Raw genomic sequence first — 105892 nt, forward strand, 5'->3', positions numbered from 1 at the left:
GTATTGTTGTTATTCAGATTGTATATATAAAGTTTCTATGATGATTATTTATGCAGTTTTGAATTTCTCTTACTCAAAAAAGGAACAGACATACTAAAATATCACATGATTTAAAACATACGTAAGAAAAAATATTGAAGTCTTGTCTAATGAGTCAACTTATGATGAAAATGTAAGTTCTTTCAATGCTTATTGCTAATAAAATCTCATGGTAACTGTTTGAGTTTGAATTAAAATAATTCCCTTGTGGTTTAAAAATGAAATAGCAAATAGTCCTTTCCTCCAAATAGCACGCATGTAGGTAAAACGTTAACACAATTATCTATAATGATAAACTTTATTTATTTTACAACAATTGCGAAACAAGTTTTTCCAGCTTATACTACTCACTGTTATTGGCCTGGATGGAAGCACGGAAGGGGTCTAATTGTGGGAGGAAACCAGAGTACAGGGGAAAATTTAATGGTCGGGCAGGTGACCCCATACCTATTCATTATCTGAAACATTGGTAAGACTCTGTGAACTTTGTATTGAAAAACCGTTACCATTTCTGTATCAAGAGAGTAAAAATAACATTAACATATATGATGAATTCAATTTCTATGAAAAGAAAATTAATGTTACATAAAGACTTGATAAATTAGATTCCCAGTAAGAAAACTGTAAAAATCTTGTTGATCTCACTATACAACAATGTTTATTTGTTGGTGATATGAAAATCATTTTTTATAATTTTTTTTTTCTTTGTTTATCCAAAAGAAACATCGCTGACATGTATTATACATCAATTCAAATATGTGATAAAGGTTTCTGTGATATTTACATTAATAATTATTACCAACGTTTTGTTTTTCTTAACATAATTGAAATATTTTCTCCACAAGTATTCAATTGTATTTTTCATCGTGTCATTTATATGAAGTGTTGTGTCCATTGTGAAATGAAGAATCATGTAAAAATTTATTAACGTTTCTGCCACACATTTGAATTTCTGGAGATTATTGGGAAATTACATAGGATGTTTACATCTAGGTTCTAGTTCATATGTTGTTGTCTAACGATTCAAAAAGTTACAAGTAAATCTGAAGTTCTTGATGTATCTTTTCTTTATTGATTTAAATCAATGAATTCAAAACTGAAACAAATTGTGATTAATAACTTATTTATGTATTATATAGTACATTTGTTATATATGTTTATAGTGAAATTATATCAAATTTTATATATCATTCCATTTAAATATCCTGCTTTGAGAGATAATGTTATTTTTTTTCCAATATTGCAATTAAGTATTTAAATAAATTTGAACAAAATATATCGGACTTTCAGCATCCATAGAAAATACTTGTCCGTCCATTTGTCTTTACTGACAAAAACTAACTGATATGAAATTTAAGATTGGTGTTTGTATATATGTTTCATTATAATAATTAAAGATACCCTACCTGCCATTAATAATCATCTTCCTTATTAAAATAAACTTTAAAGAAACACATTTCGGTTTTAAATGTCACCTTAAATGAATTCCATATGTCTACTTTTTTAATCATGTTCGAATTTTTCATAACAATTTTTACTTGTTAAATTTACAGTTTAATTTGTTGTCAAATTATTAATAAAACTTATTTTCATCGACGAGTTTGAATTTTGTTTTCTGTTGATAAATGTACTGTTTTAACAGCGCTCTCTTCAAACACCACGATTAAACGGAGACAAAAGATAGAAAATTAAATGAAAGATTTACACCGATACACACGAAGAAGTGCGGGTTCACAGGCGTCACTCGCCATGAAAATCTAAGTTAATCCAAGTATTATAAATGGCACGTTTTTGAAACGTGAAACAAATTAAAACAACGAAATCAAAGGCATTCTAGTAATAATTGAACTTACTCATCGTAACCAGAAATATTTTTGTCCAACGAGATCATGTTGACATGATATTTGGAATAAGTCTTTAAATAACGAACTCACTACGTCCATCGTATATATCCACCAGAACTGGAAATCAAAGACACGACAGACTCCTCTACATATGCTTCTTATCTCAATCTTTCCTTACAATTTCTTACAACGAAGCCGACATTGACAGCTTTCCATCAAAATGTATGATAAACGTGATGATTTCTCTATTGTGAATTTTTCATTTCTGCATTTCCAACCTATGGTATTTACATGCCACACTTGATTCGGTATTCAAGGGCCTATTCCAATTATCACGATTTTCGTGCAAGAAGTAGTCAACTGACTGACAAATTTGTAACACAAGGGTTAAAAAGACGCAGGTTGATGAAAATTATGGGGAGTTTTGTGGTCGCCATAGTGATCTCGTTGAGAAATAATTTATATCCTTGTGTGACATGAAACTGGACGTATTTGATGCTCGTTAGTTTGCCTGTTGGTTTGGTTGTTGGATTGACCATGGCGGGTGTCGTCGATGAGGCAGAAGACGCTTACTCTTCCGGAACACATGGTCTTTTTCTCATTGTACTTTTTCATTAGTCTCCGTGTAAATCTGTCTTTTGCTCATAGTTTTCCTTAGTGTTATGGAATTTGAGTTTGCATTATGCTTCTGATGCCATGTTGGTATTTTCTTGATGTTTTTCTTAGAATAGAATCACAACACAAGGAAACGATTGGCCATTCTGCAACCAACTTGATAAAAAGTTTTTTATTTCTAGTTAAGAGTTACACGCGTACTTACACTGTATTTGTTATTTACTTTAACTGGTTTGACTGTCAATTTAAAACCATTACCAATAAATATACAGATTGTTGCATAATGGAACATAATGGAGAGTTATCTTATCAATAACTATCCGAGAAAATAGGGTACTCCTGATTCTGATTTTCAATATTTAATTTGAACAAGCAGAGCAAAAGTGAAAATATTTCAATTTTCAATTGTGATGTAGATGGAGTAATTGATATGCATTCATTAGAAAATAAGCATTAGAGCTATTCCAAATGGGTTTGTGTTGGCAATATATTTGAATGAATTTCAGTTTCATTTTTTTCTTATAAAAAACATGGAGTACTTGTTCAAAAAAAGGTGCACATCTTATTCTTGTATTAGCGATATGTTTTAATCAATTATAATTTCAGCTTTTTTTTCTAAGAAACATGGCGAATATCTTGTTAAAATCTAATGGATGCTGCTTCTGGATATCCTGGTTCGTATCATAATATGTTTGAATTGACATATCGTTGCGAGGACTGATCGAAAACCTTCAGAACACTGAAGTCTGGTAAAATAGTAAATTTGTTAGAGGCGATTTCTAATAAGTTTATAATAAATTATGAATTATCTCCTTGTGTATATTAACTGTTTACAGTAGGAGCTAGTTATAGTTGGGTGTTTTATGGCTGTATTTGAAATTCAGGAAATGGCTAATGGAAAATACACACAAAAAGTTCCTGGTGGATACAGTATTTTTCCCACAGATAATGATGCATAAATTTCCATATATATCTACAATTTCTATATAGCATGGCAGGTTTGATTGCGAGGGCGACATATGAAAAAAATATCCTGTCATAATCTTCACTTCCTTCTCATATCTATTTATCGTTTGTGTATTTGTTTATATTTGTTGGTTTAGGAGGTTCCTACATGTATATAGGTGGAAGGTGTTCCTGCATGTATATAGGTGGAAGTTGTTCCTACATGTATATAGGTGGAAGGTGTTCCTACATGTATATAGGTGGAAGGTGTTCCTACATGTATATAGGTGGAAGGTGTTCCTGCATGTATATAGGTGGAAGGTGTTCCTACATGTATATAGGTGGAAGGTGTTCCTACATGTATATAGGTGGAAGGTGTTCCTACATGTATATAGGTGGAAGGTGTTCCTACATGTATATAGGTGGAAGGTGTTCCTGCATGTATATAGGTGGAAGGTGTTCCTGCATGTATATAGGTGGAAGGTGTTCCTACATGTATATAGGTGGAAGGTGTTCCTACATGTATATAGGTGGAAGGTGTTCCTGCATGTATATAGGTGGAAGGTGTTCCTGCATGTATATAGGTGGAAGGTGTTCCTGCATGTATATAGGTGGAAGGTGTTCCTGCATGTATATAGGTGGAAGGTGTTCCTGCATGTATATAGGTGGAAGGTGTTCCTGCATGTATATAGGTGGAAGGTGTTCCTACATGTATATAGGTGGAAGTTGTTCCTACATGTATATAGGTGGAAGGTGTTCCTACATGTATATAGGTGGAAGGTGTTCCTGCATGTATATAGGTGGAAGGTGTTCCTACATGTATATAGGTGGAAGGTGTTCCTACATGTATATAGGTGGAAGGTGTTCCTACATGTATATAGGTGGAAGGTGTTCCTACATGTATATAGGTGGAAGGTGTTCCTGCATGTATATAGGTGGAAGGTGTTCTTAACAATAAAATCTACGATTGAATTAAATAAAAGAGGGGTAATTAATTATAGTTCTCATAAACGAAAACTATTATAATTGAGAAAAAAATTCCGGAAGAAAATGCATGTTACATACATACATTTAAAATGTCTCACCAAGTTAAGTGGTTTATACTTGTCTGTACGCCTAAATCCTTCAAAAACAAATTGGGATTGCCAGATAATATTTTTCTCGGAAAAAAATTGTAAACGTACTTCATAAAATGAAGACTACTCCCATTTCATTTATAAGCATGCATCTTTGTGGTACAATACAACTTTGGATACAACACAGTAGAGCCAAACAATGAACTATACTGCATCATACAGCTGTATCGTCCTTCTAGGACTTGTCAGTGATGCTACATCATACAGCTGTTTCGTCCTTCTAGGACTCGTCAGTGATGCTAAGAGTTAAACCTAGGAGGCGAAAATAGATAATGGTTTCGGAAAGATAAAATAAATGGACGATACAAACATCCATAAATGAGGAATCTCTATTTACTAACCATGAAAGAGTGTTATAATGTCATAAGTCAGTATTGCTTTAGCTATTCAAATCGTGTCATGGTTTAAAGCCATATTAATGGGCACAGATGTTTTCACACAGATTGGTTTATACATTGTAACAGTTAAAAGTCCCCAAAAATTCACTCTGATGAGCTCGAAGCAGGGTAAAAAGATAAAGTAAGCAAACTTTGATATCGAAATGATGTGATAACTATAAAAAAAATCGGTCAATGTACAAATAAACATTACCAAATAGTCAAAATTCAACAGCAACCATCAGAAGTGTCCAATATAGAAAAAAACTATTGAAGTTAATCATTAATTAATCAACCTCATTTTCAATAATAACTTGGTTTATAATACATTGGAATATGGTATGTGTGTATAAGTTTCTTAAATGAGAGATTTTCTCTTCACACGTGAGAATTTAGGAATATTCACAGTAGACCTGCGAGGCTGAATTGAACGACATATCAGGTTATGCATACAAAACATTAATAACACCATAAACAATGATGAAAAAAAATAATTTAATTATTCTCTATGCAATTTTTAAATAGCTAAAATGCTATCATGGTAATACTGATGAAGGTTGAGGAAGACCTGACTTCTTGCAAATTTAACTGAACCGTTTCTACACGGTTATTTTCTTATTGATGATGTCGCCGGTTATTTTCTTATTGATGATGTCGACAGGAAAGTACTTCCATATTGTGGTCCTCATTATCAAGAGGAATTCGGGTTTTAAAACTAATTGAAATTATATCATACATTTTAACAATTCCAACCTTTTGTTCACATGAATAGTGAAGGATGGGGGATTTGTGAGTTTCAGTGAAATAATTTGTTGCATGAACGTTAGATTTAAAAGTTAAGATCGGTTTTATGATTGCGTTTGTGCTAAAGTCGTCTGGTAGTCGGACAGACCCAGTTAAGAAAAAAAACTGTTCCATTTTATATTACGAGACAAAATTGTATAGAAGTGTGTTTTCACTATCATACATACAAGTAAGCACGTCTTATTTCCAAAACATGCTGCACATGCACACACACACACACACACACACACACACACACACACACACACACACACACACACACACACACACACACACACACATATATATATATATATATATATAATGCTTGTAAGAATTTGCTTGTCATTTCAGAAATACGTATAGTTTTGAAAAAGTACATAAAATAAGCACTTGACCATATGTGATAGCCAATATATATGTTTCTTTGCCATTAACGTCACTTTCAAGGAGGTGAAAAGCTTTTTTGATAGTTCAATATTTTTCAGTGCAATATCTCTGGTGGAATATTTTGGCAATGTTTTACTGCATTTGAGTTGGTCTTGCTATACAATTCATATATATTGTGTTGCATAACTGTTCGTTCCTGGGAGCTATTCCATGTTATACACTGTATTACTGATGACTCCAATCAAAATAGATAAATACATTTTGTTGCAATCTGGTCGAGGTTATGGTTATTTTTAGTAGATTATTACGTGAATAACTACTCAACATATCACGTCATCATATCACACAAAATTTTTATAATTTTCATCAACCTGCAGTTTTGAACTCCTGTGTTACGATTTTGTCCGACAGTTGACGACTTTTTCCACGAAAATCGTGATAATGGGAACAGGTCATTGGATAACGAATAAATAATTTCTTGATATCAAACGCCAAGACGTCATTAATATATCTGAAAGCGAAATTAAATAATTTTGTAAGGTTTCTGTTACCTGTTTTGATAAGCTCTTCAATTAATTCAGCAACGTATGAATAAAACAAATCAGCCAACAAGAATCTTTCTTTTTTGTTTATGTTTTTATTATTTGTGATTATGATTGTATCTTTATATTATCGTTATATATAATCTTTTGTTCATATTTCTAGTTTCATTTTTGATTGTGCTTTTGTTGACTTGTCGGTATATACGGCCTCTCAACATTCAATGTGTACATGTGTTTTTCATAGTCAAAGGAGCTAACATGTTTTCAATGTTAAATGTAAACCAACCACGACGTTAACTGCAATATGCCCTCGTTTTTTATTTTTTGTCTTTTTACACATTTCTCAATTCAGGATTTCCAGACACCATGTGGCAAAACATGTATTTGACAGTGAACAAATCTTAGTTTATTAATTCTCAAGAATTAACATCATTATTTCCTGCGATATATTCATATCATCGGTTTATGCCAAGGTTACGTTTGTGTTATAACCGTAAAAATACTCAAGATTATCTTCAAACAATTGACTTAACATATGCATAGACATTGACACCTGACGTTGAAACGAAATTCTGACCATCTAATAAAAATGATCTGCATCTTTTTTAATATCTTCTAACTTGAATGCAGCGTTTTAAAGTAACTTATGTAAAAGAACAGCAGCGGCCACACAAGAAGTGAAAAAATTATTGATGCACCGTGTGGTAGGAAATTGGATGATCTCCGTGGCCAGGTTAAACGAAGTTAACGCATAAAAAAACTACTAACACAAGCATATAAGAAAATGATTCAAAGATTCAGCAAATGTTAGCGGGCAATTGGATCATTAACTTACAATTGAATATAATGTATCATAATTATTTTCAAACGCGGAAACATCTTTTTAAGAGAGATCTTTTTTTGTTATAATATATTGCATGTTATCATTGTGTGGTCTTCAAAGGTCTTTAAATTGTCAAACTTAATTTTAAGTGTCAGCAACTTTGACAAGTGTTTTAGATGACCAATAATCGAAAGCTTTATGATTTCAAAGGTCTCCCTGGCATGTTATCAAAAGACAGAACTTTAAAGGTGTAAAGACGAACTTTTGGTACATATTATTATATTTGTTTAAGAAAATTTCAAATTTCGAAGTGCGCCAGTGCAATAACATTTTAATAATATCTGATACATTAGTCGTTGTGATCTCCTAGTGGCACACACATATAAACAAGACGTTATGCTATTTCTTTTGATGCAGACTTAAGAGAAGTGTAAATTGAAAATTAATAGTTTTATTGCAAAATACTTAATGGCGTGATAACCCCTCTTTAATAAAGAATATACATACTTGCTTTCAAAATACACATTTCCAGATTTTAAATGATTTATTTCAACTGTATTGGAACTACTTTTGACGAATGGATTAATTTGACGATAAATCATACCTGCTTTTACGGTCACCTGTATGACACAAATGCCTGTCTATGTCATTCATTTATGTCAGGTCAGAAAATGCCACTCACGATACTTTAACTCTAGATAAAATACATACGTTTAGAATTCGCTTTTAAGTGTTCATTTGAATGGCTTTTACTATAGGTTTGTCTGTATGTCTGTTTATGAAATGTGAAACAAACATATCATATAAATGCTACTATTAGTTATTTTGAGTATGCTATGTGTAATATCAATGATACATTATGATAACAAATATATTGTAAATATTATACGGTTCTTTGTATTATCCGTTAAAAGCTCATATGCAATAAATACGTAAAACGACAAAAATAACAAACGTCAACATAGTTATAATTCAAACTAATAAAACTGTAGCAAAATACGAACAAAAGAAAGATATACACGGAGACTCCTGAAAAAAGTACAGGAATAAATAGACCAGGTGTTCAGGAAAATTAACCGTCTTCTTCATCGGTGACACCCGCCATGTAAGTAAGAAGTGAATACATTGAAGTGTCAAAATGAAGATAAATCAGTGGAAGAATCAATTATTTGATATCCATATGTATTCATGATTTATTCGTGTAAAATAAGACCATAGTAACACAAAAAGCAGAAAAGGAATGGACCTTTATCGTTTTCTGAACCGTTTTGGTTATTTCTTAGTTCTCTATTTCAGGAATACTAGAAGACTGTGTCAAGAGTTACAGGACATCGCTACAGTTGGGAAGTAATTATCAGTAGCATTTCAAGATAATAATCAAAGGAAATAATTAAAATTCAAGCGCTATGATGATATTATCCCATATTATCGCAGGATCTCCTCGCATAGTGATATGGCTTGTTCCCTGAAGGAAATGGTAGGAATAAACCAAAGAATAATACCGAAATGATTTGACATATTAGCCAAAAAATACAATAGCAGTTGATAATGAATAATTCTATTACTGTGAAGTGTGTACACTGGCGAGATAACGTATACATAGATGCTCAGCTAACATATTTAATGAAGCACACATGCATGTTACTGATTAAATATGTATCTTGTTACGAATCGTGTGGGTGTAGGTAGTGGTGTGTGCGCGCGCGCGCGTGTGTGTGTGTGTGTGTGAGGTAGTTAATGTTTTGATAAACATCAACTTATTTTACTTTATATTTCATGCAAATAAAGAACAACTTCAACTTCTTTTATTATTTTGGCAAGCAAGACTAGAAACCATGGAAATAACAATAAATATAGAAAAATAGAGAGTTCATTTGAAAATTAGTTCTAAAATCATGTATATAACTTTTTGACATAATTATCATAGTGTAATTGACACTGTAGCTCTGAATCTATATGTATTCCGGGCAATTAAAGTTATTCAACCTGTCCCTCATTATTTTCACACGAAACAATGAGACAAAGTTGAACTATAACAAGCAATGTACTTCTGCATTGTTTCATCTTTGTATTGATTAAGATCATCTTAAAAGGACTGATGTCAAATATATGTGAAAAAGTTCAATGGCCTCTGTCAGACACAATCACCCATGCGGAACATTATATCCCACGTGATAGTGTTCTTCACCGGAAGTTTAATTCTGCAAACGGATGCTTCTGCAATGAAATACCGTCATAGGTCAGTTTGAAACGTCACCTTTGATATTCGGCCTTTCACTCTTTGTAAGTGACAATCTTGGTGTTGGTCTCGTACTAGATACGAAGCACTTATCACAAGATGAATGACTTGTGCTTTACACTGACTACAGGAAACACACTTTATGACAGTCTAAGTGTTATTTGTGATTCATCTACATTTTATGAATGAATGACCGCCATCACATCAAATGACCATGACCTACAAAATATAATTTTGCTTATGTAGACATACGTCAATATGTCGCTATTGTCTCTGTTTTTCTTTTCAAACGGGTTGATGAATAAAGCATTTTCAGGAAAATCAAACAAAGTAATGTCAAATGTTATAAGGAATATTTACCGATTAATGCAAATCTCAAGTTATGAATAATGAGTCAAGAAATTTTCCTATATATGTGAAATTTCTCAGTAAGCGCGTAGTTTTAAGAAAAGATGACTAAGCCGGTAGAGACCTACATTAAGATCAACAAAAAGTTTGAAAAAAGCAAAACTAAAGAGAAAGAACAGCTGGAATGTTAAAAAATACGTTCCGTATTGCATGAGTATGTTCTGATCGAAATAATATTCCTGAAAGAAAGTACAAAATCATCAGTGAATAATACCTTTCAATGGATTTTGTTTTTATCCTGTACAGCATAGAATAAAAGAAACACCACCAAACAGTTGTTTTGTCTTTTCAGTACTCATTAGTGATGCTAAGGGCCTAGGTGTTACTGTAAAGAAGACAAACAAGTTGATATCAACTTTAAAATTTGTATTAGATACAGTAGAGCTAACAAAAAATTTAAATGCATCATACAGTCAGGTCAGCGATGCCAAGATTCTAAATTCTATACCTAGGAGGAAAGTCCAAAATGATCGAAAGAAATGTCAAAATTCAGATGGGTGTGCACTAACCCCGTACTTCAGTAAAGAAAAGAAAAATCATATATATATATATATATATATATTTTTTGAAGAACGCCATGTATATATTTGAACCGTGCTATCATTCGTATGAATGAAAATGTGGCACTCAGGTCAAGCTAACCCCAGGGACTAATAGTCCACAAGCAGTGTCTGCCACCTGTAATCTTGAAGACCGTACATCAGACTTACAAGTGAACAGGAGAATAAAGCAGATACTCAATCAGTTCAAAGTCCCAATCCTTGATGGCAGCCATAGCAATGACAGACTTGTGGGCAGGGCATTATTCTGGTAGCACAACACACTTGAGTGCTTGAGTTTTATATTTTCTCTAAACTGCTTAAGAAATGGTGAATAATATGTGCCACTGATTGTTTGTCCCTTTTGCAGATAATCTACCATCTGTATACCATCAGCATCCCAGAAAACCGTGTCCATAACCATTCCAGCTGATGGAACAGTCATTGCCTTCTTTGGTGGGAGTGAACCAGGGTGCGTCCATTGTTTAGACTGTTGCTTTGCCTCTGTGGTGAAACGAAGTACCCATGTTTCATCCATAGTCACAAACCTCTACAGACAGTAAGCAGGATCTGCCAATAAAAAGGTATTAGCACGAGACAAAGTCCGTTTGATGTGCTTCTGATCAGCTGTCAGAAGTCTTGGTACCCAACGGGCTGAAAGCTTTCTCATTGCAAGATCTTCGGTGAGAATAGAACGTAGTTTTTCTTGCGAATTCCCAACTGTACTGACTATATATATATATATATATATATATATATATATATATATATATATATATATATCTGTAACTCGCTTTTCAGCCAGAACAATATCATGGACTTAAATAACCATTTCTTGGTTGCAACAGCAACAGGCGTCATCCCCAAGGCCCTGCCTGCCACGCCTACATTCCGCCACCAATCTTTTCACTGTTGCATATAAAGGGACATCATTCCCTAGTGTTGTTATATCATCCACTTGCCTTGTTTACATCATAGTTCCACCTCTTCGACATAAACAGATCAGATCACATCAGTCTTTAAATAGCCAGGGAATATTAGAGCTGAAAAAGGATATCCCTGTTTAACTTCTTCTATACAAGGCTCACAACTTCTCAATTAGCCCTCCTTTTGTAGTCATTAAAGCTATATATGTGTATGATTACTTAAGGTTTTGTCGTTTTAAAATGTTCTGACAGTCGAGAAAGTAAAAATCACAGTGAATATAAAGCAATGTTTAAATTGAGAACACCTTTTTGCGAGAGCGCTGTTTAATTACCATTGTTGTTAAGATATATACACGAAAGTAAACTAATTGCGGTGAAAAACAGAAAAACAACGTGTGAAAAAAACATAATGAACATTCTGTGAACAAACACAAACTTTCCACCTAAACTGGTGGAAAAAGAACGTGGAGGAAAAGACGGTATGATCCGGAGGAAGTGCATGTAACGCAATATCAAATTTCTTTTTTTTCCTTCTTCACTATGACTAGAATTTTGTGACACATCACGTGATTAAATGATCAACTTACTTAATTTGCTACTTTTACACTGTTGAAATGATGGAGATCTGAAATGGCATTTGTTAATATATACGTTCATGCTGACTATACACTTACCCGATTTCAGTGTATACTTCGGTCGATGACTAACGTTGGGTTGCTGATGTTGACTCTTTAGTGTCGCTGTGATGACGAACAACGACCTTTCCTACCTTCTGAAGTAGTACTTACTTCATTTTCTTCTCTCATCTTCACGAAATGTGTGGGAAAAGTAAAATCTAGTTTAGTTTTGATTCGTCAGAGTCGTATGAAAAGGGATAAAATATATCTAAATTTCTGTCAACATTTTGTTGATGATTTTAGTCCCCCAGGTTTGCCATAACCTGCATCCCACATTTCAATTCATTGAAATAGTGGCACGGTTCAGAATATACACGTGACGTTGTCCTAAAATTATGTGACATATGAATAAATCGAAATTTGATTATGGATCTGCTGCATCTCCCCGTATGGATTTTGAATGGTCTTTCGATCACTTTGGATTTTCTCAATTGCCTCCCACGCTTCAACATTTAGGCCATTGGCCTTACTGACGAGTCCTAGAAGGACGAAACAACTGTTTGATGTAGCATTACTGACGAGTTCTAGAAGGACGAAACAACTGTATGATGTAGCATCACTGACGTGTCCTAGAAGGACGAAACAACTGTATGATGTAGCATTACTGACGAGTTCTAGAAGGACGAAACAACTGTATGATGTAGCATCACTGACGAGTTCTAGAAGGACGAAACAACTGTATGATGTAGCATCACTGACGAGTTCTAGAAGGGCGAAACAACTGTATGATGTAGCATCACTGACGAGTTCTAGAAGGGCGAAACAACTGTATGATGTAGCATCACTGACGAGTTCTAAAAGGACGAAACAACTGTATGATGTAGCATCACTGACGAGTTCTAGAAGGACGAAACAACTGTATGATGTAGCATCACTGACGAGTCCTAGAAGGACGAAACAACTGTATGATGTAGCATCACTGAGGAGTCCTAGTAGGACGAAACTACTGTATGATGTAGCATCACTGACGAGTTATAGAAGGACGAAACAACTGTGTGATGCAGTTTTATTCATTGTTTGGCTCAGCTGTATCTAACTCTAATTTTGAAATAAAAGATGTTATTTACTTCTGTGTATTTTATACAACCTTTGTTATTTATCAAACACAAATTAAATTAGCTTGCTATCTCCAGCATTTCAAAGGTTACGTGTACATGGCATGAACCAAGATATACATCTTCAATTATATTGCCCATCGACTTATAGACATATCCTAAGAAATGGACAAGCCGACCTCAAAAATAAGCTAGTCCTGAAATAAGCTTGTAGTTCCTTACACAAACATATGTTATTATGTATTTGCTTACTATTAAAGAAAAATAGGCGCGTTGTATGGGTCAGTTTTCAGGGCATAATACAAATCACCACGACGGTTCCATATAATGACTTAGATGTTTGCTAAAAATAACCTTGCAATGTTCTTATTTTTGTCTTTCTAATAAGATGATTACAATCTTTGCCTGCAAATAAATGTACTCGTCAATATTGTAGTTTATAAATGTATTACTTCGATTCATTACCTCACGTGATTGGACAAAACACTGACTATAATTAAATTACAGTTGACACGTGTTTCAACAAACAGAGTTGAAGTCACCCAATCAAACCACGTTTGAAAGAAATCACTTAAATTAATGTTTGCATCAAATTGTAAGATTTGTTCTCAGTTTTCTGCAAAACACTTAAATTTCACTAGGGATTTAATTTCGCTTTAATATTCGTGGAGAGTCCAAATCCGAAAATTACGATGGCCGAAAACGGACTGATAAAACACTCAAAATATGTACGTACATATTTTGAGTCAAAAATCTGCTACTAACTACACGTTTCTGACACGAAATGTGTACGCATTTTGTGTACAAATATATTCATTACTATAGTAGATATTTTTGACACAGTAAAATGGGCAAGCATGAAATTTTGTTAAGATAAGATCTCTTTGCAGCAGCTGTTGGTTACTATACCTCGCTAAACAACATACGGGAGTTCCGTCGTGTAGTAATCGAAACGCGCATCTCGGATTATCATCTGGGGTTGTATAGTCCGTAGCTCGATCGACTAGACTACCGCAGCCCCAGTAACAAGATCTGGTTAAACAAGTGAAATAAAACACAAAGTCATATACACGTACAGACCATGTCATCACTGAGATTTACAATCTGAATATAATAAACAAAACCAACTTCATTTTGTACATCTATTGTATCCAGCTTTTGTGTAATTATAACAAATGTTGTAATTTACGATCGGTTGTTACGATCGTTTCTTTAAAATTATCCAATTTATCAAATTTTCTAGTTCAACTATTTTAATTGCGGAATGCCACACTTTAAACTATTAGCATCATTGACAAACCTTAAAGTCTACATGCACTGTAGCTTTATGGTGACGTTTTGTTCATTTAACGGCATGTTGAACTGTGGTTCGTGTTGAGAAACGTTATCTATTCGTGTTAGTTTTGTAGGATTAGTTATCACACGTTGAGGTTTCCCAATCAATGTTGCTAGATATCAAAGATTGTACAAAAAACATACAAGTACATGGAATTCTATACAATTTTAGAAATAGATATAGTGGAGCCAAAACATGAAGTAAACATAATTACACTGCTGTTTCGTCCATCTAGGATTCGTCATTCATGTTAAGCGCATTAATTTTGAAATACATGAGGCGATTGAGCAAAGTCAAAATTAATAATTTATAAATCTGGATAATGTGGTTCACAAGCCCCTTAGTTCAATAAATTTAGTATTTATCATCTATATGAATATTTCAAAAATACATATGTACAATTTAACACGTGTCACTATTCAAATGAACTAAAACGTGATCAGCACATCCTAAGTATGACGAAGTCTTCCCTAAAAGTTTGAAATGAAACTGCTTATTTTAGACAGGGAAACTGATCAGGTGGTTTTATTACGGAATGAAGGGCGTTACGATATCAATGTTCGGAATGGTACAACAGAGCCGTGTCTCCATAGCAACAATACATTCTCCGAATTCCTTTCCATTTGATCGCTCATGGCATTTTCGTGTTTTTATTTGTTTTTATCAAGTAAATATCCAAAGATGTATGTGATAAATCAGGAGCAAAACAAATAAAATAAATAAATTGAAATACTCACAAGTTATAAACAAAACAAACAAAAAAATAGGAAAACAACAATGAAAATTAAAGATAAAACGAAATAATTTCTAATGCTACTCCATGTCAACCATGGACTTTCACAGATAATTTCGCATGTTTTTGTGCAAATAATTACAGAACACATATATAAGACACGAATGTCCCACGCATATAAGTATCACTGTTTAATGAATTTCCATAAATTGTCAAATGTGATCTTTGACCCATCAAACTTGCACACTGGTCATATCAACTTGATAAGGTGTCGACATTAATGTTATGGCATATTTTAGGGTTAATATGAATGAAATCTGTTTAGAGGTTTTGCCAAATATGTTTTTGTTTCAAAACGGGACGAGACGTGAAAAACGGACATCGTCAACGCTGTATATCACTAGCGGGGCCATAAACCATTCAATGATAATTTATCCATGAAACTACACAACCCACCACAAATATATGTTGAAAGCATGAGCTTCCCAAAATATGCGAAACCAGGTGTTCCTTAAAATATGTGAAACCTGGAGTTCATCAAAATACGTGATAACAGGGAATCTACAAAATATGTGAAACTATATATGTTCCTCAAAATATGCTAAAGCAAGAGTTCAGAAAAATATATGAAATCGGGAGTTCCGAAAAAATATGTGAAACCAGGAGTTTCAAAAATATGTTTAATGTGAATCCTTATGATTGAAAAGCATGTCATAATAACCTCCATATCATCCTTAACTGTAGAATTGTCTATAATTTACACGTCATCGATATAATTTACTACCCTATTGTTTGACTTATGTATAGAAAACTATCTACTGAGTTAGCCAGAACATTTTAAATTGTCATCGTAACATGTTTCATCTTTTAGAAATACCGTTGTAGACAGAGTTGAAATTAAATAGTTTCTTTGAATCTGGAATCTATCTGGAATCTGTTTTAATTAACCTTTATCCAAACTAACAAGAAATAAACGGTTTTGAATTCCAGATTTATGGATACTTTTCATTATCGATTACAGAAATTCCCGTCATTCATTCTACTAAGGTTTGTATCTGTGAAAGAACAGTTTGCTACTCATGCGTCTTATACAGCAGTTAAAGGGCCCACCACATAAGTAAGTACCAAGTATGAGAGAGTATGTAAGATTATCACAATATTAGACTACAACCTACTTCACAAAGCAATTTTCTTGTTGTAGTAGTAAGTAGATTTAATCCTAGCGCAAGTTAAACATGATGTTGCGCGGCCGTCACTGCAGAATCAAGATAATAACACACCACACTTGTTACGATTAAAAGTGTCATGTGTATGTATTTGGTGTAATGATGAGACAAATATACTTTTTAACCAAAGGAGATTACATTTCTTGTTTTAACAATTATTGTTTTGACCTCGATTGGACAGTCCTGATAAGACAGAATACACCGACTAGGGAAGTGTGTTAGCCTTCATAAAGCTATAATTAAGAGGGGGGAATGCTTAAACTAAAATCTCTTTGTGAAAGCATTCAGATTATTTATCACAGTACATCCTTATCAGCCACTAACAGGCACAGCCTTTTAATGATTTATTTACAACCCCATAAACAGCTTTAGGTGTAAAAGTGTATATATATAATGCTCAGTGGTAACGCTAAATAAAATGAGGTACATACTTTAACAATCATAAGTAAACGCTGTTTCTGTTTTACTAGAAGCCACATCTGCTGATAAAAGTGTGACAGTTGAATTCTTCCATTCAAAACAAAGTTAATTTCTTATTGCACACGATGAACATTTTTGTTAATTTGTTACATTTACCTGTATTAAATACATACAAATTATAAAAAAAAAAGTAAAAATATGTGAGATTTTCTTTGCGCTTTTTTCTTACCTGTCAAATTGTGTATCTAAAATAATAGCGGTTTAAAGAAATAGTGGCACATCGTTAGAGGAATATATCTTTTTCACTGTTTCGAACTAATATTTTTACATCTTGATAAACATTTCTTTAAGTGAAATTACACAAATGTCCTCAATTGTATTAGACACTCGTTTAATAAAACGAAGTTGAACTATTCGTTATTTTTAATATGACGTAACATCTCCAGGGGGCTACTGACTTTAAATGGATTGTGACGTCATAAAAAAGAACCCTTCGTGTGAAGTTGAAGCAATTTCGTATTTACGAAAATTAAGTTTAAATCATTTGGTATGACTGAACCATTAAAATGAAAAAAACTTTACCTTATCAGTTTAATATGCTTAAATCCATCAGACAAGAGTATCATATTGAATTCCGAATGTGAGAAATTTTTCTCTCGACTTTCGAAAATTGTTTTTTATGTTTATGAACAAGGATTATGTACAACATAATATCTAGGAACAAATTGCAGATAGAAACAATGGAGAGAGCACAGTAATGTCTTTTTCCGAAAAGAAAACAACAAAACATAATAATAAAAAACAACATATATCTATTATTAAAGTTACTGCTATGATAACGAAGCAAGGTTTTCTCTCTGGTGTAGCTTGATGATGTTCTAAATCTTCAATTAAATGTTGATACTTTATCAAGGATAGCTCAGTCGGATAAAGCAATGTAATTTCATGTCGAGATCCGAGATACGAGGTCCGACGCTCCTTACCACTGGCGTTTTGCGTTTCACGGGAAGCTGAGAAATGGATCGGTCTGTACTCACATGGTTTTGTTTGAAGCAAGACGCATTACACTAATAACCCAAGATTGCAAGTATGTTATTAAATGAGACCCCGCCTCTAAATGACCCTGTCTGTTCATGAGCCGATAAATGTAACAAACGAACAAATGATTATCATAAACATGCGAAAGTGCCCTGGTTAGGAAAAAATCTCAAATTTATCTGGTTCCACCCGGAAATAACGATACAACGCAGGAAAAATTCGCGTTTATATTGTATCTATGGCTTATAAACAGAGCCCTGATTTCGAGAACTTTTGTTAAAATTCCAGGTCAGATTCTGTGAGAATCGTCACTTATGTTCACGTTCTATTTCCAACGTAGAAACTAGCCACTTACAAGAGTACCATTGGGCCCCGCTTTAAATGATATATAGTCCCCCCATTGGGATGCTATAAACAACACTGTAAACCTTGGCTGAAGTGAAAGTGTGTCAAGAAATTCTCTTCCGTAATTTAAAATAAATTTATATGGGGGTTACCGTCTCCATGTAGCCTTGTGTACACATGCTCGATTCATGCGAAGATCCTGTTCAAAGTGTCAGCTCTATCAAAATACATTAAGGTTGTCATGTTCGCTGGCTAACTAAATGACAACGGTAGCACAAGTACGTATGACTTCAACCCAGGAGGTGAAATTTCTGACATCGTTATAAGTTGTGCCGTAAGTGTTGCAGCGATAGTGGTTTGGGTATTTTATCAGTCTTCGCTATGTTACTGTAAAGGACACTATTTCTGAAGGAAAATAACTTCCGTTAATTTTGAGGTTTGACTGAAATCCAGGAAAAATCTACACATAAATTAATCGAAAACGAAAACCATTTTCCGATTCATGATTTTCGTGAAAAGTACATCCTTTTTGTTACAAACGTTTGGTAAAACCGCGAAAATTTTAACCGAATAAAATAAAACATAAATAAATGATTAAACCTTTTAAGTATTTGTTTGCTGTATTTTTCATTTGTACTTTTTATCATAACAGTCGTTTTGAATGACATAAAAATTCATATTAATAAACATCCATTTAACATAATACAACTGTATCATTACGAATGTGACAATTGTAGCATTCGTTGACATGGATCGTTATACCAATATAGAAGGTGTTATTCTCAAGTGTCTCTATTGTCAAGTAAGATGGGTTTACTTGAACTGTTTTCCGCAGAGGTACAGTTGTGGTTCCACATAACGCACTAAAAACTTCGTGCTCACATCGTGCATACATCGTGTGCACATCGAGCGCATACACGCACTGTGCAATACCATGTGCACAACTGTGCAGCTGTGCGCTTTGTTAAAAATAGTTGGGTAAAATTATTACGGATTGAAAATTAAACGGAAAAATAAATGGCGATCACAGGACTATTACAACTAATCGGTGATTATAAACGTCATTTTCAATTTAACAATTTTCCGAAATAACACTAGACCTTGCATTTATAATTCTTAACGTATGATTTCAAAACCTCAGCGAGTGGCGATCGATGTACCTCGGACAACAAAAATTACCTGTAAACGAGGTATATACAAGACGGGTTCGTTCCAGCTCGAACGTGTAATACATGACTGTGCAGCTGTGCGGTTTGTTAAAAATAGTTGGGTAAAATTATTACGCTCGTGTAATACATGACGGGTCCGTTCCAGCTTGCACGTGTAATACATGACGGGTCCGTACCAGCTAGGTCGCTGTGTAATGCATGACGGGTCCGTACCAGCTAGGTCGCTCGTGTAATGCATGACGACGGGTCCGTACCAGCTAGGTCGCTCCTGTAATACATGACGGGTCCGTACCAGTTTGGTCGCTCGTGTAATACATGACGGGTCCGTACCAGCTAGGTCGCTCGTGTAATACTTGACGGGTCCGTACCAGCTAGGTCGCTCGTGTAATGCATGACGGGTCCGTACCAGCTAGGTCGCTCGTGTAATGCATGACGGGTTCGTACCCGCTAGGTCGCTCCTGTAATACATGACGGGTCCGTACCAGTTTGGTCGCTCGTGTAATACATGACGGGTCCGTACCAGTTTGGTCGCTCGTGTAGTACATGACGGGTCCGTACCAGTTTGGTCGCTCGTGCAATGCATGACGGGTCCGTACCAGCTAGGTCGCTCGTGTAATACATGACGGGTCCGTACCAGTTAGGTCGCTCCTGTAATACATGACGGGTCCGTACCAGCTAGGTCGCTGTGTAATACATGACGGGTCTGTACCAGTTAGGTCGCTCCTGTAATACATGACGGGTCCGTACCCGCTAGGTCGCTGCTGTAATACATGACGGGTCCGTACCAGCTAGGTTGCTCGTGTAATACATGACGGGTCCGTACCAGTTTGGTCGCTCCTGTAATACATGACGGGTTCGTACCCGCTAGGTCTCTCCTGTAATACATGACGGGTCCGTACCAGTTTGGTCGCTCGTGTAATACATGACGGGTCCGTACCAGCTAAGTCGCTCGTGTAATACATGACGGGTCCGTTCCAGCTCGCACGTGTAATGCATGACGGTTACGTACTAGATAGATCGCTCGTGTAATACTTGACGGGTCCGTACCAGCTAGGTCGCTGTGTAATGCATGACGGGTCCGTACCAGCTAGGTCGCACGTGTAATGCATGACGGTTACGTACTAGATAGATCGCTCGTGTAATACTTGACGGGTCCGTACCAGCTAGGTCGCTGTGTAATGCATGACGGGTCCGTACCAGCTAGGTCGCTCGTATAATGCATGACGGGTCCGTACCCGCTAGGTCGCTCCTGTAATACATGACGGGTCCGTACCAATTTGGTCGCTCGTGTAATGCATGACGGGTCCATACCAGTTTGTTCGCTCGTGTAATACATGACGGTTACGTACTAGATAGATCGCTCGTGTAATATATGACGGGTCCGTTTCAGCTCGCACGTGTAATGCATGACGGTTACGTACTAGATAGATCGCTCGTGTAATACTTGACGGGTCCGTACCCGCTAGGTCGCTGTGTAATGCATGACGGGTCCGTACCAGCTAGGTCGCTCGTGTAATGCATGACGGGTCCGTACCAGCTCGCTCGTGTAATACATGACGGGTCCGTACCAGCTAGGTCGCTCGTGTAATACATGACGGGTCTGTACCAGCTAGGTCACTCGTGTAATACATGACGGGTCTGTACCAGCTAGGTCACTCGTGTAATACATGACGGGTACCGTACCAGCTAGGTCGCTTGCGTAATGCATGATGGATCTGTACCAGCTAGGTCGCTTGCGTAATGCATGATGGATCTGTACCAGCTAGGTCGCTAGTGTAATACATGACGGGTCTGTACCAGCTAGGTCGCTCGTGTAATGCATGACGGGTCTGTACCAGCTAGGTCGCTCGTGTAGTACATGACGGGTACGTACCAGCTAGATCGCTCGTGTAATACATGGCGGGTCCGTACAAGCTCGCTCGTGTAATAAATATACTTTAGAATAACCCGAGTATCTATCTTTTGTTTACAAAATTATAGAAAATGAAGTAATGACGATAAAAATTTCCTTTCTGACGGTATGAGATTTTTGAAGGTTCATTGCCCCAATAAAAAGAGACGTCCATTTTAAATTTTCATATACAACGCATATGTGATGAAAGTTCGTACACTTTGACTGGTCACGTGTAGCACTTTGTAAACAAAACACTTGAAACAACAAGTATATATAACTTTCCAGTATAATCTGATAGATCTACGCGTCCAACCTAGATATTTGTGTCTCAATTAGAAAATATACTTAGTACTCTTATATATTTAGAAAATAGATAAATCCTTTCCCACACTTATCTATAAGTCACTTCTAAATTTTCACCAACCATGACAGAATGACACATTTGTGATATAGAAGCCCACACGATAGTTTATTTTGTCCAGTTTTCCTATCGTGCGTATATCGTGCAGACATCGTGTGCCGAAAACTGTAAATATACAACGTAAATAATTCCACAAAGATAATGACATTTTACCAATTTGAAAAAAAGGAGTTTTTTTAAGTTTTAAATAAGATTTAAGGAAAAACGACACCTTCAATCTGTTTGCATTTCACTATAACCACTCTGTATTTGCCATTTTAATCGCCGTCTCAGTTATCCCGCCCCTTGTCAAGAATAATGTTTTAAGTGTTACCGAACCAACGCCTTGAATTGAAGGAATAGATTGAGGACATTGAAATACTAATATTAAAAAAGTAGACAAGTTTCAGCGACTTGATTGCAAAATCTACAACATTCATCAAAGTAATTGGAATATTGACACCTAGATAAACGGAACAAGTGTCTCATATATGCTAAAGTGTGCGTAAATTACTGCTAAACAAACATTCCAGACAAACAGTTACATTAAAGTTACAAGTAGGTGCTAAGGTTTACTGTCTAAGATTAATCTTTCAGATTTTTTTCTCAAACAATCTTAGGAAATCATCACAGACTAGGACTTTAGTCTACAATCTTAAGAAATCATCACAGACTAGGACTATAGTCTATAATCTTAGAAAAATCATCACAGTCTAGGACTATAGTCCACAATCTTAGGAAATCATCAGACCGGGACTATAGTCTACAATTTTAGAAAACCTTCACAGGCCAGGACTATAGTCTACAATCTTAGGAAATCTTCACAGACCAGGACTATAGTCTACAATCTTAGGAAATCATCACAGACCAGGACTATAGTCTACAATCTTAGGAAATCATCACAGTCTAGGACTATAGTCCACAATCTTAGGAAATCATCAGACCGGGACTATAGTCTACAATATTAGGAAATCATCAGACTAGGTCTATAGTCTACAATCTTAGGAAATCATCAGACCGGGACTATAGTCCACAATCTTAGGAAACCATCAGACCAGGACTATAGTCTACAATCTTAGGAAATCATCACAGTCTAGGACTATAGTCTACAATCTTAGGAAATCATCACAGACCAGGACTACAGTCTTCAATTTTAGAAAACCTTCACAGACAAGGACTATAGTCTACAATCTTAGGAAATCTTCACAGACCGGGACTATGGTCTACAATCTTAGGAAATCGTCACAGACTAGGACTATAGTCTACAATTTTAGAAAACCTTCACAGACCAGGAATATAGTCTACAATCTTAGGAAATCATCACAGACCGGGACTATAGTCTACAGTCTTAGGAAATCTTCACAGACAAGGACTATAGTCTACAGTCTTAGGAAATCATCAGACCGGGACTATAGTCCACAATCTTAGGAAATCATCATAGACCGGGACTATAGTCTACAATCTTAGGAAATCTTCACAGACCAGGACTATATTCTACAATCTCAGGAAATCATCAGACTAGGTCTATAGTCCACAATCTTAGGAAATCATCACAGACCGGGACTATGGTCTACAATTTTAGAAAACCTTCACAGACCAGGACTATAGTCTACAATCTTAGGAAATCATCACAGACCGGGACTATAGTCTACAATATTAGAAAAATCATCACAGACTATGTCTTTAGTCTACAATCTCAGAAAATCTTCACAGACCAGGACTATGGTCTACAATTTTAGAAAACCTTCACAGACAAGGACTATAGTCTACAATCTTAGGAAATCTTCACAGACCGGGTCTATAGTCTACAATCTTAGAAAAATCATCACAGACTATGTCTTTAGTCTACAATCTTAGGAAATCTTCACAGACAGGGACTATATTCTACAATCTTAGGAAATCTTCACAGACCGGGACTATAGTCTACAATCTTAGGAAATCATCAGACTAGGTCTATAGTCCACAATCTTAGGAAATCATCACAGACCAGGACTACAGTCTACAATCTTAGGAAATCATCACAGACTAGGACTATAGTCTACAATTTTAGAAAACCTTCACAGACCAGGACTATGGTCTACAATTTTAGGAAACCATCACAGACCGGAACTATAGTCTACAATCTTAGGAAATCTTCACAGACCAGGACTATTGTCTACAATCTTAGGAAATCATCACAGACCGAGACTATAGTCTACAATCTTAGGAAATCGTCGCAGACTAGGACTATAGTCTACAATCTTAGGAAATCATCAGACTAGGACTATAGTCTACAATTTTAGAAAAATCATCACAGACTATGTCTTTAGTCTACAATCTTAGGAAATCATCACAGACCGAGACTATAGTCTACAATCTTAGGAAATCGTCACAGACTAGAACTATTGTCTACAATCTTACTAATCATCACACACAAGGACTATAGTCTACAATCTTAGGAAATCATCACAGACCAGAACTATAGTCTACAATCTTAGGAAATCTTCACAGACCGGGACTATAGTCTACAATCTTAGGAAATCATCACAGACTAGGACTATAGTCTACAATCTTAGGAAATCATCACAGTCTAGGACTATACTCCACAATCTTAGGAAATCATTAGACCGGGACTATATTCTACGATATTAGGAAATCATCAGACTAGGTCTATAGTCTACAATCTTAGAAAACCTTCACAGACCAGGACTATGGTCTACAATCTTTGGAAATCATCACAGACTAGGACTATAGTCTACAATATTAGGAAATCATCAGACTAGGTCTATAGTCTACAATCTTAGGAAATCATCAGACTAGGACTATAGTCTACAATCTTAGGAAATCATTACAGACCGGGACTTTAGTCTACAATCATGGGAAATCTTCCCAGACTAAGACCATAGTTTTAGAACGAATGAAATATTGGTAATGGTCTTTGTCCGTACGATCCGTATACTGAAAATATGATTATTTCCAAAGGGTAAGATTTGTCGCTATATTTTGGGAACGAATAAAAATACCTATCCAATAGTCCCATCCCCCACCCAACCCCCTCTCTACCCTACTCTAGGCTAATGTTTACGACATTCAATTGCTTCGTTGTGGGTGACAGTGAATGGAATAAACCATAAATATGAAGCATAGATACTTAAGTGCCAGGTAACCATGCTTCAGATATATGCAGGTAGTTTTATACCAAGTTGTTATAAGATGGATCACAAACGGCAAAGAAAATAAACGAAACGAAAAAGAAACGGACCGCAATCAAATGCAAACGCTGGGTAGTGGGTCTATTGATGTTCAATAATTGTGCTATGGATATTAATTTCTTCTTATCCACATTTTGCATATACGTTTAATACGCACATTGTCTGATGGAAGAAAATGCACACCAGGTTATTGCAATAAAGACAGCGATTATAATAATCGCGACGTTGGAAAGTTAACAAATATTTTGGAAAAGTCACATAGAATATCGGATAGACATTTAATTTTACGGTATTTCTGAAACAAAATCGCTGAGTATAAATTTCACGTAAGTACATAAATTAAGTAACTAATAAAAAAAGAGAAAAATTGATATGCTCACCTTGTCTGAGGAAACTCTCCATAGGAATCGGACAGATACAACATTTCTATGGTGTAGATTCCAAGTGCTTTCTAAATAAAATAAATATAAAGCGTCAATATCATGCCTTATTTGTATTCCAGCTTGTATAAAATGAGGAACTAAACGAGAATTCTGACAGAAGAAGTGGTAAATTGGATACAAATCGTTTTGAAGTCATTAAGTTTTAAATGAAATGCTTAACAACCAGTTAGAAACTTGTTACTAAGGTGAACTCAACTGCCACATTTATATCATCAGTAATATCACTGTTAAACTAAGCGTACCTGAAATCATTCGATATTACATATATTAGCAATTTAACATTTATTACAAATAAGGAAATCTGTGTTAGTGAGACTAGGAGGTGAGTTCAGGATTGTGTCAACTCGCACTTACACCAGAGTTTCGAGACTCCTACAGTTAAAAAGTACACTAAAGTGGTACTATTGCTGAAGCAGCATAGAGGTTTCTACACCCCCGCTGTTACTAAAATTAGCCTAAGTCTTACTAAAATTAGCCTAAGTCTTACTTAAATTATCCGATGCTTACATCATTCCCTCAGTCTGCGTAGAAAACACGAGAGTGATGCATGGACCTGCTTTTTGGACACCTTCATTTGGTTTTCAACACCTTGCCCCTCCTTCAGCGTTTGTGTTCGTTCAAGATAGAATTTAATATTCTGTTTACATTATATTTGTACTTTGTAAACTTTTATTTTGTGCATCTGCTTACCTTCTGGCTATATACAAAATATGTCAGATGTTTTTTAAGCAATTCTGAGCAAATTTCGTCAGAAAATAAAATGACATTAATGGGATAAATCTGCATTGAGGTGTAATAACCACAACAGAGCCGACAACTTGGCAGAGGAAATGTCTGTTTATTACTAGTGGTAATATATGCAGACTTCATTTATGTGTTTCATTGTGTTATACTGATCACAAAAATATGTATGTACTACTTTAAGTATTAATAAAAGCACGCGCACGCTTACATCATTTATCTGGGTAGTTTTTTTTATTGTTTTATTGTCATATGGCACTATTTTTAACTCGGTCCATTAAAAATCATCAGATAAACACTAACTGATAAAATCATATTTCATTTTATAGATATTATTTCTAAAGCAAGTCTTGTTCTATTTTGCCTTGAAAATTCATAAAATAACCTTTGTGTTTAGAATTGGTGTATTCTGACAGATAAGATGTATGTTTTTCGTGTTTAATATATCTTCTGGTATATTGTGTTTAAAACTATGGAACTAGAACCTGACATTGTACACTATACAATCTGATTGTCACACGATGGTCAAGCGGAAGGAAAACTGACTAGTTCTCGGTCCTTTCCTTTGTCTTCTCTTCTATCTATTCACTTGGACATCTAGGATGTGTGTACTTTGATGTATAGCCACAGGGCTACCATGCAAACCACATTATCTACCGAAAGAGGAAGAATCTCAAGTACCCGGATGTTGTATCTACGTCATAGAAAGTTGACCTATGACGTTTCAGGTTAATTATATTGTGAAAACAATGTATTCAGGGGCATCTAATTAGGCCATCGTCAAGGTCATTTATCAATATTAATCGGCCATGTGTGTTTAGTTGGTTTATGGAAGAAGATATATAGTACGTTAAAATCGCAAAACAATTTATTTTTATTTTTCATAGTTTCTTTGTTTAACGGCTTTAAAACAGCTTCGCGGATGGTTTTTTATCGGTAAGAATGTTGGAAAGAAATGTAAGACCAAGGACCCAGTTTAAGGAATAATATATCAATTTTAAATCTCCGCGTATCATTGCTTGTTCTCACACCATACGTCTAGATTGACAACTATCTATTATAAAAGGGTTCCTTGTTGGCCATCTTTACTCTGACGAAAAAATGTACCATAGCATCAACTATCAATATTAAGATAAAAATTGAAACATTCATAGAGAAGACAAAGAAAGCGAAAAGGAACGAAAAGGATTATAAAAACGCAAAAAAACAGAAATGTGGCTTAGTATAAAAACATCTTTAAATCATGATATTATTCAATTAGGCCAAGTTTCTTTTTGCGAATGACAAGACGACGTTTTAATTTCTGAAACACCTGGGTAGTTTTATTACTTTTGTACTTTGTCATAGTCGATTGATCTGTCGTTTGTTTAGCGTTTCTATTTATGTTTAATTGATTTTCATATACAGAATTTCCGTAAGCTATTTATGTAAATGACTTGTTTGTTCCTAGATAAACTATATTTAGAATTAAAAAACGAAATCACCAATTTATTTTTGGATTCAAATGACAACATACCTTAATAAAGTTTGGGTGGCAGTCATGTTTATAGTGATAAGATAATTGCATCGACCCCATCAGAGAGATAAAAAGAGATTAAGCTGTAGGTGAACATCAACGTGTTAGGTGCGTGATAATTAAAGATAACGTTTGTATATACAGGGACATAAGTGCACCCCAAGTGCTGTCACCACTTCTTTATTATCAGTATATGATAAAAATAAAATTTTAAATACCTCTATAAGCATAATGACTATATTCATATTCTATCAACAAACATATTAATCAATAGTTTTTCATGATATAAACTATGAATAATTTGTTATATATTTATACTTTGCGATTGAGTAAACTTATGTGACTATATCAACTAGTATGCTATTATTCTGATAAGATTCAATCTCATTTCCTGCTTTGAGAACATGTCATTGTTTATAACTGACGCAGATCTACTTCGTATTCTATCACATTGGGAACTTCATTTTTTAATTGGTATTCTCTATTTTAGTACATTTGTATTCATTTCAATCTAAATGTGTACTTTAAAGCAATATTCCACCATATGGTAAATCAAGTGTAAAGACAATTTTCAGATGTCCTATCTTTCCACTACACGTGACAAAAATCCGCTGATATATTTAAACAATACATCAGTATTTTATTTCAAGATGAACGAACTCAAGATCTACATGACGCTAGAAGAGAAGACGCTTACTTTTCCGGAACGTCTGGTTTTATTTTCCTTGTCCTGTTTCATGCGTGTCCCTGTAAATCTTTCTTTCGTTCATATTTTGTTCCAGTTCTATTTTATTTGAGTTTGGATTATCCTTATATGGACATATTGGTATTTTCCTGCTATTTATCCATTTTTTCTGTTTTTTTTTTTTTTTTTTTCATCACTTTTGGGGAATGCAAGAACAAGGCTCGGGAATTTTAAGAACTTCATCAAAAATTGTAATTCTACCTCAATCATTCAACAATTCTTATTTCAATGTCGATAACTCGTGAGCTCTGTATCCCAAAGGATTGTGCGGAAATCTGATTAGTAACCAGTTTTCTCCTGTTTTAAGTATATTTCAGTTTCATTTAGAAACTACGGTATAGGAAACATGCTTTCGACACCTGTCAATGTATGTGTACAAAAATGGTGCCGAGGTTTGTCCCACTGACTTCTGGTAACATTATGACTGCCATACATATCACCGGAACTTATGAACTTTATTCTCGCCTGCCATTTGACTCTGTCAACAATTTTAGATGAAACAGGTGTACATATATTTACGATTGCAAGTGTTTATAATATCACTAACTTCGGTGAATGTTTGTATGTATAATTGTGTTCATGTGTGTTTTTGTGTACAAGTAAGTCTGTGTGTAGCTTATGTTTGTGTGTACACGTGCATTTGTGCTTTTACCTCTGGGGTAATATATAACCCTAACAGTGAAAGATATCATCTCTTTGTATGCACATTTTGATCGGGAAATGCCGAGTTGCGCCGAGCATTGCTACATAAATGATGACCTACTTGATTTACAACACAATCTCTGCACGATCGCCGGATATTAATCATAAATTGTCAAACCATATCATGCACCGATTACTTTCTAAACAGGTGGTTGGACTAGTGAGTCTAAAGTGATCAGAATAAAGCATTGATATAAATGATGTACACATTTATTTCAACGTGTGTCCGCGTCTTCTTGTTGCTTGCTATTTTGATGACAATGTTGCCGTTGCTTGGATGCTATTGTTGTAAATGTTTTCTTTTTATATTGTTTACTTTGTTTAAAGGCTGTTGGATCCGTTGTTTTCTTGGTGTTGTTTATTATTATTGTTATCATCTATTTTGGTCGTTGCTTTCTATAATCTCTATACAATCGTTTTAATTAATCTTTATCTGAATTAATCTAAGGATCAGGACAGATTTAAGATTACCACTTACTCCCAGTCATCCGATAAGACATGATTGTACATACACTACATAAATAGATGTGATAATATTTAAGTTGTGTATGGATTGTTTAAAAAATCTATCCCCTTAAAAATCCAAAAAAAATTGCACTAAAAAATGATGGCAAGAGAAACGTTTATGCTTTCATTAACATTTCTGTAGTCAAGCAAAACTGTTTATAAGAGCAGTCTTAGATCATAGCTAAATTATTTTTAACATTGTTCTAAACATGCTCATCTCACTGAGAAACACTCTGTTTCTTTGTGATTCCGTAGTAATTTACCCTGTTCTCATTTTGTAACTTACTTTGACTGACCAAGGTTTACATGGCGATTATCGTCGATGATGCAGAAGATTCCTCCTCTTCCTGAACGCCTGGTCGTTTTGTATTTTTTTGTGAAGTCCGGTGTAAATCATTCATTTGTTTACATCTAGCTCTAGTTTTATTGAAATGAGTATGGATAATCATTATGTTCACATGTTGGTAATTTCTGGTCATTTTTTTAATACTTGTACAGAAAGAAGATACAGAGTCAGGTGATGGATTATCTCGTATTAAGTTTTTATTATGAGTTGAAAAGATAAGAATTGCTTGACGTTAATAAATCAAATATAAGATTAAGATACCACGGAAGCGAAATAGCTATAATAGTTCACACTTCATGTTAAAGACAATGACGGAAAGATATTCGGTCATTAAATTCAATCGATACATACGATATCCAATGCAAATTCGAGAATGTCTAAACCACTATAGAATGTTTAGAGTTCTCGAACGAGCGAATGAACTTCTTAAAAATTTACATAACACTTATCGTGTTTCTATTGCCTACTATAGTTGTATTGGAACTGTTACTATGAATAATATAGAATATACAGAAGTTCTAGAGGCGGTTCCTGGTATAAACCCCGTTTATCAAGAACATCCGGATGCAAAATTATATCTTAAATAAGCGGAAACCATAATATTTCTAAGGGTCGATTCACTGTAAGGAGAGGAAGTTGTTTCTTGAATATCCACTATCACTAACTGAAAGTTTTCCTGTCCTGTTGTCCCATTGCGAAAACTACATTGGTCTTATAAGAGGGGTCCATGTAAGATGAACAAGATAAAACCGTGATGGTTTCCGATAATTTCTTCTGAATAGATTATGTCTGGTTATAAAACTTGTGTAAGTTAGACTAGCGAGAACAATTAAGGTTTCTGTAACATATGTTAATTCTATATCACTATATTATATAGCATACACGTATTGATGTGTATAATGGCAACACTGTCGGTAAGGATTTTAATGATTTTGTCGCGTAAAGTAATTTCGTCATCAAGTTTATTTTGTCATTTGCACATTTCAACAAAAACAAAAGAAATTACGATATGTCAATAGAAGCATTACAATTATTATGCATTACGCAGTACTCATACCATCGTCATACCTTATATGGACAATGTTGAGACAGTGTGATGTAAAGGAATTGTATTTGATATGCATTGTCGGCTTCTAATGATATGGAAAAGTCAAACAATGTTTTCACGTGCTTTTAATAGTGACGTCATGATATTGTGATGAAATATAATGTTGGCGTCAACACTTTAAGTCAGTTAAAGCGCTCGATAAAATCTGTTATCTGTAGCTGAGCGAGATCGGGTTATCTCAGTCGAGGGCTAAGATCCTATGACATAATCCCAACCGAGTCGTTAGGATGTTACAGGATCTTAGCCCTTACAAAAAATACAACATATTTTACAGTGAAAAATTTCTGTTTTATTTTAGATATGATTAATTAAATAGAACATAGCAGAAATTTTTACAACGACATAACCTACGTTTTTATTGAAATGCACGGGTGTAGGTGCCACATACGCCTACAAACGGATTAATACACCGATGGGTAAAAAAAAATCCGCGAAAATGCGCGTTAGTGTACTAGACAGATCGGGCAACACAGAAAATTCTCGCACCTCAGACAGGGATACCCCATCCTAGATTTTTCTATCTCGCCCGATCTGTCTAGTACCCTTACGCGCATTTTCGCGGATTTTTTTCACGCATCGGTGTATTCATCCGCGTGTAGGAATTTATATATGTAGAAATCGGTTCAAAATTTACTATCTGCTTTATATTATCTGTCTTGTGTATTTTTTTATGTTGTTAAGATTCCTGATGTTGTAGATAAAATAAGATCTTCACTGTAAAATGTGTTGTATTTTTTGTAAGTGCGGTCTACATTGTTTACGCGACACTATCCAATTTTTCTATTTAAAAGTGGAGAGGCTGTAAGGGTAATTTGAGGCTCCGACGGGATACGCCAAACTCTGATAAAACATTGAATCATTTTCAGCGTAGTAGATGAGAGAAAAAAAGAATTACTTGTAAATGAGCGAAATCGGGGTATCTCAGTCGAGGGCTAATATCTTGTAACACAATCCCAACTAAGGCGTTAGCCCAGGTTAGGATGTTACAGTCCTTGATTATCTCGCTCATTTACAGGTAAAAGATTTTATCAATTTAGGATGGGGTATTACGTGGGATATCCCTGTCTGAGGTGCTAAAAAAGTTATCCTACAACGATGTTCCGTAAAGGACACATAATTCGGAAAATGCAGAAGAGTGTGAAGTTACATAAATTATGCCAATCGTAAAGTGAGATACACAATTTATTTTTGAATGCCTTCACGACGTCAAATTGTACAAGCAGCTTTTTAAATATTGCATTCCTTGTTATGGTAAAGTGCATGTATCACGCTATGTCCGTTCCAATGCTAGATATCACCACTTTGATTAATGAATTCCTGTCCTATATATCGACTCACAATATGATATCTCCGTTTGGTCGGAACATTTAAGATATACATTTGTTTAATGTTTCATAGGTTGTTACATGTTAGATGTTTATACCTTAGCATCACTGACCAATCCTATATGGGCCGACGAAACAGCTGCATGATGCAGGCTAATTAATTTTTTATGCTGTATCGCATTTTTGAAAAATATTATTTGCTTTTTCTGTAAGATATATATATATATATATATATACACACGTGATAAATTTTAAACAAATCACTTTAGCCATTCGGCAACCATTTAGTGATAAGCCTATTTTTTGCTGTTAGATACGCATTGTGTGCTATTCGAGAAATCTTGTGTGGGTTAAAAGAAGAAGGAGGGAGAGGGAAGGGATGCAAATCAAAATCTTAACAAATAAATGTTTAGATTACAATTGTAAGTTTCTTTATTTTCTGTTCATAACTGCCAGACCTGAAAAATGAAAAAAAAAGTCTTTGAACCAACATAATAACCGACACAAGGAAAACATAATTGAAACTTAATAATTTACTGGCACCAAAGTTTCCTGGAGGTGCCATATCACGGCACCAAAGTCTGAGTCACGTAGAGCGTTTTAGATTTTATTTATTTTTTTCTCCTACGAAACAATTTATATGATTTTTATCAAATATGAAAGAAATGAATATATGAAATGATTTCAAGTTCGATCTTATTAACAATTAATGCATATTCATAATATTTGTACATAATCCAAAATAGAAATAGCGCTATATCGAATATCACAAAACCGGAACAATATCGAAAAGCTCACCTTCATGTATTTTTCATAACAAATTAATTTTACGACTAATTCTCTTTTATCTCTGATCTGTGTATACATAACGTCTTTGTATATCGGTGATATGTGTATATCCCTAGAGTTAAAATCATCACGTGCACATAACGTGATCGTTTCGCTGAAATATGATATTTGCTTGAAGCATGCTACCGGATATATCGCCAGCGAGGAACTCTACCGTCTGATATCCGTTTTAGTGAATTTCATCGTTTCCTTGTTTTGCTTTATTCATATTAGATACTTAATACTGCCTGTGAAAAATCCCGCCAAATCTTGTTTCTGTGTTGGTGATTGTCAGGTTGTATCTGTTTGTACGTCAGGCGAGCTAATAATTTGAGAAATAAAATTTCGAACTTCCAACTTACTAATCATAAACAAGAATGGTACCAAAAGTTTCAAAATGCAGTTTCGTCGAGTTAGGTGAACTAATATTATAGCGTCTGCTCATACAATAAAGTCCTCTGAAAAAATATTACTTTTATTATTACGAAAGTTATTGAATTATGGGGCTAGTGCACCTCCCCAAATAAATTTTTACTTTCTTTCGATTACTTTGAATTCCCCTCAGTCGCCTCTTCAAATTCTAAGTCCTTAGTATCACTGACGAGTCCTAGAAGGAAGAAACAGTCGTAGGAAGCAGTTTTCTTCATTGTTTGTCCTTACTGTATCTAACTCTGGACGTGTTTAATGCTCGTTTGTTTTCCTGTTGGTTCCAGTGTGTACAAACTTGGTCTGATTTGAGAATGTGACATTACTAACTTGGATTAACACAGGTTTATACGACAGGTGTCGTCGATGAAGCAGAAGACGTTTACTATTCCGGAACACCTTGTCTGATTCTATTTGTACTTTTACAGGAGTCTCCGTGTAATGTTTTCTTTTGTTCATACTTTGCCCGAGTATTATTTAATTTGAGTTTGGATAATGATTATGTTGACATGTGAGTATGTTCATGTTGTTTGTTGTATTAAAAGGCGCTATTCAATTTTGCGTCTTTTGTACAATCCTTCAGACGATAGAATACAGAAATATCATCTGTTATAATCAATGAAATGGAATCAAAGAATTATTTCAAATGAAATTTATTTTAGTTTGTTTCCCGTCGTTCACAGTAACAAGGCAAATATACACTTAGTGATGATACAAAAATAGATTGTATTTTTTCTTCTGAAATAGCTTATATTCACATTAGAAAACAGTAAGACAACGAACAATTTACATAATTCTTCATTCAAGACAAATTTGGAAAAATGGATAAGATATCAGATCTCTGGTTGATCGCCATTAAAACAACTGCACTGAAATGAAGAAATCTTCATATTCCTGCAACTTTTCAATATTCTTTCCTTTTCCACTTCTGTCAAGTAAATTTCATTGCTATCAACTTTCACATCCAATCCTAAATTATTACATTTGCTTTCAATTGTTAGAGATACATTAAAGAAAAAATGAAGCGTTTTCCTGAATAAAACAATACAATGTAATCACATTTTATTGTAAACATATTAAGAAATGTGTTGAAAATTGATCAACCGATGAAAATTTAATGTAAAAAATTGCAACACATCTATACATAAAGTGGAAAATTCACGAAGTGAAGTGGAGAATGTAGGCAGCACAACAACGTGCTATTTATGTGAAATATATATATATATTTGATAATATCATTCAGTAAACAAAATAATAATAAAAAATGGAATGACCAGCATTGCTTGGATACAATCATAGTGTAATATTATATTTATCACATATGCAAACGTCTTTAAAGAGTAAGGATATTGTCATTGCAATGTTACAGATCCGTTAAAATGATACGACTGGTTTAGAAAACGACCCAATGTCACATCTTGATAATATCTACACTATGAAAACGTGTTTCTCATAATTATACATTGACTTAAAAAGTCAAGATATTCTAAAGTCAATACATATCAAGACTAAGCTGAGACTATAACTAGTTGACATGGATATTAAGGAGGTCAATAGTTAATACTTTTCCTGCTTTGTTACCGACAAACAGTATTTCATTTCACTTTTCTTCTTACTTTTCGTTATTTTTGAAGATGTTCCCTAATAAATGTAGTCCGAATGTTTGGAAAATTTCGGCCAAAAATAACTATAGCTCATATATGAAAACAAAAATGATTTGTAGTTTGCCAGATAGATTTTGGAATTCATTTCTAGATAAGTGAAACGAACACGATTTCAAATTAAATATAATCAACACTCTTTTTACAGTTATACACTTTCAAAGACATAAATCTTAAAGAGAAGACTGAACATTGAACAAGGTGATAATAATTGAGAATGGTAATGGAGAGCAATTCAGGAAAATATGTCATGGGTATTGTACATTTGGCATAATAATACTGTAAACACCTCATTTTCAGAGTTTAAAAAATAAAAAAGCATGTTAAAGACAATATTTACAGTTAAACTTATTGAGGCTGATTTTGGTCATTTCTTCAGATAATGGAAGGCAAGGATTGTATGGAAGCTGCCAATTTTATTTCTGTCGTAACCCTTTTTAAGTGCTTGCAAACAATTTCACTGAATGTTCTGGACATTTCTTTAGCACAAATGTCTTGAATGTCACAGCACTTATAACACTAAAATCGGTTGGTAAATGTTTGTTTGCAGTATTTTTGATAACAAAACACAATGTCTACCGAATAATCATGAAAACTAGGCGTTGTCCATTTCTGATTCACTGGAATCACGCTCCAGTTTTACTTGAACTGCCAAAGCATTTGTAGTTTGGATATCTTCACTCTCATCCGAGGTTGAGTCTAATGGTGATTTGTTATCACCTCTGTCTTGAGCTGAGCTCGAGTTTCCGATCAGATATTGATCAAACTCCTGAGGATCAACATTGGCTAAGGATTCATCCTCAGGCAAAATCAGTTGTTGATCATTGTTCAAATAAGGAGACAAATAATTCCCTTCCTGGAATGAAGATAGAATTTGAGCACCATTATTTGGGTAAGATGGTATCATTTGAGCATTGTTTGGCAAGTAGTGATACCAAGAACTCGCAGAGATATTAGAGTTATTATGTACCAACTGTCTGTGTTGAACATGATTGTCGTCATAGCAAGAATCATTTGTCGGTGAATCATACATCCTACGTGCTTCAGGATATTTATTTTTACTTAAATTGCGCAAAAACTCGGAGTAAAACTGTTGTTCTGTGTTTGAACGAAATTGAGCAGATGTATCTTCCGAAGAAAATGAAAATTTCGTATCTTTCACCTCGCTTGGAGATGGTTCAGGGGTCAATGCCGGATAAGGAAGTTGCCCATATGTTTGCGAAAGAATGTCATGGCTATATTTGTTTGGAAAACCCACCGATTGTGGTGGAGATGAAGATGCAGAAGACTCTGGCGTATTTGGACTTTGTAGAATACAGTGCATGTTCTCAGAGTCTTTACACTCAGTAAGGTACCCTCCATACATATCCGCTGCCGCTGAATGGCGGATGCTGCCAAATGTAGCCTCATTATAGAGGTTATTTTTTTGTTCGGCTATGCTGTCTCCTTGCGGGTTTTTGTCCAAAGCTTTACGAAGAGCTTTTTTCGGGTGTTTCCTTCGTCTTGGTTTGTACTTGTAATCAGGGTGTTCCTGCATGTGCCTAACTCGTAAACGTTCAGCTTCGTCAATAAAAGTCTTCTTTTCATCTGCCGACAAGTTTTTCCACTTTTTCCCTGTAAAAAAATCATATTTATGAAATCAAAGCAGATATTACTTGAACGTTCAGTAATATAACAGCAAAAATGTTCAGGACTATTTTGCATTTATCAAAATATGCAAATGGTTTGTTTTTGTGAATCTTGATTTTCGATATTGAAAGGATGATATGTTGAAGATAATAACCCAAAATACAGGTATAATGCATAATCGTCGCGCAAAGAAGTCAGTTCGAGCATTGGTGTCTTCGGGCCTTACCACAAAAATGAGAATGAACGATCTACAGTTTATGTCTTCAGTAAATGATGGTAGCTAAATAAATAAAATGAACAGAAATTGTTGCATTTTGTCACATTGTACACTTTTCTATTTGTTAACTGTATAGAACAATGTTTAATATAATCGTTTGATCATCTTAAATGTCCACCACATGGTTCGTGAATATCTAGAAGACTAAACCAAAGCTCTTGTTTGTTAATCAGGTTGGACTTTCCAGAAAGTGCATACACAGAAATTGAGATAGATGATATTTCATGTGAAGCAAAACATTTCCTGTTTGAAAATAACAAGAGGACAAACGGAAATAGTGAAGCAAACTACATGCAAAATTCAGTATATATACAACTATTGTGGTTTAACGAATGTCGGTTTACCGTTAGTTTCCAGTAGAGTGTATAATTTGAAATGTAGATAGGTCGATGTATATGTCTATTCGTCAAAGTACATTTTACGATGTTCGTTGCACAAAACCTAGTTATTTTTCACTGATTAGAATAAAATTTATCACATATAATTGTAATTATATACAAAAGTCATTTTAAAAGCTACTGAAAACCTTATATTATTCTACATTTGAGTGTGCTATTTTATTTGATTATCAGGAATTAGCCTTATGGGGTTTAGTTATGGATTATATTTATGTCTTTTTGCCCCTAGCGTTACAGAAGAATCCATGAATGATTAAACAGCTGTATAATGCAAATAATTTCTTTTCCTTGAAAGATATTTAAGTCATTTATTGGACTATTCTAGTGATGGTTAGATTTGCTGTTCAATTGCTTCGTTTATTTATCTATTCTTATGGTAAACATGTATTAATTGCGCTGATAGTGGTTTGCTGATTCGATTTAAGCCAATTGATCAAATGATGCCGACAGAGTTCCCTCACAGGTTCATTACGTATCAGTATTTGTTTGTTGTGTTTTGTTTTTGTTTTTTCATTTGCGATATGGGTTCTACGTTTCAGCTTTCATTAACTTATCAGATTTAGCAATGATTTATATATGTTTGTGATCTAACCTAGTTAATTATGCTAGATAATCTTCGTTTCTCTTAAGTTTGTTCCAATAAAGAGTGAAATGTGTATGTGTATGTCGTTATTTAACTACACCTCTTTACAAATAACCTGTGAGACATGGTGCTGGAGGCGTTTGATGCTCGATAGTTGGTTCCGTTATTGTATATCTTGTACTCATTTGAGAGCTTCATATTACATACTTGAATTGATTTACAGGACATGTGGATGATGAAGCAGAGAATGCTTGCACCTCCAGAACACCTGCATGGTCTTATTCTTTCTGTGGAGTATCCGTTTAAATCTGACTTTTGTTCACATTTTGCCCTAGTTATAATTAATTTGAGTATGGAGTAGAATTATGTTGACATGTTGGTATTTTCTTGTTTGTTGTGTTACTGTAACAGTAAGCGGCAACCCTTTTTTATAACATTGCTAGCATTTAGAGCCCCGAGTTATTGCTTCAATACGATCAGTTATTCTGTTTCAATGATATCTACACTGCATGTACCCATTTATTAATGCATTAATATATCACAACTTAACAAATAAACGAGGTGATTTGTTTAAATGTGAAATATGAACTACTAAATCATTTATTAAATAGAACAAACAATAAGTCATATGTTTGGTACGTTATTTTGTACTGAAAAACAACGCAGTGTTGTTTAATGTTGTTCGCTGTGGTGTTTTTGTGGGGTTCCATTTTTTTTGCCTTTTACAGGATGAAATAACATATTGAGCTACAGATATCTTACAAATAAAACATATACAGAAAATCACGGGTTTGTAGGTCTTCCCCAACTCATGACAATCGAAAGAAACCTATACAGTATTACGTACTTTGACCTCGGGATGTTCTCAAATTATCATTATCCACCTAGTTGGGACCTGACTGGAAGGAGCTTCAAGCTTTAGTTACAGTTACTGTGGTTAGTGAAAATTGTTCTAATTTATTCATATATTTTCAATTTTCCAATATTTCCAGTTATAAAAATTGGGAAGCTTTCATCGTCCAATGACTAACACCAACCAACGGTTGAACAACTGGGGCCAGGTGCCTACAACACTGCTTTAGTATTGAAATGTTGTCTTCAGAACATAACTTGTCAACGTTGTTTATTTTTTTGTCATTTATATATGGCATATTGGTGTGTCAGACATATGTATAGATATATGTGTAAATAAACGTATCACTGTCTATTTCAAGATATCGACTGTGTTAGCTCATCCACTTATCACACCGGAATGTATCACTCTCGTGTTCCCCAGTTTATCTAATCGCCTTCATTTTATCCTGTATCTGATATACAGACTATGTTTCAGAGTTATATTTAACGTGGAAATACATTACTTATTTTAACCGAATACATACATTCAATACATAATCATAATTATCTCCGAACTTTCAATAAGATTCAGTGGTTTCACAATGATGAAAAAAAATAATGTCCTCAAAAATGGGATAAAATGTATCTGAAAATATGTTGTTTAAGTATGAAGCTAAGATAAGGCAAACGGATTGTGTTAATTTTTGTTTTGATCGAAATCAATATGATGTTTAAAAACATGGTTCTTGAAAGCATAGTAATCGATTGGATGTATTATCACATCTAACAGCAAGCAATAGCGAAAATTCAACTTCATTATCTTCACAATTCCAGCAAAATTTCCCCTCCTCAACATATAAAAATTTGGTCTGCAATATTATCATAACCAAAGGTCAAAATATAGCATGCTGTTTCTTCATAATAATAACATTGGTAATAGAAATATAAACAGCATGTGTTTTTAGCTTTTGTTTTTGTAGTCTCGTGGAATATAACCTTGAACTTCCATCATGTCACTGTCAACGAACAGATGCACTTCAGTATTGCACCCATATTTTAATGTATTATACCCGTTAAACAACGACCCTCTTGCTGTATTTGAAGACGCGTTTATGATTTAATAGTTGCAAAACAGCTATAAACACAGAATCCTAATTCATAAAAGAAAAACAAACAAACAATAAACAAACAAAAAATACGTTGTGCAAAATCGACTCCTAAAAGTAATCATATATATGTAGATAATATCGAGATATTTTCAAACTTTGTAGAGATGTGAATTTTAATTCAAATTAAAATTCGATGAAACTAGCAAAATATAAAAAAAGAAGATTGACTTGGAGAGTCCTGATAAAGTACAGGGAGAAAAAGACCTTGTGATCCTGACGAGTAAGCGCCTTCTGCTTATTTGACGATACCGTCCGTGTAAATCTTGGTCAATTCAAGTAAATAATGTCAAAGCTCAAATTCAAAACTAGACGAAAAAAGACTCTTTTCAAACATTTGTTTATTTTTTGGGGCGACGCTCATTACTACTGCCACGCGACAGCATTCCTGGTTGTTTATGACTGAGGTACCTTCAAGCTTCAATATAACCATGTCTGTTCACAGGGTAATAAATGCAGCAAACAACCAAAATGAATATTTGTTTCCCTATCTGTCCAAGTTGCTATAAAACAACGTGTTTATCGTCTAGTTTAGTAGGAAGAGACAACGCGTGTCATAGCAACCACTCTAGTAAAAATCTGCATTGCTGACAATGTTATTTTATAGATAGCATCAGATCTTAAGAGACCATACAAGTTTTACCGGAAATCTACAGATTTCCTTAATAACATCTCTTCATTTGTACTGGAGTGAAATGGAGTGTATATGTGTGAGGGAGGGAAAGTGAAGGTGTGTATCTGCTACAATGTAATACGTGTAAGGGAACTACCTAGACATATAAAAAGGCAGTTTTACGCTGTCTGTAATTTCATTGAAAACATCTGTGATTTTTATTATATTTATTCTATTACCTAACAAAACATATATATTGATGTTAAGGCACCACACAAAAGCCACTGCAGTATAAGCATGGTAAAAGACGTAATCAATGAAAAATCTGAAGGTTAAACTCAAATTTTGAAAAAAAAAGAATTTGATACTTGAGTGTTTATCGTCCGTCAACGACAATATCATTTATTTGACCTCCATATATAATTCAACCATTATTCATTAAGATTACACAATTCATTTATTTACCTGTGTATAACCTAACAAATGATAAGCACTTGCCTAGCTATGCTCAAATTATTATCAACGAGGCACTCATTGTAATTTTCAAAATATTGTTTACATGAAAAATATCGTTTACATGAAAAATATCTGAAACTTTTCTGTTAATTTTTGATTTTTAATCTATCACCATCATCTTCCTATCCATCCATCCTCCTCGGGGTTTTTTCTTTTTTATATAGCTTATTAGTTTTACCTAAAAGGATATGGTATACTGAAAGAAGCTTTCAGAACTTTGACCTAATTTCACGTATTAATATATCTTTCAATATACTGAAGTTGTTGTGTACTTTTATCAATGTTTTAAGGTGTGACAGTGCTTAAGAATTTTAATACTTTAGTAAGTATTAGCATGAAATGTAAACTGATAAACCGAAAAACGTAGTATCAACAAAACTACCAATCGACAAAACCATGTGCACACCTTTCCCTCACACCCACTCTATCCCATGTCACGATACAAAATGGCTTATATAGGTACTTCGCAATGTCAGGTTTACATTATTGTAATTTCTAACGTTATTTTTACGACATAGTGTAATTCAGGTAGATAATGATAACGCAGACAAACTTGTGTGTGTTATGATATTCAGTTCTATCAGTATGAGAGCCGAAAACCATGTTGTATCTAACACATTACATAAGTTTAAGGTACACAGAATTTTTTTTTCTTTAATTGATCTTACTCATATGTTTAAGTGTAAATGATTCTGCTAAACTGGGCAGTATCAAGCAATGTCGAAAGGCCAGCAAACAGTGAACCCGTATACCCATCTTGGCTCTAAAGTACATAGTACATAAAACCACAAGCTCTCGGTAGATTGACCACATTTTCACATGTGCAAGGAAGTAGTACAATTACAACACCAGTGGTAACAATAAACTTACATTCATATGAGATTAAATATTTCAAAGCAAATTCAGACCCATCATATTGATATGATATTAAATGTATATATAAGCATGTAAATATATTTAAGATTATGTGAATAAATTTATAAACCGTAATGGTTGTTTTAAATGAAAATCTGAAAAAATACAATAGTATTTATTTATAGTTTTATTTATTTTATTTTATTATTATTATTTTTTTTTTATTTATTTTTTATTTTTTATATCTTTTTCTTTTTGATTTCGGTTATCGCGATATGAAAATGAAGTCCTATTACAAAATATTAAGAGATGCTGTATTTGCAATCAGTTTCCAAACCCAACACAATTTTTATTATTAAAATGTACAGTTTGTACACAGTATAAGACAAGAAATCATATAAAACACTATTTAGCTTACCTAATATTTTACTTAGATCTGCATTATGGACATCCGGGTTCTCATGTGCCAGTCGCTTCCTTTCTGTTCTTGCCCATACCATGAAAGCATTCATTGGCCTTCGAATTCTTTGTTCTGGCTTTGGAATCTCGCCAGAAGAGTCATACACGTTGTTTATTTCACATGGAGTTGGTTCACTATTGTACATGCATGGGTACCTAGGGTACATCCAGTCGTAACGTCCTTCCTTCTTCATTGTGTGAGGGGATGAGTTACCATTTAACTTAATCATGCCATACGTCGGATGCTCAGTTTGCGATGCATAATGTCCAGTTTCACACGAGCCTGGGATAGTATCCATGTGAAGATGTCCATTGCTATAATACTTTGAACTGCTATTGGTCAGATCTGCTGGACTTCCGGAAACAGTAGAGTGGACTTCTGTTGAACCTTCGGTCATTTCTGTATCTCTATTACATCCTATTGACAATAAACTGTGTATATATCTCATAATTATACAACCAACTTCATAAATGTTCACAAGGGAAAACAATTTGTCCACTATGTTGTCCTATTGCAGTTACAGTCATAATGAGAAATGGGAAATGACTATGTGCAGTGTAGGTTTATACTATTTGATATAACTTGTGATAACACAATCTACCACGCACACATATACCCAGATAAGTGTCGCGGCTAACACTGACATACAGTACCTCCCTGACATCTAATGTGGGGCGGAGCTTACATACTGAAATGATATACGCAAATGGCTATAAGTTTACCACTTGTGTTTAAAACAGAATTTTATTACAGGGTCTCTCGGATAGCAGTATATACCGTCTTTGTTTAAACATACATGGTATGTGTTTACTTCAGATGTATTGCTTGTCACAGAGAGTGTTTATAGTTGTTATCTAGCAGAGGGTGTATGAAGCCAAACATGTTGCTGTTTCTTTGTTCAATATGGGATGTGTCGATTAGCACGTGGCATTATAGAAAGCACGCGTATTTGTTAACATTGCAGTTGACAGACTTGCACAAGTTCAGACTGATACGATTATTACTAATAAAGGATTTAACTTGAACGCATATATTTAAAGGCGTTTCCTTTAGACAGATAATTATATTAGATGCCTTAATATAATCTTAAAATAGTAGATACGGCCATTCAGTGAGATCTTGTAAGATAGATTGATTGTTTAATTGACTAACAGCCTTGCCTACCGTCAACAGCAGACTTCATATATCACGTGCAGAATTTAATCAAATCAACGTTTACGAGTTGTATTGAGAAAATATAAAACTTTATGTAGAAACGATTTCGCCTGTTATAAGGACATTGTAGACTCAAATATCCCCTCTAACGGATATACAGATGAACCTATCACAGCCAGTACCCCGTCCAATATCCTCCTCCTAATCTCGGTACTGAACGCTCAGAAAGACAAGAAATACTAAAATAATTTCCTAAACAAATGTTTATTTTTATCTGTATTATTGAAGACTTATTATTGTTTATCATTTAAAACGGTTGATTTTACGCATGCATCAATGAAATATATCAAAACAATTGTGTTGAAGGTGTTTCATATGAAGTTTTGAATGGTATTAGGAGAACTAATATTAATGGGATATTGAATTACGTCATCCATTTCCTATCACGTGCTATAATGTCAATAGAAAATGAAAGGTATTCTTTTATGAATTCCACATGAGAATCATGCAAATATCAATTAGAAAATAGAGAAGTCCTATTGCTTAATTTAAAAGATTTTAGCTTATCAAGTGGCTTCATTTGCTTTTGTAATTAATACTTAATGCGAATTTTAAATGTAAATTTTTGATGTGCTATTTTCATCTTGTAGTTGTAATTATTGTCTCTATCGATTCACAAACGGCAACATAGAATATCAAAGTATATAATTCGTGTTATGTTTGTCGAACTGCAAAAGATATAACTTGGTCGCATTCATGGTAGTTAGGTAATTTATAATGATATTTATATTCCTTCTATTGTCGAGTTTCATTATTTTTCGTTTAATACAATCCCTGTATGTGTTAGTTCTGTAATGCAGAACATGGAAACACCGGCCAGGTAGGACGAAAAGTTGAAAGATTACAAAGAAACATTGAGGAAGCAAAGAAGGAAGGGAAAAAAAGACAAATCCTCTAAATGTTTACATCCTTAGTTTTGATAATCCATTTACTATGATCGGTAATTACCCATTGGATGCATAGACTCACATTCATGTTTTGATCGGTAGAAGATAAAGATATGAGTAAAAGGATAATATTGTTTAATTTGGAAGCTTTAACAGCAAAAATAGACAAAATAATTACATAATGAAAAAGGTAATAAAGTCAGCCAATACAACAACGCCTGATATTGAAAGGAGATATTCACTTGTGTGTCTTTTGTACAACCCGATACTGTAGAAACTATTCACTCATATTTCTTTTCCACAGCCTAATCTTGAAACGGGGTTCCCACTTGTTTGTCTTTTGTACAGACTGATATTGAAAGGAGATATTCATTTGTGTGTCTTTTTATACCCTTATATTTAAAGGAGATACTCACGTGTGTGCATTTCTGTTGGTCCATTGTACAATATTATATCCAAAGTAGATATTCATTTGTGCGTCCTTTATACAATATTGTATTCAAAGGGGATATTCACTTGTAGGTCTTTCATTACAATATTGTATTCAAAGGGGATATTTACTTGTGTACCTGTTGTGCAAAAGTTTAAAGATAATGTTATTGCAATCGCAGTTGAAATGGAAATGTTTAAAATCACGTGATAATTTTGAAATTACTGCTTACACAAACCACAACGAAGAACAGAAATTCCTAATTAACTTCCGAAGAGCAAACTTTATTTCTCTGAATATTTTATTACAGGAAATATTTCAACATTCATTTCATTCGGGCACAAACGATTAACCATAAGTATCAAAATGATATCTTCGTGTGGTGAAAAATTGCCAAACCCTGTTCTCTAAGGCTATAATCATCATCCTATTATGATATGGTGTATCGATGACTGTTAATATTTTCTTACTAGTACTGCAGCCAAGTTTAGAAAGCCACATTTTGTTACATACATACAATAAATTATAACTAATAATTTGTGTAATTATATTTACTTTATTATACAATGATCATATATTCACGATAGAAAAATTTAAATCTGAAACCTGCAGATCAACATGCAATACTGTATATTAATTACACATTGTGTTGATTGATAAATATTTGGACATTGTCACTCAGGTAAATGTCTATCATAAGTATATATTGCTGGGACTGGGATAATCAGCCTACTTTAAATATCTATTTAACTCATATTTTCAAATTTGCTTTTTTATGCTAATAATAAATAACAAAACAATGGTTTTCTATCGAATAAGCTATACACATGTTTTCAGTTTCCTATTCAATAGATCGGTATTAGTTTCTATGTGAAACATTTTAACTGTTTGGAGACAAAGGCGACAGTATCAGTAGTGAATGAGGAAGCGTTTCATCATCTCTAGTACATTAGTTGGCCTCTGCTATATTTCCAAGTGCCCATGGTCATATCCGTTTAGGTATTTCGTCGTTTTCATTCGTTTTCATTTCCTTTGTGGTTTGATGCTATTTGTAGTAAGTTTTACGGTTTTAGTCAACATGGTATATATATATAGATATATGAATGAATAAATAAATAAAACATGTTTGGTCTATTATCTATAGTTTTGGAGAACGGGCAATAATCGCATCTTCATTAATGTATTTATGACTACCGCGCGTGCTAAAGGAAAGATATTAAAATATATTACCAAGTTCTTCGTTTTACAAATCCATATAATAAAATGTCATGATTAAACTTTATAGGATCCGAGAATAATGATAATAGTTATAAATGCATCTAGGTAAAACGACGTGTACACGGTATTAAACACATAAAAAACAAATATTATATTTGTATAGAAATTCACTGTTGTAGAAGTAATCAACAAATACCTACGTTAATGGCCCTAACCTGGGATGACCCATAATTAAAGAACAGTTCTAACTCAAAATAATACAAATGATTTTAATCTTTGTTTATTGATGGGGAAAAGGGATAATGTCAATGTACAAATGGCGCTATCAAATGGCAGTACGTGTAAAATTTAAAACCAAACGCAGTTCTAACTACTCCGGATATATGATGTTTATTTGATTTTGCCGGATGTACACAGTTTCGGGGAATAGCATCTGTGGGTGTATGAGGAAGGTGTCTTTATTTCATATCAGCTCATGACAACTTCATTAAACATATAAACATACGCGAACAACTAAGGTTAAGAATTACAGAATCAGGTTGTTTCTATTTTTCTGCTGAGTGAACCTCGATAGTGGTTTTGTTTTGGTTTTAAATATTCTTAAGTACATTCGTATACTATACATTACAAATCATATCGTTATCCACCTATCTTGTGTTGCATTAAATAAAATCAAGAGTACACTACAAAACCATGCTATATAAAATTCACATAACATAACAATAAAATAGTTCATCCTATATGTATACCGTGTTGTTCGTTCAATCACATCCATTACTTAAATTGTTATGACAAACGTGTAATATGACCTCAGAGAGCTATGATTTGCTGAAGGTTCCCGTCGCGTCAATTGTGACATCATAACTTTATGACGTCATATATATTTTGACATCAATCAACAAAGCGCTACGGCATTCAAATGTGAAAATGCTATTCTAACGAATATTGATGTTAAATACATTACAATGATGATGCTGATATGAAGATGAGGATGATATAAGTATACCATGTGTGTTATTGTGTGTGCAAATTGATGTATTGTGAATGTATTTGTTATGTATTTAAAAACTCTTGAAAAATAATGTTAAAAAAATAAAGGAAAATTATCCTTGATTTGTATATACGCCATCGGACGCATGTCTTGCATTTCATTAAGTGCAATACACAGTAATGTTCTATCTTTAAGACAACAATTTCAGTATGCATTTGCAAATTTGAATCACCATCCTAAAAAAAGACATATCACAAGTACGTCCTTGTTAGCTATATCCATTAAATAATTAGCTTGTATATACGATCAACAGACTCTACCTACACAGCAATAATTTCTAATAAAGGTCATCATTATCCTATTTCAATCTTTTTTGTTTCAATATCCTTCCTAAATTTTGATATCAATTCTATAAGTGGTACGGCCCATCTTTTACAGAGCCTACAGCAGCTCGATAACAGCCTCTATCCAAGCAAATCAATAGGCACAAATTTAGATAAAGATTCCAATATCTCGAACACTTAATGGGAGAAGGATATGAATGAAGACCAGACAACGTGATTAATAAATACAAAACCTTTGTTGAAAGGTCACCAACATCCGCTTCGTGCATATTAATAATTTTGTAATACAATGAATTCAATGTTTATTATTATCATTATCAAATGATTCTAGTGATCAGTTCTGACGACCGAAGAGTGTTTCTGAGTGCCAAGTTCGAATTGTTTTTCATAGGAAATAAAAGACGCTTATTTTTCCGGGACACATGGTCTTATCTACTTAAAATTTTATGAAGTCTGCTGTTATTATTTCTTTTGTTCATATTTTCCCTAGTTTTAATGTGTTTTGTTTATGATTAATTTGACATGTTGGTATTTCCTAATAGTTTATGTACACTGTATTCCCAATCAGTCTGGATATGAAAACATGTTTTTGTCAAATCAGTGATTGATTTGTCACTTTTTCTTGAGTAACTGTGAATCTTATATAATTCAAACGGCTTAATTTCCTCCGTGTTCTACATTACCTAAAAGCAAGACAAAACACATTGGAACAGATAGATGTAGGCAAGGCATGTTGTCTTATCCGTCTGTCTGTACATTTAGTATAACTGTATTTTTAGAGCTTTAACAGTAAAATATCTAAAATTGGAAAACACATATTAATCAAACTCTAGATATAGACTTTTTCATTAATGAAAATCTCGACTTATTCACTCCGTTCCATTTGCCATGCGTTCCTATCAGTAACACAGCAGAGTATATCTTTGATCGTTTGATCGTTGAGCGTTTGATCCAAAACTTAAACCACAAAAATGAATTTTTCACAGAATTTGTGATACAAACAAATGATTTCATTTCAAAGACATGTATTTATGGTATCAACTTTTCATGGTTGGAACCTCAATCAACCTAAAAATAACGGACAATGAAACAACTCAAAATAGAAATATTTTACAGTGATTTCTAAACACAGCATAAACGATGATATTCATAAATATCAAGAACATAATTGCTTATTTATCGTCCTATTTGTCACCAAGTTTTATGCTTTTTAATAGCATTGCCTGTCAAAATTGAAAAATAGTTGTGTCGTTACAAATGAAATGTATAAAGCCGTGATTTTACCTTGTTTAAGGGAGCACTTTCTGATAAGGTGTTGTAGCGGTGACTTAATTATATCCCATAAATAATCTAAGGATATTCTAACGTCATAAATCAATAACGTGTAGTCCTCGACAACTGCGACATTGAGGTAATAACTTTTCAAAGTTTAAACAAATTTGAAGTAAATATTGAGGGTAATGTGTCTAATTTAAATGTTAAGAATGAATTTTATTGGTTTCTGTGGAAATGAGTCACCTGATCTTTCCCAGAGAAAGCTTATGTCACTTTACTGTGCGTTTTTGAAGGTTTATTATCAGTTTTTGTGATTACTGCACGTTATTTTTATGCTATGTGATTTATATATTGTATATACCTACGTAATCCCAATATCTACATAACTATATATTTACCTTACTCGAATTTTATGTTATTTGAACTTTTTTGCCAAATAAATATGTTTTAAGTAAACTGTACAAATATGAATAATCATTATTCATAAAACAAAGGAGTTTTTGAGATTTTTTGAGTCTGTAGATATAACATTGCAATATTTCGATTCTAATTATAAACCCAGCCGCCTCTTTTCGGTAGATGAAAAGGAAAACTATAAAAAGCTAATTTATCTTGCTACACTTGGGAAACATATCATATCAGCGTATACAAAATCACTCTTGATTTTTACATATGGCAGCGCTCGGAGTAGCGGATAACTTTAACATGGTCGGGCAGGCAAACTTTCTTACGTCTTATTCAAGAAGCGAATCTCACTAGCTTAGGTTAACGGCTGGTCGTCACCAGGCTATCCTGAAGGTGTGTCGTTATAATGATATTTTGAATGGTATGTTACTAACATTTCTTTGTCTGTTTAATACAATACTGTTACAAGTTCTAACGTAATCTTAATAGCATTTAAATTAGAAATCTACGGTAAGATCAAATGTAGTTTCCATGGTGCTTCTTAAGATTGTTTTATATCCATACTAGAATTTGTGCTGGATTATTTTTGTCAATCTTCAATATGTTTCTTTGTCGGCTTCACAGACTTGATTTAAGGATACAATGTATTTAATTTACATAAAATAAAGCTATATCATTGCTCCTACAGGTTATTACACCTCTATATAAATTAAGACTTTCCCAAAGCATAAAAGACGTGAATTCAAACTTGAAGGGATAGTCTCATTGTTCTCCAAATATAGAAATATAACACAGACGCATTCGCGTACTTTATTGCTTGGACTTGAATGAATTAACCAAACCCTTCTTCGTTCACATCTTCGAGTAAATGAAAGTATCTTATATGGGTTATACTATCAAAATACTGCAACTTAGGCAGGGATTAGGAACTACATGTATCATTTTAAAGACACTGGAATGTTTCGGCCATGGGACAGAACCTAAAACTTTCTCACAGCGCTGAAGGCTCAGCTAATGGCCATCGGTGAATCAAGGTCAATGGAGGCCAATGGAGCTTGTTTTGAAAGAAGAGAATGTATAGGTACACTAAGTTTAGTCGCCTCGTACGATCATGCAAAGGGGGAAACAGGTACAATTCTTAAGCTTTGCCTATCGGACATACAAACAATTGGATACAGTACTTTGAAATAGTGTTACCATGAAACAACTACAAACTTTACACATGGACATATGAATGATTATCTAATGCTAATGAGTTTTAATGTTTTGAATCAATAATGCATTTCATAAAAAAACTGGTATGTTGATGTTAACGTTTAGTTGTCGCGTGTTCACCAAAAGGGGCGCATGCCTCTTGTCTAAACTTTCGATAGCGCGTGGCACCGACCGGGACCACTTGACTGATGAGTGAGTACTCTATCTGTCGCCCAAAATGCACCCAGCAGAGCAATTTGAGAACGCTGACGGCATGCATCATGCAAAACAAACACACAGGTATTTGACAAAGGCTGATGTTCATTATACCTCTTAAGGGGATGGAGGAATATAACACACATACACACACACCACCACCACCAAAAACACACACACACCACCACTAAAAACACACACACACAAACCACACACACACACACACACACACACACATTTAATCTAAATCATTAGTTATTCCAAGCCACCACCTAGTTTTTTTCAGAATTTAGGCTCTCACCATCAATGAAGAGTCCTAGAAAGTCCTAGTTGTATGTATTTAAATTCTTTATCTCAAATGTATCGAATTCTAAATTTATATTGAAAGATGTTTTTCATTTGTCTTCTTTTCCTTTCAAGAATTCTTCAGTGATATATTTACTTGTATATTTATATACGTTTTGCTTCTGATCATGAAATTTCGAATACTAGTAACAAATGACTTAATATCGAATCAGATAAAAAAAAAAATACCGGAATATAAGCGATTTGCTCGAACGATTCCATGATCACAAAAGGATCCATTACTCTCCTAATGAGGAATCGAACCCCAGTCGTCTGTGATCCGGCTATCCACTGCGCCATCCGAATGATTATACTCCTCCATTTTCTATTTAATCTAACATCTGTCAAACGCCTGTGTCATCTTATTTGCATTGTATACACGAGGAAGTGCTCTCTTTCACGCCTAGCCCTGACAAGATAGCAGTAAGCCATCAACTCTCATCACCGGAAATTTAAAAACTGTTCCTCCCAGAACGTTTTAAGTCCTGTCCATGCTCTGACGAGTGCATCAACCGAGGATATGTCTCTCGGGGTCATGTAACTTTAGTGTCGTTGAGTGTAAAGTGTATGAATAAGAAACTTCGGTAAGTGGAGAGCCCACAGGTACTGGTGCTAGCTTATTTGTACATGTATACGTATTTAACGACAATCTCCTTAATTACACTCACTCTAGAACACGTGTTAGGGAGTGTAAGAAACGTACACATTGATTGTACGGAAGCCTTCCATGGCTATAAATACTTTAACGTCACGGCCAGTCTTGTTTTAGCAGATATGCCCATTTCAAATGACAGAATTCTACAAACGTATATTACTACGGACTTAAGTGACAATATTAATATATTGCACACTAGCCTGCAAAGCTCTTGTCAATTTATATAGAACAGTCACAGATTGGTTTACTGCTGATATTATGTCTATCTAAATTCCCTTGGCATTTTGCAAAGGATATAAATGATTCAATTTTGTTATCTGTATTTAGGAAAAATAATTCCACGACAGCTCAACAGGTTATGGGAGTGTTTTAGGCATCTAACAAACTATAAACAGCCGATAGGAAAAGAACCGGAAGTGTTGTATTACTTTAAACAGACGTGCTCAAAAAGGCATTCCCAAAGTCTAGAAAAAGGATTCGCTTTGATTGACTCTTATTAACGCTATCAAACCATCGAAACATGTTGCTTTATCAAGAAGATGAACAAATCAACGGGTTTATTGGGTGTGAAAATGTCAAGTTCAGGTCGCGATTCTGGTACAATGTTTGTGACCGCCTGAGGAAGCCTCTGCTTCTCCTGAATACAGTGTTTGGCATTATGTATCCAATGCGTTGACTTTTTGTCCGCCCTAGTCCCACACGTGATCAATCAGCTGTGAAATGCAGGCCATAGGAGCGTCTCTTATACTTCTTGTTGATAGTCTTGAACTCGGCGGATTCTCTGTGGTTTGGCATTGTTATCCCGTAATTAGGATAGGTAGATATGCCAATGGATCGGCATCGAAATGCGAATTAACTAAAGGTCGAAGTGTCTGATCACAGCTCTTCTGTCCATCTAAAATTCCATCAATGACATGCAGTAGAAGTTTACGGCTTAGAGAAAAGCATTCCAAACAGAAACACCGCCACCAGAATGCGATTCTGATGGTACATGTATGTCGTATTTCTTGGTCTCTAAACACGGACCCTGCCGTCTGTCGGACTGAGTAAAAGCAGTGGACTCTTCACTAAGACCTTATATTCAATATCTTATAATCACGTGCCGGTTGCAATCTTGTTTGTTCGTACTTTGCAGTCACGAGAGAACATTCTACTGGTACAGTGTAGGCGAGGTCGTCTATTGTTAAAATGTCTGTTGACGGTACGCCAGTTAACGCGAATATTGACGTTCCACTATCCGCTCAGTCTGTTGGCAGTGGTGAATAGGACATGGTTTGCCTATCTTCATAGAGTGTGTTTTCTGTATCTGTAGTCTTTCGATGTCAGAACTGGGACGCTCGTCAACAAGCGCGGTTTGGTTCAGACGCTGCATTAACTGAGAAATCAAGAAGCAGAATCCAAAATGGCTGTCATTAAACATGCACACCACCTCGATTTATTCCAATTGTATGTCATCTTTCATTCTTTCATCTAATGCTGCTTTAGGTGGCAAAGTAAAATTGTTTTTGTTAAACTATTTTGCACTGCAGTTTAAACCAGGTTATCGTTAACTTGGATTTATTTCAGTTGATGGGTACGGCACCAATCACAAAAGGAGACGCTGCAATGAGTACAATAATTTCAGTTTATTTTTTACAAAAAATAAACTAAACGAAATTACAAACATGCAATTATTAATAACAGAGTAATACATCTTGATATTAATAGTAAGTTTAGAGAGAGAAATTTTAGGTATAGCACACCTTAAGTGCGTATACGTGATCTGTGTATAATATCTGATGTTCATTTAGATTGTACTTATGAATTAGTGAACGTCATTTCCGTTAGACCTTGATATTTATTTATTTATTTAATTAATTAATTATTCGTTAATTTTTACTGTTAAATCTTTTAACTTTCTTATTAGAATATTTTTCATGAATCGTTTTATAACATTATAATTATATCAAAGACCTCGTTTTACCGAAACTTAATTGATTGTCCATGCATTCATCAATTTACACAAATTGGTGGTGGTGGTGAATGCGAAACTGTAAGCCGATACAGGTACATTGCCATTGCAATACGCTTGCGGACTGTGATCACTACAAAACCGATAATAGATGGCTTGATACAAACACATGAATTAAACGGATAATGCATTGGTTTCCAAAAACAGCGAAGAAAATTCAAATTCAGATTGGATGAAACCGAGGAAAAATATGAAGTAAAAGGAGAATAAGACCACATGTTCCGTGAGAGTAGGCAGCTACTGCTCCATAGGGGAAAATAAAATGAAATAAAATTAATAATTTGATAAATTAAGCGAGTTCTGCCTAACCTTGTCTTTTATATTGAGAAGACAATATCTAAAAACTCTAGATCCCCTTATATTTAAGTGAGTTATTTTTATCGGTTGTTTTTTTATTAGTTACAAAGGGATGTTGTATCATTTACATGTGTTGTAACAGGCCAATCATCATGCGCCCTTTTGCTTTGTTGTGCAGCACATGATGAAAAGTGGTACATACGAATTTACGAGTGATCTCCCCTCAAACGCCTTTTTTTAATTCTGTTATTTTTTGGTATCAGAATCAGATCGATATTTTACATGTTGATATATTCAGTTGTAAGGTATTGAAAAACACTTTTTCATAACTACAACATTGATTTCACGATCACTTTGCGATTATCATTTCGTTTATCAAATCTTTCGGAATATTAAATCATTCGCATCGAGTTTTTAGATACTACACGCAAACTTCCGGTGGACATGTCGAGGTGACTGCTGACAACTGACAATTGCATTCGGTTTTCATACTTCAACTATCATTATGCCTATGACACGTAGACAAGCTTACAAAGAAATTATAAAGGTAAAAGTATACGGTATATTTGTGCGGTTTGTCTTCTCATGTCATAAAGTGACATTGAAAATGTGATATAGCTAAATTACGTAAGGAAAAAGTAACCAGATCCCCCAAGATATTATGCTAGAATTCGCTCTTTTTTGTGCTGACATTAAATCATCTTTCATCATTTTTAAAACTGAAATCGGGCTCCTGTGGTACGTTGATATACTTTATGGGAATTTTGATATTCTTAACTGCAGAACGTCAAACATATGTTTTGAGTAATGGACAAAGGCGATCTGTTTACGTCAATGTCTTAAAAATGTACATAATTTGTCATAAACGATTATTTACAGTTAAGGATTTCGGGTTACCTGATCATCATCATGACTTAATATATACTTACAGAGTGAAAGTTCAACAGTAGCTTCAAAACAATTAATTTTCCAGCATGCATTTACATAGTTTCAAACTCGAATACAGTGCCATTAGAAGTATTTTCGACAAAAAAGCCATAAACCTACCGTTTTCTGACTGATATGTCACCAAGTGCAAATTTTGACCAGACATCTGTCCATCAAAATGTGTAATGTATGCACCTGTAGGAAACTTGGTCAGAATCTTCACTTATATAAAGCAATATGCATATTTGCTTAGTGGTTGTTTTCCAAAAGAAGATGAAGATGAATGTTGATGCATGGACAGGTGAGCTTACCTTCTGACATGCAGTATACTAGTATATATATATATGGATGTAACTCAAAGATGCTTTGTGTATCAATAAAATATTTGAAAAGAGTAAAATCAACACGACAAAAGTATTCTGCTAATGTTTTCAGGCCTAATGGCCATCTTCAGGCAATACATTAGCATTAGCGGAATACATTTGTCATGTTGATTTTATTCTTTTCAAATACATATTTATATATGGATTTTTTCTAGAAACTAAATTTAAATCCTTGAAATTATCTCTGTCTTAAAGATTATGAAATCTAGGTTGTGCTGCCAATCAGATATATATAAGTTGCAGATCTTGTGGATGGCTTACATGATGTATAGCAGACATAATATTAGTCCACGTATATAAAAACATTGATTTCATAATGCAATATGTGTAATTTCTTTCTTTGACCTCATTATTTCAATTTATTTGGTTTGATTATTCCTAGATTTTGTCATAGGCCAGTTTCTAAATTGTTCCCATTGGTACCTCCTTTGTTAGCCAATGGTCTAGGTTTTCTTTGTTCTCATTGTGTTTTCGGTCATTTTGTTATGGTATTTGGCATTCCACTATTAGACTCTCGAAATGACAGACATTATGACAAAATAGATACATTGAAGCGAGCGAAACTTGTCTTTATTAAACAGCCCTTTTCCACAAATAGAGAAAATCCATTTAAGATGATAAATCGAAAGAACTTTCAACAGTGTTTTCTTGGTATTTTACAATTTACTTTCCAATTAAATGTTTGTTACCAAAATAAGAAAAACTGAAATTGGAGAAAACTTTGGTTTTAGATCTTACTTAAAAGGCAGCTATTCTTCCAGGTTAGATTAAACTGAGACATTCCTATGAAAATTTAAATATGATAATGTAATACATAAAATTTAATTATTCTCTTATTTACAGATGGCAGCATATATGTCCTTTCCATTTTGTGTGTATGTTTTCGGAAACAGAGATTATATGTTTGAAGGTCTTATTGAAAAAAAATTAAAGGTAAGTTGAAATGGTTGCTAAATGTGTGAAGTCTATAACAGGTGATAATAAATGTTTCAGATATTTACTCACTAGTTTTGGATTGACCATACCCAATTCTAGGCATGCATTAAAGTTAAATGTGAAAAAAAAGATCAGGCTTTGCTTCAATCACAAGAAACATAATGCATAGCAATTTGATCATGTGGAAATGAGTACAACAAAACTTTGAAGGTGAAGCAGAAAAGTTCCTTTTGTTTGTGGTCTAACAGAAACAGTTTCACATATTATGTTTTATGAATATTACAAAAACATGTGGATTTAATTTTAATTGAGCTGTGATACTGCATCTGTCTGTCATCCATCTGCATCAATATCTCTTGAAACTTTTCAAAAACTTAAAATGTCAAATGTCACCATGTTTGGCTGGTAGCTTCCTTGTATGAATTTTGGCATTGCTTGTGAGTAAAATGACCTTGATCCATGTCATTTCTCAAAATGCTCCAATGACTTCTGAATGCTGAACTAAAAATGTTTAGAATCATGATATAGCTACCTACGATGAAGCCAGACACAGCTTGTGAAAAGAAATAAGTTTTACCTTAAAACTATACTTCATCTGATTAACCAAAGGCCCAGAATCAATATTATTGGCTGATACAATGGTAGATTCCTTGGATATAGATGGAGTGCCACAAAATTTACACAAAGAAATGACCGTGACCATACTGAAGGTCTCAGGAGTCAAATTTCTTTAAAAACATTCAAATGACTTCTTTTTTTCTCTGATTAATCAGAATTTTAGGGATGGACTCCAACAGTGTTTGGGAAAAGAAAGTATCTTGAACACATGCAAGAACACAAGGGTCAAATTTGTTGAAACATGGCATCAAGATACGTCTTCTAATTAACCAGACTTTGAATGTCAATGATGTAAACTGTTTGAGTATTTGTATAAAGCATTGAATGTTAGATGAGTAATGCAGTCCTATGAGCCTTTTGTTTTATCTAAAATGTATATTTTTTTTCTTTTTCCATTTCAGACAGTTAACAGGTAATTATGAATCAAATTTTACAACATTGGCCATGTCATGTACAGAACCAGCAGAAATCAGTATTAGTAGGATCATTCATTCCTTTTCTAAAAAAAATATATATTGTTAAAATTGTTTTGCAATAAATCTTAAACCAATATTGTATCAGTATGTGCTGGGGCTGAATTTTACCAAAAAAAAAAAAAAAACAAAAAAAAAAAAAGGTATAAAAATGAATAAATACATGAACTTACAGAGGTACAGAAGAGAAATCCAGGTATATTTTTTCTTATTATGTATGCACATAGTATATGAAGGAAAAAAAGATATACACACTCTCATTATCATATTGGCATGTAATGGGAAAAACACTTAACTATTTTTATTATCAGTACATTAACACAATAGCAAAACAGGCCCAGGGCCCAAAAGGATCACCTGAGTAAACTTACAAACTGAAAAAATTGAAATGAATGTATAGTATAAAGAATGAAAAATGAGAAATCCTATTTGTACAGAGATATAATAGTATTACTTTCAGACCCATCCATCATTGAATAGTTATTGATTCTATAAAATGTGTGTATTGAGAAGAGTTTTGAAGTTTCAGTCAATTTGAATCTTTTTGGTCACACACATCAACCCCTAGGGGTCAGCCAGAGAAAAACACCTTAGGACCACTTAATACACAAAGACTATTTGATTCTACCTTATTTGGGTATTGAGTAGAAGGGTTTTTGAAAATTCAGTCAATCTGAAACTTTCTCGACCCCACCCCTCAGTTCCCTTGGGGCTGGGGACAATATAATTTATTAATTTGGCTAACGTCTGGCGATGGAAAGTTAGTTAATGGGATTTTCAGAAGATGTAAAAAACAGTCAAAAAATGTATGGACTCATAAATGACGCTTGACGCCAGACAAAATGGGACTGTAATAGGTCACCATGAGACTTTCCACACATAATGTAAAAAACATAATACACATGCACAAGTAAAGGAAACATTTTGCTACCCTTATTACATACACTTGTAAAAGAAAAAAATTATCATTATTTTCAATATGTGCAAACATAATAGGAAAAATATACCTGATGTCCCTTTCAGACCTCCATATTAACCGTATAAATGTAATAAAATCTCTTCAAGCAAATTTGATTGATTACTTTATTTGCACTGTTAATAAATGTTACTAGGCGACTGTGATTGGTATTTGATTGCAGTTTCTTTTTAAATTTTTTTTACAGGGAGTCAATCAAGGAACAGTTTGCTATCAGCTTTAGAAACCCTACCATGGATTATGTGTTTGATATTACCAGAAAGATAGATGAATTATTTACCTTTAAAAAGAAAAAAGATTAATAATTGATTTCGTACAAATGATAGTTGGAGATGTTAAAATAGACGAAAAATGTGTAATACCGCAGGAACTTTAAGTTGGTACATATAAACACAAGTCAAATACATGTATGACTTGATCATTCAAATCATGTCAGCGACTTTTGTACAAATGTTTTACTATATATCTCATGTTTTGTTTTTACGATGCATTGTAAATAAATAATTTAATAAAAAATAGTGTTTAAAAAAGTAGTTATTTATTCTTTGTTTATTAAGTAATATTTGGGGCATGAGCTGTGATATTTTTGGGGTGGAGATAAGGAGTGGAAATGCTGCAATTCATGTGAATATTTCAGGTTCTTGTTTCAATGCTCCCTTCTGTGGTGGTTTGTGTTTCTCAAGAACCTGAGTAATTGACCAGTCCACGTGGTCATGGCTGTATCTTTGGGTAAGACTATTTACCCTGATTTCTCTGGATGCCATGTGACAGGCCTCAAGCATTTAGTTTAATAAAGTAACACCTTCTTTCGAAAGGAAGTCTGACATCAAAATGACGCAAGCAGCTTGCAGGAGAATAAAAAACAGCAAACGGTTTCAATACAAACTACACAATCATTATTGCCTTAACATTGGTATCTTTTCAAACTGTTACACTTATTTAATTTGACAAGCAGTTGAAGTGGGCCACAAATAGAGGATCTTGTATGAGTTTACCTTAACATCAAGTTTATGATTCAAGTTTCTCATTTTACAGAGTCTCGGCCGAGTTTTCATACAGTTTACTGATATTAAGTTGGTATGGCCCTTCGATGGAGCTCTGCACAACATGTTAAAAACCTTGAAAAAATTTTCTGAAGTCCCAGTAGACAAGGAAACAGGTGCCCTGGATGCTGTGATACAATATGTATATATAATGTCTTCGGATAAAAATTTTGAACATCATATGGGTCAAATTTGCTAAAAACCTTTGGAAATCTTCCAAAGTTTCTGGATGCATGCAGTAAAAATGTGCTACAAAATTTCTTACCATAAATGACTTCGACCTTTTCGCAAAGTCAACATGCTATGAAATGGTCTTAAGAAGCTTATAACCACATAATTTATCTTGGTAATGACAGTTATGTTACCTAGCAAATGATTATATAAGACATTTGAAAGAAATTGAAAGGATGCATTTATCATTAGGGATGAATTGAATAAAAAACAATAAGAAAATACCAACATGTCCACATAATCATAATCCATACTCAAATTCACAAAATATGTAAAAAAAAAAAAAGAAATAGGGCAAAATATGAACAATAGAAAGATTTATACACTGACTTCAAAAAAAGTACAGGGAAATAGGTCTTTTGCTTCATTGACACCGCCCACTACGTAATCCCTTTAATCCCTTGGTCAATCCAAGGAAATAATGTCACATGCTCAAATGAGAACAAAGTATACAGCAAAGGAACCAACAGGCAAACTAACGGGCAGTAAACACATCCAGGTTCATATCGCACTTAGAAATGGAATATTTCTCAATTAGATCACTATAACGACCATAAAACATTCTAATAATTTTCATCGATCTGCAATTTGAATATTCGAAATTTAACATATATACACAGACTCCGGTTAATTCATCTATATTTTAATGATAAATTTTGTACAAGGCATATTTCATATATAACTGTTTATCAACAAGTGATTTCTCTAAATATAACACTTAACAAATTGTTCTTATGGAATGGACGATATTTCTATAATAATAACATATGTATATGTGATACTGAAATTAAATAAACAATTATACAAATATAAACATGCTTAACATCAGATTGTAGATTGCTGCTGGCATGTGTCGAGACACCAGGTTTATGTTATACATACAGTTTGTTAATCATTAAAATTGTAGAAGTTATATAAATAGCACACAATAAATAATGACAATAAAATAAAATCAGGTTTGCGTCTAACAAAATCAGTTGTCACAACAATGTGTAAAATTGGTATATTCACAAAGAGCAAATACAACTACATATAAGAAAAGATTTCATTCATATACATAGAATGAGATAAATGACATAAATATAAACTGATATGTAATTAAGGAATATTATATGTGTATTGAAACAAATAAAAACAAAGTACTGTACATAAACAAAATGCCACTCTTTAAAAACCGATTGCAAGAATTTTTTATTAACAAGCCCCAAGGGCCCTAACGGTCAGCTGAGTTGCATGTAAATATACAATGCTGTCTTTCTTTTAACATGTGATATAAATAATCTTGTTAGTAAAGCAAATTGACTTGGAAAAACTTTATAAACTCTTCCATTCATGAACAGTATTTAATAGATTCTACCAAATATGGGTGTCCAGAATATCTTTGAAATTTGAGATAAACTGACCCCTTTTGGCTTCGCCCACCAGCCCCTTGGGGCCAGCCAGGAGCAATATGTGCATATCATCAGTCATCTTATACTAATAATTTTTAAGTTTTAACTTTTTCCAATAGAAAATAAATTATCCTCAGAAATGTAATTTTCCTATGTAAATTAACAAACTTTACCCTTCTCCAGAGGGAAATGTGAGACCTTTGGGTCATGTAATTCACAATATTGCTATAACACCTAAGACACACTCATCCATAGTATTTGTGTGTTGAAAAGAAGATTTTGGAAATTTCAGTCAGTTTGACCCTATTTTTGGCCCCGCCCATCAGCCACTTGTGAGTCAGCCAGGGTCAATATGTGCTTGTAATCAACCTGACATCCTATAGTAGCAATTCTTTTCAAGTTTAACCAATTATGCTGAAAAATGTCATTTTCCTGTATAAACTATAATAAATTTTACCTCCTTCTCAGGGAGGAAATGTGAGACCCAGGGTTTATGAAATTTACAGTTTTGGGTTAAAGCACCTTAAGACACTTCCATCCATGAGGAGTATTTGGTTCTACCTTACTGGGTATTAAGAAGAAGATTTTAGAAATTTCGGACAATTCAACTCTAACTTGGCCCCACCTATCAGTCCCTTGGGGTCAGCTAGGGACAATATGTGTGTATCATCAAACTGTAATCCTTTAGTAACAATTATAACCAAGTTTGAATTATTTCCAATAAACAAATAATGCTCAAAAATATCATTTTCCAACATAAACTATAGTAAATTTTACCCTATCCTCAGGGGAAAATGTGAGACCCTGTGGTCATGAAATTTACAACTTTGGTAAGACACCTTGAGACACTTCCATTCAGGAGGAATATTGTGGTTCTACCTGATCTTGTTATTGAAAAGAAGATTTTGGAAATTTTAGTCATTTGACCCTTTTGGGCCCACCCCTCGGGCCCCAATGAATTTGATTTTTGAGTTTTATGAGAAGAAGTCGAAAATGGTTTTAAGTTTATAATGCACAAAGCAACAAAGCACAATGGAAGAAGCTGGACAAAAGGCAGTCACAAATGGTCAACATGAGACTATGTGTCAGGTAACCTAAAAAGATAATTATGTATTGTGAAGTTAGGTAACCGTGTATAACTTGCCGTCTTATTCAGGTTATATCTAACGAGATTGTGGATATGAAATTTATAACAAATACTAAATTTGTTCTGTGGTTAAATAATTTGTTGAACATGACCAGGCAAAACTGATTTAAAAAGAAAACATTCTGATTAAGTATTGTTCGATAGGGTAAAACTTCTCATAAACAAATGAGTTTTGTCAATGTGTCATGATATTTATACATATATAATCAAAATTTATATAAACATGTTTAGCATCAACAAGTAAATTTTTTTTGTCTTAATTAATGGATTTCCTAAACATTTAAAAAAAAAATTGAACTTTGTAATTTGAGGTAGAATATCTATTTGAGTGAAATATGTATGCATGAGGTTTGAGTCATTTTCCAAAACAAAATTATCTCTGAAATTAACATAACTAACCATGTACTACATAACATTTATACAAAGATATACCATTCAATTTTTTCTTGAAATTTAACTGGATTTCACAATTTCTTGCTAACAAAGTTTGTTTATGAATCAACATTAAGAATAATGAAGATAACAAAATGTTTTAAAAAGTCTAATGATAAAATAAGAAACAAGAAATCCATGAATTGACCTTAGAGTGGGCATGTACAGTTGTGGTGGGTTGTGAGTTCAAGGCCAGGAGAGGGTGTAAAGACTTCATTCCTAGTTTTTCAATACTTTGTTGAATATGTAATTCTGCCCATCATTATTCCCAAGAATGAAACATATAAGTATGATCTTGACATACTCTGTCTTCTGAGTTACCGACTTATATCACCTTTACACATTTCATATGCTACAGAACTGGTAAATATATTTTTAATTCAAACTTCCTGTTTTAAATAACAATCTATCAAGAAGGATTTACTAATGAGCAACAGTTTACAAGAGAATCTAAAGTTAGTTTTGACACTCATTATTTGTGACTGTAGTAAACATGTGTAACAAAATTTGTGTTATATTTTAGCACATTGTTATCAACACTAGCACATCACATGTAAACAAAGCAAATCAACAGCAACAAAAATGAAGTTTCTGATCTATTGTTCACAAAACTTAACGTCAGAAAATTGCATGTGGAACCACTCATGGAATTACAGAAATATTGGAAATATATAAATAAATAATGAAAATAATAAAAGATGTCTCATTAGAAAGAATAATCCATACATTAATCAGGAAATTTCTCATATTTTTTCTGGAAGTCATTCTATTTTTTTTGGGGGGTGGGGGGTGGGGGTGAGGGGTGGGGTGGGGGATGGGGGTGTGGGTTGGTAATAAAACCTTGAAAAATTCTATAATGGCATTAGATATTTAGAGGTTTAAAAAGTCACATGTTTTAGAAATAATAAAAAATGATATGTACATTGTATAATACAACAGATAATTAAAAGTTAATAACATACTTCAATATGGATATTATTAAAAATAAATTTCAAACTTATCATGGCTGAATGTCTTCTCAAAATATTCACTATGATTATATTGCTTTTATTACAAAATATCACATATTTAGCACCGAAGAAAAATTATTCCTTAGAAAATTTTTATCAATGAATCACACCAAATCCATGGCATTTGTTCTACTGCAAAAATTCTTTTGAATTAATTATTTGTGTATCATTACTTTTTAACTGTTTGATTCAATACCTTTTCGACCTTGATATATTACAGTATGTTTGTAGGCTATATGCTAAACTAAACTCATATTGCAATATTGGAAAGGGAGAGAACTGCTTTATTCAAGCAGGGCATACATACATGATAATACATGGTATATCTTATACTTCCCTGACTTTAGTACTTGAGCTTATTCTGAACACTTATATTGTAGGCTGGTCATTTGACTGGAATTATGAAGTTGATATTGGATAACAATAATTAAAAGTAACATTTCATAAACAAACATTTACTGTAAAAGATGTTATTTTCAAGGGGTTTTATTCTGCTGGTATGTTCAAGGATAGCATAAAATTGAGAATAAATGATATTTTGGCAAAATAAAACTGATAAAGAAACTCATTGTGAATTTGAAAACCATGAAAATAAGACCCATATAAGTTACAAACTTAACAGTAACTTGAAATATTGATTGTGTATTGCATAACAATAGTAGAAAGCTTGAATTGAAAATTGCAAGTGATATCGTTATCAGCTATATTCCAAAAGGATTTAAAAAAAACAGTACAAAAACATTCTATGCATTCAAAATAAGTCACAAGACCACTAGTTTCCTTTAATATATACTTTTGAATGATAACATCTATAGTGTTCAATATGGAAACAAGTGACAAACAAAGCGGTGCATATATATTAAAATTAGATACATAGCGACACACAGAATATCCCCTTTGATTCTGTATGCTTAATATTTCATATCATAATTAATGAGTAAATGACAAACTTCTGATAATTTTTCCCCAAAATTCAACAGCAACTTTTGAAAAATATTTGATTCCATGCAAAACTGAAATGGAAATGTTATTCCTAAGAAATTAAGACCTGTTTGTTTGATTTTTTTTAAAGTCATGGAATGTGAAATGAGAGATCAAATGTAAACAAAATTTAGAAACAGAATGCCTTAGTGTGATATCAAGACGAAAAACATCAGGCTACCTATTACACTGTATGATGGAGCAATGTCAGAACTCTTATACATTGTATGAGAACATCATACATATGGTTAGATCATTAATTTGCGGGGAGAAATCTTTCATTAGTAAAACATGTTGTTTGTTTCTTTTTAAAAAAAGAAAATAATATTTCATTAACATGTTTTTGTTTTTAGATAAATATTTCTTTGTTTTATTGAAAAACTCTGAAAACTACCATATAAAAAACATGTTGATAGCCATATTCTAACTGAAGTTAAGCAAAACTGAAACAAAAGCTATTTTAAAGACATTCATTCACTAAAGGATTTTTAATCACATTGTGTTGGTAAGCAGTGGAACTAAGGCATATATGGTATGTACTTAAGAGTTTGGAGTGTGATGATCTTGCTAGGAGACAGCTACAATATGTTGAGAACTGTTGTTTGACACTGTAGATTCCGAGGAGGTCTGCATGCTAAGACGATCATCTTGGCGAGTTGGTTTATAGAGGGGTAAGTCATTTTCTGGTCTGTTGTTAGGACTGACTGGTTTACAGCATGTGGTATCTGTGAACAAGTCACTCACGCAAAATGCCTGGCAAAGGGAAAAAAATGGTTTTACTGAGGAAGAGATAACTTCAGTATGTCAATTCTGAAGCACTATGCAAAATTTTATCACAAACATAATTACCATGCATATTCAATAAGTGTGTTTTTGGAAAAAGTTACCCTTAGGGGAAACATCCATATTCCTTAATAATAAACCCCATTTACTTTAAATATGCTTAAATGAGTGGTAACAACTTTAATTAATGAATCATTGTTGTTGGCCTGAAATTAAACCCATCAAGATGTGGGAGGAAACAGGAGTACCTATTAAAATCCCTTATAGTTGAACAGGTGACCTCGTAAGTTTTCATGTCTGATTAGGGAACTGAACCCCTGTTGCCTACATTAAAGGCTGTGTAATACCATTGCACTTACTTAGCCACCCATCAGTATAATAATGTATGTAAACCTCATGATAAAATGCTAATGAAATCTGTTCAACTTACTACCAGCAGACACACAGTCAACCCCAGTAAGGCTCCTCCTAGAACATCACTCCAATGATGCATGTAATCAGAGATGCGCGATAAGGAGGTGTAATAAGCCATGTAGAACAGCAGGACCTGGATGAATGGTCGCAGCAACCAGCACTTACGCCATTTAAATCTCTTTTGCAGGTAAATCTGTAATTATATCCATTAATGTCTGTTTTTTCAATAGTTATCTACAGGACAAAGGACACAGTTTTTACAATTTCACATTTTCTGCTAATATGACATAATGGTATCTGTAATTCACAAAACTGCCCCTCCCCACACCTATGTGACCAATCCACAATTGTTTGATGCATAAACACCAAACATAAAATATTTTTTCCATTAATCAAATACACTTCTTAAAAAATATGAAAGGTCAAATGTTTTACTGTGTAGTCAATTCTTTCCACAGGTATATGCATAGGTTGCTTCTGACATTGTGTTAACTTGATACATGTATTTCAGACAAATTAAGATTTTCTTCTTTTTTTTTCGTACAAAAATGTTTCAAGATATCTTACCATGATATAAACAAAACAGTACATTGTGATAGATGTATGTCCTGATGGAAAGGAAAGTCTGGAAATAAACGATAAAAACACAGTATAATCACTCTTCAATATCTAACTCTTATATCTGAAAACATGTGGCAGGAAAAGTGATACGGAGTGAACAAAGGGACATAACTCAGATGGAAATTGTATTCAAAATGTGCATGGTCATTCATGGCAACTGTGGTAACTGTTACTATGAAATATGCTATAGACAAAGTGATCATGCAGTGACTGACTGTGCTGGTGATTCAGATGCAGATAGCCTGTGGGTCCAATATTGACTTATAACAAAATGAACAATGGTATGCCATAATGACAAAAAATGAACATTCCAATTTATAAGGGCTAAAAAAATTCAAGGTGGCAAAAAATGAAAAAAAAAAATTCACCCTTGAAATGAACATTGACAATAATATTAAATATTTCTGCAAAGCTGTTTTCTGCTAAATTGACAACATCTTTGTTAGTATAAATGTAATTCCATGTTCTCACTAACGTTTTCAGGCCTCGCGGCCATCTTCAGGTGATTTCATTACATGTACACTGTACGTTACTTAGTAACCTACATTGTGACGTAATGTTATTGTTATAATAAAAGGGGAGTTAATAACATTATTAATTGTGGCCTGATGCAATCTTCAGTGTGTATTTAGGTACGGTTTAAACAGTTTGACAAAAAAATCTTGATGATTCGTTTTGACATTGTAGATTCTGACATCTTATAGAACGGGGATATATATATATATATATGGATGAGCACTGAAAACATCAAAATCAATTTCTTGAAAGAAGATTATTTCATGATGAGACGAGGATGATAACCACATTATGGCCACATTATCTTCAATAACATTAAGAAATCAATAGTTTGTTCTTGAAGTCTTCTGACCAATGTTATGCTATATGTACACAAACTTTGTAAAATTGTTTTTTCTAGTAAAAATTGCAGTAAATTATATGGTACCTTGCCTCTTGAATGACTGCAAGATCTGTACCAGTACAGACATGAGTCTCAATGTATCCTGTCATCGCTGAACAGTTTGTAATGTCAGGTTTACACACAGTCAGAAAATGTGGCCGGAGTCTTCCAAGGCTATATTTAGCAATGTCTGTGCTTAACTGGGTCACAGCTGCCCCGAATAGAAATGTGCCAAGACATTTGTAGAGGACTTCAATATAACGTTTCTGTACAACCCCACAATGACAGCTTCTCTTAAATACTGACATGCGCAGGCCTTCAATCAGTACCATCTGCAAGTTTGAAAAAAAAATTTGCACCCATCAACAATAACAAAAAAGAATAACAAAATCTTCATTCTGACTCAACATTGATGAAATATGGGCAAAATATGAACAAATGGAAGATTTAAACAGAGATCCTTGATAAGATGCAAAGATATTAAGACCAGGTGTCAAGAACAACACAATAATGTCAAGTTATTAAATATGAAAGCCAATTTACAATTAGTACTACCACTGAGATGAGAACTGCACTTCTCCTTTAATTTTATAAATAGGCACATTGGATCAATTTCATCTCTTGCATCCTATCACTTCGAATCTGAGTTACCTACCCATGGTAGGTATTAAAGATTAAAACAAGAGGCATAGCGGCCTTGACGGTCACCTGAGATTAACACTGTTGAATTATTATTATTACATTCTCAACAGTCCGTCAACACATAAAAGGTCATTAGGGCCATCAAACGGTAAAACACACAGCGATCCAAAAGGAAATAACATTAAACAAACCAAAAGGTAAAAGACAAATGTTAAAAATCTTAAATGGGTATGTTAACACAAAAGATTAAAATGGTATGTCATAGTCTATTATATAGACCAACATCTTTCAGGTAATGTAGAATTTTACAAATCTCAACAGTTTCAAAAAGGGATTTTAGACATGTATTGTTAAAAACATTCTCGAGTAGACAGAAGATCACTGCAGTCCAATAAAAACACTTGAATATAATGGCTAAAGGGTAAGTAGCTTTTAAGAGTCATGAAAAAGAAATTTTGACATTGATAAAAGTAAGCCAGTGTCAACACATGCATACCATCAAAACTATTATTCTATACTTATAATTCTTATAGAGTTATTTCCAATGGGAAATAAACAACCTTATGGTAAAAAATACATTTTTTTATAAAAATTACAGGCCAGGGGAGAAATGTGAGACTTGTTTTGGTAAAGTATCTTAAGACACCTCGATCCATGAGGAGCATTTGATATTACCAAAACTGGATGTTGAGAAGAAGATTTTTGAAATCAGAGTTAATTTGACCCCTCTTGGTCCCACCCATCAATCAGCCAATTGAGGTCAATTAGGATCGATATAGACATACCATCAACCATCGTCCTTTGCTTATAATTCTAACCATTTTTCCTATACAAACAACATGAAAAGTAAATGTTACCCCCTCCCACAGGGAAATGTGAGACCCTGGGGCCAAGAAATTCACAACCTTAGATGCCTCCATCCATGAAGAACATTTGCTTTTACCATGTCTGGGTGTTGAGAAGAAGAGTTTTAAAATTTCAGTCAATTTGACCCTTTTTCCCCAACCCCTCAGATTTCTAAAAAAAATTTCAGTTCAGGGTTCTTTGAGAAAATCTCGAAAATGTTCAAAGTTGAAAGATGTATGATGCCAGACAAAGGTGATTGCAATAAGTCACCATGAGACTTTGTATCGGGTGATGTAATAAAAAAGCAGATTGTCTTGAGATTTTCTGATTCCCAAACAACAAAAAGTGCATTGATGCAGCATTGTGCAAGTAAAGTTCAAGTCCTGACTTGTTCTTGTTATAATAAACAATTTATGATAAAAGAATCTCTTATACCTATTAAAAAGAAATTAATTCACACTTTCCAGGCACAAAACAGTACATTATGGCATTGAAAGTCTGGTTAGTGGGTTATCTTAATCCACAAAAGTATATATCCGAGAACAGTTAAAATAAGTATAAGTAGACTGATTTACCAGCATTAAGCTACAAAATCACGTGTCAACGAAAAATCAATTTTTTTTTTTTTTGGAAAAGCATGAAAATTGATCCCCACTAAAACATTTGAATTAAAAGGTATAATTCTACATTACCAGTTGCAAAGAATTAGCCTCAGTGGAGTATAATAATGATATATACTGCCAATAACATTACCTCTGCTACATGTAACTACCTTTATTGATATACTGCCCATAAGTATTCCATCTAAATTTTATTTTCTAGATTTTCCAAAGAAATCCTATCCTCTGTTATACCATTTACATGTTATAATGTCAAAGATTTGAATGACAAACGATAACAATATGAAAAAGTTGAAATGTACATGTATGCACAGTATCCTGTTTTACTCACACTTATGATTGGGATCCCAAGGGCAGCAATGGAGGCAGCCCAGGTTGGAATGGTATCAGGTTTGTGTGGGTGCATAAGACTCTCATCGTCACAATAGAATCCACGATGAAACGGCTTCACAACAAGTTTAAGTATAAGGATTGGCACCGACACTGGAAAAAAATTAATATTTCAATTAAGTTTAAGGGCTGGAAATTTTTAAAAATTTATTTCCTTTTTTGTTAATTTCTCATTGTTGTAATCTTTTTTATTCCATAGCATTTTTTCATAACTTTTTTCTATTGCAAAAGTGAATATTGATAAAGTTGCATCAAATCACTTGTTTCCAAAATTCTGAAGTAAATAGATGTCATTTATTTGTGTAATGATGAAACTCTTTCAGCGAAAAACTCCCCTCCCCTGTTCTCAAGAGAATTCTGGCTTCATAAACGCTGTGAATTAATTCCTGATTACTATGACAGTGTTGCCAATTCACCTCATGTTATCAGGTCAACTTGATACTGGCCATGTCATTACCAGCTTAAATCATTAAAGAGGCTAGAATCATGGTGATTCACTTGGTATTTCTTTACTTTAATCAATATCTTAAAATTTCAAATCAACTTTTGAGTCTAGATCTACTAAAGTAAAAATAATATTCAGCCATGTAAACATCATCAAAGAACATCATCTAAATACATACAAAAGTGTGACCTATACAATAGATTACAAAGTCTTTTTACCTGATGACCCTTTAAAACAACCTTCCAACCTTAATTTTGAAGGTTATGACCATATACAGTGTATTATTTGACAAGAGGTTGTGACACTGTCACAGCTGTATTAAATTTTACAGCAAGTTGAACTCTGCAATAATTGTTCTTAATAGTTAACACGATCATGAACTGTCTGCTTTCTATAAATGCTATCTTGAATTTATGAATGACTTTCCACAAACATGAAGCTTATACCAGTATATAAATCTTTATAAATAATGCCTAAAGCATGACAACATGAGTGTATCCATACCAAAGTCATATGCGTTATGGTTGAGTAAACATAGCTGGATCATCAACAGGTGAAATAGTATACCTGGTTGGGTATTACTAGTTTGGGGTCAAACCTGTCTCAGACTCTGGTTCCACATGATTGATCGTGTATCGAAAGCTATATATAATAATGGGCTTCAGAGTAGAGCTTCCTACTTATTTTGTGAATGCATAAATGTACTTACACAAGGAAGATTTGTTTTTTTCTGGGTATATTGTTGTATGCATAAATTCAAAGGAAGGCTTCCCATTCTTTTTGGGGCTATTTTTCAAGGAAAAAGAAATGACTTGAAAAAAAGAATATTTATAATATTCTGACCTTTGACTGAGACAATAAAATAACAATAGACACAAAAATCAAACTAGTTTCAAATGAAATCAATAAAACCTGAAATATCCTGTCATTAAAAAGTTATTAGGTTGTGTGATATTTTTATCCTTATGAAAGATACAATTTACTAGCAACTGTTCAAGAAGAATACACAAATGTACTTTTAACTCCAATAAAGTGCATGGATGATGGTTCTCATACATTATATGCCTGTTTGATAGTGTTTGTCAGAAAAAAGGGACAGGCTAGGGTAAGACATAAATTCATTCTTACCTACCTCATAGCTCATAAAGACAAGTACATGTATAAGGTCATGTTGACAATGAATTGACAGGAAATATTTCTGTATATACCTCAAACATTATACTGAAGAACTTTTATTTCACACTGTTCAACAAAACAATTCTGTACATTGATATAAATTTTCAAAACAAAAAATTCTATCTCTGTTTAAATAGAATGGCTTGTGTATACACATATATCCTTATACCTACAGCACAGACTACACAGAAAGTAAATTCCTGGACCTAACATTAATATCATTCTTAATCCTGGGTGAAACATATGGACTCTATTTGATTTAGGGACTACCTACTGACCATGGTTTCCTGATTGTCCAGTTTTGTCACCACCCTGAGGCCCTGGTACAGTATCTGATATTATCCTAAGACCACTTGTTAGTGTGTACACAGAACACCTTCCTTGTTTATAAAGTAATCTCAGAGTTCAGTATGTCAAAGCATTGTCAACTTAAAAAGTTAAAATAGTATTATACAAACATCTTATTTTTCAGAGTCAGGAGTCTAATTTGATATTTGGACATCATTTTAGGAATATAATAATTTCATTATGATCAAGTATAATGTGTATTCATTCTGCCCACTGTCTTAAAGCCCCAATATTATCAACTTTCACTAAAACGAGTGAAGAGAAAATATTACGTATCAATATTGATATAATAAAAATGAGCTTAATTAAGAAATATTTGAGGCAATGCACACCGGTGGTACATTAAAATTGATATAAAAGCTGTTATAAAAGCTGCTGATATTAACTTTTTGTAAACATGCCTCCATTTATGGTCTTCCATACAAGATACAAGCAATTTTTTCTGAATCAAAGTCATCAAATATTTCAAGACATTTCCGTGAGAGGTGGGTATTTTTTACAAACATGTATATGCCCTATTCAGACTACATGTACACAGTGAGCCCTTGAATGACTATACACCTGCATTCTACACTTGATATGATGTCACAAAAAGTGTGCAGCACATGCAACATCTCACTTTACCTGTAAATATGCCTATTACACCTGTACAATTGAATATGCAGATTAGTGGCATGTTTTCTCATGACAACCTTCTGAACTTCATATAAGATTGGTTAGTATAAATCAAGTAAAAGAGAAATTCTCTTAATCTTGTTAATTTGCCAAATGAAGGATATATTGGGGCTTTTAACACCTCATCAGAAGTGTTTTCCACTTTTTATTACTTTCATCTACGACCAGTAAGGTCCAGTACAGGGACTTGCAATGATGGTATTGGGAATCAATAATAGGTTTATTTGTAATATTTAGTCTGTTGTACATTACAACACAAAAATTTTGTAATTATTATTGATTCTAACTAAATTACAAATCTATTTTATTTTTTTTAATCTATAATCAGGACCAGAAAAAAATTACTTTATATACATGTATGTGCATGTAGTTCTATATACATAATTGTATAATAATGGGGAGACAAAAATAAAATTGGACAGGATTCCAGAACATTTGCACTCGTAACTACCATAGAAACTGTGATCATCAGTACTGAGTATAGTCAATGGGTTAATCTCCGCTGATATGTAGCTAATGTTTAAACTTTCATCAAAGTTATTCAAAACCATTGTCCCCAAGATAATATGACATTATGTTTACATGTTAAATTTGCAACAATGGTTACAATACATTCATAATCTGTCTTCCACAAACAGCAGGTGCATAGACAAGCCATTTTGATGTATAGACATAAGTACAGGTGGGAATAAATTGGGGGTGCATGGGACAGAAGCCCATTTCTCAGGGTCCAAAGACTAAGTCCCAATAGGGGGTTTGGCGGAAAGAGAAAAGAACAGCTTTGCAAATAATTTGCTTCATGAAAATGATACATACAAAGCTGCATATTTGTATGAATGTAGTGATGTGTCTGCTCTAGCAACTGACACATTAGTAAAGAGATTTTAGGTCTAAAACTTATAAAATAGGCTCAGTGGTGGCCTTACAGTTATGGTTATTTTATTATTTATTATTATTAATATACATGTATATTAAGCCACTGATGTGTTATGTGACACCTTGAATTCATGACTATACACCATTCAACAAGAAAGCTGTATACTTGATAAAAGTACATTGTACCTGGGTACCAGCTGGAACTACATTGTAGCAGCATGCATAAATGTAATGGGTGCATCAAGTTGTGACACTGATATGCGCCTAGTTTCAAAATTGAATGTAATTACGTAACATACATATCTTACCTTGTAGTAATATTAAACGTTACATATAGACAAGCCAAGGTGTCATTTGAAATGATAGGGAATGTTGTAAAAAATAATACAACAATTGAAGTCTTTATGCTGTTTGAATAAAAGCGGAAACACGTTTTTGCTTTTGTTGCTCCCTCGCTAAATATTTGTGTGTGTCTTTCATGGATTATGACACAATGTTCATGTGTATGTGTATAATTTCTGCCACGTTTAGAGTTCGAGATATAAGTTTACATGTATCTCAGACCGTACAAAATGAAGCTAACCATGCTGTTTTCCGCACGTGTCTTACAAGCTTCCGGTGTCATAAGGATGTTCAAGAGATTTACATTATGTGTATATAGCAGTTCATATAGGCCCACTTTGCGTTAAACAGTTAAATACATCCAGATCCTTCCAGGTTTCAGCACTAAGAAACTAACGTACATGTAACAACATACTGTAATGAACAGAGTAACTATGGCTGATGTGAATAGTCAATCGATGTGTTTTAGATATTTCTAATAAAATTTATACAAACCAGTTGCCAAACAACAGAGGTCTATGAGGACCCTAAGAACCACAGAGACGTCCATCTGCATGGTAAACTCATAGTAACATGACTGTCCGTGTGTATATATTGTACACAAGTATCGGCCCGTGAACTCGCCCACGGGTCTAATAACCGGAAGTCATTAGTTTGTCGTTTTATTCGGTATTCTCTCGATTTATTATTAAAATGTACTATGTCTAAACGGAACATTACTAGGATGTTCTTAACATCAATAATAACATGAAAATGACGACCTCTCCTGAAATTAAATGTATATTTTGCAAGATAGCAAGAGGACAAGATGACAAAACCAATATCTTGTATGAGGTATGTGTAAGAGAGTAAAACAACGTAACTCAGATATACACAATGACAATGATGATTTAGTCTTTAAATTGGACTCCGCTCCCACTTCTTGCACAATCGGTGCTGAACGATTGAATGAACTACTGACACTGCATAATCCCACCAATCCCATGGATTTTATTCCGAACCCTCCCTTGGTGCTCTTAGTCCATGTTATTGTAAGTTTTTCATCATTCCCTCTGAACAGTTGTAAAAAACGAATCGCCAGTGGATGACACAGTAAATCCATTACGCCTACAATTGCGTAAAAGTGATTCGACGCTCAATAGGAACACATTTTTAAAAATGTTTGTGTATATATATATTATATATGTATTTTTTTTGTAATAAAGTGTTTCATTACCGAAGCATACGTCAAAAATCGATTCCGAACACTTTATTATTTTATTTTGAAATAATTTTTCCGGAACTACAATATTATTTTTTTTCATAGTCTAGGCTTATATATACATCTTTATATGCATGTTATATGTATCTCTATATAAAAAAAATTATTTTCAGTAACGACTCATGTTTATTGCATATCCTACGATTCATCGTTGTATCTATACTACATTTTTAACTTGAAAAAAACTTTTTGTCTTCTGTTAATAAATCCCATAAATATGTTTTCATTGTAATTTGATTTAAAGAAAATTGTTCATTAAAAGATAAGATTTCCTTCTTGTTAAACTAAAACCTCTCTTATTACAAACTTTTAACTTTTCTAGAACATGCAACAGTTTTGCCCACTGAAGCAAGCAAAAGGATATTAAATACTTGTAAATTTTTGTCTCATAGCAGAGATTTGCAGTACGATTCTCTGTTAAACTAAAATGTGATAACCATGTCATAAATATAAGTCACAACACCGTCCCTTTGGTTCTCCTCTTCTTGTTCCATATGTGACATATCATTCATGCAATTTTTACCTGACGCAGAATCCCAAAGCATAGTTACAAGCCCCTATGATAATTGCCTGGTAAGGCAGTTGATATATAAGATGAACTAGTCTTCACTTTGATATTTCAAATGACAATATCAGTCCAAGACATCAAAAACCACATCCAAACTAAGATAAGACAGAGTCCATAAGTAGTTTATGACGAGACGCCTGCATCAAAAACATTATAGAATGATGTAGCCGCTTCAATATAAGTTGCAGGTGTTATAATGTCCATGACCTAATATGTTTTAAGTGTTTTTTGTTTTTTTTAGGTTGTCATTATGATGTCTAAAGTAACGAATAGTTCCTTGCATGTTGTTTCAGGGGAATATTGTTTGAGCACTACCTATCAATAACTGATAATTGATGAAAATTTAAATTGATAATTCAAACTCTTCTGTTTGATATCAACATGAACCCAATGTAAGGCATGCTAATTTTTATTGATTTGCTGTTCACACTAGACTACACTAACTACTTCAGCCTTAATCACAGGTATCTGTCACAATTAATTTCGTAATGAAAATACAAGTTATCTACCAACGCATGGAAATTATTGTGACTGGTACCTGTGACTTCATAGAAGAAAAAGGACACCTTTTATTTCTATCCTGCATCAATAAACATTTTCCATTTTGAATCTAAATCTTATTGCAGAGATTTGTACACAAAAACCTTGAACCAATATCTCTTTAGAATAAAGACATACATATTTGTATGCAAAAGTTAGCAATGACCTTATTATATATACAATATATACATTGTATCAAATGTCCCTGTATTCAATATATAATATTTTTTACATGATTTTAAAAAAAATAGTACGAAACAGAAAGGAAACTGTGTCAAGAAATCAGGAAGAAAAGTGTCCTGGAGGCTAGGTACAATGTAGATGAAACTATATATTGACTTTTACAAACATCTGTTTACTTACACAAATCGTTTATTATTACAAATACAGTTTTGAACATGCTTACAAACAGTTTTATTTGATTTTATATGTAAATGATTATCACCATACAAAAGGCTTTCATATGAACTGCTGCTATGTTGTATTTGCTAATAAGTGTAATACAAAATACAGTATGCCTATCTTTACACTAGTCTGGGTCTTATGAAGAAGAAAACAAATAAGGGAAGAGTGAAAAAAGAATGTATAGAAGAATTTCTACTAGAGGAGGAATACACAGAATGATTGATATTCTAGGAATCTTGTTCTAATGTTTTACTTCTCCTTATACCATGTTGTCTCCCTTATGACTGGCATATTACTGATGTTATTTCATTAAATGATTGTAGCCGTAATTCATACGATATTGATACTGCTAGGTAGATTATAATTTCCTGTCAACCCAAATGTGAGACAAGGAAATCTTTCAGCAGTAAAAAGTATAGATATACCTGTCCCAAAAGAGCCCACCTTTCATGTCACAGATTTATTTTGGTCCCTACAAGGTCTGATCCTAGTATAGAAAAGAAAAGAATCTGCACACAGGAATCTAAATCATGGAAAATGACTCATCAGATTATTTTTTTCCATTTCTGGTAGCTATAGATCAACATGATAGCTAATCTTTTCAATACATTGCTTTTTTTATGTATTTCCAAATGTTTCCTGTTTATTTGTCATAATGACATCCTGTCGGAACAAGTACCATGTACATTGATAGTTTGACATTTGAAAACAAAATCATTAGTCAAGAATAAGAGACATTTCCTTGTTTGCCTTTATACAAAGAAACCCATTTCTGTCAACTAAGGTACAAAGAAACCCATTTCCGTCAACTAAGACTGGAGTTTGAAGTAAAGCAGCCACATTTACTTTATCCAAACTTGTGTATCAGAGGACTGTGAAGAGATTTTTTTCATGTGTTGGGTCTTCGTTAATCAACACAAGACTATATTAAAACATGTTATATTTTATAAGCATTTTTTTCAGAATGAAGAACTTGTTATATTCAAAGACATCAAACCAGCCACGCGTCATCACTACCTCATTATCCCAAAACAGCATATTAAGGACCCAAAGAATCTGAATTACAGTCACCTTCCGTTAGGTAAACAATCTATAATTGTAAAGCAAGATTACTAATGTATCGAATTTATCAACGATGTATAATGTATCGATACGTTGTACGTATTTATTTTGGCTGTACATTTACTTATAAGATGCAAAGGCAAACAGAACTTGGGAGAAAACTATGCATTTCCGTGTCAAATCATCATTCTCGTTTGATGGTGTAAGGGAGATAACTCTTTCTCATTTGTGAAGCATGTATATTTTCAGTTGAAAGGTTGGTAGAAGCAGCCACTGATTTCCTCAAGCAGCAAAATGCAGCTGTTGATGAAGCGAGGTATATTTCTGTTAATTTTTTATAAAGTGTATCGGTAGGAAATTGGAATTCTTCAGTGTCTATCTATACTTTATTAATATCCGTAAGACATGGGTTCGTGTATTACACTAGATATATCTTAACATTGTAGCATGTATTGTATCTGTTACGGATAGATGAAAACCTCGATTTTTTGTAACCCCTAAATTGTATAGACCAATGTTAGGATTAATATCAGAAAGTAACTTGAACTTATTAACCAACTGAACAATCCTTTTGGTGATAATAATTAAATAACAAAATATACATACTAGTAAATAACAAGTGGCATCGACTTGTCACGATAAAAACATTTTTATGTAATTTTTCAAAATAATTTGAACTGTATCTAAAAGTAAGCTATAGAACATTCAAAGCTTTTTGTTGGTTTCAGGTTGGGATTCCACTGGCCTCCTTTCAACAGTATCAGTCACCTCCATTTACACGCTATTAGCTGTACTTCAGAAATGGGGTTTATAGCACGCGGTATATTTAGGCCAAATACGTTATGGTTTGTTACTGTAAGTATATAAAGTTAGAGAACAAAACATTAATTTAATTAACGATTCACTTTCTACTATATGTCATATCGCGAACTTACCCTACATGCCCACAGTACATGAAATGAAAATGTAAATTAAACTTTATTGCACAACAATTGCGAAACAAGTTATTCCATCTTATATTAGTCACTCTTGTTGACCCATGAAGAAACACGCACGGGGTCATACGGTGGAAAACATGGAATACCCTGGGGAAACCCACGTGACACCGTACCTTTTCAGATAAGGTTTTGGGTTCGAACACCGGATCCGACCGCCACATTTACTTTATTCAGTATTTCTACTATATTTCAATGCAAGTGAAATGTAGGACGTTTTTGAATCATCATTGAAGATCTACTCACAAATGTTCTGAGAAAGCTACAATAGATGGCACTGAAGTAGTTAAGCAATGAATTATCTTGTTGTTCATTATCAACGATGTAAGTGCAAACGTCATCATAATCGTCGCCGTATTTATATGCCTAAAAATATACTGACCTCGCAAATGATCACGCGCAGTGGCATTTACGGTACAGCAGTTTAATCTTCTGCTTTCGTAGTTTATATAATGGCATTGATGTGCAAATGTAAACATATGATAGCTGAACTGACGTGTTATGGCGTTTATGTCACTATAAATGACAAAGCAATGAAGGTAAACATCATACAGTGTGCTAAACTATTTGTTTGTCTGCAAAAGTCAGTCATTTATAGCGACCATCATTGCCACCACAGGGACTATGCACGCATTCCCAAGCCATGGTCCACATATATGTATTAGCCGCTAAAATACATGTATATGGACCGTAGGTTGGGGATTAATGCCATATCCTTATAACTGACTTACTCTTATATTCTCTACGGATGTTGTAATTTATGTCGATTATCACTTGATTTAAACTAAAATGAATGATCTGTTATCGACATGGTAAATTGTTGAATGGAATAGCTATTTTGAAGATGTACCGTCGCCATTTCTACGCCAACAATAATACAGTGTAACGTCACACTAGTTATATAATGGTGCATACCTACTACACCTATCACCAACTGACTCCCGTCATATCGTTCTGTAGTGTCGAATTCGGGTCCATGTGGGCGAGTTACATGTGTGAAAATGATCGCACATTGCAATGACCAATTCCATATATGCTCTGGAAATTTACGTAATATTGTTTCTGCTGACGTTAGCTGTATTGCAAGGTATCAGCTAACTTGTGGTATGGTGAAATAGCATCCGTCTGCTATATTTACATGTACCTGTGATGGAACACTGGAAAATTTCCTAATATATATATAAATATAGCATTGGCAGACTTTAAAAAGACCGATATAAGAAAGAAACACGCAGATAATTTTTTCAAATTCTAAGAAAATCAAGAGTCTTGATATTTCATCAGCAGGTACATGAGATAAAGTACACAGAAACACCAGCCAGCGTGCTGATTGGACCGATTTTTTTTCAAGATTATAGAGGTAAAGAACATGTATGCATGCATGCTATTTTCAAAGAATCGTTTCCGATTCGAGACACAGAGGGACTACTTGGTCGGTTATTTCGCTATGCAGGACATCATCCCGGATGAGGAAAGCCCCAATGGTATTATGGTATGCTTCCGATGGCACATGTACATTGAATGTGCGTGGTCCTAAAAATCAGAAATTTCTATTAAAAATTGTCAGGGACGAACGATATTTTTTGTAAAAGTAGTCTTGACATACTAAAATTAATCCTAACACTAGTGCCTGTGCATCGCCGAATTTGTAAGGCTGCACTATTTATCTGATTCGAATTTCACAATTATATGCATTATGTACATAATATAATTATATGGTCGTATTTGACATAATACCATGATTCAGAAGTGTTTTAAAGCTGTAGGTTTTTGTATTTATACATCTCAATACCCCCTACTACTGTTGTCATCGTGGGCTTTGCTGTATTAGCTGCCGCGCTGCGTTATCAGAATCGAGTGTTAATTGTCCAAAAGTCGCAAGCTGTCAATTCAAATAAATTATCTCCCTTTAGTCGCCTCTTGATCAAGTGTCGGTCATGACACTACTTAATATTTGGACTGTCTTGATACAGTATTCATGATTGTTTGAATTACAAAGCTGTGCAGCCTACAAAAGATGTGAAAGCTGTTACTCAAGCTACAAGGTGGTCGGATAGCGCAGTAGTTACACTCTCACCTTTTACCTAGCCGTCCGGGGATCGATTCCCGGAACGGACATTTAAAGGGTCACCTGTCTAACTACGTGGGTTTTCATCTGGTACTCTGGTTTCCTCCCTCAGAAAGAACCTTCGCGCGTACATTCGGGCCAACAAGGCTGATTAACATAAGCTGAAATAACTTGTTTCGTAGTTGTTGTAAAATAAATAAAGTTTATATCTTAACCTGTCGTTCAAATAAATCAATATAAAATAGGCACAGCCTAAAAACGAGCGCTTATTTGATCGATGCTAAGGGTACATGAGGCTTAAAAATGTTTTTTGATTTTATCAAATTAGACATATTTATCGATACATTAATATTTATCAATTTGATGCCAGATTAAATGCAAGACTCGCTTGGTAATACTCAAACGAACTTGCGATTGAACATTTTTACTCCGTTTCGTATTTTAGTGTTTTGCTCTGTGGCCCATATTTTGGAATAAGATCAAACAGGAAATTCAATGTGATTTTATCCAAAAAGACTTTCTCTAACAATCTGTTGGCATTATTTGTTTAAAAGACACCCAACGAAAAGGTACCATAAAAAGGTTATAACTGGGTAAAGTGAATTCAGTGTCAGAAATCGACTAATCATTGAACTTGACATAATGATCCTTGAAGCTTCCAGGACGCTTCCTCACCCTAGCTGTTCTAACTTTACCGCTTTTGATCATATTCTTTAGCCCTACATCTAGCTCGTCCTTATCAACGATTGCTTCGTTTTCTGGCATCTTCATTTGCTTCTCCGGCAACTGTTTCTTTCCTTGTGCTGACCCTTCACCCCGCGTTGTCTGTCTTTCATGTTGACGCCTGCGATCACAATGAATTACTTGTGGCCTTCCTCGGATTCCGCAACCAACTTCATACAGTATTTCCGAAAGCCTTCGAAGCACTTTGTAGGGCCGTCTCCAAAAAGGTGAACTTCTTGCTGGTTCCCATCTTCTTCGTAGAGTAGTACACAAAGGCCTCGTAAGCAGTTTTAAGATTGAAACTGAGTAATCATGTTATCGTTTCTGTCGCTGCACTGCCCCATTAATGGTCTGCTCAGTATGCGTATCCTCAATGCGGTCTTGAAGGTTCCAGGTCCAAGTAGTGCTTGTCTGCTTTTTCAGGATATTTGGGATCTTGGTGTTATATTCGCGCCTTGATTATGTTTGTCCTCAGCAACGACCGCTTATGTGGTGCTTCTTCTCCGATTTGTTTGTTGTAAGCTTTTCACTCCACAGCTCCATGGACGGTGTCATTAAACGTGGAAGGCCTTTACTGCATAATGCGCACATGCATTTCAGAATCGTTCCGAGCGTCTATGAATTGATCCTTTGCTAAGGGCTCTCGTGAATCAGTAGGCGCTGTTGGTTATGCAAGGTAAGCTAAACGTCTTATAGTTTGTCCCAACTCCGGCAAAGATTCCGATATTTTGTCATTTTTCCTTTAATTGTGCCCTGTATAAATCAATCAGATTTGGATAGTGAATTGTTTCATTAAGGAACGTAGTAGGACGTCTTAATAATCACTGGTGTTGTCCGGAAGATTACCTAATACCCCCTGGGCTTGACCATGCAGTGGCACTGCGATAAATAGACCTTTCTCCCTCTGTGACCAGCATTTAAGTTCGGCGCATGCGTCGAAATGCGTTCGAGAATCTAACCAGGAACGTATTATATCAGATTTTATGTTCTATCGTAATTGCGTTCTTCTTAGAGATGGGCCTTGCCCTGTGTGTTGTCCTGTCACTGTTGCCAGGCTCGAAACCTGTCTTTCTACGTGTCGTTTTACCACAACGTATTTGTTCCACTATAAAGGAATTATGCACATGCGTGTCCGCCGCTTGAGCAAATCTTCACGCATGCGTATCTGCCGCAACTGTTTCCTCGGATGCATGCGTATCTCCATAATTCCTATCCAGGCTATCGATGTCATACACGTTTATTTGAGGACTGTCCACACTCATTGTTCATGTAGCCCCTCCCACACTGTTTTATCCCTATCAACGGTAAATGATCTTGACCCGAATACAGAGTCACGGGTACACATGCGTCCTGTAGTTGAAGCCGTTAGTAGAGTGGAATGTGTAAGCTGTTGCCGAACTTTCATTCCATACTCGATCTAACTATTCCTCAAACTCATGGATTTCTCGCTCCTTCTACTCTATAGACATTTTTCTATTTTTAAAGCAGATATAATGATTTATCAATAGCACCTTATCTGTCCGCTGCCACCAAAATATGTAACGTTTAGCTGGATTTAGCAGAAACCTCGTTCTGTTTGTTTTTATTAATACCAGTGCTTCACAGCGTTTGAAACAGTAGTGCTTTGTTGCTTAAATCGGAAACCTGAGTCAAACCCATATACCAGCTGGTTTGAACAACAAATCGAAAAATCTTTCCACAGTACATAAATTGAAGGATTATATTTCAAAATAAAATACAGCAAAGTATGCATGAATGTGTAATTTGACACTTGATCTAAAGCTTATTTGAATTTGATTTGCTTTTGTACAAGTTTTCAAATACGATCACTTTTCTTTCACTTAGGAAGTATTTTCATCTCAAAAAACATTTTAAATCCGGATCAGTAGTAAAATTAATGTTTAAAATCGGCATGCAATGATGAGGTTGGATTGCGTTAGACATCATATGAAAACAAGCATCCACGAAGCTCTTTGATTTCATTGGAAAATTGACGGTCTGATTCAAGCGTTCTTCAGAAAACAATGTATTTTCATTATATTGTTCCGTGAAAGAACCTGAAATGCCCCAAGCTTGAAGTTGAACGATGTACAAAAAGTCACAACCGCGTCAATTGTCTTCATAACAAGCGGCGTATTTCTAGTTTTTTAGACTAATCCAAACTCGAATTTGATATAACTAGGGCAAAATATTTACACAAGAAATATTTACACGGTAGCTCTTGAAAAGGACAAGTAGAATATAAAACCAGGTGTTCTGGAAGAGTAAGCAAAATGCAACAGTCATTTGCGTAAAACTTCATCAGTCATTGTACAATTTTTCCATTAATATGTTAATCTCGGAATAGTACACTGTAACAGTGATCGATATTAAAAGGATGGCTGGTCGATTAGCTCAGTGGTAACGCTGTCGCCCTTCACCTAGGCGACCGGGGTTCGATCTTCCGACTGGACGTGAAGAAGTAAGGATCACCTGTCTGACCACATGGGTTTTCTCCGGGTTATTCGGTCTCCTCCCACAGTAATGCCACTTGCGCGCTTCTATCCTGGCCTACTAGAGTGATTGATATAAGCCAAATTATGCGGAAACACCTTACATCTATCAAAAGTTCCGATAATGACTCAATAGTCCGAACTTGTAACCTTTGTACCATTGTCCTCTACATTCATGTCTCTAGTATCAATAACACTTACTAAGAAGTCAACGTTTTTGGTCCGTCGATGTGGCGTTTTGACATGATTTGATTGGTCCGATACAGTAATCGCGAGGGGAAATAGTCTTAAAACTGGGAAATTAGCTGTAGTATGTTTTTTTTTTTTTTTTTTTTCGGATAAAAATGCCTAACGAGTCATTACTACAGAAAAGAGTAGGAAAAACGCTGACACTGCTTAAAAAACAAATTGTGATGATTTTCATAACCACTGTTTCTATGGGACATTATTGTACAAAATTGATTTTTGACGGGTTTTAAGGGTTGGTTATCATTGTTATTGGTTTAATACTTAGGAAACGTACTGCTAGCTATTGTTCATTAAAAGCAGACGACACAAACATTGGGTTACTTTCTCTTTATGATATCGGTCTAACCATAATATCACGGATCTGTCTGATAAAATAATCCATTACGTGTGAAAAAACTGGTAATAGTGAACACTAATCGATTTGGGCGAAAGCGGAACGTTTAATAATTGACCTAAACATGACGCTGTCTGCGTCAATGTATTTTAGTTGTGAAAAAAAGCAACAATCAATACTATTTTCTATATTTGACGAAACTGTTTTGCAAAACTAATTACCAATATACGAGAAAAAAATGTAGTAACGGTACACTTTTAAACCCGAGCTGGTTGTGTCTATATTTGATGTACAGCTAGATAAATTGGCGCTCATGATCGTTGACGCTCATCCGCTAAACATCTTTCGACAAGGGTGTGAAAACTTGGACATAACAGATGCCCACGCATTGACCACCACGTATCATAAGCAATTATATTGTTAAGTCTTAAACCAGGCACCTTGATATGTATCATCTGTTTGAAGGTTTGTCGATTCGCTTTCACTCCGATCGGCGATTTTATCTCTTGCTCGCTAAAAGAGACACGATCGTTACGACTGAAGTGTCGAGTTTTAAAGACACTCTGCAATTAGAATTGTATTCGTGTTTCGTTTTCTGATGTTTGTTTCAGCAGCAGAACAATAACAGAGAGGAAATTATTGAAATAAACATTTTCACAACGAAATATCTCTGATATAAAGCGTTGCTTTATCGGTTATTTGTTTGCGTGTTTACATGTTTGTGTTCAGCCGTGTACTTTTTTGGTTCAATGATTGCGGCTGTTTGCAGGGTTTGGCTGTCGTTTGACTCAGTGTATCTAATGCAAGTAAAGACAGGCTGTAGTTATTCGAGTTCAAGGTCCTGTGTGTCATTGGCAAATACAATGAATAACAAATAATCCTAACTGCCATTGAAATGTCAGATGAAGTCATATTTTAGTCACAACTGGTAACGTTTTGAATAACAGATTTCATTATATTCTACTTTAATTATAAATGTCAAATTCTACAGAAATCCACAACGTCTCTAACGTTGATAGAAGCAAGTTGGTCCTAGTTCATGAAAAAAAACAACCTTTTTTTCCGAAAAAGACACAAAGATGTCTACAGCTAACGAATTGGTTATCGTTTCTGTTTATGCGGTTTATAGAAGGTAGTTTGTAGTTTACTTGGGATAATTCTGATATATATTTCGGGTGTTGAGGGCGTCGATTGACATAGATAATTCTGATGTATATTTGTGGGCGTTGAGGGCGTCGATTGACATGAGATAATTCTGATGTATATTTGTGGGCGTTGAGGGCGTCGATTGACATGAGATAATTCTGATGTATATTTGTGGGCGTTGAGGGCGTCGATTGACATGAGATAATTCTGATGTATATTTGTGGGCGTTGAGGGCGTCGATTGACATGAGATAATTCTGATGTATATTTGTGGGCGTTGAGGGCGTCGATTGACATGAGATAATTCTGATGAATATATTTGTGGATGTTGGCGGCTGCTATTGACTTCGAATGATTCTAATGAATATATTTCTGGTGTGGTAGATTGTTCACGTGTGGTAATTCTAATGAATATATTTTTGATGTGTGAGATAGTTTACACGTGATAATTCTAATGAATATATTTCTGGTGTGGTAGATTGTTCACGTTTGATAATTCTAATGAATATATTTCTGTTGTGTAAGATTGTTCACATATGAAAATTCTTATGAATATATTTCTGGTGTGGTAGATTATTCACATGTGATAATTCTAATGAATATATTTTTGATGTGTGAGATAGTTTACACGTGATAATTCTAATGAATATATTTCTGGTGTGGTAGATTGTTCACGTGTGATAATTCTAATGAATATATTTCTGGTGTGGGAGATTATTCACGTGTGATAATTCTAATGAATATATATCTGGTGTGGGAAATTATTCACGTGTGATAATTCTAATGAATATATATCTGGTGTGGGAGATAGTTAACGCGTGATAATTCTAATGAATATATTTCTGGTGTGGAAGATTGTTCACGTGTGATAATTCTAATGAATATATTTATGGTGTGGAAGATTGTTCACGTGTGATAATTCTAATGAATATATTTCTGGTGTGGAAGATTGTTCACGTGTGATAATTCTAATGATTATATATCTGGTGTGGAAAATTGTTCACGTGTGATAATTCTAATGAATATATTTCTGGTGTGGAAGATTATTCACGTGTGATAATTCTAATGAATATATATCTGGTGTGGAAGATTGTTCACATGTGATAATTCTAATGATTATATATCTGGTGTGGAGGGTATATCTGAAATTATTCTGATTCTCACATAAATGTCCTTGCCATATTTTTTATATCCTCAAGAACAAAGGAGTTAACCTCCAAACATTAGCTGGAAAACATTAATATCGATATTCGATTTTTAAGAAAATAACAAATCCAAGTGTTTATGATGCAGCTATATCCTTTTAACTAATTAAGCTTTAAAGTACCCTTAGATCCGCGTTAACGTTCATAAAGACAAGGAGTGTCATAATTCAATTTTAAAGTGAAACAATAACAACGAATGTACACACAGAAAATCTCGGAAAGAACTTCGGGCTTATAAGATTATATATAGATTGCCAGTCAGACACTCCACCAATGTCATTTTCGAGGAATATACTGTTTTAAAATAATTGATAAGCTAACTTATAATTCTGATTTGGAACTTTTCATCGTGCTTTTAACTGCTCCTTTGATGCAATTTGCCCTAAAATGAGATAAAACTTAAAATATAAGAAGTTTGATGATCAAGGGACCCAATCCTTTTAGTGATCATGGTTATCTTGTAGTGCTTTGAATACTTGTGGTTGATTTACGGAAAGCCGTTTGCCGTTTTGTAACATTGTTTTTATGTGAATTGCAGGCGGAGTGGCTCGTACGCAGATTAAAAGCAATGGATACAAAATCTTAGAAGCAGTCATATATGTAGACGTGTGGCCATTGGGAGAAATGTGATACCATTTGCGGGGGTGCTGTCGAAATATCAGTCTACGGCATTGTCATTAAAACGGTCTAAATAGCCCAGTTTGACATCGGCGCCTGCAATCGTTTTAGTGATCATGAATCAAGACAGAATCAACAAAGCGTTTAGCAGCGAAAGATGTATTGGCGAAATAGACTTCTCGTTTACAGTGGGTGTGTTTGAAGCGCTTGGAAATTGAGGAAAGTACATTATCATGTGATATATATATATATATATATATATATGTGTGTGTATAAACGTCTGTAATACTTATCGGCGTCACACCTTGTCTTATACGCTGTCATTTTAAGAAAGAATTGCTGCCTGGGAGATCCCGATATAGAAAGCTTTTAATTAAGTCACTTAAGAATGTTTCCTCTTAAATTCAAGATTATCGTTTTATGTTTGATTTGGTGAGTGTGATACACGTTGACGTGTGTGGGCGTCCTGTCGGGGAGGTAGGGGATAGTGCCGGTTGAATGTGACAGCCAGTAAGCACGATAAAACGTCAATGAACGTCTCTAGCTACCATGGACATATGGTTTGAATGATGGTTTGAAATATACATTGTAGCTTTATAATGGCATGCAATTAAATACTTTACTGGGTACATTTTATTTTCTGCTGATTCATTCTCTGATCACGTTTTAAATTATTTTGGTCTCTTGAATCGACATCTGTTCATTTAATATTCTGCAGTTACGCTACACTCATATTCTTACACACACAATGTAAGAAACTCAAATTTTACAAAAATCACGCTGTGATATTTTTTCATTCATTCTGTAGACGGAAACGTTAGTAGAACATCATACAATGACATAATGGCAGCTCAACAGGCGAAGGAACTCTTTTGTTTGTTTATTTACTCGACTGGATGAAATCAAGTGCTCTAGGTAGATTTATTCAAGCCCATTTAAAACATTTGGACGATATTTGCCGATCTTGTTGGGGAGATGAAATGGAGAAGTCTTGAGACACCTTGTACATATTAGAGTCACGGCATTTTGTCCCTACGCGACAACAAAAATCAGAAACCAGTTTCTGAAAATATGTATGGGAAAGCATCAGTTTAACCTTTGCATTAGATTCCTGATCTAGGTCTAAAACTGTATAGTTGGTAGTATTCGCGAGGGATTTAATTTCGCTATTTTCGCGGTCTGTAAAGAAATTAAGTAAACAGCAAACATTTCAACAGTGATTGAATATATCAGAAAATGTATAATGTCAGGATACATGGTCACCAGTTTTTAGCATGCAGTATTTGATACCCGTAAATAAGCCATACCCGAAACAACAGCGAAATGTGAACTTCGCGGAAGGTCGGTTACTGTAGGTTGTCGAAGGCTGAAATTGTCGCGGTTTTACAAACGATTTGGAGACATAAAGAGGATGAAACAGACTTGTTCACTGTATTAATTTTCTTTTCATGGTATTTATTTTTCCATTTTGATTCAATCCTCTAAAAAAGCGAGTAATAATTTCCACGATCTGAAAATTATTTTTATCACACAAGTGATCTGTTGTATCCTGTAATACGACTATGGCATGTGCCATAACACTATTGTCACGTCATTATTAAGCCACATTTTGATGGCGTTGCATGATTGTCTCGGAAGTGACAAAGCGCACCGTCCGCGTCGAAGCAAGTCTGTATTTTATGGAAAATGAAGTTTTGCGGGGATTTATTTTAGAAATGTAAATGGTATGTAATACTGCATTGCTCTGATGTAATATGGAGTTTATTTAAGACTTGGGGCATCAAATGATTGAATTGTTAAATAAATTCCATACTACATCGACACACTTGTAAGATCCTTTATTAGTAGTATAGTGTGTCCATGGTTATGAAAAGTCTGAAAATTGTATTAGTACAAATATAAACGCTCTGGAAACGATAATCTAGACAGATGGCAGCTCATTCGGCTAGGTTACCTCACTTGAAGATCAGAGGTTCTTGGTTCTACACACCCTACCCGATGAGATTTTTGATTCTCAAAAAAGGAGCTTAGAAATGGACTGATCTGCGCTGTCATGGTTATCTCCTTGGGCAAGAAGCTTCATCCTAATTGCTTTTGACTGCATAAGACGGGCCACCTGTATACTTTTCAGTGAGATATCTATTAGTTACTATGCAAGGAGACCCCGCCTCAAAATGGTTCTTGCTAATCACAGGGTGAAAAACCCAAAAAGCAGACAGTAATTAGTAGATTTTGTGATCTGTTTCAAAGGAATTTAATTTTCGGGATTTTGATGGATTGAATAAAGTCCTGAAATGTGAATATCTTTGTTCGGAGTTCGTTCTATGTCTTCTTTGTAAAATACATGCTTTAATGTTTCAAAAATTTCATTTAAAAATGCAGAAATTTGATCCATCAAGGTGAAACAGATGTTAATTGCGACGATAGATAAACAGAGGATATCGGATTTCTTTGAGTAGGCATGTTTTTGTTATGAAATATCTAGCACACAGATAGCCGGCATTCAGGTGGAATAAGGTCAATACTTGCGCATTCCTGACCTGGTCTATCGCTCTGACGTCAACAACATCACCATGGCATCAGCATGGCACAGTGACATGATTTCTGATGAAATATCGTGATGTTGTTGAATGGGAATTTCAGGTGTGCGGACAATATTCTAAATCGTCAATACATATGGCTCCTGAAATTCTGGCTATTTATTACGCAAGGTAAAATAACATGATTAAATCGCTCCAGGAATTATTTTTTTATTTCCTTTTCTCTTTCGAATGACTCTGAGCTGGCTGTAAATAACTGTTGGGTCTATCTTTTGAGCAAAATTGTTATCCATGTTTTTATTTCTGCGTTCTGTACTGTTTTATTATATATTTCCTTGGCTCAAAGAATATGTTTTGTTTTAGCTCACCTAGCCCGAAGGGCCAATTGAGCTATTGGCATAGCACGGCGTCTGTCGTCCGTCCGTCAACTTTTTCTAAAAATAGCTAATTCTTACGCACAACTGATCAGATTCTGACCAAATTTTGTCAGAAGTAACCTCTGGGAAAGAGGAACCACTGTATTTTGTGTAAATGATGGGTCTCGGCCCCCTTGGGCTGGGTCCATTTTGGGAAATAGAGACAATTCTTTAAAATGGAATGATTTAATTTTGCCCAAATTTAGTCTGAAGCATTCTTGGGTGATTGGCAGTCAAGCTGGTTAACAGGGTGGGTCTCGGCAATAGATCAATTCATTTAAAATCCTACTCCTCCTATAGGAATGATTTGTTTTTGGCCAACTTCAGTTTTGCTCGGAGAAGGAAGATCATTTTTTTATAAACTGTGGGTGTCGTCCCCCTAGGAAAAGAGGGGCGTTGTTCATTACGGAAAATTGAATAAATTCTTTAAAATCCTACTTTTCTAGTAGGAATGATTAGATTTTGCTCAAATGTGGTCTGAAGCATTGTTTGGTGATGAGGAATAAATTATATGCATGATGGGTATCGGCCCCCTTCGCTTGGAGGGACGGGGCCCAATATTGCAAATTGAGCAAACTATTTGAAATCCAACTCCTCCTGCAGGAATGAAGCATTCTTGGGTGAACGTAAGATCTCGGCCCCTTTGCGTGGAAGGGGCGCAGCTCTATAGGAAAAATAAGGAGAAATATAATTAATCATTTAAAATCCTACACCTCCTGTGGGAATGAATAAATATCTCTAGTTTGGTCTGATGCATTTGAGGAAAAAGGGAAGTCAATTTTGTATAGACTTAAGATTTTGGCCCCCTGGGATGAGAGGGGCGGAACCAATTAGGGAAATAGTGTACATTCTTTAAAATCCTTACTTCTCCTTTAGGAATGAATGGGTATTTCCCAAATTTGTTCTGAAGTATTCTTAGATGAAGGGAAACCATTACTGTATAAATGGTTCATCCCAGTCTCCTAGGGCGGGAGGGATGGGGCCCAATCGGGGAAATTTAAGTTTTTAAAATTCCATCTTCCGTACAAAGATTTTGTCCGCGTATGTTCTGAAGCAGTTTTTATGAATAGTGAATCTGACTTCTGTTTCACCCCAAGGCTGGACTCAATAGGGAAATTATATAAGAACTTATTAAACATATTTGAATTTCGTTTTTAAATGGCTGAATAGCTTAATAAGCCAGGTGAGTGATGCAAGCCCATTGTGTCACTCCCCCCCCCCCCCTATCCCTTTACTTTTCGCCAGGAATCAGTTTTTAATAGCCCCCGAAAAACGTTAGTATGTCGTACCTTTGGAGTGGTTAAAATTGGTATTATACATATACTTACGTGATCAATTAAATCATAATGGTAAATTCATTTGTTCCTACATGATTCTTTCGTATTAAATTCTGTTTAGGGTACTAGGTCAAAGTCAGTAAACCAGTTCTCTCTTTCTCTCTTCTTTCTGGTACACATTGAAGGATTGAAGCAAAACATGATTGAAATGTCTCGGGAATCCTCCTTATCAATCAAACCTTTATAGTTAAATATTATGGGATACCTTATTGTCTCTGATCTTTTGCAATTTGCAAAGGTTAGTATTTCTAAAGTGATCTGATAAAGCGAAAAAAAGGACAAAATTAGTACAGAAAAAATAGTTTGTTTGACATCTTCTGGAAAAAGTACATATCTTTTGAAAACAAACAACACTTTATAGAAGGAGAAATGATTAGTGTTTGCATATTCCGTATCATGTTCAACTCCATCATTCTGTAAAATGATATAGTGTAGACACGATTTTCATCAGATTTTTTTTACACAGTTAGCTCTATAATGTATACTATTACTTCTGAAAAGTATGAGAAGTATCCTGGAACTGGTAGTGTGTAATTGTACCCAAAACACGTCATTGAAATGTCGCATTATCTGTTGACACATTTTAGTATGACAGGTTAACGTGTGAAGGGAAAATCTCAGTCACCCAACAAATAGCCAGCAGACGGAGGATAAAACAAATAATTTTGATGAAGCAATGGTAACACGTTTTTTTTTTTTTCTTTTCTTTTCTTTTCTTTTTTTTTTTTTTTTCTTTTCTTTTTTAGGAGAAGGACACTTAACAAACATACAACTTGATTATGTGTTATGGCGGTATCACATTTCATTGTAAATGATTGTCATCAGTGTGTACCTTAGAGTCATGAGCTACCTATTGCCAAAACAGCTTATCTGAGAGCCACCCAACTTAAGAATTACCTGAAAAGACGTTCTATTGAGGACTCTATGAATTCAAGCAAACTATTTACTTTGAAAAGTAAAATACATATATAAAAATATTATTATATGTTCCATAATTTCCACATAAAAGGCATTTTTATACGGGCGAAGCTTTACTTGCGAAAATATTTATGGAATTTCGAAAAATAAATCAACCTTCATAGTACTCACGCAGCTGTAATACATTTTTACACTTTCGAAAGTTTGAAAATACGTAGTAAATAAACCATCTCTTGTACTCAAATAAGGATTACATTCATGGCATGTTGCGTTATAACATTCTGAATCCTTTCTAAATCTTTACAGAAAAACATTCTTAATTAAATAGTTTGACGCTATTGAGAATTGTAGAGAGGGATTTCTCGTGAAAGCGGAATTCTTTAGATATTTTTCTCGGATTACAATAATACCAGAAATACCGAGATGTAAACAAACACAATCCTCAACACTGTGTCAGAGAACGAAAGGATAAATACTCGTGAACATATAAACTTTATAACACCTATCTTCCTTAGAGTTGAAAGTACAAAGGTATTCTGTTCCTTACAAACTATTCACATTCTTACTCGGCCAGATGGCCTAATTTAATGCATTTGTTGATACATTGCAAATGCTGTTTAGTACATGACTTCACATTGTTGGCATATTGACTAACAAGCTGAAAGGTTTGGATATTTGATGTGAACAGAGTACATAAAATCTAACTTTAAAGCACGATCTATTTGAACTCACGTGTATTGACCTTTTGGTGCACTTGTTCCCTCTTTTACCTATTATTGTCGTGGAGTGAAAACTTCTAAAGGTTTAGGTATGTTCATCTATGTGGATGAAGGTTATTCATGATTTTACATATCTCAACTACCAGTAAGTGTATGACAATACTGATAACAATGATGCTACATAGAGACTATGTATACTTTGTACTAAATAACATTATGCACTGTGCACGAAAACTATAAACAAAATTTACATCATAAACATTTTACAATTTAGCATGATGTACAGTGTACAAAATAAGGCTTCGCAAAAAGTTATCATGTAATTTAAAAAAGCACGCTGTACACAAATATATATATATATATATATATATATATACAAAGAACATGAACAGTAAACGATAATGACACCGTATTACATACCAAATTACCAAACCCACAATGAATTGCTGATGGGGATAAATTTAAATATCACTATGACAAAGATCACATGACCTGTGGGAATAGAATTATACTCGTACTTTGCCGTAACCTGAATGTCACCTTTTAATTCATTCAAATAATGGTACGTTTCAGGATATGCATATTTACAGGATGTTATTTCCTAATCATTCAATAATGGAAATTGCTCTAGGGGTTAGTACACCTGTCTATCTGGTTTTTGAAATTTCGCTTGACCAGCATTGATTTTTCTCAATTGACCTCTTTTTGTCATAGATCAAAGCCTTTCGCATCCCTGCAGTGTCCTAGAGAGACGAAAGAGCAGTATGATACAGCTGAGTTCATTCTATGTCTCATTTGCATGTTTTAATTGAAACATGTTATACACCATTATGTGAGTTATGACAATAACATGTGTTGTAAAATTTTGTGGATCTATGATTGGCTGAAGCTTCTGTTGTTTCAAATATGACGTCATGATATCACCAAAGAAAGATATATAAAATAAGAATATCGCCCGTTGTAATTTTGTATCGGCCTAGGAAATGTTGTTTGAGAACGAAATGATTGAAAAAAGTATCTGAGCCATGTGATTAACATAATCTTACTCATGTTGAGATTTCCAATGATATTTTTTAACCTCCGAACCCATTGTTTTATTCTATTTCCTAAAAGGTTTGGTAAAATGGAGGGAAATCTCATAACACATTGAGTCCGTACGTTGAATTACTTTTTTTGTGATTGATTCAGATCAATAATTCTTACCTTAGTATCAACACCGTTGTCTTGTTTGCTGACTGATTAATAGCCTCGTGAACAGCCGGGGTCACCTTGTGGCAGGGTCTTCTTGTAGGTGGTGGCTACCTGCAAGGAGACCCGTACAATCCAATGCAATTTGAGTAATATGTATCGCCCGAAGAGACAATCACATCAGCACAGACCGTGTCGTCTTCCAGCTTCAGACCGCCACGGGCTTGAAAGCGTCGAACCCCGCACCCAGGACTTTTCTCTAAAGTGACGTAGGTCAACGCTGAACCGACTGAACAACGTTGATTAACAAATAAAGGTGCATCACTTTGTGAGTGTACATGTTTGATTATGAGTAGGTTTTCAAGTCGTTGTGATTTGTCACTTTTATATGACAAGCAGCTTTTCTTTCATTAAGCTATTGAAAATATTATTTTCTTTACTCAGAACACTCAGTACACCTATATCGCTTTTTCTCTTGTTCATACGAGAACTATTTCTAAAAGGCGGATGATTTAATGATCCAGAGGCAAACAATATTATTGTACTTTTATTTAAGACAACAACAACAAAAAATACCAACATGTCAAACATGTCCAAACTCAAATTCAATCAAACTAAGAAAACATATTAACAAGAGAAATATAAACACTGAAATTCTTGAAAAAGTACAAGAAGAAAATGACCAGGTGTTCTGGAAAAGTACGTGTCTTCTGCTTCCTCTCCGGCACCCGCCATGTAAACATTTAAATATTGGTCAATCCATGTACGTAATGTCACGTTCTCAAAGGTAAAACTAACTGAACCAACACGTAAACCAACTCGAAAATAAGATTTTTTTAATTTCCTCAATAGCAAGCAAATGCACTTAAATTCATTTAAGAAACTACAATATAATTTTCCAGATAATCTTTTTTTTTTTTGGGGGGGGGGGGTGGGGGAGGGGGAATTGGGGTGCTATGTTGTACTTACTATATTGTAAAGACTCGACGCTTTTATGAGATGACTACTGTGTCGAATTGAAATGCCTTAATTACAAGACTTCATTTGGCAAATGATCGACTTTTGTAGATGCTTGCTGTGTACGAGACATTTTGTTCATTACTCCTATTCACAAATTGTTTTTCTTACAGCTTTTGACCGTATTTAACATTTAACATCTTTAGACCTGGCTACTAAATGAATAGGAGACATTCCTATGATAACAGTTGTAACATCTAAATTCTGACGCATTTGTCATCTGACTCGCTATTTGTCTCTGGTATATTAGGATCATCTGCAAATCTTGTGCCAGTTATTTTTAGATCTCTTAGTAAACATATTTATTGTTTATCAATTGCCTTTCCTCACGAAATCTAATCGTTTATATCTGCCTACAGTTTATCTCCTATTAAGCAAAGCACTTGCCCATTTTGTCAACATACCGGTGTCTCGAAATAGCTGGCTATACTATAAATACTCACCACTTGATAACTTGCGCCCTATATAAAACCAGGACATGTTTGTAAATATGAAGAAGATTCCTCGCGCAACGAATTTGGCGAGGCTATAAAGATGGGGTCAGTCCGTCCTCTTGGTTAATTATGAAGCGAATGTAGCTTAGGATTTCTTGCATCGCTGTATTGCAGATAATGGTCTTTACAACCTTTTCATGCCAAATTGACAAAGTTAATTTTTTTCAGTTTTGAAAGATCTATCGATCATAAATCATCATTTTGTGTGGATTAAAATTGCATCATCGATGCAGCTAAGTTTATATCAATAAGATGTTATAGTCTGGAACATCTCGCCACGTACTTATATTCAAGATTGTTTATGTTTATCTTCCTTTTTACATTTTCTTGTATCTTTGACTGCATCAAATATAATAGAATAGAAGCTGAATACAGTATTTTTACGCTTCATGTAGCTTTGTATTATTTAAACATGTAACTACATCATTGTTTCTCATTTCATATCAATATGCAGATAGTTGGAAAATGATGATGACCTCATCAAATATTTTTTAAAGGATTTTATTCAAACCCAGTAGACAATTTGTAGAAGTGTAATCATAATCCTCATTATGAATAGCATCCAAACCAAACAGGTGATTTATCTTGTACTTTATTTAAATGCTAGAATTTATCACAGGAAGCTACAAAATATGAGCCAGTGTCTTCAACTGGATTCAAATTCTGGTTAAAATGTAAATAAAGAAAACTAAACCAAACTTAAAATCGCCCAAACAAAATTATTTAAAACGAATCCATTGAATAAGTATGAGGGGAGATGTACCGAAAAATTAAGAAATTGACGACAATCGCCATGAAATATATCCAAAGGAATCCAGCATCTTTTTATTCGTCGTATTAACAGTTCATTTTCTTTCTTTATGAAATAGCCTACAGAGGTGGTTCATTCGTTATGTATGTTTTCTTCTATTTCTTCCTTGATATGTGTAATATGCACTTTTACGTAAGATAATGAAAACGTGGCACAATAATAAATATGATGATATATATATGTTATTATCTACTTCTGTTACATGTCACACGTGGGTGTTGAAATGGGAACCACCCTGCAATCTGTGATGACAAGTGATAAGTAAGCAATGAAAGCGAGACGGAAAATTCTGTCATCAGAACAGGAAGACTAGGTTTAGAGAAAGTGCAATGTCCGGCGTCATATATCATGCGTCGTAAACTTTTTTACTTCTTCTGGAAAAAAAACCCTGAATCGATTTCAATGAAATTTTGCAAAACCTTCCATGGCCAAAGTTGCACCAAATTTGTAAATTGTGCTGTACACTCCCCTTAGGTGAGGGACCAATAAAAGTCAAATTGTATTTAAGATATGGAAATTACATTTCTTGAACATACTTCTTTTTCTAAGAAATATATCAAACATAGTTGTAATTTTTAGAAGAGGACAAAACTGTAGTGATATGCACATATGGACCCTGGTTGATCCCAAGGGCTGATGGGCGGGGCCATGGCCAAATTGACAAAAAATTCAAAAAATCTTCGCTATGTCGAGATGAAGAACCAATTATTCTTCAAGGATGGAAGTGTCTTGAGGTTCTTTACCAGACTTGTAAATTTCCTGACCACAGGGTCTGCTATTTCCCCTTTGAAGGGGTTAAAATGTACTATAGTTTTTTATAGGAAAAATACATTTTTGAACATAATTTGTTTATTTTCTATTGGAAATAGTTTAAATTTGGATAGAATTGTCACTATAAGATGACAATTTGATGATATGCACATATTGATCTTGGCTGACCCCAAGGGGCTGGTGGGCGGGGCCAAAAGGGGTCGAATTAGCTCAAATTTTGATGATCTTCTCAAAACCCAGATATGATAGAATCTTCGGAATAATGTTCATGAGTAGAAGAGTATATATAGGAACATTACAAATTTAACTAATGTATTTGTTCAAATGTAGTTAGAAGCCTTAGCGTGGGATGGTAGTTAAGGTTATGGAGAGTTTACTTTTGCATGACATGTACAATGTAGTTAAAGTTATTTTACTTTATTAACAAGGTTGTACATATGACATGTTACAAGCATAGCTTTTCTTGTTTTTTCGTGTGATCGAAGTTGTGAGACAGCCATATCACTATCCACGGAATAGCAAAACCTGATCTACGTATCTTGATGAAAATGATCATGTTGTATTAATTATTGACGCTCGTTTGTATACATTGTACCTATTGGTTCCGTTGTTGTATACCTTGTTTTCGTTGGGGAAAGATTGATAGATTTACAAAATGAATTTCCCTACTCTATCGGTCGGACGGAGCCCGGGAAGGGAAATCAGGAAAAAAATGGCCTCGGTTTATTCATCTGTGGTCTCGGTTTATTAATCCGTGGCCTCGGTATAAGTAATCCGTGTCCTCGGTATAAGTAATCCGTGGCCTCAGTTTAGATAATAACTTACTGCCCAATCTTGAACAATCTCGAGATTATTTATGTCCTGTTTCCGCAGAAGAAATAGACTTTTGTCGAATGGAGTGTGCAGCGGAATCTATATACCCATGCGAAGAAGAATATTTGAATTATGTTGCATTTATAGGATGGGAAACAATTAAAACCCACCAAGAGAAATTATTGCTGCAAAGAACCCGTACACTGAGCTACGACATTGGCTTTTAATGCAGTTATGAGACCATTTTGACTTCATGCTTACAGACTAATTACATAAGTTTAACTGAAATGCTGTTATTTTTTCATTTAATGTATTCATCTACTTATGTATCAATATTTGGGTTTTCATTTTTCCTCTGCTCCATGATTTCATTTCAAAACAAGAAACATAAGAGGAGGCATTATATCATTAACAAGGTTACTGCGACATTGCAGGCCGACTATACATTGTTTCATCCGGTTAACCAAACCTTGCACATGTGGTACCGAAATTGGGACAGGCTGCCGTGACCTACTTGTGTTTTTGATTTACACCGCTGTTTTCCTCCAATTTTACATTATTCTATTTGGCAATACATGGAATTAAATTGCTTAGATGTCAGTAATCATGTCAGTGGTTTGTCAGACTTCAACGTTTGACTACAAGTCGTTCAATATTAATAAATTCAGCTATTAATATGATTTGTGATAACGAGGTTTTATATATGTAGGACGTGAAACATACATGCATTCCTCCAGACAAGAATTCCGTTTGATGTACAACTGATGAGCTACAAGTAAATTCTTCTTCACCTCAATAAATTTGAACATCATGCAAATTAATTTTTAATTACTTTTTGACAAAATGCAGTTATGAGACCATCTCAATAAAATTGAAAATCATGCAAATTAATTTTTAATTACCTTTTGACAAAAAGAATTGAACTTGTGAAAAAGATTCTGTTTAAATACAATACTTTTTTCTCTTATATTCTTTCAAGCAATTTCATGGACTCGGCTTCCTATTGATAGGGCTTTGAAAACCCTATACTCTTTCATTCAGCAGTCCTTATCAAGGTTTAAATTTACTAAACGGCGAATTACTAAACCGAGACCTCGGATTACTAAACCGATGCCACGGATTAGCAAACCGAGGCCTCGGATTTAAGAAAAAAAACTGTGATGTCCCTTCCGGGTCTCCGTACGGTCGTGATAACAAGGTATTGTTTTTTATTTTAGTTTTGTTTTTAAGAACGCTGATCGGTAATAAATTAACGATATAACGAACAAGATCGTTTTCAAAATTTAACTATCAGAAATTAGTATTTTCATTTCACGGCCCATAAATTACAGTTACGGTATTTCAACAATTTAAAGATTTAAATGTGGATATTTTGAGTTTGTGTATTACGCTGTTTTCGTCTTACAATCAATTACATTTGTCGGCAATATTAAATTTATTGCATAGTTCTGAAGTTGTTTTGATATCTATGAACTATTTGCAATATTTAAAACATCTGAAAAGTTAATGTTTTGATCCGTGCTTTTTGACAATGATTTGATTTATATATACACTGTACAAATGTGACCGCCAAGAAATATATATCATTTTATGTTATTTATCTGCTTGACATATCATTACACATTCATAGCATACTTTTAACAATTAGAGTCTATTAAATCATTGTCTCTGTCAAGTTTAGTAGATAAAGGAATGTTAAATAAGAAGTGTTATATTAAGTGAGTAAGCCAGGCAATTAACCTGTGTTAGATGGAATTAATCCATTATTTATTATATATGTAATAAGTTCACCAATACAGTGAGACATACTCAGATTGAAATATGACTCTTGGTCATCGCAGAGTCACGGTAATGTGTTACATTCTAGGAAGATTTAGACCAGTCATGGTCTTATAATAGTAATCTAGAACGTTTTAGGTGTTTAAATTACTGCCAACATGGTGTTTATACCAGGTATATATATATTCCATGTCGAGAAATCGAATCCGTTAAACTTTCTAGCAGGAATGGAATCACATTTCTGATCGGTATACAAAGCATCACCTTTAGAGAAAAAAAATCGATATTTTTTCTATTTATAGTCGCATATATCTACTAAAATTGTTCACAAAAAGAGTTGCATTTTTACTGAGTGTTTCATCCTTCTCAGTATGTACAGTATGGAGAGGTGACTTCTTCACCGAATGGTGATGTAATCCTTCTAGAAGGACAAGACATATGACTTTTGCATATTTAGAAAGAAGAGATAACACACTCAGTACAGCATGAGACTTTGGAAACATTAGACGAAGATCCGAGATATATGTTTCCATTCCTACGTAGAACGGTTTGTATTTGTCAGGAAACTGCGATTACGGACCGTCCTCTACAGTCGTTGTTGTATCCTTAGACAGAACATTTTATCCCATTGCTATGGACACCTATGTGCTGGGCCTCCATTATTAAGTGAGTTTAATCTATCAATTATCTTAACAATTTGTCATTTATTGATTAATTTAATTTCACCTCTAAAGAGAGATCACGGCCGTGTTCTGCTTGTTCTTCAAATCTAATGTTCAACTTTCTTCTCCAAATAAAGCCACAGTGTACATTTACCGTCAGCAATAACAATAGCATGCTGTTTACTTCGAACAAATTAATCTACGAACAGGAGAATTGTTTACTACTCCATCATATAAGTACTTAAATATTTCTCTCGTGGTAAAGGGACTAATTAATCAGAATTTAGTCTTTTCTTCCATGTTTTTATTAAAACATTAATGTATCACGAATAATGATACTGCTAGAATATGATAATGCTAATATGATATATTATATATGATTAACTATTTATTATTATGTTGATAAATATGTTCAAGTTTTGACATTTATTATGAAACAAATTCGTTTTTAAATGCTCAATTTTCGACTTTTATTGCCTTTGTTGTCTTATAAACAAAAAACAAAATAATACCTAGGTTTGTTATTTACAAGGATACAAACCAGGAAAATAAGAATATAGCAAACATTATCACCATTTGTGAAACAAAGATAATCATTAATATGATATTTGTTTGAAATTTTCGTCTCATACACAATTTTCATAAGCTAACTAGACTGATAGTATGTAATGTTTTACCTGTCTGTACCGTTGAAGATTGTAATCATTGTCTAGGAAAATGTCATTTAAACCGCAAACTAACGTAATAAATAGTGTGGTTTATTGTACCGTATATGCATATACACTAATGCTTATATATAATTTAATGATATTGAAAGGGATCTCATGACAAGTTAGATATAACCAGCTCCCTTAATTTAACCTCGTTACCGCTATCCTAACCTCAAACATCAAAATGAGTTATTAACTGCGGTATTGAAAGCGTAATCAAAGTGTATAATTACATCATTGAAAGACGTATGTGTTTTGAAAATGACAGTTGAATGACGTAGGCGAAGGAATGCCAGTTTGATATACCTGGCCTATGAATATGTGTACTTGCTGAAACGACAATTAAACTTACATTCCGATGTAATCAACAAAACAATGTAATTATCATAGTCTTGAAGATATTTTTATGTGATTCAATCCTGAACAAGTTGTGATATCTTTAGTTTTCTCAGATTTTGCAACAATGCTTATATATAATAGGCTTATATTATAGAATACACTACATAAAATATAAGCAAGGCATCCTACATCCGTCTCTTATTCATTTCCATCTCGTACACTACGTACATGAGCGCTAGTACGCTGCACACTGGTCATTTGTCTGATGAAGGTGACCGTGAAGTCTTCAAAGGGGCACACTCAAATTTACTACTGGTTGTGTTATAGTAACTTCTATTCTATTCATTTAAACTTGTAAAATTTGTTAAATAATTCGATATGTCACTCGCCAAAAGGCTCGTGACATCGAATTATTTGACTTATCATGGGATGGTTTTAAATGTTCATAAACAATTCAAATAATAATGCACAGTCCTCAAATGGTTTTGTGATGTTTGAGTCCTTGTTTCCTATCGGGAACTTATGCGCAGTATATAACCAACGAATGCTGGCGTTCTGTTTTCTGTATTTTTTCTGATATGTGTATGCCACCGCTTCATTACGGAATCTCTCGTCCGTAACTCATCCAAATTTAGGAATAAACCTGTCGCCAATTCATAAATGGATATCAATTTCCATAGCTCATAGAAAAAAAATACAAATTCGCATTTGAAAACGTGATGTCAACAATTCCTCACAAGATATCAGCGTCCGCGATTTATAGACGATTATTTTTGTCCTCAATTCCCTACAAGATATCAGCGTCCATAATTTATTGACGAATATAAATGTCCTCAATTCCTTACAAGATACCAGCATCCACGATTTATAGACGATTATTATTGTCCACAATTCCCTACAAGATATCAGCGTCCATAATTTATTGACGAATATAAATGTCATCAATTCCTTACAAGATATCAGCATCCACGATTTATAGACGATTATTTTTGTCCTCAATTCCCTACAAGATATCAGCGTCCGCGATGTATTGACGAAAATTATTGTCCACAATTTCTTACAACCCGACAATGTCTAATTCATAACGCGGTATCAACGTCCACGATTCAAAGACGGATGTTATGGTCCACAATTTATAATAATAAATCCTCATTCATAATTCAGTCATCATAGATATATATAAAAGATATCCAAACTCTCAAAATTTAAGCATTACTTAATATTGTTAACTTACTTAACTTCATATCTATTCGTTTTGATCTTTTTCGGTTGCTTAAAATTTCCGTCTGGATTTTCAAACTTTTAGCCCCTGGCAACATTATGTATAAATCATACAGAAGGTATGATAAAAGGTTAATCTTAAATTACTTTAAAATCTTTTTTGATGGGGCTGAACTTTCATGGTTGAAAACAAAAAATAAAAAGATAATATTTGTATGGCACTTAACTCCATGGATATCCATTATTTAGCATTACTGCATGAAGTACTCAGCTGTTATTTTAAAAATAATGATTCAGTCCTGTTCGTATTTAAAACAATAATTCGGAACTTGAACATTATTATTGACCTTCACCTTTGCAGGACAAATTGTTACTTTTTTCATCGTTTTAATTTATATTACTGTGGGTTTCGTATACGAAGTCTGTACTCCTTCGTTTTCCTTGATTTCAGCTTACACATTTTTTTGCTCTAGTTTTTCAGGTTTAATTCAACCAATCTTCGAAAAAATTCCTTATCGAGAAGTAACTACAAGGTCATTGTTTTCAAATTACGAAAGCGCTCTGCTTAACACAAGTATGTATATATGTGTGTATATTTTTAACCGTGCCGTTATTTGGATTAGTTAAAATGTGGCATGCAGACTACGATAAATCTCGGTGACTAGGATACACCACCTACCAGCTGTAGCAGTGAAACTACAGAATACAAGAGTCAGATAGTTCTGGGTCATTAATTTGTACTAAATGATAAGTTACTTGTCAGTCTTGAGTGGGAAATACATACGTATATTAACAAACAACATTTGTAACAGTGATAATTCGATTTGACATTTTTTCATTAATAAATTCAAAATAATTTTCTTAGACTTCTCAAAATAGATTATAAATCTTAACTGTAAGCTGGATATTCATCACACTGTGAGGTATTAACGTTGATGGTCGCTTGATTTGCAAACAATTTTCATTTTCTAATTTGGCAAAATGACCGCCATTTCAAGGGCTCTGAATGACTGGCGCCCTTTCACCTCTTACTGTTTAGATGAATATTAATGGAAAGGGTAACTAAGGGCACTGTCTGAGATGACATAATAAAATTGTCATTGTCACCAAAATGGCTGCCAATTGAGGCTCCTGGTTGCTTAATATTTAGATTTTGTTCAATTTAAGGAATATGGCTGAAGTATGATATCTGAAACACGATGGTGATGTCCGCTTTCTGATTTGAGAAAGTGGTCAACCAGGGGAGGGTTACTTAAAAGTGTCATTTTAAAGGGTATACGTCAGAATTTCATCTCAGTGTCACGCTTATTGTTTAAACTATTTAAAGATGAAGTTATTGTTTTGGAACTTTCTGGGCAGTTACAGTTCATTCTTGTTACAAAAGTGTATTATCCAACATTATCCAATTCGTTAATTGATAGTTTAGTATTCTACCCTATTGTATGATACATTGTATTTTTAACCCCATTCGTTTCATTTTCCCGTTCCTTAATTTTACTGTGGCTCGCCTCCTTAAAGTACTGAAACAAATGTTGGCTATTATTTGACATAGTACCGTGTTCATATTTACTGATATTATTTATATTCATACCTCAATTATGAAAAATATTAAAGCCTGCATAACATTTTAGATCTTCTTTGGAACCTTAAAGTCTCGCATCATTCATTCAATGGTATTTCACATATCTGAAGTAAATACGCTACATTCATGATGTGTATAGAACTTCCAAAACATGCTGAAACTTCCAGAGTTGTCACAGAGATGCACATGACTGGATTAACAAGTTATTTCAAACAAAGAGTACAGACTCATACATAAAATCAAACGATTAACAGAACTAAGTATAAATAAAAGTAAACTTTTCACAGAGTCTTGAGCGAGTACAAAGGTAATATACCAGGTATTTCAACGGCACGTGCCATGAGAATCAGAGACATTAAAAGTGAATATCACTTTCTGAAAAAGAGATAAGGAGTAATGAAACTGTCTCGTACACTTACTGAATTTGTCTAACTATCGACTGGCTTTGTTAATTTTGTTTGGAAACTTGATCTTTGTCAGCAGACGAAAACTTTGTCGACAGCCAAATGAGCCCCTGCATGTCGAATAAACTACGACATGTGTAAATCGCATGCTTGGAGAGCAGAATCAGTCCATTGATAAAATCAGCCCCTTATAAGAAAACCCTGAAACGCTTTAGCCATCATTGTTCACAATCGTCTTTTTAATTCCATTATTTTCGTTTTGATTTGCGATTAACCATTCAAACAGTTTTATCCTCTGTGTATTGATTCTAGACCAAAGTGAATGATAAAAGACTAAAACACTATACCAAATTTAAGAATGCCGTTAGAGCCTAAGTCGATGTTTTGTATATTCAAACAACAACAGTTCAGGAAGTAAACAATAAGTACAATTTTGTCACACACTAGCAGAAAGACACGTACCGGCGTTCCCTTTTCACGGTAAGGCAGCAGGGTAAGGCTAAAGAGAACATTTTGGTAATTTTAATGGAAAATTTACCCCTGTGAAATTCCATCGGACATACTTATAAGGTACTTATATACACAATGTTTCTCCAGTGCTCCTTCCGCGAAACACTTGAGAAATAAACC

General features: G+C 34.1%; 3 protein-coding genes and 1 long non-coding RNA gene across 5 annotated transcripts; 2 read left to right on the forward strand and 2 right to left on the reverse strand.

Annotated features, from left to right (window-relative positions):
• Positions 1–35630: 35630 nt before the first annotated feature.
• LOC132547155 (transcription factor Sox-17-beta.3-like) lies at positions 35631–43275 on the reverse strand. Its single transcript, XM_060210910.1, has 2 exons — positions 42728–43275; positions 35631–37052 (listed from the first exon to the last, which is right to left on the reverse strand). The coding sequence occupies exons 1-2, from the start codon at positions 43215–43217 to the stop codon at positions 36034–36036; spliced, it is 1509 nt and encodes a 502-aa protein (XP_060066893.1). The 5' UTR covers positions 43218–43275; the 3' UTR covers positions 35631–36033.
• An 11417-nt stretch (positions 43276–54692) lies between these two features.
• LOC132547151 (uncharacterized) lies at positions 54693–59098 on the forward strand. Of its 2 annotated transcripts, none has more exons than XR_009554093.1 (3): positions 54693–54799; positions 56406–56495; positions 58753–59098. It is a non-coding gene; the product is annotated as an uncharacterized LOC132547151 (long non-coding RNA). The 2 variants fall into 2 exon arrangements; XR_009554094.1 differs by lacking the exon at positions 58753–59098 and adding an exon at positions 57518–57529.
• Positions 59099–65278: 6180 nt separating this feature from the next.
• LOC132547174 (phospholipid phosphatase 1-like) lies at positions 65279–74441 on the reverse strand. The gene is made up of 6 exons (XM_060210929.1): positions 74372–74441; positions 69956–70107; positions 67562–67848; positions 66565–66622; positions 66014–66190; positions 65279–65553 (listed from the first exon to the last, which is right to left on the reverse strand). Exons 1-6 carry the CDS (start codon positions 74430–74432, stop codon positions 65368–65370), a joined length of 921 nt encoding a protein of 306 aa, XP_060066912.1. The 5' UTR covers positions 74433–74441; the 3' UTR covers positions 65279–65367.
• A 175-nt stretch (positions 74442–74616) lies between these two features.
• LOC132547143 (adenosine 5'-monophosphoramidase HINT3-like) lies at positions 74617–89842 on the forward strand. Its single transcript, XM_060210898.1, has 5 exons — positions 74617–74710; positions 77614–77731; positions 77962–78028; positions 78441–78567; positions 87462–89842. The coding sequence occupies exons 1-5, from the start codon at positions 74624–74626 to the stop codon at positions 87507–87509; spliced, it is 447 nt and encodes a 148-aa protein (XP_060066881.1). The 5' UTR covers positions 74617–74623; the 3' UTR covers positions 87510–89842.
• The last annotated feature ends 16050 nt before the right edge of the window (positions 89843–105892 follow it).

The sequence above is a fragment of the Ylistrum balloti genome, unplaced genomic scaffold, assembly GCF_031769215.1.
Source record: "Ylistrum balloti isolate Yb309-2 unplaced genomic scaffold, AGI_CSIRO_Ybal_v1 Utg369936, whole genome shotgun sequence".
In the NCBI taxonomy this organism is placed as follows: Eukaryota; Metazoa; Mollusca; class Bivalvia; order Pectinida; family Pectinidae; genus Ylistrum; species Ylistrum balloti.

Coding starts and splice junctions, on each gene's coding strand:
- LOC132547143 (XM_060210898.1), top strand. CDS start 74,624: ATGAAAATGACGACCTCTCCTGAAATTAAATGTATATTTTGCAAGATA. Junction 77,732..77,961: donor TTACAGTCACCTTCCGTTAG/GTAAACAATCTA, acceptor GTATATTTTCAG/TTGAAAGGTTGGTAGAAGCA. Junction 78,568..87,461: donor ATACGTTATGGTTTGTTACT/GTAAGTATATAA, acceptor TGTGAATTGCAG/GCGGAGTGGCTCGTACGCAG.
- LOC132547155 (XM_060210910.1), bottom strand. CDS start 43,217: ATGAGATATATACACAGTTTATTGTCAATAGGATGTAATAGAGATACA. Junction 37,053..42,727: donor AGATCTAAGTAAAATATTAG/GTAAGCTAAATA, acceptor ATTTTTTTACAG/GGAAAAAGTGGAAAAACTTG.
- LOC132547174 (XM_060210929.1), bottom strand. CDS start 74,432: ATGCAGATGGACGTCTCTGTGGTTCTTAGGGTCCTCATAGACCTCTGT. Junction 67,849..69,955: donor TTGGGATCCCAATCATAAGT/GTGAGTAAAACA, acceptor TCAAACTTGCAG/ATGGTACTGATTGAAGGCCT. Junction 65,554..66,013: donor TGACTGTGTGTCTGCTGGTA/GTAAGTTGAACA, acceptor TCCCTTTGCCAG/GCATTTTGCGTGAGTGACTT.